This window comes from Capra hircus, chromosome 8, assembly GCF_001704415.2.
Source record: "Capra hircus breed San Clemente chromosome 8, ASM170441v1, whole genome shotgun sequence".
Lineage (NCBI taxonomy): Eukaryota > Metazoa > Chordata > Mammalia > Artiodactyla > Bovidae > Capra > Capra hircus.
The window spans coordinates 39,242,680-39,386,858 of NC_030815.1; the positions used below are offsets into that span (position 1 = coordinate 39,242,680).

General features: G+C 36.7%; 1 protein-coding gene across 1 annotated transcript; it reads right to left on the minus strand.

Moving 5' to 3' along the window:
• JAK2 (Janus kinase 2) lies at positions 2,508–117,732 on the minus strand. The gene is made up of 25 exons (XM_018052022.1): positions 117,615–117,732; positions 117,164–117,243; positions 87,741–87,991; positions 69,864–69,987; positions 58,564–58,681; positions 48,712–48,857; positions 40,001–40,322; positions 39,045–39,164; positions 37,041–37,198; positions 34,160–34,271; positions 32,180–32,366; positions 31,384–31,511; positions 28,419–28,553; positions 27,214–27,301; positions 26,142–26,269; positions 25,081–25,219; positions 23,299–23,450; positions 22,998–23,148; positions 22,164–22,300; positions 18,073–18,262; positions 17,343–17,467; positions 16,762–16,934; positions 5,642–5,759; positions 4,019–4,132; positions 2,508–3,769 (listed from the first exon to the last, which is right to left on the minus strand). The coding sequence occupies exons 3-25, from the start codon at positions 87,964–87,966 to the stop codon at positions 3,662–3,664; spliced, it is 3,399 nt and encodes a 1,132-aa protein (XP_017907511.1). The 5' UTR covers positions 87,967–87,991; positions 117,164–117,243; positions 117,615–117,732; the 3' UTR covers positions 2,508–3,661.

Sequence of the window (144,179 nt, forward strand, 5' to 3'; positions counted from 1 at the left end):
CATACCATCCCTCTGGGTCATCCCAGTGCACGAGCCCCAAGCATCCTGTATCCTGCATCGAACCTAGACTGTCCATCAGCAGATGAATGGATAAGCTGTGGTACATATACACAATGGAGTATTACTCAGATTGATTATATTTTATGCAGCCAAAGATGGAGAAACTCTATACAGTCAGCAAAAACAAGACCAGGAGCTGACTGTGGCTCAGATCATGAACTCCTTATTGACAAATTCAGACTTAATATGAAGAAAGTAGGGAAAACCACTAGACCATTCAGGTATTACCTAAATCAAATCCCTTATGATTATACAGTGGAAGTGAGAAACAGATTTAAGGGACTAGATCTGATAGAGTGCCTGATGAACTATGGAATGAGGTTAGTGACACTGTACAGGAGACAGGGATCAAGACCATCCCCAAGAAAAAGAAATGCAAAAAAGCAAAATGGCTGTCTGAAGAGGCCTTACAAATAGCTGTGAAAAGAAGAGAGAAAAACAAAGGAGAAAAGGAAAGATATAAGCATCTGAATGCAGAGTTCCAAAGAATAGCAAGGAGAGATAAGAAAGCCTTCCTCAATCCAAAGAAATAGAGAAAAACAATAGAATGGGAAAGACTAGAGATCTCTTCAAGAAAATAAGAGATAGCAAGGGAAATTTTCATGGAAAGATGGGCTCAATAAAGGACAGAAACGGTATGGACCTAATAGAAACAGACGATATTAAAAAGAGGTAGCAAGAATACACAGAAGAACTGTACCAAAAAGATCTTCATGACCCAGATAATCATGATGGTGTGATCACTTCTGAATTATTTAATTATTTATTACATCAGTATTTCAATTTTGTAGGAACATGCTAAAGGCACAACGATGAAAATAATACAGTCTCAATCTGACCACATCATGCCACCCCAAAATGAGTCCCCATGTATAAAACTGCAGTATCTTCTAATGTCCATAACAAAATTGTTTAAATAAAATTGAAATGTCAAGTTATGGTTGTGAGAAAAATTTCACTTGATTTTAAAGCAGAAGTCTTGGGTTGTAAGAAAGCACTCTTCCATAGCAAATTATAGTGCTACCGGAAGCATATATAAATAACATGAAAAAGTGACTGTTTCCCAAAGTAGGTAGCCATGGATATAGGGAATTATTTATATAAAGATTGTGTAACTAAAAATACTGGAATATTTATAGAATCACAGATTTTAAAGAAAATCTTTACCCTCATTTCTGAAGAATATTAATTTGAAGAAGCTGTCTGGCATTAACTCGTACAATACTTACTTACCTGTGTCTTATGCACAATCAACTGAACAGCGGCAAGTTTACTTTCCTTTTATGTAAGGTCTGAATCAAAATTTAAAACATCAGAAACACTCAATGAACAATAATTCTCTTGAAAACTTAGAATTTTACAATAAAGCAGTCATTCCATCTAAAAACTTTAGATATATGGAATTTTCTCCTAAAACTAAAAACTGAAGCATTAAAAGAAAAACTATTTTAAAAGAAATCTAGTTAACATCCTTATTTTTATAAACAAAATGTTATCGACCTTTAAGAATCTACTTCAGGTACCTAAGTTTTAGTACAATAATCTGAAATCAAACATATATGATATGCTATTTTTGACTTGAAAAGTAGCAGAACGGAAGATCTCTTAAGTGCATTAACATTACATATATAGATCCTGGAGGAGTCTTTTTACAAATTAAATAAAAATTATAGTCAATTTTCATCAAAATATTTACTAGAAATCTTTTAAAATCTAATATATTATCATTTTAGAAGATTTGTCTGTTTGGTAACAACATTTGGTAAAATGTTTTAAAGTAAGTGAAGGTCACTCAGTCATGTCTGACTCTTTGCAACCCAATGGACTAGACAGTCCATGGAATTCTCCAGGCCAGAATACTGAAGTGGGTAGCCCTTCCCTTCTCCAGGGGATCTTCCCAACCCAGGGATCGAACTGGTGTCTCCTGCATTGCAGGCAGATTCTTTACCAGCTTAGCCACAGGAAAGCCCCAAAATACTGGAGTGGGTAGCCTATCCTTTCTTCAGGGGATCTTCCCAACCCAGGAATTGAATCAGGGTCTCCTGCATTGCAGGCAGATTCTTTACCAACTGAGCTATGAAGGAAGCCCAAATACTTTAAAAATAACATAAAAAGCATTTTTTCCCTTTCCTTCCAACAAAAAACTCAAACTTTATGTGTGAGGCATTTTTTCCCCTTATATAATATGCATTTAAAAACCAGCTCCAAAAGTTAGAAAGATAATCTAAAGTCTTTAAGTTAAAAAAAAAAAAAAAGCAGCATATAGCATTGAAAATGAACTATTTTCTTTCTAACCAAAATTCCAAGTATTTTAAACTTTGTATAAATAACACACACACACAAAAACCCACCATATTTTAGGTATGATGTCTAAAATGGAGTAGCACTAAAATGACAATAATAATAAACAACCCTTTATACTTAATTGAAAACACTCATTTTTCTTCAAGATATACATTAATAATTTTCTACTGGCATTTTTGAATAAAATTAATAAGCATTTTAAAAAATCAATTTAATTTCTCCCTTGTATATAAGAATCTAACAACAACAAAAAAGATCTCTTTTATGACAACAATAGATTTCTGAAATCCCTAAAATATACATTCTTAAGAAAAAAATTCCTAACCCACTGTGCATCTTAGCAGGCTTTATATATGAAAAACAAAATCTATATTACAGCTTACACTTAAATTTAATGCATGACCATAGGTCCCAGGGATCTTCTTGGCAACCAACAGCTCAAGGGATGACAATATTCCTGGCATTTGTAATCTCAAAATTTTAAAAGAAAACTGTTCACGGTGGTCTTAGAAAAAATCTGGAGATAGTTCTATTTAAAAAACATAGGTGCCACAAACAGATACAAGGGAGACAAATAAGAAAATATATTGTGTTAATCTTTGTAAACTTGTTCCATTTCAAAATGTATTCTAGAGGGTCAGGAAAATTCCCTATACAAATAAAACTAAACATTTGTTCCCTTTGCTTTGAAAAATATTTACAGTACACAGAACAACAAGCTAAAGTATACACCTGCTTATATTGCTGGCCAGTGACATAGATGCGCAAGGACAAAAAGGTGCATATTCAATTATCTGAGTATCTTAATTTGTCTATAGAGTGAAGTTATCATAGATAAACTATGGAAAAATTATAAAACATTAGTTATGAATATCAGCCCTTGTGTAAAACATCACACAAGGTGCCAAGGTGTCATACATTCACTATGGTAAAAACTGTACATACATATTCTGTATATATTTAAAATTTACAATTTTTTAATCTCTCATAATTCTTAGTTGAAAAATGTCTAATTTTCTTTTTTGCCAAAGAAAAGTGATGTTAACTGACTGATCAGGTTCCCGAAATATTTTACAAAACTCTTTGCTAAGGACTTTTCATCAATGTGTTTGGCTGGTATCCTCATGAAGAAAAATTCACTAAACTTCGAAAGTTTTAAGCAGGTATTTCCACACTTTTGCTGGCTAGTATTGTGATATACATAATAATGATATACGTAACAATAGTCCACAGCAATGTGAAATACAAAACTTTGTTCTGTAAGTCTATTCTGGTCTCAGAGTGAAGTTCATTTCTTTCATCCAGTCATGTTGTCCCTTATTTGATCAACTCGAACTGCTAGGTCTCTGAAAGAGGGGCGCTGGTTTACATTATTGTTCCAGCATTCTGTCATAATCATGTAAATCTGTAAAAGGGAAAATAAACCAAAATTACAATGAACACAAAGCGCCATTTTTTAATTGGTGAAGCCAGGAATTCGGAACTCCCACTTAATTTTTTCATAGAGGCATATGGCATGGCTACACCTACATCCACAGTCATGTTTATGCTATGCATTTAAAAGTTCAGTGAACTGCCTAAACTGACCTGAAATCCTTGGGTAAAAAGAGAAAGAAAATGCATGATTACTGTGGATAAAAAAAATTTTTGTCACCTCATCTGGGCATCCATCTGGTCTCGGTAATCTTCCATTATTCTTCAGGAGTTCTATCAAATGAAACACGATCATCTGTCCTTGTTTGTCATTGCCAATCATACGCATAAATTCCTGAAACACAAACCCACTTTTCAATGACATATTTTTGGTACATTTAATTTGAAGCAGAATTCTCAATTTCTTCCAGTAAATGGGAAAAATCCCATGTATGTATGTTTCCTTACCTTGAAACTTTTAAAAACAAGACTATTTTAACTTTAAAAACTTCCTTTTCAGTCATACTTCATAAAAGATTGTTAAATGTGGAACCTCTATAATGCCATTTCTTAACTTTAACACCCTCAACTCAAATCCCCTGAGAAGAATTCAAAACCAGTGAACTAAAAACACACTTTGTTTTAACATATCATATCACATTTCAGTTGAAATAAAAAGTTGAATGTAGAAGAGGTCATTTAAAAAATGCAGAATGAGTATTAAAGCATAAATGCAATGGAGAGATGTTCATATGTTTAAATTTCATAAGATTAAAGTCTGAACCATAAGGTAGAGGAATATTTACAATGAACACATTTATTTAAATACAGAAGACTCTTGTATATTGGTAAGAAAAATTGCCAATATAAAAATGGGCAAAGTACACAAGGATACAATGCACACGTGCACATACCCCAAACGCCCAATAAATATGTACTCAATCACACTAAAGGCAGAAATGCAAATTAAAATCAAATCGGTACAACTTCTCTCCCATCAATTTGGCAAAACTGCGTGGAAATGTAACAGTCGACTCTGACAAATGATAAAATATATACCCCTATGCACAGCTACCTAGAGTCTAATTGAGATAGAGATTTCCTGGAGAGCATTTTGAAATTATCAAAATCTTTTATATATAAGAGCTCATAGTGTTTCACATATAATTACATTTTCACTCTAACATGACAACCAGAGATAAACAAATATTTATATATAAGGAGAGCCACTATGTTCAATGAATGTTATAAGGATGAAAAACGGAAAATGATTGTCCAGAAACTATGTCCTTATGTTTAAACACCACCAAGAAATTAGAAGTCATATTTGCAGTAAATATTTAACATAGGAAAATGTCCATGTTATAATCTGTAATGAAAAAGTAGGAAAGCAAACTGTACAGTATGACTTATTTTATAAATTTTTAAATAAAATTTAATTTTTACATATAAAATTAAAAGAATCCTGAAAGAAAACATATACAGTATTAAAGTGATTACCTCTGAGTAGCTGCATTAGAGATTACTTTCATTTTCTTTTATATACTGTCCTATATTAAAATTATACAATGAATAGAAAAAATATTACTTTAAAAGGTTTAACATTTGCAATAATTCCTGGGATGAATGAGTTTATTGGCTTTACTAAAAATAATATTAACAGAATATATTAAACAGTACTACAATCCCCACCTTTCAGAACCTCAAGTTAATTTAATGAGTTAGTTTGGGGGTTATTCTGTTGCTTTTTATGTTATAAATAACCAATAGGAACTCTAAAATAACCCTAAGTTTACTATTAGTCTTTGGAAAAGCTTTTCTCATGTTAAAAAAAAAACTGAAAGTAAACAAAAAGCATACTGACCGCTGGTGGGCTTTTACTCTTCTCAATATATGTGAAAAGTTCATAGAGAACCACTCCAAAGCTCCAAACATCTGAAGCCACAGAAAACTTGCTCTCTGTCAGTGATTCTGGTGCATACCTGTAATATATTTAAGAGTTACTTGATGTGCCAACTCTTGATTTTGCCTGCAAATCACTGGATTTAAAAACAAAACAAAAAAACAAGGTGTACAGAAAAGGGTTAACACATCAGGCCTGAGTTTGCAATCATCAAAAAGGTCTATGCGTTGAATGCTGACACTTGACTGGTACCTGGGATGTTAGATTCAGGAGGGTTTCCACAATTCCCTAAATGACAGAAGTGGCTTACTGCACCTAAACCATTTTGGTAGACAATATGAGTCTAGAGTTTTGGTATATGCCAGATAGAAATATCTACATGGGTCAGTTCCAATAAAAACTGTGGGCACTGAGTCTCTATTAAGCTTCCTTAATAGATGACATTTCACACATGTAGTCAGAATTTATTGCTGGGGGAATTAAGTGTGTCCCATTTGACTTTACTGGGAGAGGATACTTGAAAACATGTGCTTGGTTTCCTCCAGGCATCGCCACAGAGTTTTTCCCTTTTGCTGCTTTTCCTTTCCATCCTTCCTCTTTAAGAGTCATAGTCATGCTTATGACTGTATGCTGAGTCCTATGAGTCCTTCCAGTGAATGATCAAACCTGAGGGTGGTCTTGGGAACCACAACACACAAAGATAACTAAAAGATTAAAAAAAATTTTTTTTTGTCTCCTTAACACCAGGGTTAATTGCACGGTACTTTCAAAGAAATGGAGAAAAAAAAAAAAAAACTGATCTTTACAAGTTAAGCTTAAAATGAAAATGAATCCAGGTAAATATCCTAGGGAGGCGTCCCTGGTGGCTCAGATGGTAAAGGATCTGCCTGCAATGCAGGAAACTAGGGTCTGATCCTTGAGTTGGGAAGATTCCCTGGAGGAGGACATGGCAATCCACTCCAGTATTTTTGCTCGGAGAATCCCATGGACAGAGGAGCCTGGCAGGCTGCAGTCCATAAGGTCAAACAGAGTCAGACACAACTGAAGTCACTTGGCACGCATGCAAGTATCATAGAGAAAAAAGTGCCTTTTAAGCTGGAGAAGACTTGAAGCTATTAACATATAAAACAAATAACTGTTAATCTGAAAGGGGGTGATTAAAAGAGGGAATATAGAAAATAGAAAGTCACAGGGGAAGGTGCTGTCATCCTTTCCCTCAAGTATTAACACTACCCAAGGGAGAATTTTGGCCAATGGATTATGAACATCATGGTCTACAACGTTTATATTCTGTTTATATTCATTATAGAGAATAATCAAAGATCTGTTTTAAGCTGAGATTTAAAATATGAATTATATAAACTGAATCTCTCCTTCAAAATCTCCTTCTCTCCTTCAGTTTCCCCCAAGTTCCTCACTTCCAGAAATCCTTCTCTAACTACTTAAGATCTTAATGACCTCATGCTACTGAATTTCTATAGTACTTTGTCTATACTACACCATTAACCATGTAATGCTCTATTATTTTTATATTTATTTTAAAAATTTACGTATTTGGTTATGTTAGTTTATCCCACAAATGGAATATAACCTCCTTGAAGAGGAGTACTACTCCCTCAACCTTTGCAAAATATTCTCTTACTTTGGCTTTCATGAAAGCACTCTGTAATTTCTCCCTTCATTTTCACATTACATAGGTAAGGATAAATACAAAGGGAAAAAGAAGCCCACGTAGAAAAGGAGGGGAAAGACTCTCTCATTTACTCTAGAAAATCGAGAATTGTGAATTCTCTCTTTGAAATATATGTAAAAATCTTTTTAAAAGCTTTTGCTTAAAAGCCTCTTCCCAGGTTTACATATAGCAATGTCTTTCTCAAGAACCTGGAAACCACCTCTTCAGAATGCAGTTACCAAGAAAGATCATGCCCCTACATCCCAGTTTAAGTGGGAGGGCAGGAGCCTAACTTGGGCTGGTACCTCCTGCAAGTTTCAAAACTATCTCCTATCATAAAGATATGAGAAGTTTATTTTTCCTTTGGATAAAGCCAATTAGCTAACACAAATGGGCACTCCTATTACTAACTGAATTTAGGATGAACTTATGTGTGACAGATGATGCTGTAGAGTCCTCTCACTTGAGGACTAGTTACTGTTTATCCTGAGAACATATATGGAACAAGCTGAACTGGCTTGGCCATATCCAAGAGTGAGATTTCTTTCTGTTTTTTTGCAATCTCTTAGCAGAGTGCTTATGATGCACATTACTTTCTGGATTAATGTTTACTCAGTAATGGACTGTTTTCTTTCTGCTTTGGGGGAGAGGCTTTCTGGGTTGCGAGGTGATTCGTTTTTAATGGCATTTCCCCAGCACGCTCCCTCCTTTTCTCCATTCTCTAAAGTTGGGTTTCCCCCAAGTTCCATCATCAGAGCTTTTCCTCTCTTTCAAAAAATTTCCCTTAGATAGTATCATCCACTTACACACTAAGGTCTCCCAAATTTACAGCCACTTTATCTTTGACATTTCTCTTGTATTTCAGACTTATTGAAAATTTACACATAAAAGTTCCATAGGCAAAAATAAATCCAGCCCATCTGTTCAAGACTGTTTTGCTTTCTCTGTGCAATCAATGAATGGCATCAAATCTATCCAACTCCCTAAACTGAAAATCTTAAGAGTTATATTTGACTCATCTCTCACTCCAAAGTCGACCGAGTCACTAAGTTTCTTTAGTATGTCTTAGATATGTCTCCAATCAGCCTTCCAATCCAATACTGCCATTACAGTCTTCGGTTAGATCTTTATCTCATAACTAGCACAGAGATCTTCAAACCAGGTGAGGAGTAAGCAGAAAAACATACACAATTTTCCAAGGGGCTCTATAGCAAGAACAGTATAAGGATTTGCCATTAATTCAAAACCCTGCTTTAATAATTAAAAAAAAAACTCTCAAGGAGTTTTATAGTTTCTGGTCTTACGTTTAGATCTTTAATCCATTTTGAGTTTATTTTTGTGTATGGTGTTAGAAAGTGTTCTGTTGCTGCTAAGTCGCTGCAGTCGTGTCCGACTCTGTGCGACCCCATAGATGGCAGCCCACCAGGCTCCCCGGTCCCTGGGATTCTCCAGGCAAGAATACTGCAGTGGGTTGCCATTTCCTTCTCCAATGCATGAAAGTGAAAAGTGAAAGTGAAGTCGCTCAGTCGTGTCCGACTCTTTAACGACCCCATGGACTGCAGCCCACCAGGCTCCTCCATCCATGGGATTTTCCAGGCAAGAGTACTGAAGTGGGGTGCCATTGCCTTCTCCAAGAAAGTGTTCTAGTTTCATTCTTTTACAAGTGGTTTACCAGTTTTCCCAGCACCACTTGTTAAAGAGACTGTCTTTAATCCATTGTATATTCTTGCCTCCTTTGTCAAAGATAAGGTGTCCATAGGTGTGTGGATTTATCTCTGGGCTTTCTATTTTGTTCCATTGATCTATATACAAAACTCCTAGAGGAGAACATAGGCAAAACACTCTCCGACATAAATCACAGCAGGATCCTTTATGACCAATCTCCCAGAATACTGGAAATAAAAGCAAAAATAAACAAATGGGACCTAATTAAAATTAAAAGCTTCTGCACAACAAAGGAAACTCTAAGCAAGGTGAAAAGACAGCCTTCAGAATGGGAGAAAATAATAGCAAATGAAGCAACTGACATACAACTAATCTCAAAAATATACAAGCAACTCCTGCAGCTCAATTCCAGAAAAATAAACGACCCAATCAAAAAATGGGCCAAAGAACTAAACAGACATTTCTCCAAAGAAGACATACATATGACTAACAAACACATGAAAAGATGCTCAACATCACTCATTATCAGAGAAATGCAAATCAAAACCACAATGAGGTACCATTTCACGCCAGTCAGAATGGCTGCAATCCAAAAATCTACAAACAATAAATGCTGGAGAGGGTGTGGAGAAAAGGGAACCCTCTTACACTGTTGGTGGGAATGCAAACTAGTACAGCCACTATGGAGAACAATGTGGAGATTCCTTAAAAAACTGGAAATAGAACTGCCTTATGACCCAGCAATCCCACTGCTGGGCATACACACCGAGGAAACCAGAATTGAAAGAGACAAATGTACTCCAATGTTCATCGCAGCACTGTTTATGATAGCCAGGACATGGAAGCAACCTAGATGTCCATCAGCAGATGAATGGATAAGAAAGCTGTGGTACATATACACAATGAAGTATTACTCAGCCATTAAAAAGAATACACTTGAATCAGTTCTAATGAGGTGGATGAAACAAGCTGATTATACAGAGTGAAGTAAGCCAGAAAGAAAAACACCAATACGGTATACTAACACATATATATGGAATTTAGAAAGATGGTAACGATAACCCTGTATGCGAGACAGCAAAAGAGACACAGATGTATAGAACAGTCTTTTGGACTCTGTGGGATAGGGAGAGGGTGGGATGATTTGGGAGAATGGCACTGAAACATGTATAATATCATATAAGAAACGAATTGCCAGTCTAGGTTCAATGCAGGATACAGGATGCTTGGGGCTGGTGCACTGGGATGACCCAGAGGGATGGTACAGGGAGGGAGGAAGGCGGAGGGTTCAGGATTGGGAACACATGTACATCCGTGGCGGATTAATGTTGATGTATGGCAAAAGCAATACAATAATGTAAAGTAATTAGCCTCCAATTAAAATAAATAAATTTTTAAAAAATTTCAGCAGAAGCATTTTCCCATAGTTCTTCTTAATACAAACCTACAGGGCAAGCTGTAAGCTAAACAACACTTTTGAACAATAAAAGCAATATAGATGACAATGATTCTTTTAAATGAAATTACATACTTTTAAAAATATGGTGGCTAAATCCTATGGATAAAAATTATGATTTCTTTCAAACTTTAGATTTAGTGTTTACTTTTCAATAAGTTAGTTAAAATATATTCTATCAACTCCTTCTGAAATATTTATGTAAAAATTAGTTGACCTCATTTACTTATATAAAACACTTAGTATTTTTACTTGCTACTATGAAAATAAAACAATATGCTAACTATCTGATTAGTTTCTAGCAGTATATAGCTTTCTTTTTCATTAAATGCATAAAATCTTGATCATGATGACAATGATATGGTTTTTGATTTTTATACAAGCTTCTTATTAGTGAATCCCCAAAGTCAAACATCAGGCTTCCCAGGTGGCAATACTGGTAAAGAATTCACCTATCAATGCAGGAGATGCAAGAGACATGGGCTGGATCACTGGGTGGGGAAGTGCTGGAGAAGGAAATGGAAACTCACTCTAGTATTCTTGCCTGGAAAATCCCTGGTGAATTACAGTCTACAGGTTGCAAAGAGTTGACACGACTGAGCAGCACAAAGTCAAACATCAGAATTCAATTTCCCTAAAACATTTATTTGCTGAAGGAGTAATAGGCCTTTTACCATATGCCTTACCTCATAAAACATAATCTTAATGATATTTTATTATGTATTAGGAAATTAAGTAATGAGAAGTGGTTTATCTTAATTGTTTAATAATGAAATTAATTGTACTAAATATACATCATCTTAAGCTTATCCTGCCCTGGAGGAGGGCACAGGAACCCACTCCACTATCCTCACCTGGAGGATCCCACAGACGGAGGAGCCTGCACTCCTCCTCTGGAGAGGAAGGCTATAGTCCATGAGGTTGCAACGAGTCGGACACTACTGACGCAACTTAGCATGCACGCAAGCACATAAGCTTATCCTGACTTCCTTTGTGACTAATCCTTCCAGATATTCAGGAAGAAATACAGGGCCCAAAGCTTTAGGGGCTTTCTTTATGATAAGAATATAAAGTTAGGTATGAAAGTGAATATTTAAAATTAGAAAAGAAAGAATCTCAAAAGGAAGGAACTCTGATAGATATGCCTTGTTAGGTTTCATTGTAAACTTGTCTCTCTGCACATGTGTTCTATAGTTTACAATGATTTTTTTAAAAACAGTATTTCATAACATTAATTACTTGAACTGAAAAATGAACTAAAGTTTTTTCTGTCGAAAAATAAGTGTATTTGTTTATGAGGCCTGGTATTGCTAAGCAGATTGAATGAAGGACATTCTTCATTAAGTGACTCAATCTTTGAGATAGCGCAAGGGATTGCCATATTTAAATCATGTATTTAAAAATGATAAAATGTTATTTAAAATACTGTATCAAAATTAATATTCTGTTTTTTAACTTTTTATAAATGTATAAACAAGATGCCTCTACATGAGAGTAATACCATGATTTGAATTAATGTGAAAAATAATTTTTGGCATACTTCCCAGAAACTGAGAAAATTAAAGACCGTAATGACTGGGTAGTAAATCCACTTTTGAAAATCAAGTGGGTTTAATTCTTTGTTTTCTATGAAATTGAAAACAGAATGGATCTAATGAAATTGCCAGCTAACAAATTCTATTGGTAGATCACTGTATACTGTTTTGCTTATCACAAGTCACAAACGTGAATGACACTGTTGAAACAAAACTTCTTCCATTCCCATCTCATTTATACAAAAAAGTTTTCTCTGTGTTTACAAAAACAAAAATAAACTTGGAATTTATGTTGAATCTGGTCCCATTATACAAGTAAATAATATTTATCTAAGGCTGTATGGACTAGTTGGAGGGGGATTTTTAAAGAACTAGTCAAATTACTAATCCAAATTAATAATTCATTTATATTGCATTGGAAATTGCACCCTGACAGTAACTTCAATGATAGTTCAATCCAGAAGGAAAAAAAAAAAAAACATGAATAGTTTTGTGGTCACAGGAAATTTAAAATTAATTCAATTTATATATGTATTTTGGTTACAAAGGAGATTATCAAGATATATTCCAAGTGCAAAATAAAATACATTAAGCAGAATTCTGAGAAGGGTGGTGTAAACATAATTTTAAAGAGAAAAAGGAATAACAAAGTTTCTATCAAAAAGAAAGTCTCTTCCTATACCTTTTTAAGTGGTGACAATCTGTATCAAGTTGCTGTGGCATTTGGATTTCACTGTATACCTCTAAAGGATTGACACACCTTGCATTAATGTCATTATTTACAATACTTTACAAAATATTTACAGCCATATAAAATTTTAAAATGTTTCATGAAGAATATAGCTTTTGACGAGCTTTCCTGGTAGCTCAGATGGTAAAGCGTCTGCCTACAGTGTGGGAGACCCAGGTCTGATCCCTGGGTCGGGAAGATCCCCTGGAGAAGGAAATGGCAACCCGTGACAATCTGTATCAAGTTGCTGTGGCATTTGGATTTCACTGTATACCTCTAAAGGATTGACACACCTTGTATTAATGTCATTATTTATAATACTTTACAAAATATTTACAACCATATAAAATTTTTAAATGTTTCATAAAGAATATAGCTTTTGATGATTCTTTCAATGGGTATATATGCACAAAGGGTTTCAAAATCAATGACCTAGATACCTGAAAAAGTTGTCTAGTCCTCTCTGCTGTTAGCCTCTCCTTAATACAATGCATCCTCTGTACCTCCAGTTCTGGTGTGAAGTCCCCTATACACTAAAAAATTACTGATGTGCCCCCAAAGCTTTTATGTGGGTTGTATCTACTAATATTTACCATATTAGATTTCAAAACCAAGGAGACATAAAGGTATCATTAAAAATAACAATAAACCCAGTAATACTAGCATAAATATTTTTATAAAAAATAACTATTTTCCAAAACAACAAATATTGTATTTAGAGTATTATGTTTTACATTTTTGCAAGTTTCTTTAATGTTGGTTTAATACACCTTTTTTGCACCTGATTTTTTTAAATTTTTATATGATTTTTAAAGGTTTATACCATTTATAGTTAGTACAAAATATTAGCTATATTCTCCATGTTGAACAAATATATCCCTGTAACCTATCTTACATCCAACAGTTTGTACCTCCCATTTGACCACCCCCATAATGCCCTTCCCTACTTGTAACCACTAGTTTACTCTCTGTATCTGTGAGTCTGCTTCTTTTTTTGTTATATTCTCTAGTTTGTTGTATTTTTGATTCCAAATATAAATGATATCATACAGTATTTATCTTTCTGTCTGACCCTCTAAATTCATCCATGTTGTTGCAAATGACAAAATTTCATTATTTTTTAAGGCTAAGTAGTATTCCATTGTATGTGTATGTACATAAAATTGCATCATCTGTGTATATATCTACATATACATAAAAGATTCATTTCAGAAGTAAAGACACACACAGACTAGATGGAAGGAAAATATATTTATAAATACACATTTATACATACATAGGAGCACCAAAATATATAAAGTAAATATTATCAGACCTAAAGGGAGAAATTAAAAGCAATACAATAAGAACAGTAGGGGACTTTAACACTCTACTTACAGCAGTGGATAGATCATTCACAGAAAAATCAGTAAGGAAACAGCTGGCCTTAAATGACATATTAGGTGAGATGGAGTTCAAAGGTATGTACAGAATACTCATTCTTCTAAGATGCACATGGAATATTCCAAGATAGATCACATATTAAGCCACAAGTTGCCTCAATAATTCAAGAAGACTGAAATCATATCAACCATCTTTCCAACTATAATGGTATGAAATTAGAGATCACGATAAGAAAATTGGAAAACCACAAAAATATGAAGATTAAACAGCATGCTGGGGCTTCCCTGGTGGTGCAGTGGTTAAGAATCCACCTTGCAATACAGGTGACATTGGTTCAATTCCTCGTCTGGGAAGACTGCATATGCCACCAGACAACTAGGCGCATGTGCCACAACTACTGAGTCCACGCTCTACAGCCTACAAGCTGCAGCTACTGAGCCCCTGTACAACTACTGAAGCCTGCACACCCTAGAGCCCATGCTATCCAACAAGAGAAGCCACCACAACAGAAGCCAGGGCACTGCAATTAGAAAACAGCCCCTGCTAGCCACAGCTAGAGAAAGCTGGCGCACAGCAACAAAGATCCGGTGCAGCCCAAAAGAACAGACATGAAATTTTAAAAATAAACAACATGCTACTAAACAACTAATAGGTCAATGAAGCAATCAAAAGAGAAAAATAAAATCCAAAGACAAATGAAAACAGAAATAAAGCATACCAAAATCTACTGAATGCACCAGAAGTAGTTCTAGGAAGGAAGCTCATAACAATACAGGCCTAGCTCAAGAAACAAGAAAAATCTCACAAACAATCTGAATTTACATCTAAAGTAACTAGAAAAAGAAGATCAAAGTCCAAAGTTATTAGAAGGAAGGAAATAACAGAAATGAGGGCAGAAATAAAGACTGAAAATGGCAGAAAGTGAAGAGGAACTGAAGAGCCTCTTGATGAAGGTGAAAGAGGAGAGTAAAAAGCTGGCTTCAAACTCAACATTCAAAAAACTAAGATCATGGGATCTGGTTCCATCACTTCACGGCAAATAGACGGTGAAACAATGGAAACAGTGACAGATTTTATTTTCTTAGGCTCCAAAATCACTGGATGGTGACTGCCACCACGGTATTAAAAGATGCTTGCTCTTTGGAAGAAAAGCTATGACCAACCTAGGTAACTATTAAAGTTCTGCACTCAATATGTCAGCAACTTTGAAAAACTCAGCAGTGGCCACAGGACAGGAAAAAGTTGATCTTCATCCCAGTTCCCAAGAAGCAGAGTACTAAAGAATGCTCAAACTACCAGACGATTGCACTCATTTCCCATGCTGATAAGTTAGTGTTAGTGTTAGTCGCTCAGTCGTGCCCGAATCTTTGCGACCCCATGGAGGATGAGTTACAAGCTGTAATCAAGATTGCCGGGAGAAATATCAACAACTTCAGATATGCAGATGATACCACTTTAGTGGCAGAAAGCAAAGAGGAACTAAAGAACCTCTAAAGAGGAGAATGAAAAAGCTGGCTTAAAACTCAATATTACAAAACCAAGATCACAGCATCTGATCTCATTACTTCATGGCAAATAGAGAAGGGAAAAGGTGGAAGCAGTGACAGATTTCTTCTTCTTGGGCTCTAAAATCACTGTAGATGGTGACTGCAGCCATGAAATTAGAAGATGCTTGCTTCTTAGAAGAAAGCTATAACAAACCTAGACAGTATATTCAAAAGGAAGGACATCAGTTTGCTGACTAAGGTCCGTATAGTCAAGGCTATGGTCTTTCCAGTAGTCATGTATGGATGTGAGAACTGGACCATAAGGAAGGTAGAGCGCCAAAGAATTGATGCTTCCAAACTGTGGTGCTGGAGAAGACTCTTGAGAGTCTCATGGACAGCAAGGAGACCAAACCAGTCAATCTTAAAGCAAAGAGATCAAAATCAGTCAATCAGCTTTGAATACTCACTGGAAGGACTGAGGCTGAAGCTGAAGCTCTAGTGTTTTGGTCACCTGATGCGAACAGCTGACTCATTGGAAAAGTCCCTGAAGCTAGGAAAGATTGAGGGCAGAAGGAGAAGAGGGCATCAGAGGATGAGATAGCTTGATGGCATCACTGATACAATCGACATGAATTTGGGCAAACTCCGGGAGATGGTGAAGGACAGGGAAGCCTGGTATGCTACAGTCCACGGGGTCGCAAAGAGTCAGACACACGTGGCTACTGAACAACAACAACAGCACTCAAGGCAATCTACAGATCTAATGCAGTTCTTATCAAAATTTCACAGAACTAGGAAAAATTCTAAAATTTGTATGAAACTACAAAGATCCTTTGAGAAAGGGAAAAACCTTGATAAAGAAGAACAAAGCTGGAGGTAGCATGGAGAAAGGACAGTTCTCCAATAAATGGTGTTGAGAAAACTGCACAGATACATGCAAAAGAATGAAATTACACCATTATCTTATACCACATATAAAACTTAACATCAAAACAGATTAAAAACTTGAATGTTTGACCTAAAAACCATAAAATTCCCAGTGAAAAACACAGGGAATAACTTCATTGATTATTATTATAAATATATAAGTGACAAACTACTGTTTGAAGTTTGTGCTCTAAAACTTCATTTTATGGTACTAAAACATACTCACCAGAATATGGGACTTTCACCAGGCTCTTTCACTTTGTAGTACTCTTTGTCTTGTGGCAAGACTTTGGTTAATCCAAAATCTCCTATTTTAACTCTGTTTTCATTCTCCACTAATATATTCCTTGTCGCCAGATCCCTGTGGATATACCTTTTTGTACCAAGATATTCCATGCCCTATGGATAAAATAACATTTTTCTTTCAGCCAGCTTTATAAACGTAAACAATTTAGTCTTCTGCTTACCTGTTCCCTTAATTATCTAAGGAAAATTCTGGAGAAAATAGAAAAAAATATATTATTTCTTAATAATTACTTCAGCGTATGCTCTTTATTTGGGCTTCCCTGGTGGCTCAGATGGTAAAGAATTCACCTGTGATACAGGAGACCTAGGTTCAATCCTTGGGTCAGGAAGATCCTCTGGAGAAGGGAATGGCCACCCACTCCAATATTCTTGCCTAGAGAAACCCATGAACAAAGGAGTCTGGCGGGCTATAGTCCATGGGGTCGCAAAAGAGTCAGACATGACTGAGCAACTAAGCACAAACTCTCTTCATTTAGAACAAATAGCCAGGATATTAGGTACCTTGCATATCTGAGATGTGTACTGCAGAAGTTTTTTATGATCTATCCGTTCTTTATGTTTTTGGAGATAGTCTCGTAAACTTCCATATGGTAAATACTCCATAATTAATCTTAGATTATGCCGGCCTATTAACACACAAATGAGAACGTAATGTTTTATTCTGTCATGTTTTATTGATGAACTAATATAAGATAACTGTGTATGAATGACCTAAAGAGATATAAAATCTGAGCCTAAGATGACAAAATCTGATTATAAATTAAAGGTCATGTGGTAGTTAGGAACACTAACTTTCTGAATCAAAATGGTCTGAACAGAAAGTTTTAGAAATATTTATGTTTTAATCTCCTGTAACCATTTATGCAAATCAAAATAAGCTGATGAGAAAACTTACTTTCTCTTCATCTATACCGAATAAAAAGGATCTAATTAAAAAATAATATTTTCATAGAAAATATGAACAATTTCTTTAGAAATGATATTCCCTTGGTATGCTAAAGCAAAAATGGTAACCATCATCCTCAGTGAAAAGAATGATCAGCCAAGTAATCAAGGATTTCCTGCTGTTACAGCCCACCAACACCAAACACAATCTCCAGTCATACAGAATGTTTCCTTCTCTGGGCACTGGAATATTTTAAGTCCAGATCTTTAGACATCATATGTTTCTATTACCCACTATGCCAAAGACATATCCTAAATTCAAAAAAAGTATCAACGGGCAACATACCAGCACTGTAGCAGACTCCTTTGTACTTTACAATGTTGTCATGCTGCAAGGATTTAAGGATTTCAATTTCTCTTTCAAAGTCTCTGAGGTGCTCTTCAGTACTGTGCTGGAGCTTTTTCACAGCCACCACCTCCCCAGTATTGTCTTGTAGAGGGTCATACCGGCACATCTCCACACTCCCAAAATTACCCTTAAACAACATATTACATTAAGATGGAAATCTCAAGTTTTCTAGAAAAATTATTGATTCTGATTATACAGTCAATTTCAGCAGCTAGAATTAGAAGATGTATCTCTAAACTCACATTAAATAACTTTCAGAAAAAGGAGACAATATTTTAGTAGGTGTGTAGTAAGCCTAAATATTTAATTTCTCCAAAAGGAATTAGAGGCTCAAATATAAACAACTTCAAAAAGGCATTATTACAAATCATAAACATTATTTTTTAAGATAAGCCAAAGGACATGCCAGGGAATTTCTAAATTTCTGTCACTAACTTCCAGGAAGAACTTTTCTTTTTCACAATATAGACTTTGATATCACTGTCAGTGAGCTGTATGGAATAAGGGTCTGTTATGGACGGAGGAGCCTGGTGGGCTGCAGTCCATGGGGTCGCTAAGAGTCGGAGACGACTGAGCGACTTCACTTTCACTTTTCACTTTCATGCATTGGAGAAGGAAATGGCAACCCATTCCAGCATTCTTGCCTGGAGAATCCCAGGGACGGCGGAGCCTGGTGGGCTGCCATCTATGGGGTCACACAGAGTCAGACACGACTGAAGCAACTTAGTAGTAGTAGTAGTATGGACTGAATGTCCATGTCCCATCCCCTCAAATTTGTATGATAAAGCCCTAACCCCAACGTGGTGGAGACGGCCTCTGAAGAGGTAATAAAGGTTAAATAAGGTCACAAGAGTGAGGCCTTCATCCTGTAAGGCTAGTGCCATTACAAGAAAAAGAAGAGACACCAGTGCTGTCTGCCGCATGAGGACACAGTGAGAAAGTTGCCATGTGGCAAGCTAAGAAGAGAGCCTTCACCAGAAATTGAACCCTACTGGAACCTTGATCTTAAGACTTATCTCAAGAACTTTGAGGAAAAAAATGTCTGCTGCTTAAGCCAAGGTCATGCTGTGTCATTGGTAGCTTCTGTGATTATCTCCCAATATTCTCTACATTCTGATATTCAAGCTCTTTTAAAATCCCCTTCCTTTGAGTGTAGGCTATAAACTCATTTATAGTAAACACTGACTGAAAGTGAAAGAGAGTGAAAGACTGAAGGCAGGAGGAGAAGGGGACGACAGAGGATGAGATGGTTAAATGGCATCACCGAATTGATGGACATGAGTTTGAGCAAGCTCTGGGAGTTGGTGATGGACAGGGAAGCTTGGCGTGCTGCAGTCCATGGGGTCACATAGAGTTGGACACAACTAAGCAACTGAACTGAACTGACAGTGAACAGAATATGGCAAGAGTGAGAAGATGCCATGCCTGAGATAAGGATATAAAAAGACTATGGCTTTGATCTTGGGTGTTTGCTCTTAGCTCCCATGTTGTGAGGCAGCCTGTGGAGAGGCCCATATAAGTGAGCTAGGAAGCAGATATTCTGAGGCCTATCAATAGCCTCAGAATATCAATAGTAATATCAATATCAATAGTAAGTCTTTCCCTAGTTAAGCTTTCAAATGAAACTGCAAGACCTGGCTGACACCTTGGTTGCAGTCTTTTGAGAGACCCTGCACTAGAATCATCCAGCTAAGTTGCTCCCAGATTCCTGACTCACCTAATAAATGTTTTGTTTTGTTTTGTTTTCCCAGCTGTTAAGTTTTAGGGTAATTTGTTGCACAGCAATACATAATGAATATACCAAATACCTAGACTTATTTTTGTCATTGCTACACTCTGAAACATTTTCAAGAATACTTTACAAAGGATGACATCAAAGTATTAATAAAACTAAGCCAATGTATAATATAACCCCCGATGTTTAGCTCTGGCAAAACTGGATCAGAACATTTAGTTTAGATTCAATACCTAAGTGAGGCCTTCACATTGCATCCATGCCAAAAATCCAGTTCACAAGGTCACATGGTACAGAACCCTATACTACCAAGCTTAGAGGAAGAATGAGGGCTTACCACTATGATTGGACCTATTAAGAAGTAAGCCTTTTCTATCTTACTTAAAATATAGGTTGGTGCAAAAGTAATTGTGGTTTTGCACTGAACTCTGCTGTTTGATATTGGAATACATTCTTAAACAAATGTGATTATGTTATACATCATTTTAATGCACATTTCTTGCTTTATGGCATTTTGCTAGTGACTTATTACTTGCCGTTTATTTTATATTTATTTTAGACTAGGGAAATGATGTTAGACAAAAAACAAATTTGAGCAATTCAAAATAGGTCATAAAGCAGAGAAGACAATTCGCAACATCAACAATGCATTTGGCCCAGGAACTGCTAACAAATGTATAGTGCAGTGGTGGTTCAAGAAGTTTTGCAAAGGAGTTGAGAGTCTTGAAGATGAGGAGCACAGTGGCTGGCCATCGGAAGTTGACAACGACCAATTCAGAGGATCATTAAAGCTGATCCTCTTACAACTACACAAAAAGTTGCCAAAGAACATTCTATGGTCATTCAACATTTGAAGCAAACCAGAAAGGTGAAAAAGCTGGGTGCCTCATGAGCTAACCACAAATCAAAAAAAATCATCACTTTGATGTGTTGTCTTCTCTTATTCCATGCAACAATGAAATTGATCTGACTGTGACATGCAATGAGAAGTGTATTCTATACAACCAGTGACAACCAGCTCAGTGGCTGGACTGAGAAGAAGCTCCAAAGCACTTCCCAAAGCCAAACTTTGGGAGGTTTGGTAAAAGGTTTTGACAAAAAAGGTCATGATCACTGTTTGGTGATCTGCTGCCTGTCTGATCTACTATGGTTTTCTGAACCCTGGCAAAACCATTCCATCTGAGAAGTATGCCCAACAAATCGATGAGATGCACCTAAAACTGCAATGCTTGAAGCCAGCACTACTCAACAGAAAAAACCCCAATTCTTCTCCATGACAACACTCAACCACACATGACACAACGACCGCTTCAAAAGCTGAATGAATCGCCCTACAAAGTTCTGCCTCATTCTCCACATTCAGCTGACCTCTTGCCAACTGACTACCACTTCTTCAAGCATCTCAGGGATTTTTTCCAGGGAAAATGCATTCCAAAAGTCAGTCGAATCCTGAAACACAGATTTTTATGCTACAGGAATAAACAAACTTATTTCTCATTGGCAAAAATGTGCTGATTGTAATGGTTCCTATTTTGATTAATAAAGATGTGTTTGAGCCTAGTTACAATGGCTTAAAATTCACGGTCTGAAACTACAATAACTTTTTTACCATCCTAATATGTAGGCTATGCCTGACTGTGTGACCTTTCAGAAGAGAGAAACTGTCTGCTAGTAAACATGCCTTCTCCAGTCAACATCTGCACTCTGAATGAGCAAGCAGATTAATAATTTCTTCCTTAGGTGACTAAAAAAGGAGGCTGGTGGAAAGGCTTATTAATTGTTCTTCTCTCTATCTCATAACTAAAGTGCTCTCTACCAAGAAAGAATCTCATGGTCAAATTAATTGGGAAAAATATAGCTTAATTTATCCTCCTCTTGAAAAGGAGGATAGTACATGTTAAAGGTTCCAACAAAATTTTCAGTAAAGACAGCTATTTAACACAGCATTTCCCCAAAATCTGAAAACTAAACCTTTTTTCTACAAACACCTTTTTAAAAACTTTTTATTTTATACTGAAGCATAGTTGATTAATAATGCTGTGCTAGTTTTAGCTGTAGAGCAAAGTGATTGTTATATATATACACGTATTTGTTCTTTTTTCCAATTCTTTTCTCATTTAGGTTGTTATAAAATATTGAGCAGAGTTTCTTATGTTATATAGTAGGTACCTGCTGGTTATACAAACACTCCAAAACTCTGTGGAAAGTGAACTTTAGAGAAAAGTCTTTTCTCCCCTAAATAAAATGTTTTGTGATTACACTTCAATTATTTAAAAATCTTCTGACACCTTACCTTGCCAAGTTGCTGTAGAAATTTCAAGTGTCTTTCTTCAAATTGTGTAGGGTCTCGGTCTTCAAAAGCACCAGAAAATCCTAGGGCACCTATTCTCATATTTGGTAACATGTCATTTTCTGTTAATAGTTCATAATCTGGAGAAATAAATAACATTTCTACCATAATCTGGCAAATCCATTCTCTGGGTTAAAATTATTCTTATTCAGGCTGACCAAAATAATCATAATGAGTTAGAAACACTAAATACAAATTGATACAAGGCAACTCTAAACATTTAGATTGTTAATGGAAGCCTTGAATTATAACTCATAATTGGACAGGTTTTTGGTAAAGATTTTTGCAAAGGATAACGAATACTTTCCAAAATAGGCAGTTTTAGTATTTATAAAGTAAGTTTGTATGCCGATTTTTGTGGCAAGAAGAGCAAGTAGTATTGGAACAGAAAATATTTATGGGTCAGACACATGTATATTTAGCTAAGTTTTTTAAGGAGGAGAGGACAAACAAAAATCTACTTCATGTTTAGAAAATTAATCAGCCATATGTGAGAGCTAGTTTAAAAAACAAAGAATTGTTTACAAAAAATCAAATAAACTTCTCAGTGTAATATTCATTAACTAGCAAACTAAAGTGAGGTTATTAAAGGGTAAAAGCCTTTTATGAAAATACTTCACAATCAATGAGACTAGAATACGTATAAGGTAGAAAAAGTCATATGAATGTAAGAAATTAAGAGGGTCTAAAAGACATCAGGGAACTTCTCAGAGGGGCATTACAAAATTAGTAAGGATTTATTAAATACCTCATTAAGATTGCTCCAACAGTACATACCTGGAGTAAACAAACTATTAAGATCTCTTATAATGGCTCTGAAAGAAGGTCTAAAATCTGGTTCATAATCCATGCAATTATTAATAAGATTTGCTAATTCTGTCCACTTTGGTGCAGGAAGCTGGTGCCTATCTTCATAAAATTGTAGTTTCTATAATTAAAGAACCACATGTTGAGAATAAATTATAAATGCCATTATCAACCTTTTTTAACATAAAATGGGCTAAAGAATATCAAATAATGTGAAAGAAATATTAGGGATCACAAAGTAATTACAACTTCAGTGTTTATATAAACTTACTCTTTGAGAATCCAAAGCACTCAGCGGCTTATCTCCTCCACTACAGATTTCCCACAATGTGGTACCAAAACTCCATTTGTCTGTTGCCAGGTTTAGATTTTTAGGATTTTCAATGCATTCAGGTGGTACCCATGGTATTCTCTCCTGCAGGACTTTTAAATGATAGTAAAAAAAAAAATGCTTAAATAACTCCCTTAATAAAACAATTCTTATATATGTTAATAATTTCACACAAATTGGAATAATCAAATCATTTTAATTTGCTTGGGGCAGGGGGTATGTTCATGCATATACACATGCTTAAGGGCCAGAAGGGACCTTTGAGATCACCTAATTCAACATCTCAGCTTTAACAATGCCAACATTAAGACCCATAATGACTGAATAATTTGCCCAAAGTTATACAATTTGTTAATAGCACAGAATTAGTTACTGTACAATGAATCCTGGATCGACTAAATTTTTCATTAAACCATAGTGTTTCAACTACTGCCCCGTTCTCTCTACCCTTTCCTAATAGCTATGCATTCACAGTATTTTTTTCCCCATAAATTTTTTCCCAAATTGCTTCTTGATATATTTTTTACTTCTTTACAATGTATAAACAACAAAGGTAATGTTAACATCATTTCAATCTGTACTAATGACTCAATAGTAGTGACTATTCTAACCTGCAGATGAAAAACAAGGGCCAACAGGCAAATGAATGATTAAATTATACCAAGATATTCTTGGCACAATATTGATATACATAGGTTCTGCCCAGACCATGGAATCTTCCAAGTTAATTTTTTGATGTCTTTGATCCCATCAGAAAAATGGTATTTACAAAAGGAGGGAACACTTTAACTTTACCTTCTGGTATTCTGGCATAGACAGAATGATAGAAGATAGATATATATTAAGTAAACAGGTATGTAAATAAGTAAGTAAATAAATAAATAAGAATGATAAACTGTTGCATCTTTTGGTACATTGTGGTAAAGCAATGTGAATATTTCTAGTGCATAATTAAGAGATATAAGAGTACAGTCCTTTCTCCTTCATACGAATTTATATTCTCTTCACATTCCGCTCCAAACGGCAAAATCCCCAAGTATCAGATCTAAATTCCTAAAACATTTTCTGCCCTATAGTCCCTGTCCTCACTGTCATATAAAGGTACAGAGTTCAACTACTATTAGCTCAAAAAAGAAACCACGCATCAATGTACAAAAGTTGATAAATCTGGATTCTAAGTGTAGAGCATTCAATTAGAGAAATTAGCTAATTCAATGAAACACAATTACAACACTATTTGGACCAAAAAAACTCCTCTTTGACTGAAATTTTTAATTTTGTTAAGGATGTTACCAACACAAAAGAAAAGTAAAATAAGGCATAATTAGCTGAATAATGAAACAAAATAAATATTTCAAACTAGAAATATTTCTTCACAAATTTCTATTTAATGACTAAAGAGAAAAAAATTTAGAAAATTTACTTGTGATTCAAAGAATGATATTTAAAAATTCCACAATAAAATTGGATAAAACCTGACATTTCATACTTAATTAGGGATTAAAACTGCTTCAAAAAATCACTTTACAGTTCGGAAACATAAGGAGAAACAGACAAGAGTCTAAGATGTAACTATAATTTAGGTTGCTGAAAATGGTAACTAAATTTATTAAGCAAGAATATGTCAATAAAATAGTGTTTGAAAAAAATTAACAGCATGATTTTTATGCCTCTTTCCAAGCAAAGGTTAATGAAATTAAATTTGATTCCTGTAGAACTTACTGTCTTTTGGCAAAACTGTAATACTAATGCCAGGATCACTAAGTTTGATGAAAGGAGGATTTCCTGTCTTCCTGTCTTCTTCTCTGATAAGAAGAACATTTTTGGCGCACACATTCCCATGAATAAGGGTTTTTTCTTCCTATTAAAATTAATTGCATAAACATTCAAATATTAATCCACAAATTTTGAGCACTTGGTATGTCCAGGGCCTCCAAATGGATTTAAAAAGCAAAAATTAAGTAAACATTAATTTGGAGGTATACTTTGAGAAAATATAAGGAAATTTTATAGCAGCACTGTGCTTCCTATTTTACATTTTAAACAAAATAATAATCTATACCCATGATAAAACAAATACTTACTTTTATCATTTTTACAGGCTATTTTATTTAATTATTAATTTATTTTTTGTCACACTCAGCAGTATATGGGATCTTAGCACCCTGACCAGAGATTGGACCTGTACCCGCTGCTTGGAAGTCCTAAGTCTTAACCACTGGACTACCAGGGAAGTCTCTGAAAAATTAATATTTTTAAAACTACTTTATGCCAGTTCACTTTATGAATCTGAGATTTTAAACTGTATGTATTATAGATAGCAGCTGACACAAGAAATACTGTTTCTGTTCAGTAGGTGCACTCTGAAGAATCTGATTACTGGCTGACCCTCTAGTATTTTGCTTTTCTGACAATATCACTTTCTCAGTGGACATAATTTCCAATTACCTACAAATATTGTAACAAGGCACTTTCTACAGGATTTTTATGCTGCCCATAGCTTTTCTTTTTTTAATAATTTTTCATTCAATTCTTTAAAGTTAAGGTACACAAACTACAGATTACCCTTTAGCAGTTCTAAGAGACTGATGGAATGAAAATACTACTTATTTCAAAATTTATTTCATATAAATACACACCTAAAATAATCCCTTTCCCCAAGTGACACAGATTATTTTAAATAACTCAGCATCTATAGACTTATTTCTTGTTCCCAGGTCAAGATTCTTTCACACTGCTTCAAAATGTAAAACAGTAAGTTGACAAAAGAATGTACTACTTACTAGAAAATGCATGGCCCATGCCAACTGTTTAGCCACTTCAAGTTTCCATAATATATTTATAGAATTTTTATTCTTTTTCAGATATGTATCTAGTGATCCAAATTTTACAAATTCCTGAACCAGAATGTCTGCATTAAAATATAATAATAATAAGGCTAAAGTATAATACAATGAAAAATATATAATTTTAAACTTTTATAAATATATTTATAGTTATATGTGAGTATTATAGGTAAAGAAATTAAATTACATGAAATACAATAATTTAAAGAAAGCATAACAGGTATATACTACTCCATTTTGGGGTTTTAGTTTATTCACAACAGTAAGAGGTAGAAGTCTAAATAATTATATATAAACACAATATCATATATAGAATGAATCTCAAATCATGACTCTGCTTCAACTAATATTAAAATTAATTTTCATATGTATATAACAATTTTTGGTGACAAAAGTCACCTTTGGATCTTGCTGGGTAACTAAAACCAATGTTATGAAAGTTTTGCTGCCCATGGTTAATTTGGAGAATAATCCATACATCAATAATAAAGAATTTACTGGAGAAATTTACATTAGTATTAAAAAAAAAAATCTTGGAGTTTTAACGAGCAAGAGCTTAGTAAAACTTTATGTGGCACACAAAGACTTACATATATATTTCATAGATGCCACTGACTGTCCTATGTTCCATTATTATGGACTGCAAAATTTTTTAAATTGTTAATTATGAAATACCATCAATTATATCACATTCAGATACTTTTAATGTGAAAAAAATGCATCACAGAGTCAATGAAGTAAGTATAAAACCAAAAGAACTGGGATTATATGCTCTAAAACACTGTTTTCAAACTTTGTAGGAAGTATATTCTCCTTTTCCCCTAAATGAAAAAGTATCGGAAATATTAATAAATTTAAAAAATAGTGTTTTCTGTTTCAACAATATTTAATTTGTTATAGTTATACTGATATCCAACTATGATCCTAAAATTAAATTTTCTATATAAATAAAAATGGATGTTTTGAAAGACATAACATTAACAGAAAGGAAGCTGGTGGTTTTACTTACTCTCCTCTCCACAGACACATACTCCATAATTTAAAATCAGATGTTTGTGAGAAAGCTGGCTCATCATGCTTGCTGCTTCAAAGAAAGACTAACGAAAAGAAAAAAAAAAGTAAAAATTGCAAAAGAATTACCTTTCATGTCTATAAGCATTCACAGTTCAGAAAGATATTCTGCCATTAGAAAAATGCACTTCTATTCTCAGCAGGACTATATACAAGACTACAATGTGCTTTGGTCCCTTTAGATTTGCAACTTCCATCAACCTTGATGTTAAGAGTTCATTCCCAAGATACCGCCAATTTAAGCTTAGTTTAAGGAAACAGCAGTGAGAAAGAGCAATCGTGATACAGAGCAATGTGAATGATGCAAGATAAACAGTCTTAGACCCATAGCAGCCAGAGTGGAGAAGAGAGATACATACAGCTGCATACACCAGAGACAGTGATGTGGAACCACGGTAAACATGGATGGGAGCTTCAGTTAACACTTCCTAAAGAATTAAGAATGATGACTCAGCAGATAAAACAGTCTAACACCTATGTCAGGAGACTGGCAGATAATATCACTCTAACTCAACTAAACTTTGCCTAGAACTTCGGGGTATGGTTGTTGAAGATCACAATCACCAACACTGTGGAGTTCTGGATTATAACAACTCTTTGGCTTGTATGTTCCACATTATGTTCTACTGACTTCTTTTAAGACATTTTAAGTTCGTAAATGTGTGTTACATCACGTTAGGTGATATTTTACTATGCTAAAGACTGGCAACTGGCAGCAGGATTTCTGCTGGCTAGCATCTTCTGATGATGCCCAAAGGTATCCATCCACATTTCACCTACACAGTGTTCCTCAGTACACTGCCTTTCAAACTTTTTTAAAAAGTAGATTCAATTACAGAGGAAACCTGTGGAACCTAGGAAGCTCTGGGGAGCCAACTTTAAAACCAACTGCCTTAGTATTATATATGCAAAGATGTAATCAAACACATAACACCATGCTTAAAAATTAGTTTGGAAATTAGTTACAATGAAAAAATTCTGTTATTTTTTAGCCCCAACAGAATGTATCCTCAGAAAGGTCTTTGATATATATACTTTTAAAAACTGTAATTTGAAAAGCCACATGCATCAGTGTGTTTTGCGTGTATGAGAGCATATTTTAACTATCATAAACTACATAAATTATATAAAGAATATACAAACCTCTGAATAGTTTCTATGTGCTTTATCCAGAACTTTTAAAAGAACTTCTGTTTCATGCAGCTGACCATAGTCTCCTATTTCTCTTCTTATACCTTTAAAAATTTTTGTAAAAGTTCCTTGGCCAAGGCTTTCATTCTTTAACCAAAAAAAAAAAAAAAAAAAGGAAAGAATGAGTAAGGATGGAAGAAAATGTGGGAATCAGGAAATATGTCCAATGACAAGAGTTAAAAAAAAAATTCATGAGCAAATATTTCCTTTACAAACCAAATCTTGATTTGAGACTCCATATTGATTATATTCTGCTTTCTTCATAGTAATACAACACAGAAAACAAAGATTAAAGAACAAAGTGTAATTTGATTTCACCCTGTTCTTAAATGCCCTAAATTAGGTATAATTATCAACTTTAACACTTTTTATAATGTCACTGTTTACCTACATTTATTTGCATGTGAGTCTCTTTCCTTGCTTGCCTTTCCTGATAGTGCAGAATCTCTGACCTGTTTTTTATTACTACTTACTAGTTGTGTGACCTTCTATAGGCCATTTAATCTTTCTATACAGCAATTATCTTGGTATCTTCACCTGAAGAATGAGGATTATTTTTCCATAAAACTGTCATGAACAATAAATGAAAAAATACACAATAGCATTTAGTGCAGTCTACAACACAGTAAATGCTCAACTAAGTGTTAGCTATTACTACTATTACTAGTGCTTCTTATATACCCTTACAGAATAATTGAAAGCCTGCAATCTGAAGCAGGGCTGCCTGCACTCTATTATTATCAGTTTTGTGATGTTAGTCAGGTTACCAGGCAACTCCCTGCTTCTTGTTACTCACATAAGATTCATATCTTTCTAATTCTGAATAATTTTATCTATTGTCTCCTTAAGGAATTCAGATACCAGTTTGGTCTTTCTCATTCTACTTTCCATGTCCCTTAAGCTTCCTTTCATAATTTCCATTTCTTTCTCCCTATCTGCAGCATTTAAATGATTTTCAGATCTTCCAATTCAGTAGTTCTCTCTTCAACTATGAATAATCTGCCTTTATTTTGTCCATTTTTTAAATGTCAATGAGTATATTTGTCATTTTTATACTTTTTCCTCCAAATTTTTTTTGGCTATGTTGATACTATCTTGGGTTTTTCCCTTGTTTTCAACTCCTTTTTAATGTTTAAACATATAAATGTGTATTTTATAGCTTCTAACTGAAAAGTCTGTTATATGAAGCTCTTAGATATAATTTTGATGCTTGTTGGTCTGCTGATTCTTGCTTAATCCTGGATTACTTCTCCATATGTTTTTAAATTTTCAGCTTAAAGCTCATGTTTGGAGTCATTTTATCTGTGGGAATCTTAGGTGGCCTACATTAACAGGATATCCTTCCAGAAAGATTTTATATTTGCTTTTGATGACCACCACAAGGTGTTACTAAAGGAGTACCACCTATTATTTTAACTTAATTTACTGGGTTCAGTTCAGTTCAGTTCAGTCACTCAGTCCAACTCTTTGCAACTCCATGAACCGCAGCACGCCAGGCTTCCCTATCCATCACTAATTCCCGGAGTCCACCCAAACCCATGTCCATTGAGTCGGTGATGCCATCCAACCATCTCATCCTCTGTCGTCCCCTTCTCCTCCTGCCTTCAATCCTTCCCAGCATCAGGGTCTTTTCCAATGAGTCAGCTCTTCGCATCAGGTGGCCAAAGTACTGGAGTTTCAACTTCAACATCAGTCCTTCCAATGGACACCCAGGACTGATCTCCTTTAGGATGAACTAGTTGGATCTCCTTGCAGTCCAAGGAGCTCTCAAGAATCTTCTCCAACACCACAGTTCAATAGCATCAATTCTTTGGCGCTCAGTTTTCTTCACAGTCCAACTCTCACATCCATACATGACCACTGGAAAAACCATAGCCTTGACGAGATGGACCTTTGTTGGCAAAGTAATGTCTCTGCTTTTCAACATGCTATCTAGGTTGGTCATAACTTTCCTTCCAAGAAGTAAGCGTCTTTTAATTTCATGGCTGCAAACACCATCTGCAGTGATTTTGGAGCCCAGAAAAATAAAGTCAGCCACTGTTTCCACTCTTTCCCCATCTATTTCCCATGAAGTGATGGGACTGGATGCCATGATCTTCATTTTCTGAATGTTGAGCTTTAAGCCAACTTTTTCACTCTCCTCTTTCACTTTCATCCAGAGGCTCTTTAGTTCTTCTTCAATTTATTGGCTTAGGGTTTCTCAAACCATGCAGGTGGTATAAACTTTAATTCGAAAGTTTATAATTACAAATTCTGAAGATGAACTTTTTCCTAACTTATGAGCACAACTAAGACAACATTCTTTTTCTCTTTTTGCTAGTGGATAAATTTTTCATAATCCGTACACTGTTTCACTGAGGATGCATTTACTTAAGAATCCTGGCTTTATTCACAGATAGCCTTACTTTTAACTCCTTGTCTTGTATAGAACTCAAGACTTGGCCCTTTTTTGTACTGCTTTTAGCTCTTAGTTCTCTTGATTCATGAGAATAATCCTATTTCCCAAAACGTCCTGTGGCCAAACATCAGCTCTTATGTGTTACTACTGTTTTCAGTACCTTCTTTGAATTTCCCTTACTTTCTTGAGAACCTGAGAATTAAGATACTTTTTCAGAAGAATACTTTTAATTTTTAATATTTTTTAAATTTCTCAAAAGAGAATACAATTCCATTCTTAAAATAATTAACTCGTTTGGTATTACATTTTCCATAGGAAATGAAAGTATTTGAACTGCTATAAACTTTTTATAACATAGGTTACAATAAAGAGTCGGACACAACTGAGCGACTGAACTGAACTGAACTGAAATGTCATGTGAATGAATGTGGGGTAGAAAATGAAGAACAGTTGTTTAAAAAGACAAAAACAGTTGTTTTAAAAAGACAAAAAGACAATAATCAGCATCTATTGACTTACAAATACCAAATCTTCATTTCTAATTTTGTGGAACACCATTTGGTTCACATTATTATGCCTTTGTAAAGCTGGTGAGGTTGGTACATCAGAAACACCACTGGTTCTGAAGACTAGAAGGTTTGATTTGTCTGTTTAAAAAAAGGATAGAATGAATGAAAAAAATATACATAAAATCAAAACACACTGAGAATATAAATTGCTCCAAAGGAATAAAATAAAATGTGTCCTATAAAAAAGAAATGCTTAACAGCCTCTTATTGTTCCTTTTTATTTTCCCATGGAAAAGTATTTTAGGAGTTTTTTCATTGAAGTTTGATGTACTCTAACCAGTTATTATAATGTATGCAAAATTATAATCATTTTCTTAACAAATACAATTTTTCAGGAATTTTAATATGCCTGTTATCTCAAGAGATTTCTAATCTTACTATTTTCACTTTAAAAGATAATTTAAAAGAAATTAAGATTCTAAAAGGATCTGAAAGTATTTCTTCAGAATAACATGAGAATTTGGTTGTGAGGTCTTTCAGTTCAATAAATAAGTAGCTTATTGATACTATGAAATTATTTCTTAAAATAAATTTTCGAATTATACAACTTTAAGTTACTTATAGACAACCCAAACCAAACTGAACAATTCTATTAGAGGATGCTTGTACAACATATGAGGAAAAAATTCATTGTTTTTGGAGCTTTTTCTCTCCTGTTTCTTGTGAAATCAGTATACCGAAGATATCTCCCACCATATACAACACCCAAGACCAGTATTTTAAAAATAACTAGAAAACTATTTTACCTTTTGGCTTTGGGGGACAGCATTTAGTAAACTGGAAAATTATACTGTCCGAGCGAACAGTTTCCATCTGGTAGCAATTCAGAAGATCTTTAAGATTACTGAAGTTCTTCTTAGTACCACTGAGGTTGTATTCTCCATTCTCATTTTTTGTAATCAAACAGTGCTTATATTCAATAACATTCTCTCGCTATGTAAGTTTAATTACAAAGAAAGGGAAGGAAAAATCACAATGGACATCACAGTGATTACTGTGACAAAAAGGATACCACAGAAACAACCAACAGAACATTTAGATATTTGAACCATAAATCCTAGCCTATAAATGTGGCTTAAGAGTTACTTTATTGAAAGGCAAGGAAGAAAGCAATAATAATAAACAATAATAATACCATCCTTAAGAGCTTTCCATCATTTAAAAGACATAGTATAAAATGATTTTAGCATATAAGGCCTTCCATGAGTTGGCTTCTGCCTCCACCTCCAACCTTAACTCCTGCCACTCTCAACATATAATCCATGTTCTAGCTATATTGAGTGACTTAAAAAATTTAAAGCAAATGCCATGCCATTTCATGCCTTGAAAACTGTAAGTGCTATCTCTCCGTAGAATGTACATCCTTTCCTTTTGAGCAATGGACTTTTATTCAATTCTTAAAACTCAGTTTAATTTCACTTTTTCTGTGAGGTCCTCCCTAACAACATTTACTCCATTCCACAGGCAAAGGTGATGACCTGTTTCACTGTGCCACTACAGTATTTGTATAATTATCTCTAATGTGGCAATTCTGATAATATTCAGTTTTTCAATGTTTGTCTTATGTGCTGTACTTCTCATCCATCTATTTTTAAACATATTCAGTCTGCTATAAACATATTCAATCAACTTACAACCATTTTTTTATAAAATCAACTCATTATCTCTGGTCAGTCTCAAGTCCTTCGTACTCTAAAGGACCTATTTTAATCATTGTAAACCTTCTCTTATTGTCTTATTTGCTTACACTGGATAATGCTCAATTTAATATTTTTTGGTATACTTCATTTTTGTTTTACAAAAAGATAAATATCTTAAAGCAGGATTATACCGTATGCTCCCTAATATACAGCCCTCATATTATACTAGACTAATACAGTAAACATAAAAATATACTTATTTTGATTTGATAATTAAATATAATAGACTGTGAATTAGGATAGACTATCAGTATTTTACAATATTAAAGTCATGGAGCAACCGACTTTCTATATTTTCATGGACAATTAACCCACTTTACATATGTTAAATATGATTTTTTTTTATAAAAATTAAAATAACACAATTCTTATAGTCTCTACTTTTAAAAAGTACGATAAATTTTGGAAGCAACTATAAAGTTTCTCAAGATTTATACCATGAAATTGCTTTATAAATGATAGTATATTTTATATAATTTTGCACAATAAATAATTTTAGTTGAGATTCAAAATGGTCTGTATTAACAGTAAGATTTCATTACAGTATTACACTTAAAGTGTACATTGTTGATCATTATTCTTAATATTGGAAAAACCACCAGTTAAAAGTACAATGTCTTCTTCTTTGTCATTACCCTAATTCACTCTAATCCTATAACCATTACCAGTAAAATGAAAGTTTACTTCTGATTTGTTTTGTTCTAAATGTTTTGGTAAAGATTTCCATTTTTGTGACAAAAGAGACTTCAAAAGATGTGATGAAATCTGACATACTGGTAATACTCAAACAAAAAAATCCAGATAAAAAGATACTAAGATATTAGAAATAATTTTTAACATAAATCCTAGGAGTTATATTTTGTTTATGTATAAAGAATCCCTGAGGTAACATTAAGCTTACTTAATTGCTAGTTATCATATCCAGAACTATTATTTGGAGCATTAAAAAGGAAATACAGTAGATATTATCAAGGAGGAATTAGATGCACTAAGTAAACATATTACCATTAATTATGTCATACTAACCTCAACAGCAAAAGTCAGAAAATATTTATGAAAGTCCTTGGGACTGCATCGAAGTACATAGAGTCCAGTCTGATTACCTGTTTTCTTCAGTTTACTGATAGCAAAATCCATTCTAAAGGTAAAGAAATAATCTGAATGATAATGCAGTAAGAACCATGACATCACAACCAAAGTGTCATCTAACAGATTGGAAGTCAAACCTTAAACTCTAAGAATTTTTATAAGTCTCCTCCACTTCATATTTTTCCCAATAATCTTGCAAGGAAAAATACTGAAGTACCAAGCCATTCTGCAATAAGTTCACAATGATTCAAGGGGCAATTATATTGCTTTAAAAACATAAGGTATTGTAAGACATACAAAATCACAAAGAACACAATTCATTCCTTTGACTCTTCTGCCTTCCAATTTCAAATTTAGCATTTTAAAAACCATACTCAAAACTTCATTTAACTATACAATCAGTGTATCATAAAACACTTGTCTCTTCCATCACAGCCATTACTAATATAAAAATTTATGAGTATTTTTAATATTTAATATAATACCAAGGTCTAATAGAAGACCAATGGCAAGCAACAGACACTATTAACTTTTAAAAATTTGCTATATGTTTAACTGAAGCTGTATATATTGAAAGAAATGTAATCTACATGAAAGCAAGAATTATCTTGCTGTATTTCTCACATATAAACCAGCACCTGATACATATCAGGTACTTAGTAAATGTTCTACAAATAAATGAAAGAATGGATGGATGGATAATGAATGAATGAATGGCAGGAGTTTTTAAAATATTGAATATGTAAATTATAGAATGTTCAAATAATGCAACTTTGTCATAGCAACCATACTTCTTTTTTGGCTGCACTGAGTAGCATGTGGGATCTTAGTTCCCTGATCAAGGATCAAACTCATGACCCCTGCAGCAGAAGCACAGAGACAGAACCACTGGACCACCAGGGAATTCTCACAATCATACTTCTTAGACAATGGGTATAGGTCAAATCAGTCTTGAATTTCAGTCAGGACCTGATTCCTCAAATATTTAAAGACAGGTTAAGGTAAAAAAGCTTCTTCAGTGGCGCAGACTGTGAAGAATCTTCCTGCAATGCAGAAGACCCAGGTTTGATCCCTGGGTCAGGAAGATCTCCTGGAGAAGGGAATGGCAATCCCTCCAGGATTCTTGCTGGGAGAATCCCATGGACAGAGGAGCCTGGAGGGCTATAGCCCATGGGGTAGCAGAGTCAGACACAATTGAGCAACTAACACTTTCACTAAGGTAAAAAACATGCTCAAAACCCCAGATTGTTTCTTCTGCTCAAGTCCTTCAAACCTGCTGCTGCTGCTAAGTTGCGTCAGTCACGTCCGACTCTGTGCGACCCCATAGACGGCAGCCCACCAGGCTCCGCCGTCCCTGGGATTCTCCAGGCAAGAACACTGGAGTGGGTTGCCATTTCCTCCTCCAATGCATGAAAGTGAAAAGTGAAAGTGAAGTTGATCAGTCGTGTCCGACTCGTAGCGATCCCATGGACTACAGCCTACCAGGCTCCTCAGTCCATGGGATTTTCCAGGCAAGACTACTGGAATGGGGTGCCACTGCCTTTTCTGCCTTCAAACCTGGTGCCAATCATAAAACACATTCTGGTTGAGAGATAACTTCTACTTGGGGTGAACAAATATTCATGATAGCTGTTTTTATCTAGTGCTAAAGTAAGGTCTACAACTGTGTGGGTCAATATGTTGGCTAGTAGCCAGATGAAGCTCTTCACAGTTGACCCTTGAATAGTGTGGGTTTGAACTGCAAGGGTCCACATATATGCAGGTATTTTTCAGTAGTAAATACTATACTACTGCATGGTCTGTGGTTGTTTGAACTTAAGGATATCAAGGAACCACAGATATGGAGGACTGACTGTAAGTTACATGTGGATTAAGATCCTGTGTTGTTCAAGGATCAACTGTAAAGCTATTAAAATTAAATTAAAAATTCAGTTCCTTGGTTGTAGTAGAAGCATTTTAAATATTTAATAGCCACATGCGGCTAGTAGCCATTACTAAAGAGCACAGATTTAGAACATTTCATTTCCATCACATACTGCACAGCAATAGTCTAGAAAGATGGATATCAGATACAGTTTGTGTTCAAAGCTTTCAATAGAAGGTGTTGGATTATTCAAAAATTAAGGATGATTATCAAATTTTGCATTGTGGCTCCTCCACATTATTTCCAAATTAATGAAACATAAATTGGACGGTTTTAAAAAATTAATATCAAAGAATTAATTACACACAAGGAGATCCAACCAGTCCACTCTAAAGGAGATCAGTCCTGGGTGTTCTTTGGAAGGACTGATGCTAAAGCTGAAACTCCAATACTTTGGCCACCTCATGCAAAGAGTTGATTCATTGGAAAAGACTGTGATGCTGGGAGGGATTGGGGGCAGGAGGAGAAGGGGATGACAGAAGATGAGATGGCTGGATGGCATCACCGACTCGATGGACGTGAGTTTGAGTGAACTCCGGGAGTTCGTGATGGACAGAGAGGCCTGGCGTGCTGCAATTTATGGGGTCGCAAAGAGTCAGATACGACTGAGCAACTGAACTGAACTGAGAGTACTAAATATCTAACTTATACAACAAGTTAGTACTACAGACTGGAATATAGATGGTAGATTATAATCTAAATAATTCTAATTATTATGTAATCTGATTGGAAATAGACTTTTGTTAAAAGAAAAATAATTTCAGTCAGATCAAGAAAATATTTTTCTTCCTGAACTTCCGAAACCTAGGTATATCATTCTGTTGTGTAAAATATTCTTTATAAATATCTTGTTATTACTTTAAAAAATTTACTTTAAAAGTCAATATTACTCACGAAATTGGGCCATGACAGTTGCTTTGTATATTTTCAAGCACCATTGGAGGTGCTACTTCTTTACAAAGATAATGATGTGCATCTGCAGTTAATCTATAATATCCATCAATTAATGACACAAAAGACAAAGCTTCTCTTAATGACTTAAGTTCAATTTCCTAGGAGGAGAAAAGAAAAAGAAGAAATTTATTTTCACTGCATGTTATCAGGTAATTCTTCTAAATTACTTTTCTTTGCGATTGCTCAAATGTCTTTAATGGCTCCAAGTTATACACTCTGAATTACAAATTCTTGTGTCTGATATTTGAGACCCTTTCAAATATGGGTTTACCATGCTTTTTCAGTTACAGTCCACTCTATATCCATAATTATACTATATTTTCCAAAACACCCATTAGACAAATATTCCAGTCATTTCAATTAGAAACCTATCATATCTAGTCTGATACAAAAGTTGGTATGAATTAGAAATACTACAAGAAATTGAAGGAACGATCAACTTGCAGAAAAACAAAAAGTTGTACATATAAGAATGAAACTGTAATCATGGTATAATGCCTGGTTCAGCAAAGAACAACATTAGTCACAATGAGAATAGAGAATATGTACTTATATCAAAAATTATAAGGAGAGAACTATGTGAGGTATTTGAACTATAAAAAATATTTAGCTAACACAGGTTATAAAAATGATTCCTATAAAAGATACCATAAACAATGACATGAAGAATTGCAAACCTGTGCAACAAAGGATTAATACCTAAGAACAGGAAAGCATGCTGATCAAAGTGAATTACAAGTTTTATAATTTTGGTCATATAACCCTGAAATGGCCAGAGAGGTAAGACAGAGAGATATTTAAATTACAAAATAAATATGACATTTAAGCCAAAAGTATAAGAAATATCTGAGTTAAAAAGAGAACAGAGCCAGAAAAATAAAAGCAGTTTAAGAGGACAGTACAAAGGAATTCATTTCTTCCTTTCAATTAAAATAAGTAGGATGTCTGAAGCTGTTTTGTCTTATCATTATTATCAGCCCAGGCTGGGCAGCATGTGGGCTCTTAGTTCCCAGACCAGAGATCAAGCCCATGGCCCTGTAGTGGAAGCACACAGTCCAATCCATTGGACAACCAGGGAACTCCCTCTGAGGGTATTTTAAAACAGAGAAAAGGTTAATCTTTTATAATCAAACATGCCTCACAGTTCAGATAGGGATTACCTGGGATTGGTTCACAATTTGTTATATAAATAGGCAATATAATAGAATTATGCATACCTCTACTGGTAAAAAAGATTATACAGTTGTCCCTCCATTCCTCTATATCTGCATGGTATTGGCTCAAGCATCTGTCTCCCCTCCACAGACACCAAAATCCCTGAATCCACAAGTCCCTTATAAAAAATGATGCAGTATCTGTATATAAAGTATGTATATCCTCCCATATTCTTTAAATCATCTCTATAATACCTAATATAACGTAAATGAGATGTGAATGGTTATAAATACAATATAAATGCTATGCAAATAGTTGCCTGCACATGGTAAATTCAAGTTTGCTTTTTGGAACTTTCTGGAATTTTTTTCTCTGAATATTTTCAATCTACAGCTAGTTGAATCTGTGGATATGGAACTCACAGATATAGAGAGTAGACTGTATAGAGAGGAAAGAGCATTACAACAGGGAACGAGCAAAACTGGGGTCGGGGTGGGACAGGAGAGGGCAGGAAGTAACTGGTGCTTTGCTAATTATGAAAATGACTGAAAAATACATTAATGTGCAAGACATTCTTTGGGGAGATGGTGTTGGTAGTGATACAAAAAACTAGATGTAATCAAAAAGCTTACTAAAATGATGTTTACAGCTCTAAGTTGATGTTACCAGCTCTATTTAAAACTATAATCAAAATCCCTACAAGAGAACATCTTAGGTATTAAGATTCTGAAATACTTATTTCTGACAACCATAAAGCATAACCATTATATAATGATAAAGCAAACTTACTAGACTTTTACCATCTTGCTTATGAATAGTTACAATTCTGCTTTCATTTGCGCCTTCTTGATTTGCTTGTTTAATACTGATATCAATAATATCAGGAAAATCACAATACAACTGTAAATCCTGTAATTAAGAGCAGTTGATATTAAAAATAGGTTGAATTTAGGGAGCTATTTTAAAATAAGACTTATAAAGGAGAGAGATTTCATTCCAAATTCTTTTTAAAAGTATTGACAGCAATAGATAAGCATTAAATGAGATTCTCTCTCCCAATAATGTAACCCTGTATCTTGGTTTCCATTTAAAAATGAGAGGATTAAAGGGTGCCAGGAATCTAAAGTGTGCTATAGTACCCTTCAATCCAATCAACATTAATAGAAACCATTACCAGAAAATTCAGTTTACCAAATAATTAAAATAAAATAAAATCTGATAACATCCTAAGAACAATATAGACATGAACAAACTTAAAACTTGTAAACTTAAAGTATTTAACAAGTATGCAACATCATAAAATCAATAAAAACTAATCTTTTTCTAACTGAATTTCATAATTGTCCTTCCAGTTATCAGTAACAGTAAAAGAAAAAAAAGAAGCAAAACAACTTTAAAAATCACTTTTAGAATTTAAGCCTTTTTGAACCTATAAGAACACCATCTGTATTTTCCAAGTCTCCTGTAAATGTGTTATCATACTTTCAGAATTTTAAAAAACAAAAATTAAAAAAGAACACCATTACTAATTATTTTGTCATAGAAAACAAACAAAATGCCATTTAAGAACAACGAGAAAAGAACCATAGCTATGATCTTGCTGGTGTCACATTATTAAAAACTTCCACTTATATCAATGGAAGGAGAGTAGTGCAAGACCATGTTCCAAATGACTAAAAGTACTTTGCTTCTATTGCCATTCTACTTAAATTAACAAAGAACAAGAACATATCATTGAGGATTACCTGTTCTGTCAGTGTCTCACTTTCTTTATGTTTCCCTCTTGACCACTGAATTCCACCGTTTCCAGTTATTATAATGGTTGCAAAAATCTCCTCACCTGAAGGACCTCTTCCAGGTTCTTTTACTTCAAATTGCTCTGTGTAGAAGGCAGACTGAAGAGTTTCCAGATTTATAAGATACTTAAGTTTCAAGTTTCTGGCAGTGGCTTTGCAATGGCTGAATTGCTCAATAAATCTGCGAAATCTGTACCTTATTCTCTTCCTTGTCAAAATATGATACTCTTGGATCTTTGCTCGAACACATTTTGGCAAAAATGTCTTGTAGCTAGAGATAATAAAGAGTACACACAAGAGCAAAACAAGTTGGAACAAAATAAAATTAGAAGATAACCACTCTTCTCCATAATAAGTAAATAGCACAACAGTCAAGTGAAAAAGGTAACAAAGTCACCATCCATATAGTATAAAACCTTAACGTTTTATTTGATGATGTGAATGCCTTTACAAATTCTGAGTTGTCATAAAATTTTAGAGAAGGCGAAGTTAATTTTTTTCCCCTAAAGAAATGAAGACAGAGTCTAGTTAATATTGGAATCTCTAAAAATTTCTCTGCTATCTTATATACGTCATTTTGGCATATCTTTCCTATAATACTACACTCTAAAATTTATCTGAATTCTGGAAATTGTTATATTTTGTTAGATATTACTGATATTCACTAAGCAAACACACTTCTTTTGTGTTCATTATTCTCTCAGGTCAGCTTCAATAACTCCTATTAATCCCTTTGAAATAAAAACAGTTCTATTTGGAAATGTTCTGAATCTTTTGTACTTCCATCTCTATGTAAAATATCCTAAGGAAGGAAGATAATTTATTTCCCTTCTGCTCAAGTGTCTAAAAAAGGAAGACTATTTTATTTCTGAAGGTACAACTGGATCTCTATAACCATGTTAGATGCTATTCCCTTTGTCTGACAGCATTCTGTGCAACGCTCCATAATTAATCACTTATCACATTGTCCTACATGTACCTGAGTGCTGGAACTGCCTAATGCTGACAGATTATTATATTTTAATGATTATTTTGTACTGTTATAGAGCCATCATTAAAATTTTAATTAAATAAAATTGCAAATAAATTATATTTAAATATAGACAATAAATACTCAAAAGGCATCACTTCCTAATTATTTTACATTATTTATTTATTTATACATTTTTACTACTATATGTGCTTTTGAGGTTATATGTGAGTGATGGAAAGGGTTTGCTACTCATCTCTCTTCAACTCTGCATTGGGTGATCTCAGATTGCTACTTTGAAATTGGCCACAGATACATGGTATTTAAACCATGCATATCAGCAAAAGTTACAAACAAATCAGATATTTTTTTCTCTAAGAACTGTTGTTAAACATTTACCAGCACACCACTGCTTTCTTTCCTTCCCTGCTCTACCCTAATCCCCTTACAGAGCTATCAGTCTTGTGTTCAAGTAGCCAAAGCTGCTGGGAAAAGTCCTTTGACAAGGTAGATGGCTTGCATTATAAATTCATAATCACAAATTTCAAACAGGCTTTTGTCACTACTATCACTTTTATGACATTTCTCTGTTCACCTAATTTTCCCAAGTCCCACAACTATGTCAAATCTCCGATATTTTTAAAGTTCCTTCTCCTCTTCTGTCTTTCACCTCAGCTACACTTCTCTCTATTATCAAAAACGACTTCATGTTTTTCTTCGGGGAAAAAAAAAAGCTTCTCTAAGCAGAACTCCCCCAGTATCATGCTAGTAAACCTTATACATGCGCATTCATTCTTTCTTCCTTCCCACCTATTACAATGAATAAGGTATAAATCTATTGAAGTTATTTCTTTGATATGTACTTACCTCTACCCTCTGGGGAATTTTACCCTATTTATTACTTATCTTCTAACCACAAGTTTTAAAGTTCTTCCCATCTTAAATATAAAAATCTCCTTATCCCTCTTCTCTCTCCAGCCACAGCCTATCTGGCTTCTTTTTAAGAGTTCATATAGCCAATTTCATTTCCTCACCTTCCATTTACTCCTTAACTCACTCCAATCTGGCTTCTGTTCCATCATTCTCTAGAAACCACTCTTGCTAAGATCAAGGAATGTTGCTAAAACCAAATTCCTTGTTCATTTTACTTGCCATTTTTCAGAAGCATCCAACAGTGTTAATCACTCTCTCCTTGACACTTTCTTCCCTTAGTTTTCCTGATTTTCATCCCATTTCTTTGGCTACTTTGCCAGTCTTCTTTACAGGTTCAATCCCCTTTAGCTGGTGATAATTGTTAGAATTCTTCAAGACTTAACTATGGGCCCTCTTCTTTTCTTACCTATACTTTCTTTCAGTCTAGATACAAACGACTCTGATATCTCTAGCTCTAGCCCAGACTTCTAAGCTTCAGACATTATCCTCCATAGTCAAGTCAATTTACCCATATAATGTGGATGTCTCAAAAGCGCCTCAAACAACGTAGCAAACCAAATTCATGAGTCCCCATAACGTCCTCCCCTAAAAGATTCTCCTATCTGAGTACACTGCACTAAAGATCCCCTATTCCCACAAGCCCCAGAAACTCATGAATCATTCTTTACATAACCTCCCCACCAACCCCATTATTCAATCTGTCACCATCTTCCCTTGATTTTCCCTTCTAAATATTTCTCTAATTTGTCCATTTTTCTTATTATTAACCCATTCAACTGCAATTCCTAGAGGAACTACTGCAGTGATCTTACTCTCTAGGCGACCCACATTTCCATTTTCTCTTTCAGCCCTCAAATTAGTTTTCTACTCTGTTGTCATAGGAATCTTCTATGTATTAAACCCTTGCTTTAATACTCTTACATAGGGCTTCACTGGTGGCTCAGTGGTAAAGAATCCAGCTGCCAATGTAGGAGACACAGGTTTGATCCCTGGGTTGGCAAGATAACCTGGAAAAGGAAAGGGCAACCCACTCCAATACTCTTGCCTGGGAAATCCCATGGACAGAGGAGCCTGGCGGGCTGCAATCCACAAAGCTGCAAAGAGCTGGACACAACTGAGCAACTGAGCACACAGGCAATACTCTCACATAGTTTCCTAGTGCTCTTAACCTTATCAACATGCCTCTAGGTTCTCTATGGTCCAGCCCTTGCCTCATCACCTACTAACTCTTCGAGCTCGAACCATACTGACTCTCTTTATCCTCCCCATATTTCTTTCTGCTGCAAAGCCTCTTCCATGAGCCTCTACTCTCCATCAGTTACCTCTCTTCACCCAATAAATTCACTCATTTTTCAGATCTCAAAAGTCACATTCCTTTCCTTTTAAGGGCAATTATATATTTGTAAAAGACTCTTGATGAAGGTGAAAGAGGAGAGTAAAAAAGCTGGCTTAAAACTCAACATTCAAAAAACTAAGATCATGGCATCCAGTCCCATCACTTCATGGCAGACAGATGTGGAAACAATGGAAAACACTGATAGACTTTATTTTCTGGGGCTCCAAAATCACTGCAGATGGTGACTGCAGCCATGAAATTAAAAGATGTTTACTCCTTGAAAAACAACCTACGACAAACCTACACAGTGTGTTAAAAAGAAGAGACATTATTTTACTGACAAAGATCCATACAGTCAAAGCTATAGTTTTTCTAGTAGTCAAGTATGGATTGAGAGCTGGACCATAAACAAGGTTGAATGCTGAAGAACTGGTGCTTTTGAATTATGGTGTTGGAAAGGACTCTTGAGAGTCCCCTGGACTGCAAGGAGATCAAACCAATCAATCTTAAAGGAAATCAATCCTGAATATTCATTGGAGGGACTGACGCTGAGGCTGAAGCTCTAATACTTTGACCACCTGATGTGAAGAGCCGACTCACTGGAAAAGACCCTGATGCTAGGAAAGATTGAAGGCAGGAGGAGAAGGGGACAACAGAGGATGAGATGGTTGGATGGAATCACAGATTCAGTGAACATGAATTTGAGCAAGCTCTAGGAGATGGTGAAGGACAGGGAAGCCTGGCGTGTTACAGTCCATGGAGTTGCAAAGAGCTGGACACGACTGAGCAACTGAACAAAATATATAAAATTTAACAAAAGTCTGGATAGAATATAGGAGAGCCTCAGTAAGTTTAGAAAAAAACTGAAAGGTTTAAAAATACAATCAGAATACAAATACTTCCTACTTTACCTTCTTCTGTCAACAACTTTAGCTAAACCAAGAGCCCTACCCAATCTGGATTACAATTTATATAAACACCAGTGCTACTTGATTTGACAAGGCTTTGAAAGCTTGTCTGGAAACCAAAAGAGGAGTTTAAGATAACAAAATACAAAGTTTTTCCACTTTGATTCCTAGAATAAAGGACAGACATACATCCTTTGCTATACTATAAGAATGTATAGTTTCTTGAATATGATGAATCTGCTTTGGTATCATCTGTGATGGGAACTAGCTAGATTTTGTTAGAAACACTAAAAATTTTTCAAAAGTCACAAAGTTATTAATTCCTGAAGCATGGAAACATTATTCTTGATGCTTTTGTTATACTGAAACTTTAAGTGTTAGTCACTCAGTCACGTCCAGCTCTTTGCGACCCCATGGACTGTAGCCCACCAGGCTCCTCTGTTCATGGAATTCTCCAGGCAAGAATATTGGAGTGGGAAGCCATTCCCTTCTCCAGGGGATCTTTCTCATGATCTGGATTGAACCCAGGTCTCCTGCATTGCAGGCATATTCTTTGCCATCTGAGTCACCAGAGTAGCCCTGAACCTTTAAGGTAGCCTAAAATTCAGGCTCTAAAAGCTTCTGAAGTTAAGTCTTATCTTACATACCATTTTTGTACCATAACATGAAATCTGCATCTTATTATTACAATTGGAATAGACCACTGTGAACTCTAGTATCTGCTTAGCTGTGCAGGAGTCTAGTGATATGAGGTATATATCTCCATTGCTATGTTAAGTGGCCTTGGCCCTGGTCTAGTGTTTGCAAATTCAACAGGGTCTCCTTTACACACTTTTCATTCTCTACTCTCTTCCTTTTGCAGACCTAGGATTTCAAGGAGCAGATGAAGAATGAAACAGAAAAATCTCTCCATTTCCTTTACTTTCTGTATTCCAACACCAAAACCACAATGCGCAATCAGGATCTGGCACAGCGAAGGCTAAGTGTCTAACACACACACACGCACAAGGAGGTGCACGAGCACACAGACACAGGCACACACGTGGACATGAAGGCTCGTTCTCACAGACACAGATGCATCTGATACACAGGCACAGACACACAGAGACGTACCGTACAGGTATTTTTTTAAGTCTGGGAAAGATAGCACAGGTATTATTTTATGTATTATACTAGTCAGAGAAGCATACTCTACTGGATATTTCTAGGAACAAAGCAGCTTATTTCATTCGGGAAAGAACAAATTATTCACCGGTTCTTCCATCAATCCTGAAAACTTTAACAAAAAGTAGAGTTGCTTGATTATTTTTCAGAAATAAGCAATGAGAGAAAATTTGGAAAACATCAGGGAATTAAATTACATTAAGAAGGCAAGCTAATCAGGCATGATTTGCTTCAGTACAGTGATAAATTATTTATCTAATATTAAAAGGTCATAGTACCAAAGACAAACAAAAAAATAGATAAATTAGGTTACTTCAAAATTTAAATTCTTGTGCTGCAAATAATACTTTCAAGAAAGTGAAAAAAAATCCACAGAATAGGAAAAATATTTGCAAATCATATATATGAGAACCTACATCAGGAGACTTGTATTCATAATATATAAAGAACTCAAATATATTTATAACTCAATAATTAATACTGAATTATACAATTAAAACAAGTAAACTTTATGTTATATGAATTATATCTCAATAAAGCTGTTTTAAAATAGCATGGAATCTTATAATGAGTGTTTAGTATCTATACAGTTTTAAAAGTAAATGAAAAATGAAGCAGAATTTTGCAGATGCATTTATATTCTGGTAAAGATAATCAAAGAAATACAATTACTACACATTCACTGGTTTTAGGACACTAGATTAAATAGGCAGGAAAAAGAATAAATAGATGATGCAATTCCTGACCTCAAAGAAACCATAATCTATAATGTGCCAAGACTTTTACAATATCATGTCTCCATAATGTTCCACCATAGCTTAAGTCTAGAGTTGGCTTCATATTTAAAAATTCATTTTCAATGGCTCAAAGCTTCTCTGTTCTTCAACTATGTCCCTTTCAATTCCTTCAGTTTCTACTGACAACATCTAAGACACTCACTGTGTTCTACTATGGTCTTGCTACACCAGATATTCAACAAATAGTTGTTAAATGAATAAATGAATGAACAAAGGAATGAGTAAGTTATTATCCTAAGAGGTGTTTGTCTGGATTTTAATAAAGATCAAGGCCTTACTGGAAAACAGAAACATTTTTGTTTTTTCTTTATAGATGTTGGAATCTTTAAGACAACTTCAGTGAGTTCCTGAAATCATTCCCTATGGCCGGCCTATACCCTTAGATGTAGTAGACATTAAGGACTAATAGGACTAAGGACTAATAGACATTTGAAAACAAAACAAGAATACCTAAAATCAAAGAGGGAACCATAGAAACTGATAACCTGCAAACTGGGTATTTAACAGGAGGGCAGTCATAAAAAGAGGGACAAAAGCCAGTTACTGAGAGAAGGATTTCTAGGAATAAAGAGAATTTTAACCAGATTCATGACATATTCAAACTTATAATCAGGTAGGTATATATAATATGTAAAACAAATGTTTAGTCTTCAAACTTCAAAAAAAAAAATTAAAGCATCCTTACAGTAGTCATATATAGCTTCAAAAGGAGTAGAAGTCTTATAGCCATTAAAGCTGGGCAATAGGAGTAGCATTTCAAAAAATCATATTAGACATGACTGTCAGAATTCAAGATGAGGAAGAATAATTCTGAGTCTGTGGATCACATGTCTAAGAATCTGCTGGATGTGTTATAACATGAATAAGGCCTAAGGAGCTAATGTAAAACCTGACAATAACTGATAACACTGTATTATATAACAGAAACTTGCTAAAGGAGTAGAATGTAAGTTCTCACAATAAATGAATAAAGAAATATTTATGTGAGGTGATAGATACATTAATAAAGAGGGAACAGTTTTACAATATATAGGTAGATATACACTTTAAATACCTTATAATGTTATATGTCAAGCGTAGAAAAATAAACTCAAAATGGATTTTGAATTAAAAGTCTAAATGAATTAAAAGTCTAAATGTAAGACTGCATACTATAAAATTCCTCAAGGAAAACACAGGCAAAAAATACCCTGACATAAACCATAACAGTATATATTTTTTGGTATTCATCTCTTAAAGCAAAGAAAACAAAAGAAAAAATAAATAAATGGGACCTAATTAAACTTAAAAGTTTTTGCATAGCAAAGGAAACCATCAACAAGATGAAAAGACAACCTACTGAATGGGATAAAATATTTGCAAATGAAATGAATGATAAAGGATTCAGTTCAGTTCACTCAGTCATGTCCGACTCTTTGCAACCCCATGGACTGCAGCGCGCAAAGCTTCCCTGTCCATCACCAACTCTTGGAGCTTGCTCAAACTCACGTCCATCGAGTTGGTGATGCCATCCAACCATTTCATCCTCTGTTGTCCCATTCTCCTCTTGCCTTCAATCTTTCCCAGCATCATGGTCTTTTCCAATGAGTCAGTTCTCAACTCATATATACTCAACATCAGAAAACCTAACAACCCAATTAAGAAATGGGCATAAGAACTGAATAGACATTTTCCCAGAGAAAAAATGCAGATGGCCATCAGGCACATGAAAAGATGCTCAATATTGCTAATCATCAGGGAAATGCAAATTAAAACTACAAAGACATGTCACTTTGCACCCACCAGAATGGCTATTAGTAAAAAAAAAATCATATAAATATCAAATGTTTGTGAGAGAGGAATGTAGACTGGTACAACATCGTGAAAAATAGTATGGAGGCTTCTCAAAAAATCAAAATTAAAATTAATATATGACACAGCAATTCTACTCTTGGGTATAAATGCAAAAGAAACAAAAATACTAATTTGAAAAGATACTTGCACCCAATGTTCAAGCAGCAGTGTTTACAATTGCCAAGGTATAGAAGCAACCCTGTGTCCATTAACAAATGAATGGATTAACAAGATGTGGTATATACACACATACACACACAATGGAATACAACTCAGCCATAAAAAAGAAGGAAAATTTGCATTTGCAGCAAAATGGATGGACTGGCAGTGAATTATGTTAAATGAAGTATGCCAGACAGAGAAAGACAAATAGTGTACAGTATCACTTATACATAGAATCTAAAAAATACAACAAACTAGTAAACATAACAAAAAAGTAGACTCACAAATATAGAAAATGAACTAGTGGTTTCTGGTGGGGTGAGGGAAAGGAGGAGGAATTCTATAGAGGTAGAAGGGAAAAAGGATTGTTATGATAACATACAAAATCATTTGTTTGAAACTTCTGAAATCCTAAAGCACCTATGGAATTGAAATTTTTTTTCATTTAATTTTTAAAAAACACCAAAAAATAAATACAGGCAAACTGGAAAAAAGCAAGTAAGTTATACAAAAACTATAACTAGTCATACCCATATGGATTTGCATAAGAAAATTACCTGATAGAGCTATAGATGTCCAGTGGCGTTTGATTCTTTTCTTTGGCTATTCTCATCATATCTAACACTGCCATCCCAAGACATTCTTCCTGTGTTTCATGAGTCACGGGCACTTTTATCCATCCATGTAAAAAATCATGCCGCCACTAAAGTAAAAACAAAATATAGAAGAAAATACTTCTTAAGTTTCACTATCACATTTTAATCTATTATTGTATTTTAATCTATAGCATAACTTTTAGAACATATACATTTAACAAGGTCAACTCCTCCCTTGATTTTGAAACACTGCCATAAAGTTTTAGTCTAAGTTCTTTTGCAAAGATTTAAATTAGGTTCCCAATTATCAGCCTATTTCACTGATTCTACCTTCAAATTGTATCTTCAACATCAAAATTACCTAAATTAGAATAGGTATTAATCAATTAAATATGCACTGAGTTCCAAATTTTCTCAAAGTATTGTACTAAGGACTGTTTTGGCTACAAAGAAATATAAGATGTAGCCACAGCCTCCAAGGAGACTAAAATGTAGCCAGGAAGTGAAACAAGTGGAAAAAAAAAAAAATTACAATGCCAGACACTGTAGAGTGAGTACCACACAACAGATGATTTAGGAACTTAAAAGAAGTTGAGATTATATCTAGCAGCAGTAACTAGGAAAAGTTTCGCAAAAAACATGAAAATTTAATGTATTCTTTGAATATGAAGAAATTTGTAAAATATAATTATTCATTTATTTATTTGGCTGCACTGGGTCTCTGTTGTGTCACACAGGATCTGCGGCTCAGCTGCTGAAGGGCATGAGGGATCTTAGTTTCCTGACCAGGGACTGAACCCATGACTCCTGCACCACACAAGGTGGACTCTTAACCACTGGATCACTAGAGAAGTCCCGGAAGAAATTTTCGATTAACACAAAACAGGATGCAGAAATAAAAGAAATGACACAAAAAGCAAGCACAAGGCATGTTCAGAGATGCAAAGTAGTTTGGTTGGAGCAGATAATTCATGTAAAGTGAACGAGTGAATTAGGCTTGGAAAAGCAAGTTGGGGTCAAACTACAGGTACTCTTCAACAACTGGATTCCAGAAGCAATAGAGAACCATTTTCTTAAATGTATCCATTTCATAAAGTATCTTTTCTTAAAGCATCATTCCTGTTTCACTGGTAGAAGCAGCAATAATACAAGGACTTTAAGAAAATAGTGTATTCAAGGAGACTCTTGAAGAGGCTGCAGTAATGGTTCAAATATGAGAGTAAGGCTTTGCTGTATAGAAGAAAAACACTAAAAGAGTCTGAAAAACCCATTAACTTTATAATTATATGTAAAAGAATTAAGAAAATGGAAAAACAGAAATTCTAAGATTTTGATCTAGACAATTTAGGGACACAGATAAAATTAGACTAAATATGCAATGGGAGCAAGGTTAAAAGTGCCAGTATTCTAAAAATAACAATTTTCTTTATAAGAGAGGTAAAAGCCATAATAATGGCTGAAATACCAACCAAGGCTTAAACTAAGAGAAAAGATCATCCGTATTTTATACACATATCTCCCTTCTTCCATATGATAACGTCTCATGAAATTAAGTTTTACGTGAATTTAAAAAATAATTTTATTTTTAAAAATTAATATGCACTTAAAAGTAGGAGAAAGTAGGGAAAACCGCTAGACCATTCAGGTATGACCTAAATCAAATCCCTTATGATTATGCAGTGGAAGTGAGAAATAGATTTAAGGGCCTAGATCTGATAGAGAGTGCCTGATGAACTATGGACGGAGATTCGTCCCACTGTACAGGAGACAGGGATCAAGACCATGCCCATGGAAAGAAATGCAAAAAAGCAAAATGGCTGTCTGAGGAGGCCTTACAGATAGCTGTGAAAAGAAGAGAAGCGAAGAGCAAAGGAGAAAAGGAAAGATATAGGCATCTGAATGCAGAGTTCCAAAGAACAGCAAGGAGAGATAAGAAAGCCTTCCTCAGTGATGAATGCAAAGAAATAGAGGAAAACAACAGAATGGGAAAGACTAGAGAGCTCTTCAAGGAAATTAGAGATACCAAGGGAACATTTCATGCAAAGATAGGCTCGATAAAGGAGAGAAATGGTATGGACCTAACAGAAGCAGAAGATATTAAGAAGAGGTGGCAGGAATACACAGAAGAACTGTACAAAAAAGATCTTCATGACCCGGATAACCACGATGGTGTGATCACTCACCTAGAGCCAGACATCCTGGAATATGAAGTCAAGTGGGCCTTAGAAAGCATCACTACAAACAAAGCTAGTGGAGGTGATGGAATTCCAGTTGAGCTGCTTCAAATCCTGGAAGATGATGCTGTGAAAGTGCTGCACTCAATATGCCAGCAAATTTGGAAAACTCAGTGGTGGCCACAGGACTGGAAAGTCCATTTTCATTCCAATCCCAAAGAAAGGCAATGCCAAAGAATGCTCAAACTACGACACAGTTGCACTCATCTCACATGCTAGTAAAGTAATGCTCAAAATTCTCCAAGCCAGCCTTCAGCAATACATGAACTGTGAACTTCCTGATGTCCAAGCTGGATTTAGAAAAGTCAGAGGAACTAGAGATCAAATTGCCAACATCTGCTGGATCATGGAAAAAGCAAGAGAGTTCCAGAAAAACATCTATTTCTACTTTATTGACTATGCCAAAGCCTTTGACTGTGTGGATCACAATAAACTGTGGAAAATTCTAAAAGAGATGGGAATACCAGACCACCTGACCTGCCTCTTGAGAAATCTGTCTGCAGGTCAGGAAGCAACAGTTAGAACTGGACATGGAACAACAGACTAGTTCCAAATAGGAAAAGCAGTACGTCAAGGCTGTATATTGTCACCTTATTTAACTTATATGCAGAGTACATCATGAGAAACTCTGGGCTGGAAGAAGCACAAGCTGGAATCAAGATTTCCAGGAGAAATATCAATAACTTCAGATAATGCAGATGACACCACCCTTATGGCAGAAAGTGAAGAGGAACTAAAAAGCCTCTTGATGAAAGTGAAAGAGGAGAGTGAAAAAGTTGGTTTAAAGCTCAACATTCAGAAAATGAAGATCATGGCATCTGGTCCCATCACTTAATGGGAAATAGATGGGGAAACAGTGGAAACAGTGTCAGACTTTATTTTGGGGGGCTCCAAAATCACTGCAGATGGTGACTGCAGCCATGAAATTAAAGACACTTACTCCTTGGAAGGAAAGTTATGATCAACCTAGATAGCATATTGAAAAGCAGAGACATTACTTTGCCAACAAAGGTCCGTCTAGTCAAGGCTATGGTTTTTCCAGTGGTCATGTATGGATGCAAGAGTTGGACTGTAAAGCAAGCTGAGCGCCGAAGAATTGATGCTTTTGAACTGCGGTGTTGGAGAAGACTCTTGAGAGTCCCTTGGACTGCAAGGACATCCAACCAGTCCACCCTAAAGGAGATCAGTCCTGGGTGTTCTTTGGAAGGAGTGATGCCAAAGCTGAAACTCTAGTACTTTGGCCACCTCATGCGAAAAGTTGACTCATTAGAAAAGACTCTGATGCTGGGAGGGATTGGTGGCAGGAGGAAAAGGGGATAACAGAGGATGAGATGGCTGGATGGCACCACCGACTCTATGGACGTGAGTTTGAGTGAACTCCGGGAGTTGGTTATGGACAGGGAGGCCTGGCGTGCTGCAATCATGGGACCATAAAGAGTCGGACACGAGTGAGCGACTGACCTGAACTGAAAAGTACATCTGGTAGCTAACTTTCAAATTAGAAAATATTTTTGTATAAGAAAAGAAATATACTACCTAAAAGGCACAAACCATGAAATAACCGGTAAGTACACACATACACACACCCACCCAAAACAAAGGCCTCAATATTGATAAGGCAAAACGGACTCACAGAAGGATATTTCTTTTTGCTCAATTTCAAATACTAATTTCGTCCCACTTCTGCAAATAGGCAAGTAAATCATTCTTGATTTTAAAAAGCCACAGATAACCAAAGGCTAGGTAGATTATTTTTAATAGTTTGCTTCCGTTTCATATATTATATGGGACCAGAGTGTAATAAATTCTGTTTATGAGATTATCCTGTGGAACTCATGCCCAAAAGGCAATAAACATATGAAAAAATTAGTGCAGTGCTAACAACAGTGCTAACAACAGAATCAGCCAAATAACCATTAGAAAAAAGTACAAATGAAAGAGTCCCAAATGCCAAAGCATATAATGCCAAAATTTTAAACTAGCCTTCTTAACCATCAATAAAACTGATTCACTTAATTGACTCATTTAATTAAAACTGTAGAAAAGTAGTTTCTCATGTAGGCAGCTGACATTTGAACCAAGAAATTTTATCTACATTCAGCCAGGAAAAAAGAAAGAAAGAAAACAGTTATAGTAAAAAAATTAGCTATATTTAGTCTAAAACATGCATAAAGTCTAATCTGATATCAATACAGTCCAAGAATAAGTAACTATTACCTTATTTATTTTCTGGGCATGGATTTAGAGAAGTAGAGATACCAAGTAACAGAAAATTGCATGTGGTAGTGTCCAGACAAAATAGGACTCTATTATGAAATTATTTTGCCATCCTAGATAAGAAAAATCCCTTCTAGAAAGATAAAATTGGAAATCACCTATCCTTTTTCTAGATCAAAAGTATGAGATGTCATAATACTAATATTACGGTAATGTAGCTCAATGAATAGTTTAGGAAAACCTGGCCTATCAATGGGACTTAACTAGCATGCCACCAAATAAACCATATATGCATAACAGATGAAATAATACAATCATAAAAGCAGCAGAAAGTCATAATTTCATAGTACCCTATTCTCAGAAGCTTGTTTCTCTTTCTTTAATGACTACTGAAACAAAGGGAGCTATGTAAAAGTTGGTTACCAGTCAAATGGTTTTGACAAGAGTGCCAAGACCATTCAACAGAAAAAGAATAGTCTTTTTAACAATTAGTGCTGAAAAAACTGGATATCCACATGCAAAACAATAAAGATGGACCCTTACATTACAGCATATAATAATTACCTCAAAATATAAGACTGTCCTTACATGCAGGTGACATGACACTACATATAGAAAACTCTGAAGACTCCATACAAAAACTACTAGAACTGATAAAAGAATTCAGCAAGGTAGTAGGATATAAGATTAACATACAGAATTTGGTTGCATTTTTACACTAACAGTGATATATCAAAGAGCATGTTAAAACAAACATGCTTTTAAACAAAATTTTATTTTATTCAAAAAAATAAAATACTTAGGAATAAATCTGATCAAGGAGGTAAAAGCATTATATGCTGAAAACTATAAAACGTTAATAAAGAAAATTAAAGATTATTCAAAGACACAGAAAGATATCCTATGTACTTAGAATGGAAGAATAAATGTTGTTAAAATGGTCATACTACCCAAAGAAATCTACAGATTTATTTAGCACAATCCCTTCAAATTACCCATGACATTTTTCACAAACTAAAAGGAATCATCCTAATTCTTCTGGCCATGCCATGCAACTTTCAGGATCTTAGTTTCCCAATTGGGGATTAATCCCAGGACCTGGCAGTGAAAGCACCAAGTTCTAACCACTGGACTGCCAAGGAATTCCCAGATAATATTCAAATTTATATGAAACCATAAAAGACCCAGAATTACCAAAATAATCCTAAGGAAAAATAACAAAGCAAGTGATCCTAAGGAAAAAGAACAAAGCAAGAGTCAAGCCTTCCCAGACTTCAGACATTACTACAAAGCTACACTAATAAAAATGGCATGGGACTGGTGCAAAAACAGACATACGAATCAACAGAACAGAATGGAGAGCCCAAAAATAAGCCTACACACCTATGGGCAACTGATCTTCAACAAAGGAGACAAGAATAATTGGGAAAAAGTCTCCTCAGCCAAGTAGTATTGGGAGAGTTAACAGCCACATATAAATCAATATTAGAACACATGCTCATACCATACACAAATATAAACTCAAAATGGTTTAAAAACTTCAATGTAAGACATGACACCATAAAACTCCCAGAAGAAAACATAAGCAAAACATTCTGACATAAATCCTACCTATGGTCAGTCTGTCAAGGCAATAGAAGTAAAAAAGTAAAAATAAATAAATGGGACCTAATCAAACTTACAAGCTTTTACATAGTAAAGCAAAATGTAAACAAAACAAAAAGACAACCTATATAATGGGAGAAAATACCTGCAAATGATGTAACTAACAGGCTTAATTTCCAAAATATACACATAGCTCGTACAATTCAATAACAAAACAACAAATAAACCAATTGAAAAATGAGCAGAAGAGCTAAACATTTCCCAAAGAAGACATACAGATGGGCAACAGGCACACGAACAGACACTCCACATCACTCATTGTTGGGCTTCCCTAGTGGCTCAGATGCTAAAGAATCCACCTGCAATGCAGGAGACTCAGGTTTGATCCCTTGGTCGGGAAGACTTCCTGGAGAAGGGAATGGCTACCCACTCCAGTATTCTCGCCTGGAAAACTCCATGGACAAAGGAACAATGCAAAACAAAAATACACTGAGATCTCACTTCACATTGGTGAGAATGGCTATCATTAAAACGTAATAACAAATAACAAATGCTAGAGAGTATGGAGAAAAGGGGACCCTCCTACACTGTTGAAGGGAATGTAAGTTGGTACTGCTACTATGGAAAACAGTATGGAGGTTCCTCAAAAAGAAACTAAAAACAGAGTTACTATATGATTCAGCAATCTCACCCCTGGGCATATATCTGAAAAAAACTGTAATTCAGAAAGATAAAGGTACCCCAATGTTCACAGCAACCTATTTACAAGAGACAACCTAAATCTCCCCTGACAGATGAATGGATAAAGAAGGTATGGTACGTATATACAATGGAATACTACTCAGCCATAAAAAGGAATGAAACAACGCCATTTGCAGCAACATGGATAGATCTAGAGATTATCACAGAAGTGAAGTAAGTCAGAAAGAGAAAGACAAATACCATGTGATATCCCTTATAAGTGGAATCTAAAATATGAACTTATCTATGGAACAGAAACAGACTTGGGCATGTAGAACAGACATGTGATTGCCACGGGGTGGGGGAACGGACTGGGAATTTCAGGTTAGCAGATGTAAACTAGAGAATGGATAAATAACAAGGTTCTACTGTATAGCACAGGGAACTATATTCAATATCCTATGATAATCTATAATTGAAAAGAATATGAAAAGTGTGCATGTGTGCATGCTAGGTCTTTTCAGTTGTGTCTGACGCTTTATGACCCTATGGAGTAGCTCACCAGGTTCCCCCATCCATGGGATTCTCCAGGCAAGAATACTGGAGTGGGTTGCTGTGCCCTTCTCCAGGGGATCTTCGCAACCCAGGAGTTAAACCTGCATCTCTTGTGTCTCCTACATGGTAAAGCAGGTGGGTTCTTTACCACTAGTACCATCTGGGGAGCTATGAAAGAGTGTATATATGGATATATGAATCACTTTGCTGTACAGCAGAAATTAGCACACTGTAAATTAACTACAATTAAAAAAAAAAAAAAAACCTGAAAATAGATCAAAGATTTAAATATAAGAGCTAAAACCATAAAATATTTATAAAAAATAAAGAGGGAAAGCTTCATAATGATAGATTTGGCAATGATTTCTTGCATTTGACACTAAAAGTATAGATAACAGAAGGAAAAAATAGATAAATTGCACTACATCAAAATTTAAAATGTTCGTGCATCACAGGACATAGTCAATAGTGAAAAGGCACTTCACAGAATGGGAGAAAATCACTGCAAATCATATATCTAATAAGGGGTTAGTAGCCAGAACCAGACAACAACAACAACAAAAAACCCTAAATAACCTGATTAAAGAAATGGGCAAAGGACTTGAACAGAAATTCCCCCAAAGAAAATATACAAGAGGCCAATAAGCTTACAAAAACGCTCTACATAATTAATCATTAAAGAAATGCAAATCAAAATCACAACATGATATCACTTTTCACCTATCAGAATGGCCATTATCAAAAAGTGTTGGTGAGGAACACTTGTGTGCCACTGGCAGTAAGGTAAAAATGGTGCAGCCGCTATGGAAAACAGTATAGTAGTTCCTAAAAACATTAAAAATAGAATTACCATATGATCTAGTAGTCTCACTTCTGGATATATATCCAAAAGAATTAAAAGTAAGGTCTCAGAGATATCTGTACATTCATGTTCATTACAGTATTGCTCATAAGTACCAAAAAGTAGAAGCAAAGCAACTCTCCAAGCAGAGACATGAGCAAACAAAACGTGGTATATACAACAGAATATTACTCAGCCTCAAAAGGAAGGAAAGCCTGACACATTCCAAACACAGATGAGTCTTGAAGACATTATGATAAGAGAAATGAGCCTGTCACAAAAAAGCAAATGCTGTATAGTTCCACTTAACTGAGCTCACGTGGAATAAACAAATGAATAAAGACAGAGTAGAAAGGTGGCTGCCAGAGGTCAGGAGAAGGAAACAAAGAGGTACTTTTTAATGGGTAAAAAGTTTCCATTTGGGAAGATGAAAAATGTTCTGGAGATGGATGGAGGCAAAGGCTGCACAATATGAATTCCCTGAATTAAAGCACTGCTTTGATCACTAAAAAATGGCTAAAACAATAAACTTTATTAAGTATATTATATCCCTTCACACAAAAAAATGTCAGTTGCTCTATATAGCAAAAAAGAAATATTCTTTAATCTGTTGCTCATAAACAACTATATCTACTACACATCTTAGAAATGTGAGCTATGAGGATCTGTGAGATTACTTCCCATGATATTAGCAAATCTGATTTAGAACTTGACTGGATACCTTGGGAATATCAAGAGCATATCTTTACATAAAAGCACTAATTTCTTTCTTTACTAACTACTCCTCATTCTTGCAGCACATAGACTCAAAAGTAATTTAATGACAAAACATTTCAATTACTGTTTAAATCAAGGTTATAAATAAGAAAGCATTTTAAAATGTTCCAAAATACCACAAAAATCATACAGTATTAATAAACAAGTAACTGGAATACAGTTTTTAGGCTAAGTATCAACAACTAGCTCCCCTCCTGTGAGGGGCTACACATACTACTGTATATTGATAATTCACTTTTTATGCAGTTACTGACTTTCTTCACATTTCGCTACCCACTAATAAAAGTCTGAAACTGTTTAGGAATTTCTTTAAAATCCCCCTAGAGAAATTTCACTGTCCTATATTACGGCCACTTAGGTCTACATGAATCTTGCTGTAAAACTCAGTCTAAACTTTGTGAATTCTTAAAATCATTTAAAGCACTAAAATAAAAAAGAAAATTCAAAGGGCCAATTCTAGGAATCTTTATAAATTAGCGTCTATTATCCATAAGCCATGGGCTTCCCAGGTGGCATCAGTGGTAAAGAATCTGCTTGCCAATGCAGGAGACACAAGAGACGCCAGTTTGATCCCTGGGTCAGGAAGATCCCCTGGAGTAGGAAATGGCAGCCCCCTCCAGTATTCTTGCCTAGAAAACCCCATTGACAGAGGAGCCTGGCAGGCTACAGTCCACTGAGTCACAGCAAAGAGTCGGATACGACTTGGCACACATGCACGTACATCCGAAAGCTAAGGGATTAAACATTAGTGATAAAAGACTCAATTCTGTTACCTCTCTGCACCTGCTATGCATACAAAGCATCAATTTTCCCATATGCAAATAATTTCCAGATTAAGAAATATACTATACAGCAAGATATTTATAATTTAACACATGTACAATGAAGATAATATAATCATACCTGAGCAAAAAGGTAAGACATGACAAAGTCATCAAGAAGAGGAGCTTCAGCACCTCGAGCTATTCCATGTCGATAGGTTCTGTTGCTGCCATTACAATACCAGTAAGGAAAGTAAAATCTACGAGACAGTTAAAATACTCAGTCAGCCTCCAAACAGTTCTAAAACAGATATACTGTGTATATATAACCAGTTCCAGTCTACCAAAAGGTATTATCCCATAATCAGAAAACACAACTAAGAGTGTTAAATATAAAAATGAGGATAAAAGAAAATACGGATAAAACCACAGTAATAATATAGGCAGAAAATATAAGAAACATAAGTTTAAAATTCATAATCTGCCTTCTTCAATGCACAGAACATAGAAGCAATAACAGAAAATAGAGAAATGTAGAAATAAAACATTAACAAAAAAATTTTAATGTAATTCTAGCAATATCAATGGAAGAACGTGAAAATGTTAAATTTGGTGTGAAAACAATTGTGTCTTCTTTTTAAAAATGGAGATTACATTAAAAAGAATGAAATAATAACACTGGAAACAATTGCTTCTTCTTTTAAGAAATGGCAATTACATTAAAAAGAATGAAATAATACCACTGGCAGCTACATGGATGTACCCAGAGATTATCTTATTAAGCAAAGTCATAAAGAAAGAGAAAGACAAATACCATATGATGTCACTTATATGTGGACTCTAAAATATGACACAAATGAACTTATCTATGAAATAGAAACAGACTCACAGACATAGATAACAGACTTGTGGTTGCCAAAGGGGTAGGGAGTGGGGGAAGGTTGGCTCGAGAGTTTGCAGTTAGCAGGTACAAACTATTACATATAGAATGGATAAACAAGGTCCTACTGTATAGCACAGGGATATTCAATATCCTGTTATAAGCCATAATGGAAAAGAATATGAAAAACAATATACATAAATATGTATAACTTGAATCACTTTGCTGAACACCAAAACTAGCACAACATTGTAAATCAACTACACTTCAATTTTTTTAAAAAATGGATGTGACAAACTTGTCCTTCAAAGAAACAAAAAAACTTCTATACTGCTTTCACAGCTCTATTGAGACATACTTCATTAAAAGTTAAATGTTTTTAGTATATTCAAAGCATTGTACAAACATCACTAAAACCTAACTTTAGAACATATTTATCTTCCATAAAAGAAATTCCATTCTCACTGGCAGTCACACCCAAGCCACCCATATCTACTCCCCTAAGTTACTATTACTCTGTCTCTATAAATTTATCTATTCCAGACATTTCATATAAATGGAATCATATAATGTGGATTTTTCTACCTTCTCTCACTTAGCATAATGTTTTCAAGGATCACCCATATTTATAGCATATGTCAGTACTTCATTTCTTTTTATTGCCCAGTTAGATTTTCATTGTATGGATGTATCACATTTCGATTAACCATTCATCACTTTAAGGACATTTGGTTTGTTTCCACCTTTTTGCTGTTGTGAATAATGTTGCTATTAATAATCATATACAAGTTTTTTTTTTTTTCCTGAGGATGTATATTTTCATTTCTCTTGCATATATACCTGGGTAGCACTGCTGAATCATATGAAATTTTATGTTTATCTTTTTAAGGAGGAGCCAAACTCTCTTTCAAAGCATTTGGATTATTTTATACTTCTAACAAAAATGTATGAGTGCCCCAATAGGTCACATCTTTGCCAACACTTGGGTGGAAGAATTTAAGCTGAATTTTTCTATGGTACTGCCGACTCAGCATTCATTTTGTTTGCTCAAGAGATCCCATACGGACCTTAAACTGACATTAATCCCCACACAAATGCATGCTCCAGACAGAAATCTGCAGAGTCACAAGCAATTACAAGTTCCTGATACGACTTCCCCAACAGCCTTTGTGATCCACAGTCATCCCTGCCTCTCCATGCCCATCCCTATGCGCCCCTTCAGTGGATGCCCATATGGCTTACCAAAATCCAGCTCTTTTGAAATGAATCTAGCCTTAGTCCAGGAACCCCAAAGCACTCACCCACAAACCCTAATAAAGGCATGTACTCCAGGGCTGACTCTATCTGCAGTGTGCCTTAACTTTTCCATGTGACACCTTAAGGCATGCTGGTATGTCCTCAAGGACCAGTGAGGAATAAACTTTTCTGCTTCAGTTCCTTTTGCAGTTTATTGTTGAAATGTGGCTCATCATCTGGTACCCTGTGTCCCACTTAATAAGAGTTAATTTGAAAAATTGATAATCTTTTAATTGTCCATCTTTTTAATGCTTGCCATTCTAGTGGGTAAATGATTTCCCATTGTGGTTCTGATTTACATTTCTCTAATGAATAATGATGCTGAGTATCTTTTCACATGCTTATTGATCCTTTGAATGTTTTCTTTGGAGAAAAGGCTATTCAAAACTTTGCCCATTTATTTTAACTGGGTTATTTGTCACTATATTGAGCTGTTAGAGTTCTTTATATATTATAGATATAAGGTATCTGTCAGATACATGATTTATAAACATTTTCTTCCATTCTGTGGCTTGTCTTTTCACATTCCTGTCAGTATCCTTTGATGAACAAACATACTTTGATGAATCCCAACTAACCTATTTTGTTGTTGTTGTTGTTACTTAAGCTTTTGGTGCCATATTGAAATACTGCCTACTTTAAGTACACAAAGATACAGTCCTATGTTTTCTCCTAAGGATTTTATAGTTTTAGCCACTAAATTAAGGTCTGTGATCCATTTTAAGTTACTTTTTGGTCAATGGTGTGAGTTGGTGGTCTAAGTTTATTACTCTAAATGTGGATATTTAGTTGTCAAAGCATCATTTGTTGAAGACTATTCTTTCCCCATGAATTGTCACGGCACCCTTGCCTAAAGTCTATAGTCTAAAGTCTATAGTCTATTGCCTAAAGTCTATATGAGAGATTATTTTTGGACTTTCAATTTATTCCATTAATGTATATATCTAACCTAAAGTCAGTACCACAGTCTTAATAACTATCATTGTGGACTAAGTTTTGAAATAAGAAATGTGAATCTTCCTACTTTGCTCTTTCTCAAGACTCTGATTTTTCACAAATTTATGATTATCTGTCAATTTCTAGAATAAAGACAGAATTTCAGTGGCGATCACACTGAAAATAAAGCTTAATGATGGGAATATTGCCATATGAAATCTTCCTATACACAAACATGAGACAGTTTTCCATTTATTTAGGTGTTTCTCGAATTTCTTTCAATGATGTTTTATATTTCTCAGTATACAAATTCTGCAATTCTTTTGTTAGGTTTAAATCAAAGTATTCTTTTATGCTATTGTAAATGGAATTTTATTAATTTCACATTTGTACTATAATTCCTAGCATGCTGCTGCTAAGTTGCTTCAGTCGTGTCTGACACTGTGCGACCCCATAGACGGCAGCCCACCAGGATCCCCCGTCCCTGGGATTCTCCAGGCAAGAACACTGGAGTGGGTTGCCATTTCCTTCTCCAATGCATGAAAGTGAAAGTGAAGATGCTCAGTCGTGCCCGACTCTTAGTGACCCCATGGACTGCAGCCTACCAGGCTCCTCCGTCCATGGGATTTTCCAGGCAAGAGTACTGGAGTGGGTTGCCATTGCCTTCTCTAATTCCTAGCATACAGAAATACAACACTTTGAATTTCTATCTTACAACTAGGCTGAGCTCATGTATTAGTTCTAATAGTTGATTAATTTCTTGGGATTTCGCATATACTAGATCCTAATATCTGGGAATAGAGAGTTTTATCTCTTCTTTTCCAATATAGATGCCCTGTATTTCTTTCCCTTGACATATTTCCCTGTCTAGAATCTATTCTACAGTGTTCAACAGAAGTGCTGAGAGAAGATATTCTTGTCTTGTTTTTGATCTTCGGAAGAAAGCATTAAGCTTTTCACTATCAAGTATTAGTTTAGCTCTGGAGTTTTTCACAGATCCTTTATCATACTGAGGAAGTTCCAGTCCATTCCTGTTGTGTTTAATATTTTGATTAAAATAGAATATTGGATTCTGTCAAAAGTTTTCTTCTATGTTTATTAAGATGATCATATGCTTTGGCTCTTTATTCTAATATGGTACATTATACTGATTTCGAGATGTTACAGGAATATCCTAGGATAATCTCTACCTGGTCAATATTTAATCCTTTTTATATACAGGTGGATTTGGTTTGCTAGTATTTTCTTGATGATTTTTACACGTATGTTTATAAAGGACATTGGTCTGTGGCTTTCTTATTTTTTGGACTTCTTTGCCTGGATTTGGTATCAGGGTAATGGTGAACTTACGGAATGAGTTGGGAAGTATTTCCTCCTTTTCACTTTTTGGGAATAACTAATAGGGGTTTCCCTGGTGGCTCAGATGGTAAAGAATGTGACTGCAATGCAGGAGACCTGGGTTTGATCCCTGGGTCAGGAAAGATCCCCCGGAGAAGGAAATGGCAACCCACTCCAGTATTCCTACCTGGGGAACCCCATGGACAGAGGAGCCTGGCAGGCTACAATCCATGGGGGGCAAAGAGTTGGACATGACTGAACGACTAACACTTTCACTTCTTTCAGTATCAACATTCCCTTCATGGATCACAGTCTTGTCACAGGGAGGGGACTTGCATAACTCAATGAAGCTGTGAGCCATGGCATGCATGGCAACCCGAGAAGGAGGGGTCAGAGTGGAGAGTTCTGACAAATCATGGTCCACTGGAAGAGGTAATGGCAACCTACTCAAGTATTCTTGCCTGGAAAGCCCCATGGACAGTATGAGAAAGCAAAAACATATACCAACGGAATATGAGCCAACCCCTACCCAGGTCAGGAGATGCCCAGTATATTACTTGGAAAGAGTAGAGGGCAATTACTATTAGCTCCAGTAAGAATGAAGTAGCTGGGCCATACAGGAAATGGCACACAGCTGTGGATGTGTCTCGTGGTGAAAGTAAGGTCTGATGCTGTAAAGAACAACACTGCATATGAATCTGGAATGTTAGGTTCATGAATCAAAGTGAATTAGACATAATAAAAGAGGAGATGGCGAGACTGAACAAGTACATCTTAGGAGTCAAAATCAGTGAATTAAAACGGACCGTCATGGGTGAATTTAACTCAGATGACCATTTTATCTATTGTGGGAAAAAATTCCTTAGAAGAAATGAAGTAGTGCTCATAATCAACAACAGTCCAAAATGCAGTACCTGGGTGCAATCTTCAAAGCAACAGCATGATCTTTGTTTCCAAAGCAACCCATTCAACATCACTATAATCCAAGTGTATGTCCTAACCACTGATGTGGAAACTGATCATTTCTTTGAAGACCTACAACACCTTCTAGAACTAACACACAAAAAAGATGTCCTTTTCATCACAGGAGATTGGAATGCAAAAGTAGGAAGTCAAGAGATACCTGAAATAACAGGCAAGTTTGGCCTTATAGTACAAAATGAAGCAGGGCAAAGGCTACCATAGTTTTGTCAAGAGAACACAGTGATCAATAGCAAACACCCTCTTTCAACAACCCAAGTGATGACTCTACACATGGACATCACCAGAGTGTCACTATCGAAACTGGAGTGATTATGTTCTTCACCATTAAAGATGGAGAAGCTCTATACAGTCAGTTAAAAAAAAAAAAAAGACCTGGCACTGACTGTGGATCAGATCATGAACTTCTTACTGTAAAACTTAGGCTTAAATTTAAAAAGTAGGGGAAATTACTAGGCCATTCACGTATGACCTAAATCACATCTGTTATGATTATACAGTGGAGGAGACGAACAGATTCAAGGGAGCACATCTGGTAGAGTATGTGAAGAACTACAGGCGGAGGTTCCTGACACTGTATAGGAGCCAGTGACCAAAACCATAAAGGGAACATTTCATGTGCGAATGGGCACAATATACAACAGAAACAATAAGGACCTAACAGAAGCAGCAGAGATTAAGAAGAAATGGCAAGAATACACAGAAGAACTATACAACAAAGGTCTTAATGAGCCAGAAAACCATGATGGTGTGGTCACTCACCTAGAGCTAGACATCCTGGAGAGGGAAGTCAAGTGGGCTTTAGGAAGCATTACTACAAACAAAGCTAGTGGAGGTGACAAAATTCCAGCTAAGCTATTTAAAATCCTAAAAGATGATGCTATTCAAATGCTATACTAAACATGGCAACAAATTTGGAAAACTTGGCTCTGTCCACAGGACAGGAAAAGTTCAGTTTTCATTCTAATGACAAAGAAGGGCAATGCCAAAGAAAGTTCCAACTATCATACAATTCCATTCATTTCACATGCTAGCAACATTATGCTCAAAATCCTTCAACCCAGGCTTTAGGAGTACGTGAGCCGAGAGTTTCCAGCTGTACAAGTTGGGTTTAGAAAAGGCAGAGGAACCAGAGATCAAACTGCCAACATTCGCTGGACTATCAAGAAAGCAAGGGAGTTTCAGCAAAGCATCTACTTCTGCTGCACTAACTATGCTAAAGCCTTTGACTGTGTGGATCACAACTGTGGAAAGTGCTTAAACAGAAAGGATTAGCAGACCATCTTATCTGGCTCCTGAGAATTCTGTCTGTGGGTCAAGAAGCAACAGTCAGATCTGGATATGGTTCAAAACCAGAAAAGGAGTATGACAAGGCTGTATATTGTCACCCTGCTTTTTAAACTTCTGTGCAGAGTACATTATGTGAAATGCTGGGCTGGCTGAATCACAGCTGGAATCAAGATTGCTGGGAGAAATATCAACAATCTCAGATATGCAGATAATACCACTCTAATGGCAGAAAGTGAAGAGGAAGTAAAGAGCCTCTTGATGAAGGTGAAAGAAGAGAGTGAAAAACCTGACTTGAAACTCAACATTCAAAATACTAAGGTCATGGCACTCGGTCCCATCACTTCATGGCAAATACAAGAAGAAAAAGTATAAACAGTAATAAATTTTATTTTCTTGGGCTCCAAAATCACTGCAAACGATGACTGCTGCCATGAAATTAAAAGACGCTTGCTCCTTGAAATGAAAGCTATGGCAAACCTAGAGAGCATATTAAAAAGCAAAGACATCACTTTGCCAACAAAGGTCTGCATGTCAAAGCTATGGTTTTTCCAGTAGTCATGTAAGGATACAAGAGGCAGACCATAAAGAAGGCTGGGTACAGAAGAACTGATGCTTTTGAATTGTGGTGCTGGAGAAGACTCTTGAGAGTCCCCTGGACTGCAAGGAGATCAAACCAGTAAATCCTAAAGGAAATCAACCCCAGATACTCACTGGAAGGAATGCTGCTGAAGCAGAAGCTTAATACTTTGGCCATGCGATGTGAAAAGCCGACTCACTGGAAAAGACCCTGATTTGGGGAAAGATTGAAGGCAAAAGGAGAAATGGACAGCAGAGGATAAGATGGTTAGATAGCATCACTGACTCAATGGACATGAACCTGAGCCATCTCTGGGAAATAGAGGAGGGCAGAGGAGCCTGGCAAGCTACAGTCCATGAGGTCACAAAGTTGGACAAGATTTACCAACTGAACAACAACAAAGTATCAACATATCCTTAAAAGTTTAATAGAATTCACCAGTAAAGCCACTTGGATCTAGGCTCTCCTTGAGCAAAGTTTTTTGTTTTTTTGTCTTTTAATTACTAATTGAATTCTATTTCTTTACTTGTTAAGGTCAATTTACATATCCTATTTCTTTGTCAGTTCTATAGTTTGTGTCTTTCTAAGCATTTCTCTATTTCATCTTGGTTATGTAGTTTGTTGGCATACAGCTGTTTCTTATAATCCTTTTTATTTTTGTAAAGTCACAGTAATGTTACCTCTCTTATTCCTGATTTAAGTTTCTCTCTTTATCTAGTTAAAGCTTTACTGATACTGTTGATCTTTCCAAGGAACCAACCAACTTTTGGTTTCCTCATTTTCTCTTGTTTTTCTATCCTCTATTTCATTGATCTCTACTCTGATCTTTATTTCCTTCCTTTAACTTGCTTTCAGTTTAATTTACTCTTCTTTTTCTACTTTGTTAAAATGGAATGTTATTGATTTGAGAACTTTTTTTATATAGTTTCAATAACTATGAATTTACTTTAAAGCATGGTTTTTAGCTGCATACCCTAAGGCTCAGACAGTAAAGCATCTGCCTACAATGTGGGAGACCCAGGTTCAATCCCTGGGTCGGGAAGATCATCTGGAGAAGGAAATGGCAACCCACTCCTGGAAAATTCCATGGATGGAGGAGCATGGTAGGCTACAGTGCATGGGGTCGCAAAGAGTTGGACACGACTGAGCGACTTCACTCACTCACCCTGTTTTCATATGATCCATTTTCATTTCCAGTTTATATAAAAATATTTTCTATTTTCCTTTGTGATTTCTTCTTTGACCCATTATTTATTTAGAATAGTGCTGTCAATTACCACATATTTGTGAACTGTACAATTTTCCTTCTGTTAATGATTTCTAATTTACTTCCACAGTGGTCAGAGAAGATACTTTGTATGATTTCAATATTAGCAAATTTACTGAGGTTCATTTGATGGACTAACATATGATCTAACCTGAAGAATATTCCCTATGCACTTGAAAAGAATATGTATTGTCCTGTCATTAGGTACAGTGTTCTATGTTTGTATGTCTAGCTAGTTTACAGTGTTATTCAAGTCTTCTATTTCCGCGCTGATCTTCACTCTGGTTGTTCTGTCCATTACTGAAAGCGAGGCATTGAAGGCTCCAACTATTATTGTTGAACTGTTCAGTTTTCCTTTTAATTTTTTCATTGCTGCTTAATTTATTTTGGAGCTCTGTAGTTGGATCCGACTTATAGTAATTACAAGCAAATATTATGCTTCCTAATGGATAAACTCGTTGATCATTATAAAATGTCCCTCCCTGACCTCTACCAACAACGTATATCTTATAATCAACTTTGCTTGATAATATAGCTTCTCAACTCTCTTTTGGTTACTCAATGCCTGGTATATCTTCTTCAGTCCTTTACTTTCAAGTTATTTGTGTTTTTGAGTGCAAAGTGTTCCTCTTATAGACAGGATGTAATCTATATATTTTTTAAAAATTTAGTTCTTCAGTTTCTGCTTTTTGAGAGTTTAATTAATTTACACTTAAGGCTATTACTATTAATAAAGTATTATGTCTGTCATCTTGCTTCTACTACGATTTTTGGATTTTTTTGTCTTTTTGTTCACTTGTTTCATTATTGCTGTAGATATTTTCTAGTATATTATTAATATATTAATTTTCTAGGGTATTATTAATACATTAAGTCTCTTATTTTATCTTTTACTATATATTTTTGAGTTTTGGCATATGAGTCTCTCGGAGAATTACAAAAGACACTGTAACTTAATCTAGTTCTTACTAATATCAACTTAATTTTAATATAATACAAAAACTCTCCTTCATTCCCTTTGTTCTATATTTGTCATATAAATCACATCTTTATACATTATAAGTTTCTCCAACACAGTTTTATAATTGTTGCTCTTTTATGTTGATTCTGAAATAACCCATAAATATGTAATAAAGGAAATGAAGAAGAGCCTCTAAACCACAGACAGGCACAATTTTTAGAAATTATATAAAATCTCTTTGGGGCAGTTTCTGGTTACATTATCCTTAGTACTTGTGATTATAGGTAGCAGTGCATATGTGCCCCCTTAGTTTAAAAGTAGGAGGAAGTCATGAATTTGATAAGGGAAACATTTTTTAATTCTTTAGGAGACATCAGCAAACTACTCCTCACAATGCCTAAAATATTTACTATCTGACTTCTTATAGAAAAAGACTGCAGATTACTGCTCTACAGACATTTTAAAATAAAAAGATACACTACTTGCTGATTACAGAAAAAAATTATAGAAATTGATAAAGAAAATATTCTTAATAAGATACTACTGATATTCTGTGAAACATATGTTGCATATTACTCTGCTTCTTTAAATAACACAAATTTGAAAAGTCTTAAAACCTGCGTGAAAGATGAATAGGTTTAATTCTAAGTACCTTATGTTTTTTGCTTTTATTAGTCTTTATTTTAAGTGACCTCTTTTCTATTTGTTTATGGTGTATGGAAATGGCTACCTTAACATACTGATCCAATAAATATGGCCTTCTGCTGAATGGTTATTACTGATGCCTGTAGATTTGCTCATAGTTTTTTTGTTAATAATCACATGATTTCCAAATAATGACTTTTTCCTTCTTGTTCTCAATTATGAAATATTGTTCCTGTTTTACTGTATTGGTTAGGAACTCCACCAAAAACCTATGTAGAAGTAGATAACTGTATACATGTTATCCTTGCTTTTTATCTTATTCCTGACTTTAGAAGAGAATGATGCTAATATTTTATCATTTAAGAATATTATCTGCCACATGTTTTTGCAGATATCCTTTAATCATAGTATGAATGGCTCCCCTGACTTTTAGTTTACTAAGGTTTTCTCTCCTTTTTATAATCATGAATGAGTCCACGGTCATGTTCTACTATGCAACACTGACTCTATGGAACTGATCTGTTTCAGAAGGAAGAACAGACTGGACTTCTTTCTTTTCATCCTTTTAAATCATAAAATACCTCTGGATTTCTGCAACTTGGTATTACATATTACCAGAAATTATTAAACAATTTGTAATTTGAGGTTGTAAATAATCACTGGCAAAATCTTATCCTTCCTTCACTTCAGCTGAAAAAGGTTTTTAGAAAGAATGGATGTGAGATCACAGATTATTATATAAAACATCAAGTTTTCTGAGAAATTATCAGTATTCCAAACATTTAGGATTTTTCAAGTAAAGGTCATTCTTATCCTTTCAAATTTTAATTATAATCTTAACTGGAAAAGTAGCATCCTACCAAAAACAGCTTTATTCTCAGAGCATCCTAGTAAAAGAGCATGTATGAACACTTTATCTAGTGGGGAAAGAGAATCTTAAAAGAAGAAGTGTGTGTGTGCATACTAAGTCACTTTAGTAGTGTCAGACTCTACCACCCTATGGACTGCAGCAATACTGGAGTGGGTTGCCACACCCTCCTCCAGGAGATTTTCCCAACCAAGGGATCAAACCCATGTCTCTTATATCTCCTGCATTGGCAGGTGGTTCTTTTCCACTAGCACCACCTGGGAAGCCCAAATGAAGATTAGATGCTAACTGGTTCTGGTCTTCGACACTAAAGACCTTGCAATTAAAAAGTTATGGTTGATAATTTCTCCCACTTTGCCTTTTACCATTAAGTTAAAAGTGACTACTTTACTGGAGAAAGTACCTGATTCTGTAGAGTACGTTTTGCCTGGTTGATTCATCTATATGGAAGACATGGTTGGGTGGATACCAGATCCTTTCTGTTTCACTCATTAAAGCAAACATACTATGATATACAGGTGTGATTCCTAAGAAAGAAACAGAAACAAATTATTACAGACATTAAAGTACATTTACAATAACATCTATAATCTGCAGTGGGGCTGAAGTAATAACTCTTAAGATCTGTGCAAAATGTAGCAGCAGTCAAAATCTTCTGCTTCAACACCACTTACAAGTAAGTTCTTAATTAAATATATTTTCCCCCGTATTGTAACATTTGACTGCTAGGATTCTTTCAAATACATTATAAAAAACAGTTTATCTACTTTTGTTAGTTATTTTGTACAGTAAAGTTGACCCAATAATACTGGATTAACCCAACAATATTGTTTTAAATAATAATGAGGATACCAAATAACTAAAATACTTGAGTCACCAGGTGCTTTTAAAAAGAACAATGAAACAGTTTTATTTTTAAATATCAAGTTTTACACAATATACTTGTTATTATATTCTCTGAACTATTTAAACTTACAATGAAAACTTTTAAACATCAACTTAAAATGCAAAGATATGTGATTTTTTTTTCAAAAATATTTTAGAAGGTACATTAACAAAAGACTAAAGGCCAGTGAACTTAAAAAATCATATAGAACACTTAAACCACAAAATTAAATAATGTGTATTATTTCCAAACACAGAGAGAATCCACACAAGTACATACCAATCATGTGGAGGCTAAAAACAAGTCTCCAAAAATGCTAGAGACTGGTCATACATACCATGTTTTCTATTCACATTTCAATTAAATCAGAAACAAATACTAAGAAAAAAGAGAACAGGAAAACTGACACATTTTTAAATTCAATTTGACCATGATATCAAAACCAAAGACATTATAAAATGATAAATCTCACTTACCAAAATAAATTCAAAAATCCTAAATTAAACATTTGCAAACAAAATCAAGCAATGTTTCTTTAAAAATATATGACAAAGTTCATTTATTTGAAGATTGGAGAGATGGCTAAATTAAGAAAATCTATTAACATAACTCATCAGGATGGTGGCTCAGAGAGTAAAGAATCTGCCTGCAATGCAGGAGACCCAAGTTTGATCTCTGGGTCAGGAAGACCCCCTAGAAAAGGAAACAGCAACCCACTCCAGTATTCTAGCCTGGAGAATTTCATGGACAGAGGAGCCTGGTAGGTTACAGTTTATGGGGTCACAAACAGTCAAACACAACTAAGCGACACTTTAAACATCATGATAACATATTAGAAAAAAGTCGGTAGTTAAATGACAAAATGATAAATTTGACAAGTAGTAAGCACACTGATATGTATTTTATCTTTCTACACAAAGAATTACTTGAAATGTTATAATAAAAATCAAGATTCAAAAGGCAAAACAAAAATATTAAAAGTGAAAATGGAAAACAAATGGAAATAAGTTATTCACAGTGGAGCAAATCCACAAGACTAAAAAGCAGAAGAAAGAATGGAAATATTAGTGTTGAAGAAAATGTAAATTTAAATTAAGTACTATCCCTTTATCCCCACACCTAAGAGGGATAGCATCTAGTGCCAATTGAACTGTAGTGAAAAGGGAGCTACACTACATAATTGCTAGAAACGTAAACTAGCACAACTTCTGAGAAAGTAGTACCTACACAGTTATGAGAAATCAATGTCAATAAAAATTTAAAATGTGTTTTTAAGCCAGCAATCTCTCCTGGGTACTCCTAAAAATGTAGTATAGTAGTAAGAAATTAAAAAGAAATAAAATGTAAATTCAAGAGTAGAAAATATGAAAAAACTGAGGTGGTATAATCCATTCCATGGACCTTTATGAAATTTAATAAAAAGAATGAGTTAGTACAAAGGCAACTGGTTTGAACAGATTTTTCACAATGTATGTTTTCATGAAAAAAGCAAGAAGCACATAAGAGTGTATAATATGATTCCATGCTATAAAATAATGATCTCAAAATCCTAATGACTCTGTATGACACGGAGGGGGGTTGTGCATCCCTGTATGATTATATGGGAGCTTCCCTGGTGGCTCAGACTGTAAAGAATCTGCAATGCAGGAGACCCAGATTCAATCCCTGGGTCAGGAAGATCCTCTGGAGAGGAGAATAGCTACCCACTCCAGTCTTCTTGCTGGAGAATGTAATGGTCAGAGGAGCCTGGTGGGCTATACTTCATGGGGTAGCGAAGAGTCAGACATGAATGAGCAACTAAGCACACAGGGTTACACGACTATGGGGAAAATCTGGAGGGCTCACCAAAGATTATGGTCTTCGTTACCAGGATGAGACTAAAGTAAAAGGAAGATAACAGTACAATGGAGAATAAACTTCTTCTTTTTTAAAGAATTCATTAAATAAAAACAGCAAGCCTCATGTTAAAAAGAAAGGGAAAGGGGACAATAGATCAAAGCCACTAATGAATACAAAGTAAGAGTCCACCACGTATGCCACTTTGAAACGAGAGAATAATGGTTTGTTCGTCTCTAAACTTTAAAATAATCATAAGATGATAGGAAAGAATACTACTCAAATAATTTGAGATGTAATCATTTCATCTGAGTACTATTTGGATCTAGTCTAATTCTGCACTGAAAAAATGCTTTAAACTCGACATTTCTTCTATCTAAAAGGTACAAGACACTACCTTACCTCTCTCCACAAAATAAGTCACATTGCCAGTGTTTCAGGTACATATATGAGACACAGTGGAAGTGTATATATCTCAGTCCTACACAGCTGATTCACTTTGTTGTATAGCAGAAACTAATACAACACTGTAAAGCAATTATAATCCAATTACAAAAAAAAAAGAAACACAGTAGGAGATGAAATTACCCAGGAAGGGAACGTAAAAGACCTGATTTGAGATTACCTTGGAAAAAAAGAATACTAGGAAAAAACTTTAGCAAAAAAGTGTCATTTAGTTTAAATGTAATCATGCAAATAAAACTGCATATGGAACCAATATTCTTAGCATATGATGATAGGGATATTTATCTGAACAAGATAATGTAATGATTTTCAAACAACAGTGTGATTAAAAAAGTGAACTCATACTGATGAAACATCAGGATGTTTTAAAATGTTGAATAATGATTTCTTAATAGAAGTAAGACTCCAAACCTCAATTATATGTATCAAAATAGGAAAACAAATGTGTCCATATAAATTGGCACAAAAGGGTCAGAACAAGGGGATACACCCCTAAAGGAAAATGGTCAGGTCACACGGCAAACAAAAGCAAAAGACAGTGCTTACGTCATGTTTAGTCACACCATCTTATTCCAAAATGGCAATTATATATTAATACTTAATTCACATTTTTTCTAACTAGTTCATGTTAATGGCACTATTCTAGGAAGAAAGAACAGAGAAGGCGATGGCACCCCACTCCAGTTCTCTTGCCTGGAAAATCCCATGGACGGAGGACCCTGGTAGGCTGCAGTCCATGGGGTCGCTAGGAGTCGGACATCACTGAGCGACTTCACTTTCACTTTTCACTTTCATGCGTTGGAGAAGGAAATGGGAACCCACTCCAGTGTTCTTGCCTGGAGAATCCCAGGGATGCGGGAGCCTGGTGGGCTGCCGTCTATGGGGTTGCACAGAGTCAGACACGACTGAAGCGATTTAGCAGCAGCAGGAAGAAAGAAAAGGCAGTGACACTGTGTCTGAGATATACATTACACTGAGTAGATTCAAAGAAACCTCAAAGTCACTTCTAACTCCTTTTCTTTCCCTACACACTAAGTCCAAATTATTCTTATTTTTATTTAATAAAAAAATTAAATTCAAAATGTTTCTTCTTTTCTAAGCCACTACCAAAACTGTGATTCAATTCCATATCATTTTACACCAAGAACAGTCATTCCACTAATATTAACAGTCTCTATTCTATAATATGCACAAGATGGGTATGGAAAATACAAAAATGAAAACATTGCCTAACTTTAAGGATCGCATCATAGATGACCCAGAGAAGCCATGAGAGAATTACAAAACAAGAAATTAAACGCATGATAGTAAAGACCACAAAAAAACACAAAAGTGTAGTGCTGACAAAGATTCTTTCCTAGACCAACTTTTAGTCAGGCTTCTCTGAACCCTCCCCTAAGTAACCCTAAAAGTTTATTTCCTTCAAGAATCCAGGAATCCTGCTTAAATCCATTTAGCAAGATTTTGCCACCTTTGACATATCTGATCAAATTCTGCACTCCTTTAATCCCCCAGCTGATGTCTGAATCACCATGGTCTGCTCAGCAAGAATCCCCCCCAGACCTGATGTCTCCTCCAGTAATTTGTGATTCCGCAGTGTCCCCATCCTACTTGTTCCTTGGCTATAAATTTCCACTTTTTCAGACTGTATTCAGAATTAAGCCCACTTCTACACTGGAGTAGCTTTCCATACTATTGCTTTAAAAAGTACATCTTTATCACATTAACTTTTGTCTGGCTCTGATTTTCTTGAGCAAAGGTAAAAAATGTATCAAGAGGTTCAGTGAAGTAAAGATAAACAACAGTTGAAGGAATCTGTCACCAACAGATCTGCAGTACAAGAAATACTAAAAGGAGTTCTTTATGGTGAAGGCAAATGATGACAGATGAAAGCATGGAAATGTGTGACAAATGAACAGGAAAGAGTAAAACAACAATAACCATTTAAATTAACAATAATTTGTATACCTGTGTGTTTGTGATGTGTACAAAAGCAAAACATATCAGTAACACCAAATGTGAAAAGAAGTAAACACAGTTAAATTGTCATAAAATTCTCGAATTGTTTGAAAAATAACATGCTAACTTAAGACTGTAATAAGCCAAAAAATGTACACTATAATATCTAGGGTAGCTGCCAATAGAAAAATACAAAAACTAGTTCAAAAAAAAAAAAAAAATCCAACAGAAGAGATGAAGTAAAAAAAAGAAAGAAAGAAAGAAAAATACTTGATCAACCTAAAAAAGGCAGAAAAGAAGGAAACCTAAAGATACATAAAATACAAAACAAGGTTATAAACACAAACACATCAGTAATTCTATTATACATAAATGTAAATAAGCCAATAAAATACATATTATATTAGTCTGGATTATTAAAAAGAAAACTGTGTTATTTACAAGGGACCTACTTTAACAACCCAGGTTCGATCCCTGGGTTGGGATGATCCCCTGGAGGAGGAAATGGTAACCCACTCCAGAATTCTTGCCCAGAGAATCCCATGGACAGAGGAGTCTGGCGTGCTATAGTCTATAGGGTTGCAAAGAGTCGAGCATGATTGAGTGACTAACACTAATTTAAACAAAAGGATATAGATAGGTTGATGCTAAAAAGTAGGAAAATTATACACCATGAAAACATATGGCAAAAAAAAAAAAAACCCTGGTGAGTCAACATTAGCATTAAACTAAGTAAACTTTTTTAAAAAAAGAAAGATTAGTTGAGATAAAAAGGAATACTTCACAGTAATAAGAGGGCCATCTCAACAGGAAGACATAATAATATTAAATGTGTGTTTCACTAATAAAGTGAAAGTGACAGTCACAAAGTCTTGTCTGACTCTTTGAGACCCATGGACTGTATCCTACAAGGCTCCTTGGTCTAAGGAATTGTCCATGCGAGAATGTTGGAGTGGGTAGCCATTCTCCAGGGCATCTTCCCAACTCAGGGATCAAACCCTGGTCTCCTGCATTGCAGAACAAAGGCTTTACTGTCTGAGCCACCAGGGAAGCCCCACTAATTTCAAGGCTCAATAGAATACATGAAGCAACAAAACACAGAACCAGAAGGAGAAACATACATTCAAAATTTCTCAGAAATTGCGAGAAGACAAAATAAATAAACAAAGGATATAAAATTTAAAATTAACCAAATTTAGTTTACCTTTAGAGAACACTACACCTAGCTAGTCAGACTATACACTATTTTCAAATGCATGTGAAACATTAAACAAGAGAGTAGATAACCTAAATAACAATGAAAGTCTCAAAAAGTTTCAGAGGATTGAAATTATATAGAGTATGCACTATGAACATAGAAAAATAATTTTTTAAAAATCAGTAACAGAAAGATAATTTTAAAATCCCCCAAGGGAATCAGAATCTGGATGTGCTATATTACCTAAAATGTCCAGTTTTTAACAAAAGGATTATGAGATATGCAAAGAAACAGGAAAGTGTAATCCTTGGGCAAGAAAACAGGAAGCTAACAGACAATGCCTATAAGAAGACCCAGATGTAAGATTTAACAAAAATTTCAAAGCAGTCATTATAAATACGTTTGAAGAACTAGAATAAACCATGATTACAGAAGTAAAGGCAGAGTGACATCAGTGAAAATGGTGTATTCCTATACAAAATCGACAACAGAAAACAGTAAAAACTGTCGAAAGCAACTTCATGAGAACTCTGGAAAACAGTCAAAGATATGCAACAACCAAGCATTCCTGAGTCAGGAAAAAGACAACTTTTAAAATGGTGGGAAAAATTGGCAGCACTTCCACTCTGCTCTCTGCTCAGGAAGGGCTTAGAGATGGCAGCTGGTATTCCCAATGTGAAACTCTGGTCCATGGCTCTAGAGTTAATAGTCAATCTTAATGATTGATTAAGTCATAAAGTGATTTAATCAATCAAAACTATTAAACAATTTTAATTTGCTGCCTTCAATGTGCTCAAAGAGCTAAAGGAAGCCATGGACAAAAAACTAAAGGAACCAGGAGAAAGATGTGTAAACAAAGTGGAACAGTATAAAAAGCGAAAATCTGGAACAAAGAAGTACAACACCTGAAACGAAAAATCCACTAGACTGTTTCAAAAACAGGCTTAGGTAAAATAATCAGCTAACTTAAAGATAAGTCAATTAGATTATCTAGTCTGAAGAGCAGGGGAAGAAAAGAAAAAAGATGGACAAAACTAATACACCTGTGGGATACATTCAAGCCTGCCAACATTACATTATGACAGTTGCAGAGATCTGAAGAGAGAGTGGAGAAAAGGAAAGAATATTTGAAAAATAATGGCCCCAAACTCCCCAAATTTGATGAAAACCATGAACCACACAAATCCAAGAAGCTGAATGAATTGCACGATGATAAATGCAAATTGATGCACACCAAGACACATTAAAAATTAAACCACCAAAAGACGAATATAAAGAGAACATCAAAAACAGCAAGAGAAAAATGACTCATTACATACAACGAATCCTCAACTAGGCATTCTCAGTAAGACTCATAGCAATTTCTCATCAGAAACCAATATGGTCATGAAGAAATTGGATGATATAATTAAAGAGCTCAAAGAGAAAAAAGTCAAATGAGAATTTTATATCTGACAAAATAGTTCTTTAAAGATGAAGTAGAAATTAAGACATTCTAAGATAAACAAAAGCTTAGAACTGAAGTGATACATCATGAATGAACCTTATAAACATTACATGAGCTTAAGAAGTCAGTAACAAAAGACCAAATATTGTATGATTCAAATTTACTGAGAAAAAAAGGTAAATTTACTAAGACAGAAACTAGACTGGTGGTTGTCTAAGAAACTGGGTTAGAATAGAGAGTTAGGAAGTGATATCTAATAAGCACAGGGGCTCTTGAGGGTAGTGATGGCTGGACACCTCTGTGAGGATAATACAAAATACTGAACTGTACATTTTTAAGGGTGAAACATATGACTTCAAATGCATGGAATTGGATTATATATCAATAAAGTATTTACGAAAAACAAACATGAGACATTACTTCATACCCACTGGGTATGATTTACTATTAGATGGCACCAAGGGTATTGCCTTGGCTGAATAAATGTCTGAACTATCTCTGGATTGGCCAGAATTGTCAGTATTAAACAGTAGGACCCTGACAACTCTACCTCAAAAACTCCAAAAGGAATTGTCAGATCAAGTCAAAGAAAAAGAGTCATTTGGTTAATTTCCTCACTTTAAAAGAGAGATAAACATACTAACTTGTGTGTCAGTTTCAGCTTATCAATAATGTTGCTACGAACCAGAAGTACCTAAAGACCCACCCAGGACTGAGGTGAGCCTCCACAGACATTTCCCCTTCTAGAGTTAATGCTGTGACAGGACCAGCTCTTGTTGCTCTTATTATGATTACAAGGTGCATTTCAGCAAAAATCATCAGGGACTTCTCAAAGTAGAAAAGAAAGGCCAAAACTAGCAACAAAATTACAAATGGAAAAGCTCACTGGTAAAGGCAAATATACAGTAAAGGCAGGAAATCATCCACACAGAAATATAATATCAAAACCAGAAATTGTGAGGAGAGCACAAATACAGAATATTAGAAATGCATTTGATATTAAAAGATCAGCAACCTAAAACAATCTTGTTTATATACAGACTGCCATTACAAAACCTCATGATAAGCACAAACCAAAAATCTACAATAAATACATACACATAAAAGAAAAAAGAATCCAAACAAAACACTAAAGTTAGCCATCAAATCTCAAGAGAACAAAAGAAGGGGGGAAGAAAAAACACCTACAAAGAAAAATCCAAAACAATTAATGAAATGGCAATAAGAAACACATATTGATAATTACCTTTAACATTAACAGATTAAATCCTCCGAACAAAAGACACAGACTGGCTGAATGGACACAAAAAATAGGCTCATACATATGCTGTCTACAAGAGACGCACTTCAGATCTAGAAACAATACAGACTTAAAGTGAGGGGATGAAAAAAGGTATTCATGCAAATGGAAATCAAAAGAAAACTGGAGTAGCAATACTCATATCAGATAAAACAGATTTTAAAACAAAGACTGTCATGGGAGACAAAGAAGAACACTACATGACAATTAAGGGATAAATCCAAAAAGAAGACAAAACAATTGTCAATAAATATGTACCCAACACAGGAGCACCTCAATAAATAAGACAAATACAGCCATACAAGGAGAAATCAACAATAACAAAAGATAAAAAGGGAGAAGTTTAACACTTCACTTTCATCAATGGACAGACCACCCAGACAGAAAATCAATATGGAAACACATGTCTTAACACCTTAAAGCACATGGACTTAACTGATATTTATAGTATTCCACCCCAAAGCAACAGAATACATATTCTTCTCAAGTGCACCTGGAACATTCTCCAGGACTGACCACACACTGGCCCACACAGAGAGCCTCAGTAAACTTAAGAACATTAAAACCATATCAAGCATCTTTTCCAACCACAACATTATCAATTTACAAATCAACTATAAGAAAAACTGTTAAAAAAAAAACCAACAAAAATACAAAAAACATGCAAACATGTGGAGGCTAAACAATATGCTACTAAGCAGCCAATGAATCACTGAATAAATCAAAAAGGAAATTTTTAAATGCCTAAAGACAAATGAAAAGAAAAAAAGCATGATAATTCAAAACCCTGGGGATGCAGCAAAGGAGTTCTAAGATGGAAGTTTACAGCAATATAACCTCACCTCAAGAAACAAGAAAAAATTCAAATAAATGAGCTAATCTTACACTGAAAGCAACTAAAGAACAAAATCCAAAGTTATTAGAAGAAAAGACATCATAAAGATCAGAGAAATAAATGAAATAGAAATGAAAAACAGAAAAGATTAATGTAACTAAAAGTAGGCTACTTGAAAAGATAAACAAAACTGATACACCTCTAGCTAATTCATCAAGAAAAAGGAGAGGGCTCAACTCAATAAAATTGCAAATGAAAAAGAAGTTACTACACATATCACAGAAGTACAAAGAATCATAAGAGACTGCTACAAGCAACTATCTGTCAATAAAATGGATTATTTGGAAGAAATGGACTAATTCTTAGAAAAATACAACTCCTGAAACTGAGGTAGGAAAAAATAGAAAATACGAATAGACTAATCACAAGCAATGAAATTGAAACAGTGATTTAAAAACATCCAACTAACAAATGTCCAGGACCAGATGGCTTCACAAGTGTATTCTATCAAACACCTAGAAAAGAGTTAACACTTTTACTTCTGAAACTATTTCAAAAACTGCAGAGTAAAACACTCCCACACTCATTCTATGAGGCCACCATCATCCCAATACCAACAAAAAACAAATATCACTAGAAAATTACTGGCTAATATCACTGATGTACATAGATGCAAAAATCCTCAACAAAATAGTAGCAGTTCAAATCTAACAATACGTTAAAAGGATCATACACCATGATCAAGTGGGATTTATCCCAGGGATGCAAGGATTTTTCAATATCCACAGATCAATCAGTGTGAATCATCACATCAACAAACTGAATAATAAAAACCATATGATCATCTCAATAAATGCAGAAAAATCTTTTGACAAAATTCAACATGCATTCATAACAAAAACTCTCCCAGAAGTGGGACAGAGGGAACATACAACATAATAAAGGCCACATATGACAAACCTATAGCTAACATCATACTGAACAGTGAAAAGCTGAAAGCATTTCCTCTAAGATCAGGAACAAGACAAGGATGTCCACTGTCACTACTTTTATTCAACACAGTCTTATAAGTTCTCGGCACAGCAATTAGAGAAGAAAAAGAAATAAAGGGAATCCAAACTGGAAAAGGAAAAGCAAGACTTCACTATTTGCAGATGCCATGATACTATACATAGAAAGCCCCTAAGACACTACTACAAAATTACTAGAGCTTATTAAAGAATTAGGTAAAGTTGCAGGATATAAAATTAATACACAGAAATCTATTTCGTTTGTATACACTAGAAATGAAAGATCAGAAAGAGAAATTCAAGAAACAATCATCACATCAAAAAGAATATATACCTAAGAATAAACCTATCTAAAGAGACAAAGACCTATATGCCAAAAACTATTAAGAAGCTGATGAAAACAACTGAAAATGACACAACTGGAAAGATATACCATGTTCTTGGATTGCAACAATTAATAATGTCAAAATGACTATACTACCCAAGGCAAAACACAGACTCAATGCAATTCCCTATCAAATTACCAATGGCATTCTTTTAGAACTAGAATAAAAAATCTTAAAATCTGTATGGAGACACTGAAGACTCCGAAGAGTCAAAGCAACCTGTGAAAGAAAAATAGAGTTGAAGGAATCAGACTCCCTGACCTCAGATTACTGAATAAAGCTACAATCATCAAAACAGTATGGCACTGGCACAAAAACAGAAAGATAAATCAATGGAACAGAATAGAAAGCCCAGAAATAAACCGATGCATCTATAATCAATTAATCTATGACAAAGGAGGCAAGATTATACAATGAAGAAAAGACAGTTTCTTTAATACATAGTGCTGGGAAAACTGGACAGCTGTATATAAAAAATGAAATAGAACATTCCTTAACACCATACACAAAAATAAAATGAACTAAAGACCTAAATGCAACACCAGATATTAAAAACTCTAAGAGAAAAACATAGGCAAAACACTCTCTGACGTGAAACACAGCAATAGCCTTTTTAACACAGCTCCTAAGCTTATAAAAATGAAAATAAGCAAATGGGACCTAATTAAACTCAAAAGCTTTTGCACAGCAAAGGAAACCATAAACAAAATGAAAAGACAACCCATAGAATGGAAGAAAATATTTACAAACTATCTGAAGGACAGGGATTGGTCTCCAAAAATCTACAAATACCTCATGCATAACAACAGCGACAAAAAAGATACAATAAAAAAATGGGCAGAAACCTACATAGACATTTCTCCAAAGCAGGCACATGAAAAAATACTCAACATCACTAATTTATTCAGTTCAGTTCAGTCGCTCAGTCGTGTCCTACTCTGCGATCCCATGAACCGCAGCACTCCAGGCCTCCCTGTCCATCACCGACTCCCGGAGTACACCCAAATTTATGTCCATTGAGTCGGTGATGCCATCCAACCATCCCATCCTCTGTCGTCCCCTTCTCCTCCTGCCCTCAATCTTTCCCAGTTACTAGAGAAATACGAATCAAAAATATGAGCGAGAGATCCCCTCACACCAGTCAGAATGGCCATCATCAAAAAATCTACACGCAATAAATGATGAAAAGAGCGTGGAGAAAAGAGAACCCTCTTACACTGTTGATGGGACTGTAAATTGGTACAGCCATTATGGAGAACCATATGGAGGGTCCTTGAAAAATTAAAGTAGGGCTACCATGTAATCCAGCAATACCATTCCTGAGCATACAGCTATCCAGAGAAAAAGTGGATAGTTTCAAAGGATACATGCACTTCAATGTTCACTGCAGCACTGTTTACAATAGCCAAGACACGGAAGCAATCTAAAGGGCCATCAACACAGGAATGGATAAAAAAGATGCTGTACATATATACACCAGAATATTACTCAGCCATTAAAAAGAATGAAACAATGCCATTTGCAACAATATGGATAGAACCAGAAATTACCATACTAAGTAAGTCACAGAAGGACAATTATCATATATTGTTTATATGTGAAATTTAAAGAAATAATGCAAATGAACTTATTTCTAAAACAGAAAGAGACTCAGACTCAGAGAACTTAGCGTTACCAAGGGAAAGGGTTGGGGAGAGGGATAGAATCGGAGTTTGGGATTTACATGTACATAGATAACCAACAAGGACCTACTGTATACTGCAGGAAACTCTGCTTAAGACTCAGACTCAAGACTCTGCTTAATAACCTAAATGGAAAAATAATTTGAAAAAGAATAGATACATATAAATGTCAAACTGAATCACTCTGCTATACACCTGACACTAACACAACATTGTTAATCACCTATATTCCAATATAAAATTTAAAAAAATTTAAAGCTATCAGATGCTTATCAATACACACATACACCCTAGTGCTATTGCACGAACTGAGTAACACATACAAGACAATTATGTGTTTTATGTAAACAATGAGAATAAATTTCAGCCAGCTGTAAGAGGTGAATGGGATACCACTGTAACATTAACTTCATATTCTCATTTCAACTGAGAAAAGAATAAAAGTCACTTTAAAAAGAATACTGGAGTGGGTTACCATTTCCTTCTCCAGGGGACTTCCTGACCCAGGGATCAAACCCGGGTCTCCCGAATTGGAGGCAGGCACTTTAACCTCTGAGCCACCAGGGAAGCCCCACTTTAAAAAATACATTTCCTTTAAGCATTTTTTTTTTACAATTAGAAGTTATAACAGATCAAGATTCTTCATTAAATACAAATATCTCAATATTAAAACTTATTTATAACAATATAAATTATTTTATCATCAAAGCTACACCTAACAAAAGGTCATTCAATAAAGGGCATTTGGGGATGGGAACGGAAAGTAATTTGAAGATAATAGATATGTGAGTAGGTAGTCAAGAAAGTCTAACTGATAAAGGGCTCAGAGAGGTGAGAGGATTCCAAAAGATAACTCTATGGCCTCTTTTGTCTAAACCTTGCTGTTTCTACACTAGAGCTAATTATCTCATATCTTTAACATAAAACTTGTCAAGGCTGTAGATATGATATCAGAATAACTGTCTTCTCATTTCACAGATTTCTGAATCAAGAAGACCATCTAGACATAATTGAGAGAATATAGGAAGAACCTGGATTTTAAACCTGATTCAATGACAGCTTTGGCTACCCTCACTGAGGAAGGAAAAATTTATTTTAAATACTGAAAAAAGAAAATTATCTGTGGCCAAGAGGGAGAAGTGTAGCAGACTACATTATTGCTCATGAATACTCCATCTTTTCCTCCCACTCCCTGAGAGGACCACCTCATCTGAGCCAACACTGGCTTGGCCATATGACTCAGTCTGGCCAATGGAATCTGAGCAGGAGTGATAGTGTGTTAGTTCCAAAAAGAGGCAGCAGCGGGTATTTCATTTCCAGCAGCCCTCATGGTTTTTTTTGCCTTTTACCAGGAGAACACCATGTCTCATTTAGGGGTTATTCCTTCAGCCTGGAATCCACACTGAGGCCACACATGGAACAAACACCTACCAGGTATTTCAGTTTACCATATGTGTTATAAATCACACCCATCAACATGTGGTGTTACAACTTCTCATGTCATTTCAGATAACCTTCCTTCTATAACTTCACACTAACACACAGGATGCAACCTTTTCAACATCCACTTCCACATGCAAGCTTCATGACTTTTTTAAGGTAAAGTGCCAAATATATTGCACTATTTATATATATTTTTTTACCACTTAGCATGTGCTGTTTTTACTAAGTTTTTTTTTTTTAATATCACCAAGTTTAGACTGTCATACCCCTAACTTTATCTTTCCTATAAGCCCTGTGGTTTTTACTGCACAATTCTGCAGAACACAGTGTCTTTTAGGAACACATATTTCACACCATAAAATAACTTGACTACATCCTGAAAAAACAGACACAAATATCCATAATTCTAAGAGACCCAGATAACTTAGTTATCTATTAACTAAGCCACATAAGGGTAGAAAAGCAACTGGGGTAAGGTGATATTTAACCTTATGACCTGGTAACACCGGCAGATACAATCACATTGGGAGAATACGTTTCAACATATGAATTTGAATGTTTGTGTCTTTCTCCCTCAACCTATAGCATTCTATTCCTGGCCCTCCAAAAATAATATCCTTTCACATTCAAAATACATTCATTCCATCACAATAGCCCCAGGAGTCTTAACTCATTCCAACATCAATTCAAAGTCTGAGTTCAAAGTCTCATTTAAATATCATCTAAATCAGATGTGGAGAAGGCAATGGCAACCCACTCCAGTATTCTTGCCTGGAAAATCCCATGGACAGAGGAGCCTGGTAGGCTGCAGTCCATGGGGTCGCTAAGAGTCGGACACGACTGAGCGACTTCACTTTGACTTTTCACTTTCATGCATTGGAGAAGGAAATGGCAACCCACTCCAGTGTTCTTGCCTGGAAAATCCCAGGGACAGGGGAGCCTGGTAGGCTGCTGTCTATGGGGTCGCACAGAGTTGGACACAACTGAAGCAACTTAGCAGCAGCAGCAGCAGCAGCAAATCAGATGTGGATGAGACTAAAGCAAGGCTTCATCCAGATGCACAAGCTGGGTTTAGAAAAGGCAGAAGAGCCAGAGATCAAATTGCCAGTATATGTTGGATCATGGAAAAAGAAAGGAAATTCCAGAAAAATATCTACTTCTGCTTCACTGACTATGCTAACACCTTTGATTGTGGATCACAACAAACTGTGGACAATTCTTAAAGAGATGGGCATACCAGACCACCTTACTTGCCTCCCAAGAAATCTGTATGCAGGTCAAGAAGCAACAGTAATAACGAGACATGGAACAACAGACTGCTTCAAAATCCGAAAAGGAGTACAACAGGGCTGTATACTGTTACCCTGCTTCTTTACCTTTTATGCTGAATACATCATGTGATATGCCAGACTGGATGAATCACAAGCTGGAATCAAGACTGCCAGGAAGTAATATTAACAACCTCAGTATGCAGATAACACTTCTCTAATGGCAGAGTGAGGAGGAGCTGAACAGCCTCTTGATGAGAGTGAAAGAGGAAGAGTGAAAAAAAGCGGTCTTAGAACTCAACATTCAAAAAACGAAGATCATGGCACCCAGTTCCATAGCCTCATGGCAAATAGAAGGGAAAAAGTGAAAGCAGTGATAGATTTTATTTTCTTGGGCTCCAAAATCACTGCAAAGCCATGAAATTAAAAGATGCTTGCTCTTTAGAAAAAAGAGACACAAACTCTGGTGGAATAAGAATCTCCACCAAGGCATCTCAAGCTATAACAAACCTAGACATCATATTAAAAAGCAGAGATGTCCCTTTGCCAACAAAGCTCTGTATAGTAAAAGCTATGGTTCTTCCAGCAGTTGTGTACAGATGTGAGAGTTGGACTATAAAGAAGGCTGAGTGCCAAAGAACTGATGTTTTCAAATTGTGGTTCTGGAGAAGACTCGTGAGTGTCCCTCAGACAGCAAAGAGATCAAAGCAGTCAATCCCAAAGGAAATCAATCCTGAATATTCACTGGAAGCACTGATGCTGAAGCTCCAATACTTTGGCCATCTGATGAGAAGAGCCAACTCATTAGAAAAGACCCTGATGCTGGGAAAGATTGAAGGCAGAAGGAGAAGGGAACAACAGAGGTTGGATGGCATCTCAGACTCAAAGGACATGAGTTTGAGCATGCTCCAGAAGATGATGAAGAATAGGGAAGCCTGACGTGCTGCAGTCCATGGGGTCGCAAAGAGTCAGACATACTTAGCAACTGAACAACAAGGTACAATTCATCCAGAGGTTCTCCAGCTGTAAACTTATGAAATCAAACAAATTATGTGTTTCTAAAACATAATGGTGGAAAAGACATAGGGTAGATGTTCCCATTCCAACAGGCATAGGACAAATATTTCCATTCCAAAAGAAAAGAAGAAATGAGTGACAAGTCTCAAATAAATCTAAAACCTAGTAAGGCAAATTCCATTAGATCTTAAGGCTGATGAATAACCCTCTAACTTGATACTCTGCCTTCCAGACCCACTGAAGCAGAGATCCCACCTTCAGGGTACACCAGGGCAACATTCCTGCCCCTCCAGCTTTGCTGGGCACCAAAGACTCCTGGCAGCCCTGCCCCATGCTTCCCTTTTTTGAAATATAGGTGGAGTCAGACATGCCTCCAAGGCCTTTGCATTCTCCACTAGTAGAGATACTTATTCCACCAAAGTTTGCTGCCTGCACCCCGCTGAGGGATAACTGCCACACTAGGGGCTGCCAGAACCATATCCAGGGCAGCCAAGGAGCTCAGCAACAGCATTAATTTTTCACAACTATAAGCAGTCATGAGGACTCAAGCCACACCTTCAACCCTTCGCTTAGAAATGACTTGAAGTAAATACCCAATTTTATTGCTCGTAAGTTCCACATTCTACAAAGCACTGAAACATGAACATAACTCCGGCAAGTTCTTTGACACTTTATAACAAGGATCACTTTTCTTTCAGTTTCCAATAACATAGTCCTTATTTCCATCTGAGATCTTATCAGAATGGTCTTTATGGAACACAATTCTACCAATATTCTGCACAGGACTGCACAAGTGTCCTCTAAGAAAATTGTTTTCTTACAACTCTGCTTCTTTCTTTCCAAGTCTTCACCAGAATCTCCTTTAAAAATTTGTTCCCAACAACATAGACTTTTTTTAGCATGCACCTCAAAACTCTTCCATTACCCAGTCCCAAAGCCACTTTTACATTTTTAGAAATTTGTTACAGACCTTCCACTTCTCAGTACCAACTGCTGTTTTAGCTCATTCAGGATGCTATAAGAAAATTACCATATATGAAGTGGCTTATAAAAAACAGAAACATATTTCTCACATTTCTGGAGGTTGGGAAGTACAAAATCAAGGTGCTAGCAGATGTGGTGTCTAATGAGGACCCTATTCCTGGTTCATAGATGATTCATTTTCTTATTTATCTTCTCGCTATGTCCACAAATGGCAGGAGGGGCAAAGGAACTCTCAGAAATCTCTTTAATAAAGGTACTAGTCCCACTAATGAGGGGTCCACTCTCATGACTGATTCATCTCTGGAAAACCCCACTTCCAAAGTCATCACACTGGAGGAGTAGGTCACAACACAAATTTGGGGGGAACACATTCATTCTATACCAGTAGCTCAACATGGAATTTACCTTATATTCTACTTTAGTAATTTTCTCATTTTATATACATATAAAAACACTTGTCAGTCATGGAAGCATAAAAAATATATCAAGCAGGTACATTGTGTTAGAGTATAATAAACCAAGCATATATTAATAAGAAGAAAAACACTGTTTTTTAATACTTACCACAAGCTTTAGAAGCAGCAATACAAATCTCTTCAGCAACATACTCTCCAGTTGGAAACTTCAGATAATCCTCCTCAGCTTTCCCAAGGGAATGATAAAGATAGACCTGTAGGACTGGATCTATTTGCTTCACAGAGTTAGCATTTCCAGAAATATCACCATTCTGATGCACAGGGGATGTGGATGTTCCTTCCATTTCTGTCATTGTAAGGCAAGCCATTCCCATGCAGAGTCGTTTTCAGAACATTTGCCTGTAAGAGAAACCAAAGTTACAAATCAAAGTGACACTGATAAGTTATCCTTCATATATAAAGCAGTCCTCACTGATAGCATCGACTCTATCAAATCCACTAATTGAATAAGTACCATGCACAAGCATTTCTCAGAGATACTGAAGGTTTTGTTCCAGATCAGTGCAATAAAATAAGTCACACCAATTTTTTAGTTTCCCAGTACATATAAAAGTTACATTTACACTATACTGTACTCTATCAGGTGTACAATAGCATTATATCTTTTAAAAAATCCACTGTACATACCTTAACTGAAAATGCATTATTACTGTTAACCATCACATGAAACTTCAGCAATTTGTAATCTTTCCACAATAGTAACTCTCATAAGGATATAAGATACATACTGAAGGAAAAAAAAACAAAACTGGCAAACTGAATCCAGTAATTTTTAAAAGAATAATAAATCCTGACTGAGTTTGGGAATTCCCTGGTGGTCCAGTGGTTAGGACTTGGCATTTGCTGTCAGTGCTGCGGTCCAGGTTTGATTCCTGGTCAGGGAACTAAGATCACAACCCATGTGGTTCAGCCAAAAAAAAATCTTGACTGAGTTACTTATACCAGAAATACAAGGTTAACTGAATAATCAAAATTCAATCAATAAAATTTACTAATTATTAGAATGAGAAAAGTAATATATGATCATTTCACTAAATGCCAAAACTGAATTAAACTTCTATAATAGTTCGTGATAAAAACTCAGCAAACTAGGTTTAAGAGCAAACGTGTGTAATTAAGAGTAATTACAAAAGACCTAAAATTAATAACTTAATGGCAAAATATCAAACTTGTTTTCCCTGAATTCAAAAACTTAATATGCATGTCTAAAATCATGTCTTCTAATCAATATTGTAGTGGAGTCCTGAACAGTGCAATGTGGCAAAAAAAAAAGAAATAAAAGGTATAATGGAAAAGGTAAAACTATCATTATTCACACATGATATGACTGTGTACACAGAAAACTTAAAAGAATCTAAAACTTACTAAAGTGAGCTTATAAGATCACAAGATACAAAGCCAATATATAAAAGTCTATTGCAATTCCCATATGCCAGAACCAATTTAAAAAATGAACATTTTAAACTGATAGTGAAGTCGCGCAGTCATGTCCGACTCTTTGCAACCCCGTGGACTGTAGCCCACCAGGTTCCTCCATCCATGGGATTCTCCAGCCAAGAATACTGGACTGGGTTGCCATTTCCTTCTCCAGGGGATCTTCCCGACCCAGAAATCGAACCCAGGCCTCCTGCATTGCAGGCAGACGGTTTAACCTCTGAGCCACCAGGGAAGCCCTGATATAATTTATAACAGGAATCAAAAAGTCAAATGTAAGGACAAATTTATTGAAATATCTGTAGGAACTCTGAAATGAAAACATTGCTAGAAGAAAAAAACAAAAGGCCAGAAAATTTGAATAGATATTTTTCTAAAGAAGACATACAGATTGCTAACAGAAACATGAAAAGATACTCAAAATCACTAATTATAAGAGAAATAAATATCAAAACAATGAAGCATCACCTCACACCTTTCAGAATCGCCATCATCAAGAAGTCTACTAATAATACATGCTGGAGAAGATGGAGGAAAAAAGAACTCTACTACAATAGTGGTGGGCATATACACTGGTGCAGTCTCTATGGAAAAAAGTGTGGAGTTTCCTTAAAAAACTAAAAATAGAATAACCATATGATCCAGCAGTTCCACTCCTGGGTACATATTCAGAAAAACCAACAACACTAATTTGAAAAGCTACAAGCACCCCTACATTTATAGCAGCACTGTTTCTAGTTTTTCTTCTTCTATTTGCCATGAAGTGATGGGACTAGATGCCATGACCTTAATTTTTTGAATGCTGAGTTTTAAGCCAGCTTTTTCACTCTCCTCTTTCATCCTCATCAAGAGGCTCTTTAGTTCCTAAGACATACACACTACCCTGTATAAAATAACATGGATATACTGTATAGCACAGGGAATTATAACCATTATCTTGCAACAACCTTCCATGGAGTACAATCTGTAAAAGTACTGACTCACTATGCTGTATACCTGGAACTAATATTGTTAATCAATTATATTTTATGACAAATACAAAAAATAAAAGCCAAGAACAGAACATGGTGATAGACGATGATAGGAAAGTCAATGTTGTCCAGATATTGATTCTTCTCCAAATTGATCTATAGATCCAACACAATCCCAATTAAAATTTTAGCAGCTTACTCTATGGAAATTTACAAGCTAAAATCCATATGAAAAACAAAAAGGACTTACAATAGCCAAGATCATCTTGAAGAGCAAAATGGAGAATTTATACTACCAGACACCAAGATTTATTATAAAGGCAGAGTAATTAAGTCAGGTTGGTATTGGAATAACTACAAATAAATAGGCATATGAAACAGAATACCAAAAAAAAAAAAAACCTCACATATGGTCACCTAATCAGAAAAAATGCCTCACTACATTTCAGTGGAGAAGAAATGATTATTTTTTCAAAAAATGTTTCTCAGTCAATTGGTTATTCATATGGGAGGTGAAAAAAAAAGAAAAGAACTTTGACCTCAAGTTTATACCATACATAACTACTAATTTGAGATGGATAATTGACCAATATGCATAAGGAATAAACTTTTATGGAACAAACATTTCAGAGAAATGGAGACCATCTTCATGACAATAGAAACATCTTTCAATAATAAAATAAGAGGGGAACAACATTTAAACACACTTAAAAAAAATCACTGCAGACAGTGACTGCAGTCATGAAATTAAAAGACACTTGCTCCTTGGAAGAAAAGCTATGACAAACCTAGACAGTGTATTAAAAAGCAGAAACATCACTTTGCCCACAAAGGTCTGTCATGTCAAAGCTACGGTTTTTCCAGTCATCATGTATGCATGGGAGAGTTGGACTATAAAGAAGGCTGACTGTCGAAGAATTGATGTTATCAAACTGTGTTGCTGGAGAAGATTCTTGAGCGTCCCTTGGACTGCAAGGAGATCAAACCAGTCAATCCTAAAGGAAATTAACCCTGAATATGCTTTGGAAGAACTGATGCTGAAGCCCCAGTACTTTGGCCATGTGATGTGAAGAGTCAAATCATTGGAAAAGACCCTGATGCCGGGAATGTCTAAGGGCAGGAGAAAAAGGGTATGACAGAGAATGAGATGGTTGGATGGCATCACCAACTCAATGGACATGAGTCTGAGCAAACTCCAGGAGATAGTGAAGGACAGGGAAGCCTGGCATGCTGCAGTGAATGGGGTCTCAAGGAGTCGGACATGACTTAGCGACTGAACAACAACAAAAGGAGATACAAAATTGTCCAAAAGCACTTATGAATAACTACTGAATATCACCAATAATTAGGGAAATACAAATTAAAACCATAAGATATGCTCACACACCCATTAAAAAGGAAAATTTAATACCAAATGTTTAAAAAGTTGTAGAGAAATTAGAACTCTCATTGCTGGTGGGAATGTTAAATTGAACAAACACTTTGCAAAAATGTTCAGCTCTTCCTTACAAAGTTATACATATATTCATACCATGATCCAACAAGTACACTCCTTGGTAATTTAGCTATAAAGTGCACCCTTTTTTCCTTGCTACTTCCTCCTTCAGGCTACCCGGAATGAAGACACAGTAGCTGAAGCTATACAATGACTCTCTTGCAACCACGAGGTAACCATGAGGATGGAAATCAATGCAAAGGTTGGAAGAACAGAAAGTTAGCAGGTAACTAGTTTCTTGACAACCAGGGAGTCACTAAGTCCAACAGGGAGAAACAATAAATCCAGTATTATTTGCAAGGCTTCCCTGGTGGTTCAGTGGTAAAGAATCCTCCTGCCAAAGCAGGAAATGCAGGTTCAATCCCTGTGTCAGGAAGATCCCCTGGAGTAGGAAATGGCAACCCACTCTAGTATTATTGCCTGGGGAATTCCATGGACAGAGAAGCCTGGCAGGCTATAGTCCATGGGATCACAAAGGAGATTATTTGTATATTCCAGTTATCTGAAGCCAAGTCAAATCGAAACTGATGTCCTTCTCCAGATTTCAACTCTTGTACAACCTAAAACATTTTAGTAAATAAGTTAATCTTTTCTTTGAATTTCTGCCCTTCCAGGGCTCTCCTATCTTGCATTTACGATAAATGCTATTTGCATTCAAACCAAGTCAAGAAGATATGTTATCTTCAAGACTGTAAAGGATTAAGTCAAAAGGATTTCACAAAAAAAGTATGCTTATTTTTTAAAAGAAATATGTTCAAAAAGGCATTCTCTCACCAGCTTCAAATCTGAGGTCTGATTTTAGCAGTTTCAAAAGAAGCAAAAGAATTTCTTTTTCTTTAACAGAAGCAAAAGCAATTGCTTAGGCAAAGCATAGAAAGCCAGTTGGATCTCATGTAGTTTCTTAGCTCAAAATCACAGAAACTCGTAAGCAAAAAGTTATGATCAGAAAATCTGTAACACAGAAAATCCTTTCCTTCTGTTCCCTTGTGTACTTTGTCCATAACACCATTCTAGAAGACAAACAGTTATTTTCTCCATAATCCCTCACCCTCAACTACTAAACCTAAAAAGTTCATTGAGAATAGTTTGAGAAAAGTACAAAAATTATTATTAAAGGTGCTGGGAATAATATCTAAATACAACTTCTCACTATTCATGCTCATACAGATTGTCATTTTGCCTTTTTGATTTAAAATGAAACTGTATGGCTAGGAGTGAATCATATGGTATTTGAATTATGCACCAATAAAACATTTTTTAAATATATGTATTTTTAGGAAAAATAGAAATGTTAAAACAATTACCCCAGATACCTGTGTAGCATCAAAACAAGTAAACTTCTGTTGTCTTTATCTCTTCATATTTCTACTAGTTTGTCCATTTCTACCATATATTTGACTATCCAAACATACTTTTCACTTCACATTTGATCAATTATGTCTAATCCAACTGTGGGGACAGCCAAGACAATTACATAACATAAACTGCACAAGAGCAGAGACAGTGCAGCCTGAACTTGTCAGGAATGTCAGAAATGGTAATAGGAACATCATGTTTTCAACAGAAATGATCAGTGAATAAGAATTTGGATTTAATTCTCAGTAATTATTGTTCTAAAAAGTTCTAAGATATGAAACAATACATATACTGTTTCAAAACATTTAACAGATTATATACAGTGAAACAACTGGTCTATGCATAAACCTAGCTCAATCACCAAACGTACATAAGTGAAAGGAAGGAATCCATCCTCAATCTGAGCTGATTGAGTGACTAGGTATATACAAAGTGCCAAAATAGATAAAAAGAGTAAGAAAGAAGAAATGAATTTTAGATATTTACAGTCAGAAGCACCTATAAGGCAATTAAAAGGAATATTTGTAGTAACTGGCTTGATATATGAGTAGTTAAGAATGATTTCTTAATTTGGGGTTTGAGAGACTGGGTATCCAGTATTATAATTCACAGAATAGAATATATGGAACACAAGGATAGTTTGGGAGGAATGATTAATTCAATTTAGCATAAAATGAACTGAGTTACCTATGATACATACAGACTGAGATATCCCAAAGGCAGCTAGATTTATGCAGGCTAAGGAAAACATAGCGTGCTTTTGTGACAGATTTCACAGTCAGTACACATAAAGGTAGCTATAGCCATAGATGCATATGACGTCCAGATATAAGGTATGAGGTAGGAAGAGAAGATGATAGATCAAATCCTTGAGGTCACAACATTTAACATTATCCAGAAAAGTCACAGATGGAGGGCATAAAGAAGAATGTAGCAAAGATCTTGAAAATAAATGGCCAGAAATAGAAGAAAACTAGAATTAACTGTATAAAAATTGATTAGTGCATTTTTCTATGTGTATATTTTAATAAAAATATGGTTCCCTTTAGAAAAAAAAAAACAGAAGAGAAGAATTATCTATGAGAAGAATTATCAAACATCATGAAGAAGTTAAATAAGAAACAGAAGGGAAAAAAATCAGCTGAATTTAGTAATTAAGAAGTAAAGACCACCTACAGGGAAAGAATCTGAAGGGTTAAGGATGGCTTTTTCTTTTCATTTGGTTTCATTATTTTGAGTTCTCTAATCTCAAGCATGGTTTTCAATTTAGGACTATTACCCAGAAAAATACAGGCGTTCCCAAACATTCAAAAACTCAAAGTTTACCTCAAAAGCAGCATTGAAGAAGTTATTTTCTTAAGATGTAATAAACCACACAAAGAGTAAATCCAAAAAGAGGATGATATCAGGTCCAGAAAATAGATCTAATCCTGGAAAGTAATAAAGTTATGATGAAAGTTGAACAGCAGGCCTGAGGCACACTCAGAGCAGATAGGAACAGAGGAGCTCTAGAAGGAAGATTTCAGAAAAAAGTGTTAGACTGCTTGCTATGATTAGTTCAAAACAAAACAAAACACCCAGAGTGGACATGATAAAGGAAAACAGTGAAAAGAAAAAAAGGTGATTCTAGTGGGAGAAAACGTTATAAGAAAGGAGATGAAATTATAGCATACTTCTAGGCTCCATAATAAACAATCCTCAGTATAATATAAATATTGTTGTGTTAACTATGGTTACTGAACAGAACATAAATGGCTGAGAGGTGAAACCATGGAGGGAAGCTAAACTAAAGCTTGGGAAAGAAGCACTAACCTTAGAAATTGAGAAATCAATTAATAATGCCAATGGTTGCTGAACAAGAAATAAAGTCACAATATTACTGTAGGTTACAATGATAGCCAATATAAGAAATAAAATAGTGAAACCTGTAATCTGAAGAAAAGAGGAGGAACATGGTGGTACAGGTAAAACAGAGACTGAACTACCAGAAGTTAACAGAGTTAAAACCGTCTCCCTCTGGAGAAAATGATTAAAGTTGGAAGCACAGAGTTTTTCATTGTAACTGGATTGTTATTAACGCTTCTGTGTGATCTGACTTTTTAAACCAATATAAATGAAACATCTATGGGAAAAAAAATTATGAGACTAATTGGGAAATAAGAAAACCACAGTGACACGGCTATTCTTAAAGGTGAAAAGCAAAAAAGAAAAAGGTTAGCTGCTGGGCTTCCCTGGTGGTACAGGGGTTAAGAATCCACCTGGGAATGCAGTTTGATCCCTGACCTGGAAAAATGCCACAGGGCAACCAAGCATCACAAATACCAAGCCCCTGCTCAAGAGCCCACAGGCTACAACTACTGAGCTAGAGGGCTTCAAGTACTGAAGCCCATGTGCCTAGAGCCTCTGCTCCACAGTGAGAAGCCCACATCTGCAACTAGAGAGCAGCCCCCACTCTCCATAGAGAAAGCCCACAGGCAGCAATGAAGACCTAACAAAACCCCAAACAAATAAATTATAAAAATCCCAAATAGGATATTTTTAAGGTATTCAGTACTACCACCATTGTAGATCTAAAATATCTGATCAACCTTAATTATACAAACCCAGTTTGAATTAATCTGCAAAAAAAAAAAAACCTTATAAGAACTTATGAAACATACCTTCATAAACTTTTCATTGAATATAGATGCTTAAATATTTAATTTATAATCTACTGTAAGAATTACTAGTCCCAATTCCTCTCCCTTATCTGGTCTTATCACATTGTTCACCTTGATTTCTTCTTTGACTCCCTTCATCTTTAAAATAATGATACAATCACTGTACATCATCTTGAAATAATTTAAAACAATGGTTCTCACCCTGGCTGCAAGTTACAGTAACAGGGAATTCTATAAATACCAGTGCCTGAGACCAAAGAAAGGAATGATATGGTCTGATAGAAACTTTACAGTAATTATTAGTCATGATCAAAGAAACAAAGGCAAGATTAACAGTCATGAAAAGAACAAACAGCTATAAAAGAAAATAATTTCAGTAGAACATGTCAGACAACGATTACTCAGAAACCGATGAAGAGTAGTAAACTGGAAGCTAATACTAAGACATTCAACCAGAAAGCAGCATGATAAAGACAAAAAAACTGAAAAGACAGTTAAGAGGCCTGGAAAACAATCAAGAAAACTATTTTTCAAGAGTGAAAAAAGGTATTCACAGACATTTCAAAGCTATATGAAGATAAACTACATACATATTCTGACAAAAGGACTATTAAAAGATACATTTTAATGAGAAGAGAATTCTGACAGGAAGTACTTAAATACAGCAGTAAGCACCAAAATTGACAAATTATTGGTAAATGGTAATAGATACTGACAGGTGTTTTTAAGCGAGAAAAAAAAAAAAAACTCTCAAGAAATATGTGACTCTGGGAGGCTAGAAGGAATCCTTATCGCCAGAAACAGGGAATTCAAGGTTGAGAAAGCTGTGTAAACTTAGTTACTTCATTAATTTGCTACGCCCTTTGTTGTATCAAAACTTCACAAACGTTTCTTTGTTTAAAAGGGTGTATCAACAGCCTGATTTGGTCACGTCTTAGGTCTTATATCTATGGGACTTCCATATGTATGAAATAAAATTTGTTTTTCTTCTGTTAATCTGTCTTGAGTCAATCTGATTATTAGGCCAGCCAAAAGAACCAAGTGACAAAGAGGGGAAATTTACCTTCCTCAACAGTTTTGGTATAATCAGCAGGATCTTCCTTTGCTGGAAAACTGCCTGTTCCAGGACTGCTGCTGCTGAGAAATCCTAGAACCTCTGACAAGAGCTGGCAGCAGAGAAGGATTCTTACTGTCAGTCTTCTGGATCTTTGTCTATAGGGGTCCAGTGAAAGCAAAAGTGATGACAGACCTTTTTCTCTTTCTAAATTTACACTAACAGAAGAAACTATTTGTGTAACAAGTTTCTTTGGCATAGCAACTATTGTAAATTTAATTTGAGCATTCCTGGTTTTTATTGTTCCTTTTCCTCCCAGAGATGGGCACCATTTTTTTTTTTTTTTTTTTTTTTTTTTGGCTCTGTTGTATCATTTGTACTAAGGGGGAAAATCTACAGGGTAGAACACAGGCATAAGCCCTATAAGCATGCTGTTTGAACCAGCTTTCACAGACTAGTGAGTTCAGCTCTCATCAGATGAGTATGAGGATTTTCATTTCACCTTGTTCTACATCCTGAGAGCTTGGCTTTGTGCCCAGTGAAACTATTCTCTCTGATCACTACCATCTAAAAAGTATACTTGTCAGGGTATACTCAGTGACCAGTCAAATAGACTGGGGTGCTGAGACATGAAGTCACAAGCAGCAATCTGTCCAGCAGTGTAAGCCCTTAGGGTAACTGGTCACAAGGGGTCCCAGTCCATAGGGGACTCTGTCATCTCAACCTTTGCTGTTTTATCAGTGCTGGGAAAGCCCCATTCCAGTAACACCTGCCCACTGTCACAGATTAGCAGATCTGTAATCAGAGGTGTCTTATATTCTTGGGAAAATCAGAAACACAGTTTTCAGCATACAATTCTTACCACCTATGCAACAAAAGACTTTCCTTTCTTAGACTATCTTTGTGATATCTTTTTGGATACTGTGAGAGCTGATTCTTTGTACTCTCTTTGAGAACACCGCTTGCATCCACAGTTAAGTCATAAAAATGCTTATTTATGGTTTAAGTCACTATTAAGAAGATCCTACTCCTCAATGCTCAGTGGATCCTTCAAAGTGGAAAACCTTCTAATTTTCTCATCTTAAACAACTGTATTATTGGTACGTATGGGAAGACCAAAGTTAAAAGTGGATATGAAGAAATATAATGATTAGCCTTAGGTATTCCTTTAACAAGACAAAAGAACAGAAATTAAACTCAGAACAAAATTAAAAATCAAATCTGACATAAATCCCCTTTCTCCTCCCTCTTACACACCTCTTGCCCCCATCTCTCTATCCCCGACCTACCAGAAGATCATCTGGATGTAGGGGCCCTGCACTAAACACTACCCCTCATAGAGATGGCCAGAACCTGTCCTAGGACCTTCTGCAAATAATCAGGTAATGACTCAGATACAGGCCAATATTCAAGGCATGACAGGAATGAAATTAGAGGCTTTCTCCCCTACAGTGAATTGGACTGAGGTCATATCATGCCCTATAAATAGTAATTGCCCTAAAGTTCTGGTAATAGGCAAATGTACTCCAAAACTGCCAAGAGAAAACCTGCATTCTTTCTCTGTCCCTTAAAGATGTAAACTTTACCGTATCTTTGAATGTAAACACCCCAGAAGGTGTATTAAAAAAATGCCCAGGCTCACCTGAGACTAAAGACAGAAAGAGGTTTTTTTAAAAATATAAACTGCTAAAAGCGTTCTCGTGCCCAAACTGTAGAACACAGCCTTCTTAAGCTTACCTGTCAAAGACAAACACAAATCTTTAAAGTATTCTTCATAAACATTAACAGAAAGCTTTACAGGTATGTATCTTTAACTTGTTCCACAAAAGACACAATTATGTAGAAATTAGTGAGTTTTGTATTGTACTTGATTCATGGCCAAAGTTCTGGAATAGAGCTCCAAGATCTCTTGTCTGTCTGCATATTTTATCTATGTATGTACATTATAGATTTATTTTTCCACCTCCAGACAGTATTGCTAAAAATAATTGGTAAAGAGCTCTATGCAGTTGACTTAAGAGAAAAGTAAGCATTTATGTAAACCAAGCATATGCGTGCATCTAAGTCACTTCGGTCATGTCCGACTCTGTGCAACTCCATGGACAGCAGTCTCAGGCTCCTCTGACAGGCAAGAATACTAGAGTGAGCTGCTGTGTCCTCCTTCAAGGGATCTTCCCAACCCAGGGATCAAACCCGTGTCTGTTACGTCTAACCTGCACTGGAAGGCGGGTTCTTTACCACTATTTGTCACCTGGGAAGCCTCAAACCAAGTTTAGTCTCATACACATAGAAGATAATCCAAATGTTTTTCATGTTTATATCATCTGGGATGATCTGTGATAATAAAAGCTTGCTTAAGTTTATTGCTTTAATAAAAACAACCATGTCTTCAAAACTCAAGAAAAATACCTTAAGTTGATCATTTATTATTTCATGTCTAATACAAGCATAATTATTACAAACAAATGTTTTAAATAAATTTAAATAATAGTTTATACCAAGGTAAACTAAATAATGGATATATATTGAAAATCTAAATCATTTCTAAACAGGATGGTATACTGAGATACTGATTGCTAAAAATAGTCTGTTTAGTTTTGACTTTGTAATTTTTTCAGAGGCAAAGGATACTTGGGCCTATTAATAAATATGTTTTAGGCCACAATGAAAAAAAATTATTATAAGAAAGAATATACTTCTAAAATTTTTGAAATTTATAACTTTGCTAAACTACTACAGAATGTAATATCATATATTAAATTAACACAATATTTGTTAATATATGATAGTTCACAATTGCCAGCTTCCTAGTTTTCACTGGAAAGTAAAGATCACAAACAGTTTAAAAGGCTGGAAGAAGAGCTAAGACAAGAATGAACCAAAGAGAAAATGTCAGAACACAGAGTAATAAGTATAAACTAACTCTACACAAATATGTACATTGGAGCTGCTGAAAGAATGTAGGCGCCCTCTCTGAAAAGTGAGAAGCAGTGAAGCACCCATGAGCACCATCTCCTAACTGTGGAAGGATTTGCCGTAACTTCTATAATTTTAATGTATCTTTTTCAAACTGTAGTCATGGAATATTGGTGAGTTATGACTAACATTTATTTGAAAAGTACACAGGTTATCTATAGTTTACATAGATAAATGGATAATATAAATCTACAGCTTTATACTTTGTAAATAGGTAAATAAACATTTATTATCTATATATAAATAGAAAAAACTAGTTTCACAAACTATAAAATAGAGTACATGCAAGATTTCTACTTAAAATAGGAAATGTGTTTCAGTTTATTAAATTTTTACTACAGTTACTTACATAGTTTTGTATGTGTAGCTGTGTTGGGCCATAACATACAGTGTCTTACTGTGGAATGACCCAATGTGTCTGAAAAGCCACTGCTGTTATATCACGGTAAACTGAACAACAAAAGGTGTATGCAGCCAGGTAAAAAAAAGAGTTGAATAAAAACACTGAAATTCTTTTAGCCAAAAAAGACATTTGTTGTTGCTAAGTCACATCCGACTCTTTGCAACCTCATGAACTAAAGCACGCCAGGCCCCAGAGTTTGCTTAGATTCTGTACAGAGTCTGTGATGCTATCTAACCATCTCACCCTCTGCCATCCCCTTCTTCAACTGCCTTCAATCTTTCCTAGCATCAGGGTCTTTTCAATAAATCCTCTTTATGCATTAGGTGGCCAAAGTATTGGAGCTTCAGCATGAGTCATTCCAATGATTAATCACGGTTGTTTTCCCTTATGATTGACTGATTTCCTTGTTGTCCAAGGGACTCTCAAGAGCTCTTCTCCAGCAATTTGAAAGCATCAATTCTTTGGCGCTCAGCCTTCTTTATGGTCCAACTCTCACATCCATACATGACTACTAGAAAAACCATAGCTTCCACTATACAAGCCTTTGTCAGAAAAATAATGTCTCTGCTTTTTAATAAGTTTGTCATAGCTTCCCTTCCAAAGAGTGACTTTTAATTTCATGGCTGCAGTCACCATCTGCAGTGATTCTGGAATCTAAGAAAATAAAATCTGTCACTTTTTGCCCTTCTATTTGCTGTGAAGTTATGGGACTGGATGCCATGATCTTAGTTTTTTGAATGTTGAGTTTTAAGCCAGCTTTTTCACTCTGCTCTTTCACCCCCATGAAGAGGCTCTTTAGTTCCTCTTCACTTTCTGCCATTAAAGTGGAATTATCTACATATCTGGGATTGTTGATGTTTCTCCTAGCAATACTGATTCCAGCTTGTGACACATCCAGCCTGACATTTCACATAACGTACTCTGCATAGAAGCATAAGCAAAGTGACAATATACAGCCTTATCATACTCCTTTTCCAATTTTGAACCTATCAGTTGTTCCATGTCCAGTTCTAAATGTTGCTTTTGACCCACAGACAGATTTCTCAGGAGACAGATACAGGGGTCTTGTATTTCCATCTCTTTAAGAATTTTTCAGAGTTTGTTGTGATCCACAGTAAAAGGCTTAAGTACAGTCAATGGAGCAAAAGTAGTTATTTTTCTGGATTTCCCTGGCTTTCTCCATGATCCAACAAATGCTGGCATTTGAGCATTTGTTTGTCTGTCTTTTCTAAACCCAGCTTGTACATCTGGGAGTTCTCAGTTCACATACTGCTGAAGCCTAGCTTGAAGGATTTTGAGCATAGCCTTACTAGCACGTAAAATGAGCACAACTGTACAGTAGTGTGAGCATTCTTTGGCATTGCCTTTCACTGGGACTGGAAGGAAACTGACCTTTTCCAGTCCTGTGGCCACTGCTGAGTTTTCCAAATCTGCTGACACTTTAACAGCACCATCTTTTAGGATTTTAAATAGCTCAGCTGGAATTCCGTCATCTCCACTAGCTTTGTTTGCAGTAATGTTACCTAAGGCCCACTTGACCTCACACTCCAGGATGTCTGGCTCTAGGTGAGTGGCCACACCATCGTGGTTATCCAGGCCATAATGATCTTTTTGTACAGCTGTTCTATGTATTCTTGCCATGTCTTCTTAATCTCTTCTGCTTCATTAGGTCCTTACCGTTTCTGTCCTTTATCGTGACCAACCTTGCATGAAATAGTCCTATGATAGCTCCAGTTTTCTTGAAGAGATCTCTAGTCTGTCCCATTCTATTGTTATCCTCTACTTTTTTGCACTGTTCACTTAAGAAGGCTTTCTTATCTCTCCTTGCTGTTCTCTGGAACTCTTCATTCAGTTGGGTGTATCTTTCCCTTTCACCCGTGCCTTTCATTTCTCTTCCTTCCTCAGGTTATCTGTAAGGCCTCCTCAGACAACCACTTTGCCTTCTTGCATTTCCTTTCCTTTGGGATGGTTTTGGTCACTGCCTCCTGCACAATGTTATGAACCTTGTCTATAAGGTACTCTGCCTACCAGGTCTAATCCCTTGAATCTGTTCATCACCTCTACTGTATAATTGTAAGGGATTTGACTTGGGTCATACCTGAATGGCCTAGTGGTTTTCCCTACTTTCTTCAATTTAAGCCTGAATTTTACAGTAAGGAACTCATGATCTGAGCCATAGTCAGCTCCAGGTCTTGTTTTTGCTGAATGTGTAGTGGTTCTTCATCTTTAGTTAGAAAGAATATAATCAACTGGATTTCAGTACTGACCATTTGGTAAAGCCCATGTGTAGTCTTCTCTTGTGTTGTTGGAGGAGGGCATTTGCTGTGACCAGTGCATTCTCCTGGCAAAACTCTGTTAGCCTTTGCCCTGCTTCACTGTGTACTCCTAGGCCAAACTTGCCTGTTACTCCAGGTATTTCTTGACTTTTGCATTCAAGTCCCCTATGATGAAAAGGGCATCTTTTTTTACGTTAGTTCTAGAAGGTGTTGTAGGTCTTCACAGAACTGTTCAACTTCAGCTTTTTTGGCACTGATGCTTAGAACACAGACTAGGATTACTGTAATGTTGAATGGTTTGCCTTGAAAATGAACCAAGATCATTCTGTCATTTTTAAGACTGCATCCGAATACTGCATTTCGGACTCCTTTGTTCACTATGAGGGATACTCCATTTCTTCTACGGAATTCTGGCCCACAGTAGTAGATATAATGGCTAGCTGAATTAAATTCGCCCATTCCCGTCCATTTTAGTTCACTGATTCCTAAGAGGGTAATGTTCACTCTTGCCATCTCCTGCTTGATCACGTCTAATTTACCTTGATTCATGGACCTAAGTTTCCAGGTCCTATGTAATACTGTTCTTTATAGCACTGCACTTTACTCTCACCACCAGACACATCCACAACTGACTGTCATTTCTGCTTTGGCCCAGTCACTTCATTTTTTTTGTCAGTTCAGTTCAGTCGCTCAGTCGTGTCCAACTCTCTGCGACCCCATGAATCGCAGCACACCAGGCCTCCCTGTCCATCACCAACTCCCGGAGTTCACCCAAACTCACATCCATCGAGTTGGTGATGCCATCTAGCCATCTCATCCTCTGTTGTCCCCTTTTCCTCCTGTTCCCAATCCCTCCCAGCATCAGAGTCTTTTCCAATGAGTCAACTCTTCGCATGAGGTGGCCAAAGTATTAGAGTTTCAGCTTCAACATCAGTCCTTCCAATGAACACCCAGGACGGATCTCCTTTACAGTGGACTGGTTGGATCTCCTTGCAGTCCAAGGGACTCTCAAGAGTCTTCTCCAACACCACAGTTCAAAAGCATCAATTCTTCAGTGCTCAGCTTTCTTCACAGTCCAACTCTCACATCCATACATGACCAGTGGAAAAACCATAGCCTTGACTAGATGGACCTTTGTTGGCAAAGTAATGTCTCTGCCTTTTAATATGTTATCTAGGTTGATCATAACTTTTCTTCCAAGCAGTAAGCGTCTTTTAATTTCATGGCTACAATCACCATCTGCAGTGATTTTGGAGCCCCCAAAAATAAAGTCTGACACTGTTTCCACTGTTTCCCCATCTATCTGCCATGAAGTGATGGGACTGGATGCCATGATCTTAGGTTTCTGAATGTTGAACTTTAAGGCAACCTTTTCACTCTCCTCTTTCACTTTTTTTTCTTTTGTAGCTATCAGTAATTGCCCTCCACTCTTCTCCAGTAGCATACTGGACACCATCCAACCTGGGAGGCTCATCTTCCCGTGTTGTGTCTTCTTTTGCCTTTTCACACTGTTCACAAGGTTCTCACAGCAAGAATACTGGAGTGGTTTGCTGTTCCCTCCTCCAGTGGGAGGAGGGACATGTTTTGTCAGAACTCTTCACTGTGACCTGCCCACCTTGGGCGGCTCTGCGTGGCATGGCTCATAGCTTCACTGAGGTAAGCAAACCCCTTTGCCAGGACAAGGCTGTGATCCATGAAAGGGCAAAGACTACATTAAGTGTATAATTAACTAAAGAAATCTCAGCTAAATCTGGAGCAGGGACAGACTGTAGAGGGAGCTCTCAGGCGCTACCATGCGTCATCCATTGCTCCAAGCAGGAAAAGGCATACCTACATTTCTAACAGGAAGGTGCCTCTACTTTACTAACCAGCGGGCAGAAGAAAACTTCTCTCTGCTCCATGACAGCTCAGCGAATCACACTACAGATGCCCACCAATGACAATGTGCCATACTCTGAATTCCCAGCTCCTGCCAATAGATTCTTTGGTTAACAGAGTCCCTCCAAAAAGTTCCCCTTTTTCCTTATAAAAGCAAGCTCCCCTCTTTGTTATCTAAATTTGCCCATGGTTCACCATAGCTTACATTTCAAAAACTGCAATTCCTTTGGCTCTTTCCAAATAAACCAACTTTGCTAGTAAAATAAATGGCAATTGTATAATTAAAGCTGACGTTTTTGGTGTCAGAAGTGGGACCCAAAGCAGGTGAACCCTGAGACAATGAATCCTGGAATCAAGCAAGGTACCAACACCAAGCCCCTTGTGCTCATCACTTCCATGAGCTACTGCCGGTTTTTGTTTTTTTTTTTTTTTTTAATTGGAGGCTAACTACTTTACAATACTGCGGTGGTTTTTGTCATACATTGACATGAATCAGCCACTGGTGTACATGTGTCCCCCTGTCCCAAACCCCCCATTCCACCTCCTTCCCCATCCAATCCCTCTGGGTTGTCCCAGTGCATCGGCTTTGAGAGCCCTGTTTCACGCATTGAAGTTTGGTAAGTAAGTGTCCTCTCAGGTTCCAAGCTCTGCTCTTTTTCCATTTTGAGCTTTCTGACTTAACTCAGTATCTGGAAAGGCTTGGTCCTTTCAGGTTTGAGGCTCTGACTTTGGAGAGTACTCAGTTGCTTTCTACAGTGTGTAGTAGTGAGAGGTTTTGAAGGGGGACAGCTTCTGGTCGTCTAAATGTTCTAAGCAGAGCCCACCTTTCAGGACTCTGGACAGTTTCATGTTTAAAAACTATGGACCCCAGCATGTGCACTTTTAACTAAATGACCTGAACAAACTACAAGTAATCAGAATTATAATGGGCTCTATGGGGAATTTTCAATCTCCCCAAACTTGTTTTGTTTAAGATTAAAGTGGAGGACTACAGTTCTATAATTAAACAAAACAAATTCAAATGTACACAAAACTCTAAAATTTCCACTTTGTAAGATAACATTTCTAAATTGGATGAAACAACAACAACAAAAAAAACTAGAAAAGAACAAAATGGCTTCTGAAGCTTCCTGCGCCTCACCCTCCCCCAACTTCTGTGTCTCAGGAGCCATCGTGTGTCTTCCCTGATCACCCATTTGTCTCAGACTACATCCCAGCAGCCATTCTGTGCTCAGGCCCCACCTCCATGCCTCTTTCTTCCTCTGCAAAAACCTACCCCTTTAAAATTGGACCCTCTGAAGATTCAAATGCTATAATCCTAATTACTGTTTCAAAGTTAACTTGAGCAGATAAATATTTAGAAGAAAAGTGTTAAATAACAACTGCCCTAGATTTCTGGTAACAGACATACACTCTAAACCTAGGAGAAAACTTGCTTTCTGTTTCCTTTTGTTAGGTAAGTGACCCTTCCCGTTCAAAGGGGAAACATTTGTTTTAAATAAGTCCGCCTAAAGAGAGGATTCCAAACCTCTTGTGAGACAATAAAAAACATTTTTTGATTGGCATGCAGAAGCTTCTAAAAAATAAACTGACTCCAAAAACAGCTCTAAAAAGACCCTTACAGGACACAAATACATTTCGAATCTATTATTCTTCTGGGTTTGTATCAGCATATGGCTAAAATTTTAAATCAAACAGTTCCTGTTTGCATCTGAGTGTTCATGTGTATATATAGGTGTTGTAGACAGGTGAGTTTTGTTCTTTTCTACCTTCAGATGGTATTGTTAAAATTTGTTTGCAAAAGAGTTCTATTTAATTTGCTTAAAAACAAATAACCACTTACATTAATTAAAGAAATATCATAGAACATAACCCAAAATGCTTCTGAAGTTCACATGATCTATTCAACAGGATTAAATTTTGGTAAATGAAAGCTAGCTTAAGGTCATTGGTTACATTAAAATAGGTTACGTCTTTGGAGTTATAATGGTATAAGTAATAGCATGTGTGCGTGCTTAGTCATGTCCAGCTCTTTGTGACCTCACGGGCTACAGCTTGCCAAGCTTCTCTGTCCGTGGAATTTTCCAGGCAAGAATACTGGAGTGAGTTGTCATTTCCTTCTCCAGAGGATCTTCCCAACCCAGGAGTCGAGCCCGTGTCTCTTGCATCTCCTTCACTTAGAAGGTGGATTCTTTACCAACTGCACCACCTGGGAAACTCCCTTTGTGTCAATAACGGAAGCATACAATTTTCAGTTTACCGGGGTATATGCATGAGTTTCCCACACAGCCCTGTCCCAATTTTAGCTGAAGTTTTTTTATTTCACATTTTCCCCTTTTAATCAAAATTTTCCCTTAAAAGCATCACTGATCAAGAGTAAGGATCTCCACATGTAGTGGCACATTTAGTCTAAAGCCTCAGGCTAAATTTTGTAAACAGAAGGGGTTTTAATGCTTTAAAACCAAAGTAATTTGGTTGAGGGAGGGGAACTGCTCTGTTATTTACATTATCCAAAACTTGCAAGTGTTTGCTAGAGAAAAAGATCCTCTGTGAAACTGATGCTGTCATTCAGTCTCTAAGTAATGCCTGATTCTTTTGGGAACTCATTGATGGTAGCCTGCCAGGCTTCTCTGTCCATGGGATTTCCCAGGCAAGAAAACTCAAGTGGATTGCCATTCTCTTCTCCAGGAGAGCTTCCAGGACCAGGGATCAAACCCATGTCTCCTGCATTGGCAGGTGGGTTCTCTACCACTGAGTCACCAGGGAAGCCTGTGAAGTTGATACATGAAACCAAGATGGTACACAAAAAGTCACTGGCTATTTACTGATATTTCTCTACTTGTGCATTTATAGACTCTTTATTTGAAATACACTTATAAATGCAGTAATAGTATAAAATAACCCTTTCTCTGGATTAATGAAGAGGAACAGTATCTTAACAGTAATAGCATCTTAACAGTAACAAGAATCCCATCATATAAAGATGTGTATGTCCCATAGATGGCCAGCAGACACACGAAAAGATGCTCAACATCACTAATTATTACAGAAATGCAAATCAAAACTACAATGGGGTACCACCTCACACCAGTCAGAATGGCCATCATTAAAAAGTCTACAAATAACAAATGCTGGAGAGGAGCTGGAGAAAAGGGAATCCTCCTACACTGTTGGTGGGAAAGTAAGCTGGCACAGCCACGATGAAAACCAGTATGAGAGTTCCTCAGAAAACTAAAAACAGTATGATCATATAACCCAGCAATTCCACTCCTGGCATTATACTCGGACAAAACTACAATTCAAAAAAATAAATGCAGAGGCCTCTGTGGTGGTCCAGTGGTCACAAGTCTGCCTAGCAAAGCAGGGGACCTTGCTTCAATTTCTAGTCCAGGAGGATCCCAAATGCTATGGAGCAACTAAGCCTATGCGCCACAATTACCAAGCCCTCTCTCTAGGGCCCACAAGCCACAACTCCTGAAGCTTGAGCACTTCATAGTCCATGTTCCACAACGAGAGAAGCCACTGCAACAAGAAGCTTGTGCACCACAACTAGAGAGTAGCCACTGCTTGCTGCAACTAGAGAAAGCCTGCACACCGCAACAAAGACCCTGAACAGTCAAAAATAACTAAATAATTAAAAAATGATTAAATGTTCCATATTTATTTTTTAAAAGTACATGCACCCGTATATTCACAGCAGCACTGTTCACAACAGCCAAAACATGGAAACAACCTAAATGTCCACCAAAAGATGAATGGATAAAGAAATTCTTTATCCATAGTACGTATATTCAATGGAATACTACTCAGCCATAAAAAAGAACTAAATAATGCCATTTGCACTAACACGGATAAAACTAGTGATTATCGTGCTAAGTGAAGTAAGCCAGAAAGAGAAAGACAAATATCAATAGCGTATGGTATCATATGCTGAATCTAAAATACGGCTCAAGTGAACCAACTACCAAACAGACTAACAGATATAGAGAACAGATATGTGGTTGCCAAGAGGGAGGAGTGAAGAGAGAGTGATGGACTAAGAGTTTGGGGATGGTAGATGTAAAATATTACATTTAGAATGGATAAAAAACAAGGTCCTAATGTATAGCACAGGGAATTATACTGAATACAGTGTGATACACCATAATGGAAAAGAATATATAAAATAACTCTAGCCAAAATAGTACTGGTATATGCTAGACAGATCAGTGAACCAAAAGAGCATCCAGAAATAAATCCAAGTATATAGTGTAATCTGATGACATTGCTATGCAATAGAAAAGGATATTTAGTTTTTATAAAAAGCACTGGCATAACTGACAGTACAACTGGAGAAAATATGCTACAAATATATTACTGTCTAGTCACTAAGTTGTGTCCAACTCTTTGTGACCCTGTGACAATAACCTGCCAGGCTTCTCTGTCCATGGGATTTCCCTGTTCACCGGAACTAGAGAAAGTCCACGCATAGCAATGGAAATCCAGTGCAACCAAAAATAAATAATAAATTATATATGAATTTAATTTTCAATGTAAAAAACAAAACAATAAAAATACTGGAAGAATCTTTGAGAGAACTTTTACCTGAAATGGAAAAACTTTCTTACACAAAATGGAAAACTCAAAATCCATTTAACAAAAGTCATACAAATTGAGTGTCTGAGTCCCTATTTTCCTTGACTAATAAAGTAGTTTTCTTATTCTCACTTCAATTTCAATGCCTTAGGCAGGACAGGGAGTTCCCCATAATCTCCACTTCTCCCTACTATATTCCATAACAAGCCCCTTTATATTCATTAATGACACTTTAGTCATTTAAGTTTTCTACCTCCACAATAAAGAAAAAGATTCATTATATTAAATTCTCAATTTCTCTAGAGAAAGGGGACCATAAACAAAATCAAAAGACAAACAGACTGAGGGAATCATTTGCAATTTATTTATCAAAGAATATCTCTAATACACAAAGAGCTCCATAAACTGATAAAAGAAAAACAATCTACTAGAAAATGACAAATATATTACAACTTTCCACTTAAAATATATTTTTTGAGCACGTATGGAACATTTATAAAAACTGACCACAATGAAGCATGCTTGAAAAAAAATTTTTTTTAAAGGAAACTCTTAAAAGGCATAACAAAATCTAAAAATTACTTCAAAGTTATTATAACTGTTCCTAAGAAACAGTCTCTGCAATGAGCATATGCCTTTATTTCACTGCCACGTTATACTTGTCTTTACATCTGGATCCTTAGTATACTTAGTCAAGAGAATACCATGATATTAAAGACGATGTCCACTGACTTATCCTTAATAACATACGCAGTGGTTTAGTCGCTCAGTCGTGTCCAACTCTTTGTGACCCCAGGGACTGTAGCCTGCCAGGCCCCTCTGTCCAGGGGATTTTCCAGGCAAGAATGCTGGAGTGGGTTGCCATTTCCTTCTCCAGGAATATATGCAGTGCACAACATAAAATGGACACTGACAAAATATCTACCAGGTGACACACACTTACTGTCACCTAATCTATGACAAAGGAGGCAAGAATACACAATGGAGAAAAGACAGTTTCTTCAATAAGTGGTCTGGGAAAACTGGACAGCTACATGTAAAATGATGAAATTAGAACACATCATAATACCATACACAAAAATAAACTCAAGGACTTCCCTGGTGGTCCAGTGGTTAAGAATCCACCTTTCTGTGTAAGGGACACTGGTTCGATCCCTCGTTCAAGAAAATTCCACATGCGGTGGGGCAGCTAAGCCTGTGCATCACAGCTACTGAGCGCATGCTCCAGAGCCCATAAGCCACAACTACTGAGCCCACATTCCACAGTTACGGAACCCTATGTGCAGTAGAGCCCATGCTCTGCAACAAAAGAAGCCACTGCAATGAGAAGTCCATACACTGCAACTGGAGAGTAGCCCACTCAGTGAAACTAGAGAAAGCCTGCATAAAGCAACAAAGACCCAGCACAGTCAAAAATAACAAAGTAAAATTTTTTAAGGCTCCATATAGCTAACAGTCACTAGCCAAGCAATATATCTAAACTCCCAATAGCTTTCTCAGAAATAACACCTTTGATATATTAATCACTATAATAATTTGGTTGCTTAAGTTGTTTTTCAGGAACTCAGAGCTAGATCTTGACCAGCTCAAACCAGCTGAGACTACCAATCTTATTCAACTAGGCCTACCTGAGTATCCAATGGATCACCTTTTTATGTCAGAAGGCCAAAAACTCGACCCTCAGATCAGGCTAATGCCACCAATTTCTGAACATGCACCCCATGAAGAAGCATGTAGTTCAGATCCTTGGAGAACTTCAATCACTATACCTTTTTCCTGCATCCAATCACCCTTCCCCAAGCCTCAAACCACCCTGCTCCTTTATCCCTTAAATATCTCAAAATCTTCACCTTTGGTTTTCTCTCTTAGCTGTGCCCTGTGAGTAAACATTTTCTCTGCTGCAAACTTACCATCTCAGCATGTGTCTTGCTGCACATCAGGCAAATGAACCTAGTTCAGTAACATGACTAACAGAATCTATTCTTCACCCTACCTTTGCCATGTTCACTGAAATACTCATTCTTAAACCCTGACTCATCATGTAAGAGAGCCAAGTATCCTGAGTCCCTGATGTTTTAAGGAAGTCCAAGCCACATGTATTGATACGTGCTCCAGTGCAGAGTCTGAGGTGAGATCTCAAGTCAAACAGCCAGTATCAACCTGCAGTCATGTGAGTGAAGATACCTCCAGATGATTCTAGTCCTCTGCCTTCACATTACCCCCGCCAGCAGCTCTTCCCAACTGATGTCCTAGACACTGAAGGGTAGAAACAAGCCATCCCTGACGTGCCTGATCCTTTCACTAAGTTTTCAGATGGGTTTGTCATAGCAATAGCAACAAAAATACATACTAATGGAAATGATCCAGTAGATGAAAAAATGGAGAATGCAAGAAAAAGAGAAAGAAACACAATGGTAAAGTCCTTGAAGGTAAAAGGGGATGGGTTCTTCTACCCAAATAGATGAAGAAGCCTTACATGGGACACTGAACAGCACCTACATTGTAAAGGGGGGGAAAGGGCAGAGTATAGACACAGATGCAGAATTGGAGGAGGGTCTACTGACGGCAGATTGTGTTATTTAGAAAATAGAGGTAAGTACCAGAAGACACTCTCGTAAGATTTGTAAGTGGTTTCCTGACAAACATGAATGAGAGATGGGGAGAGAAGTGGGTAGAGGCAAAGGGCTGCTGTTTTCCTGTTACAAACATTTAAGCCATTTATCTCTTAAACTTAAATTTTTTAAAAACTCCCTCATTTTCTAAGTGAGGAAAAAACAAGACTCACTGATTATGTGATTTGCTCAGTCACACACCATATTAACAGCACTCAGTCTTTGATCTCGATTTCAAAACAGTATATTTTCTCACATTATACTACCTTTTATATTATAAAAATATTACCTAGTGGAATTATATTTCATAATCAGAATTTATTAAACTAAAATAATTTAGTAATCAATAATGAATGCCCTATTCTCGAGGACTGATATCAACAAAGAAGGCAGAAGAATGTTCTTGGGAAGATAAAAATATGCATTCAAGCAAAACAAATAGCCCACGGACTATCTCTACCTCAGTCACCTCCAGAGTAGCTACATCATACAGGTTTCAAAAACAAATAACACTTCCTTTTACCCTTTCCAATTCTCTTAATCTGAGTACTCCTAAAATTAGCTACCTTCAGTATTCTAAGTTATCTATAAGAATTTCTCTTTCCTTTTAGCAATTAATACCCTTATCATTTTTTCAGATCTTACCAATACAACTGCATCAACAGTCATTTGTCTACCCTGACAGACCACTAATTCTCTTAATGCTAACCACTTCATGTCCACTCATTCAAATAATACAAATGCAGGGCTAATGCCCATAATATGGGCGCCTATGTAGCACAATATGAGAGGACACAGATAAATGTCAAACACTCTTTCAAAAAATACCTTCTGGTCTTTATTATGTCTAAAATTCTCATCATTAGTCCCAGGGATGGAAAGCTTTGAAAAAAAAGTCTCCGTCAATCAACCAAAATCAAACTCAAAGGTTGTTATACTAAATAATAGCAGTCGTTAATTATGCATGGGAAAACCATAAGCAATTTTCTTCTTTCTTCTGTTTTTCTAGGTTTTATATTAGGAAAAACACCAGTAAACATTTATAACACCTTTTTCAATTCTGATTCTTCTCACTTTTTGGCAGTGATCAGCCATGATCACCTTGATAGCCACTCCCACCTTCTTAGCCTTCCCCCTCACTTGTCTCTCATATTAACTGCTGTCCTTGTTGCCTTCGCCAATTCCTCTTCTTTCACTCACTCTCCAATTATGTGCAGTTCCCAAGGCTCAACCTCAGATCCCCTGCCTTTCTCTCTAAGCACAATTTCAGCCTTAAATTTCATTGCTAAGTTCTATTCACATTGTCCCACAGTCTGGTGATATGTTGTGCGTGTGTTAGTCGCTCAGTCATGTCCAACTCTTTGTGACCCCGTGGACCATAGTCCACCAGACTCTTCCATCCATGGAATTCTCCAGGCAAGAATACTGGAGTGGGTTGCCACTTCCTTCTCCAGGGGATCTTCCCAACCCAGGGATCAAACGCGGGTCTCCTGCACTGCAGGCAAATTCTTTACCGACTGAGCTACAAGGGAACTTGCTTATCTCACTGTCACCTCAAATTCAACAAATCCAAACTACAAGCCCAGATGTCTGTACCCCTTCAACTAGCTAATATTTCATACCTATTTCTGTCAGTAGAGTCATTAATTAAACCCTTGTTCTTTTTTTTTGTCACCAACTAAATGAGCAACTTTTGCCATATTTTTAAACCTCTCCAGGTTTCCTAATGCACATGTTCTCATATATCTTCAGAGTTTCAACACTCTAATTTCTTGTCACTGTGGATCAAAACTTCAGTCATCTCTGATTACTCCTCTCCTTCCCCCCACTACATCTTCCTTTCTTATCCAGTCCAGAACGAAGTCTTGCGTGACATCTCTCCAGTCTTATTTTTACTAAATTCAAATCCTCATTACCTCAGGCCTAGGTGATTTTCCTAGGTCTATGACTTCTCTTTCCAACTCATCATACTCTACCCAGCTCTGGTGCCACTGCGATTTTCTTAAAACACTTTTTTTAAGCAAGTTCTTTCTCACTATGAAACCTTTAAAGCTTGCCTATTACCTATGAATCGAAGAACATTATTCTAACCCTGCACTTAAAGACATCCATCCATCTAATCCCAAACATTTTCACCTGGTTTCTTAGTACTCTCCCACAGAAACCTTCATTTCAGTCAACTTATTATGTACTGTTCTCTTATCCTGTCCTGCTTACTTTGCCTTTACTTCCTATACAAGTTCCTTCCTCTTCTGTAAAATCAAATTCCGCCCAGTTTTGATTCTACCTCTTTTCTGGATCTTTGTCTGCTCACTTCAACTTTATATGGTATCAGAGATTTATAACTTTTATTATTTGCCTATCTCCCCTATTACATTACAAGTCCTCAAGGAAAAGAACCTGCTTTACATTTTTCTGCATCTCTTTTGGATATATAGCAAAGTACCTTTACATTGTAGATATGAATAAATATTTGTCTGGTAATGGCCTAAAATTCCTTTTTAATACATAGCATTTCTTGAATGTTCCCCATGTACTCAGCATTGTGGGTTTGTATGTGTGTGGGTTTAATCTAAACTCTGTTTCTCAATGCATACACAATCAACTTGAAAAGATGTGGCTAACAGAGAAATAATTATCAAACAACCAAAATATGATATATAATTAAACTATGTGATGATATGTTAAGACTAAAAGAACTATAGAACTGTAAGAGAGGAAAAAAACAATAGTGAGAAACAGTTTCATGAATGAAGTGGAACTTTTAACTTAGTAGTAGTGGTAACAAACTGTTGTAATAATAATAGCTTATTATATTCAGAGCATTATATAATTATGACAATAGTTTACTGTTAAAGGAGTTTACTTTATGTCTGGGAGTCCTTAATGTGCCAGGCCCTATTCCTGAGGGCTTTTCATGTATCAACTCTCTTAATTCTCACTACAAGCTTACAGAAAAAGTATAATTCTCAGTTTTCAGATAAGGAGACTGAGGCTCTGCTCAGTTATTCCACACCTAGTGACTCGTGCAGTAGGGTGTAAAACTGGACTTAATGGAAGAAGGACGGAAAACGTGTGAAAGTTAAAAAACAGAATAAGCTTAGCTGTTATTAGGAAGTATGAGACACAGCTTGCAATACTAGAACAGAGGATGCTTGCCGAAGGTCCTTAGACAAAACTGAATAAACAGGGCAGAGACTGATGACAGAATATTTTGAAAGCCAGGAAAAAGAAGTTCAGCTTAACAGGTGGAATGTAGGAGGCCACTGAGGATTTGGGAGCAAGAGAGTGCCACAAAAAGGAGCATCAGAGTGGTATTTATAGAAGGAAGAGATGCTGGATTCAAAGGGGTTGATATGACTTCCAATATTCTAGGCTGACGATGAGTCCTGGGATTTAGGTAGTAAAAGTGGGAGAAGCAAAGGTATGGATGACAAAAGAAATATGAATAGGACATGGTGAATGGATTAGTATGTAAGATAAATGAAAGAGGCAGTTTAAAGGTTATGTCTAATTTAGAGCCTGTATGGCCAACAGAGAGAAGGAAATTACAAAGGGGTATAAAAAGATGACTTTCATTTGGGGCAAAGTTAAGTTTAAGGAGATGGTCAAAAATACTAATAGAAAACCAGTACTGGAAAAGCCAGAAAGTAATCATAATGACAAGCAATAGGATCAGTGTAAAACAAAGGAACTAGATAGTAGCTATGAAGATATTAAATAAGAGAGTAAACATAGGAAGCCGTGATCAGCTGGTACTAACTTTGTATCAATAATTGTACCAATAACTTTGGTGGGGAAGGGAATCAATTAGTGACCAACATTTAAAAATGCAGTTTTTCCATTAAATTTTTTTTTATCAGAAAGCCAACCAAAAACTAAGGCAAAGGCTTCCAAACTTTCTCCATATAGGGAATCCTTAGACTTAGTAATTTTTTCATAGCACCCCCAGACCAAAAGAAATACTTAAGTGGGGGTGGTTTCAAACCACGTAAGTATTAATGTCCTTATAATTTAGTGTTTGTTGGGCACTGTACAAATTCTCAAACTTGGAATCAAATTTGACAACATCACATTCCAGTATTCTGTTTCATACAGTAGTTGCTTATCAGCGCAACCTTTAAAAATACAGCTTTGCGAAAACATGACATTGTAGAAAGGAATGTGTCAGTCTAATGTTGAAACTGTGAACTACCTCAAATTATCAGTTAAAGCCTGAGTTCAATGGCACCCGGGGGCACCCCAGCACACAGTTTGAGTAACTGGGAGCAAAGGGAAGGGGCCTAAAAAGAAAAGGAAAAAAAAAAAAAATGGGAGCGAGCAAAAGAAAATGCTTATTAGCGTGGTTAACCACAAGAGGGCAGCACAACAGTAGGGAGAGGCAGCACAAATGCAGAGGGGCAGAGGGGGTGAGGAGAGATGATACAGGTCAAACCTTCCCATAGAAAGGCTCTAAGGCCCCTTAACCAGTTCAAGATATAAAATTCCTTTTTCTCCTTAGACTAAAAAGGAAAAAACACTGGTGACTGGCAGATCACCTTATGCAGTCATCCTGCCCTTCGCTAACATCCTTTCTTTGCCTACCCAGTCAAGAGAATAGCCATGACTTTCACAGTAGCCAAGCAATGTACTACTTTGCATGCATAATTTTATTCAATCTCCACAACAATCTTATAAGAAAGTGAGGCTCAAAGAGATTTTAAATAACACTATTAAAAAGCAGGAACATCAGAATTCAAACCCAATCTGACCGCAAAGTCAAGGTCCTTCCCTATTTGGTCTAAAAAGCATCTCATCTTTCAGCAACAGCCAGTTGAAGTAGAGAAGAAAACCATGTTCCCTTCCTATACCTGAGACACCTGTCTCAAATCACTAGGAAAAACCAGCAAATGAAGCAAACTCTTCTTTAATGGGTTCCTAAAACATGCTAAATACTCCAAACGTAGGACACTCAGAGAAAGAAACAAGCACTGTATGCTTATCTAGTCAGCAAGTACTGTAGTTTTCCTGTACAGGTAAATACATGTTAAGGCAAATGCTGGACACATCCAGTTTGCAGATATGTTACATATTAAAAGATATGCGCACACAGGAGCAAGGGATTCTCATACCCAAAGTGGTAAAGGGGGGAGGGAAAGGGAGGAAAAAGGTTGATTATTCATCTTAATATCTGTTGGGTGTTATAGTAGAATACCTGCAGTAGCCCAACAAACCTATTATGAAACCAAAACCAATCGTCATCACTTATTCCTACTTGCAGTTTCCTCCTCCACATTTCTCCTCCCCCTATGACATACTCAGCTGCCCCTATCCTTTCATTCAGAGAAAAAGGAGTTCCTCCGGACAGATTAATAACCACCGGAAAGCAAAATGGGTAAATTCAACCGACAAAGTAAACTTAAGCAGATAAAACTGTCCAGGAAGCATTCTATGCGGTAGCAGAAACCCCAGCAAGAGCAGCTAACGTGTCCTCTCAATAAGTATCTCTTATTACTTGAAAATGTTCTTGCCTCAAAGATTAAGAATCTTTGGTTGCTTTAGGAGAAAGGGTATTGGATGACGTTTTTCTCTGCAAAAAAAACAATGTACAATCAGCAGAGAAACAAATGAAGACTGTTTCTTAAAGAACAACAATAAAGCCCAAAATTACCCTCCCAGGGCAACATTCAAAGTTCAGCACTGCCATTTTCAAAGAAGTAAGCAACAATGAGCCCTGCCTGTCGACACACGCTTCCAACCTTCCTACGCACGGACTCACACCTCAAGACACCCTCGTCTTCACTGCAGAGAAAAAGGACTGCAGTCAGGATCGCTCACCCACCTTCGGGGAAAGGGGCTGGAAGGGCCTCTTCTGCAGAAGAGAAACAGATCACATCTTGTTGCCTTGCCTGCTTCCGAAACCTACAAGGAAAAAAAAAAAAAAAAAGCGGCAGTTACTACCGCAGAAATCCAGGGGAAATAGATGCTCTTTTCTAGGCTGTTCAGATGTCTAGAAAATTTTAAATAGAGATAAGTAAAGGGGAGGAGGAGTATCAGGCACATAAGGATGCAAATATCAACAGCAAGACACTCCGTCCGAGGTTTCCTTCTAAAAGGGAGGATTTTCTTGCCGAGTTTACTGACACTAGCAGGGGGGAAGGGGAGATCGGGGTGGAGAGGAGGAGAGAGAGAACTGCTGCCCTCCACCTGGAGCCCAGGCAGCAATAACACTCACCCGCCGCACGGATGTGGCGACGAGGACGCGCCCCCAAGCCCGAGGGGACTGCTCTTACCCTGTGCCTCCGGCTGGCCACACTGTACGAAGCCCCTGGAACAGGCAAAGGTCCGAGTGTCCGCCAGGCTGAGACCTCGCGGGCCCTCCCGTGCGGGTTCGGCTCTCACTCACATCCCTCGGCGGCGAAGATCTGGCCTCTCCCTGCGCTGCAATAGGAGCCCTCCGCCCCGACGCTCTGCCACCAAGTCCGGACCCAGGGGCCGAGGGCCCGAGGCGGCGGCGCGCACTGTGGAGCGAGCAGGACGCGGGCCCAGCCTGTCAGCGCTCAGGAAGGCCGTTAGCGTCGGCCGCTGCGGCCCGCTCCTGCTCCTCTTCCTCTCTCCTTCCTGCAACCCACACCACTCCCACTTTGGGCAACCGGGAAGCCCGTCACAGTCGTCGTCTCCACCCTCTCCGCAGTCACACCGTCTTCTCAGCGCCGCAGGCGACACTGGCTGGGACGTCCTATTTACGTCCGACTCAGCCTCCCAGTTGGCCTCTGGTCTGGCGTCTTGCTCACTGCAGAGACCGCCTCGGTGCGGGGCCGGCGCCTGGCGCGCACCCCCGGACTGCGCGTGCGCCGCTCCACCCAGGCTGCGTTTTCACCGACGCGCGCCGGGGGCGGCCGACGACTGGCTACACAGAACCTGGGCTTCTCAGGAAACAAACCGGCGTGCGCGGAGATTCCCGCGGTGGCCCCTGGGCGTGAGCGGGCGGGGAACTTGAGCTGGGCCGGGCCCTCCGCAGATGGGCGTGTGCGTGGCCGCCGCCCGCCGTGGAGGCGGCTGGGAGTGAGTCAGCCTGGCCGTGTAGGGGCTCCCCTGCGCACAACCTGGCACCGCAGAAGAGACTTACCCTGGTCGCGAGGCCGAGGGAAGTCGCGCCGAGGGTTTGGTGCAACGCGTTCCTAACTCACCGTTTCGCGCCAGCGCAGTTCTGGGAGTCTGATTCCAATCAGTCACTTCTGCTGGAAAGAAATGAGGGTGGGATGAGGTGCCCAGATGCCTGCGGACTGGCGGCAGTGCCAGGCAAACGAGAAACAATTTCCACCATCCCGAAGAGCCTCATTCATTGGGTCAACAAATATTTACTGAGCACCTACTGTTTGCCATTCTTGGTAGGACCCCAAAGATGCTATGTGAACACAACCCACATACCCCTTGCCCTACTGGAGCTTGTATTCTGATAAAGCGACAAAAATAAATAAAAAGCCTTAAATTTATAACGTGCCAGAGTATAATTGCCACTAAGAAAAGTAAAGGAGCAGGAAGTGGGGAGGCAGTGTGCTATTTTAGTTAGAATGGCCAGGAAAGACCTCCCAGAGTAACATTTGAGTGGAGATCTGAAGGAGAATGAGCCAGTCCTGCGGCTATCTCTGAAGACAGTTTCATGCAGAAACACTAGCAAAGGCAAAGACCCTAAGAAGGGAATGTGCTTGGCAAGTTCAAGGACCAGGAAGGAGGTCAGTGTGGCTGAAGAACAGTAAAGGAAGGGACAACGGTAAGAGGTGAGGCCAAAGAAGGAGCCTGTAATCCAGCTATGTCGGGCCTTCTGTCAGTCTGAAAGGCATATGTCGTTAGCCTTCTGTCAATCTGAAAAAACAGATACATTTATAGCCCCTGTTTCACCATACAGATGATGCTGCAATTCAGGTCTAGCTTGTACTTAATTGTCCCTTTAAATCTCACCAAAGCAACTCCTGCATTTCTTCTTACATAAGACCCATTGCAAAAGGTCTTTGAGCAAATGATAGCAGGCTAGGAAATGACTTGAATCCACACTGACTTCTTTAAATAATGAACTGGAGCCCTGTTTTCGCCTAAAAGGGATATACTGGGAAACTGCATTCCTATGGCTCCTGTCTTACAAGCAAAATATGCCAGAGAGTGCTTTGTTGTTGCTGTTGTTTAGTTTCTAAAAAGAAATTGGAAATAGGAGTTGTGACACAATAGCAAATCTAAAATCTGCTTAGAATATTAAGGCTGAAATTACAAGCAGGAACCATCATGAGAGTTCCCCCAGCAAACAAAACTGTTAACTAGATTAGAAACCAGAACACAGAACCACACAAAGAACATAAAGTGCTGAAGGTGACCTTAACATTAGAGTTAAAATGAAAAGTATCTGAACTCTGGAAGTGGAAGCATTCTCTTTAAGGAGGGGGGGGGGGAACCTGTTTAAGAACTCCAAACAGTACAGATACAGTCATTGTAGTAAATAATATTTCTGGATTTTGCAATGATATGTTTATTCAACCAGGCATGGTATCTGTTACTGTCCACTGCCTTTTTGCAGGGAAAAGCCATTTAGAACTAGTGGATGTTGAGGGTGTCTTTTGGAGGAAAGCATTCTTTTTTATATTAGTGATTTGGAGAGGGAAGAGAGGGTTGCCAAGGGAACTATATTAGTCATAGGCTTATAAACTTGAGAAATCTACCCACACAGAGAGATAAAGTGACTTACTTACTGTCATTCTGATAGTGAAAGCCTCTCTCCTCACCAAGATACTATGATTTTAAGCCAATATTACCCTGGAATGTTTAGCTCTTTTCACTCTGTAGCAACTTTTTAATGCTTTTATGTGATCTCTGATAGTGACATAGCTGGAAATTTGCTCCCAGGGCAAATATTTCAGAAAGTTTCCTCTATTCTTTGATATGATAAAAGAAAATTCCAAGACATCTAAGTCTTTCAATACATTCTTTCACACAATATGGAAAAACAAAAATTGTGAATTTGGTTAGATGGTAATACATTTAGATTCAAAACTGATTGTAGGTCATAGCTAGAAGTAAAAATTAGCAGTCAATTGTCAAGTATGGGGTGTTGTGCCACAAGTTCTGTTATCCCATTGTAATAGAATATGGTGGCACTGGTTCTTGATTGTCACTCCTCAACCTAAACCTGCAACGAGACTGACAGTACATGTGAGATGGAGCTTTGGCATTTACTTCTTTTATACTGTAACGAAGGCTGAGCGCCAAAGAATTGATGCTTTCCAACTGCAGTGCTAGAGAAGACTCTTGAGAGTCCCTTGGACAGCACGGAGATCAAACCAGTCGATCCGAAAGGAAATCAGCCCTGAATATTCATTGAAAGGACTGGTACTGAAGCTGAAGCTCCAATACTTTGGCCATCTGATGCAAAGAGCTAACTCATTGGAAAAGACTCTGATGCTGGGAAAGATTGAGGGCAGGAGGAGAAGGGGACGACAGAGGATGAAATGGTTGGATGGCATCACCGACTAAACGGACATTAAGTTTGAGCCAACTCTGGGAGATGGCGAAGGACAGGAAGCCTGGCGTGCTGCAGTTCAAGGGATTGCAAGGAGTCAGCCACAACTGAGAAACTGAACAACAAAGTCCTTAAGTGGTTTTGATGCAAAGGTTAGAAATCCATGGTTCAGGGAATCTGGCTGACCCAGGTTTGAACTACTCTTTTCACCAAGAAGTCATTTAAATTTTCTAAGCTTCCATTTCCTCACCAGTATAATGAGGATAAGAATATCTTCCTTGAAGTGTTGTTTTGAAGATTGGATGAAAAAATATTTTAAACCCTTAGCACAGTTATTAAATGCCTATTATGGTTTTGATAGGGACAGCTTATATATATTGCCAAAATGTTGGATTTTCTCAGTAATCCTGAAGCATTTGTCACAGTTTATTGCATGACATGGAACTCTGTGGGCAAGAATGATAAGGGCTGAGTTGTAATAGAGATAAACGCAAAGATCTGCATTTGTATAAAAATAAATTATGCGATTAGCTGATGAAATAATGAAAACACTCTTAAGAGCAGAAAAAGATACAGGAAAGTTATTCCCCTTGGAACAGGAAACAGGCCCAAGCAAAAGACTGGGGATAAATCCACAAATTAGTTTGTTTCCTTCCAGGATAGAGATTTACTCTTCTAAAGGCATCAAGAAAACAGCTATGGAGAGAGGCTGATTTACTCCAGGTCTAGTAATATATGCCAAAAGACAAAGTCAGGAGTGTGAATCAGGTAGACAGACAAGCAAGCAATGTTGTTTTACTTTGAATTATTCACATATTTTAGGACAATTCATTTCAAAGTCTGGCTGGATATGGCAATTTTTTTTTTAATTTCCTCTGCATTTAATTATATCTCTATCTCTAAATCAGTCCTTTCATCCTTCAATATAGTCTCAAAGAAAAAGATGTTCCTGGCAAGCAGGTCCCTCTTTCCCTTGAGATAATTGGATAAGTTTAATATTGGTGGATAAAAACTAATTTCCCCATCTGTAAGCCAGGAATAAATAACCTCCTTCACGTAAAGATGATTATTTGGCAAAATATGCAAAACATCTATTATATAATTCTGCTGCTGCTGCTAAGTCACTTCAGTCGTGTCCAACTCTGTGCAACCCCATAGACGGCAGCCCACCAAGCTCCTCTGTCCACAGGACTCTCTAGACAAGAATACTGGAGTAGGTTGCCATTTCCTTCTCTGAATTATGCTCTACTTAACAATAAAATTTTAACTTAAAACATTTGTAGTACCAATTTACTAAAAATATGTTTCTATATAAAAAGATTCATACCAACATTCACTCTTAAGAATAGAAATCCCCGGCATAATTATTAATCGTTGTTTAGTCGCTAAATTGTGTCTGCCTCTATTGCAACCCCATGGACTGTAGCCTGCAAGGCTCTCCTGTCCATGTAATTCCCCAAGCAAGAATACCTGGATTGCCATTTCCTTCTCCAGGAGATCTTTGTCATCCAGAGACTAAACCCACATCTCCTGCTTAGCAGGTGGATTTTTTACCACTGAGCCACCTGGGAAGCAATTATTAGTTTCAGTTTAGTTCAGTCACTCAGTCGTGTCCAACTCTTTGCGACCCCATGAATCGCAGCACGCCAGCCCTCCCTGTCCATCACTATCTCCCAGAGTTCACTCAAACTCACATCCATCGAGTAGTTTATAGAGTGTTAATTCCTGAGTCCTTATTTAGATTAAAGATTTTGCCCTCTTTCATTGAGAAATAACCTCTACACCCAGAGTAGTCAGCCTCTAGCCCCTGTGTTCGGAGAAGGCAATGGCACCCCACTCCAGTACTCTTGCCTGGAAAATCCCATGGACAAAGGAGCCTAGTAGGCTGCAGTCCATGGGTCGCTACTAGTCGGACACGACTGAGAAACTTCACTTTCACTTTTCACTTTCATGCATTGGAGAAGGAAATGGCAACCCACCCGAGTGTTCTTGCCTGGAGAATCCCAGGGACGGGGGAGCCTGGTGGGCTGCCATCTATGGGGTAGCGCGGAGTCGGACACGACTGAAGCGACTTAGCAGTAGCAGCAGCCCCTGTGTTATGGTTTGTGATCCTGTCCCCCATAACTTGATTATACTATAAGTCAAACTGAATCATTCATGGTCTCCCCATGAGGAATTTGGAACTGGGATTCAAAGACAGTTGCTCAGACTTTTTTGTTATTTTAGAGTAAGTTACCCATGCTCTAAAGTTGTAAGATTTCTATCTGTATTCATGTACGTGGAGTTGCACAGAAAGCTGACTTGCTTTGGGAGAAAAAAAGACAGTGTACCAAGAATGAATTCTCTTAGGTTTTTGGCTTCCTCTTCCTTACACGGCCCAAAGAAACTTCCTGTATTTGGTATCTTGAAACTTCCTTATGACAAATTTCTCTTTTTAACTTTTACCAGATCTGGTAGAGTCAGAGTATTCACAATGAAATAACCTGGATTATAGTAGACTGATAAGAATAAAATATTTTTAAAAAAAACCACTCTCAAATTACAACCGGGAAAATGTATGTCTTTTTTTTTTTTTTTTTTTGGTCATATGATACCTTTCATTTATTTCTTTGTGATTCAAAATTTTTATAGATAATACTCCATTTATAGTTATTATAAAGCATTGGCTATATTCCCTGTGCTGAACTGCATGTCATTTAAAAATCAGATTTACCCAGCAATTTTGGAATTCTATCTTCAATCATAAAGTCAAGCATAACTATATAAGTATTAGTCACAGTCTAAGACATTACACAGAATCCATGGGTTAGCAGAAAATAAAGATACCTCCCCCTACAAAACATCACTGCTATCACTACTGTTTAGTTTCCTTTCCTCAATCACTTCACTCTACTTCCTCTGTAACGTAATAACTTTGTGAGTTTTCTGGGCCACAGCCACAGTAATGTTGTGGTTACTCCATTCTACCTACACTACTGACCAAAGGAAAATTTGATTTGATATTAAAGCATCTTAATAATGTGGTTAAATACTCTGAATTTCAGTTTTACCTATGAAATATATAAATGAACCAGAAAATGACAAGTGACATAGTTCTCAATTTTAACTTTCACTCCTAACTGGTTACATACCTCCAACATCTATATCTTTAACTACATCTTTTTTTCCTCTTTTTCTTTCCTTCGATGCCTTCTCTTCCTAAGGTTTTGAGCCTGTGCTCCTTTATCTCTACATCATGAGAATTAACCAAAGGGAAAACCAGTGTTTCCCTCCTCACAGGGGCAACTGGTGCTAAGAGAGCACCTTCTTTCAGGTAGTCTTGCTTTATCGATGTTTCTGTCCTCTCAGTTCCCTTTGAGACCTAAGATCTATCACAGTGACCTATGTCTAAAATTTTTTACCTGAAAAAAAATGCTCTTAAATCATCTATGTCTTTTTTGACTATTGTTGAGATTATTCGAATTGAATGACTATGAGTTCCTTTAAAGTCTGCTGAATCAATCTTATCAGACTTAGGCAAATGCCATATATTTTAAATGACTTATTAATAATTGATCACACTTGACTCCATTGTTACAGGTTGAATTCTGTTCCCCCAAAAGTTATGTTTAAGTCCTAATCTCCTGTCCCTGTGACATATGGAAATAGGGTCTTTGTTTGTAATTAGGTTAAGATGAGGTCATCAGGGTGGACCCTAATCCAACAGACCAGAGTCCTTAAGAGTATAGAAGACAGAGACAACACAGAAAAACAACCCTGTGAAAGGGAGGCAGAGACTGGAGGGATACATTTACAGCCAAGGAACACTTGGGGCTACCAGAAACTAAAAGAGGCAAGGAAGAAACCTTCCCTAGAGGCTTTGGAGAGAGGATGGCACTCCCAATACCTTGATCTTGGGCTGCTAGCCTCCAAAACTGTGAAATAATAAATTTCTGTTTGTTTTAAGCCTCCAGCTAATGACATTTTGTTTCAGCAGTCAAAGAAACTAATATACCATGCTACTTTCTTCTTTCATCCACACCTGATACTGTCTCCCACTGAACACTGATATAACCATTCATTTGGAGAAAAAAACAAATGCTATTTCTTTGGTTTCTCTTTTTGTATAATGGTGTTTTTGTTTGTTGGAGTTTTGTTTGGTTTCATTTGGGTTTTTTCCCACTGTCACCTTAATCTGCTATAAATCAAGCATGAAATGATGTAATAGTCCTCAGGCAAACTCTCTTGGCTAGGTACTCTAAGGCTATAAGAATTTTAGTACTGTGTGCTTTCCATTCAGATGCCAATTCAGCTCTTCTCACAGGAAATGTTCTGGGAATCAACAGCCGTACAAGTGATCAAGTTTTTAGTTGGAATGATAATTTTGGAAAATTTTAAAAATAACTGCTAATTATTGGAATAGACATGTTTTAAAGCTTGTGAAAGCCTTATCTTGTGCATCTGTTGCCCTCATTTTAGTGCTTATGTTTCTTGAGCAAGCTACTTTTTTCTTTTTTGATCACAAAGTAAACATTAATACATACTACTTGTGGTAAATCCAACTAATGTGGATCATCATATCAAGCATATGATATGGAAGTTCTTCTTGATCCTCTGTTTCTAGTCCTTTTCACTTCTCAGAGGTAAACACTGATAACTATTTGTGATATAACTTACTAAATAATTCTCCCATTTTGATTTGTAATTTTCACAATTAAAAACAGTGCTAAATTTAAGAATCATTGTACATATTCCATGGGCACAAAAGTATTCCTGAGGATAGATGATTAGACTCTCTGGGTCAAAGGAAATACATATTTAAAATTTGGTGGCTATTGCCAAATTGACTTCAAAAACCTCATAGTAGTATATCAATGCCCTTTTCTCTATAATCTCACCTACTCTGGATATTATGAATCTTTAATTTTAGGTCATTTTAATAGATCATTCATTCCAATAGATCAACAAATCTTTTAAGTTTAATTAGGTTCCACCTGTTCTTTGTTGTTTTTATTTCCATTACTCTAGGAGGTGGATCATGGAGGATCTTGCTGTGATTTATGTCATAGACTGGTCTATCTTTGTGTCAGGAAGCATTTAACAGGAGGCTTCCTGTGTGCTGTCTTGGATCTGTCAGGAATCCTCTGTTCCTTATTAATTCCTGAATATTCAGGAATTAAGAGGAGAGGCAAGCCTCTCCCGGGGCTGAGGGATCCAAGCATTTCCTTCGTTAGTTTTTCAATATGGTGATAAGTACCCTCTTCCTTCTTGTGAACCATAAGGTAAAAGTGATTGTTTACAACTCTGTCTCTCTTTAATATGGATCACCTATGTTTTGTAAGTCTGGAATTTTAATCTTTATCTTCGCTGAGAATAACTACAGTATATATGCCCATACCATGTTGATTGAAACACCTTTGCTCCATCAGAGCTTGGGTCCCTGTGTCTTTCTTTCTCTCTCTCTCTATCTCTCTATTTCTGGCTGATTTCCTGGAACTCGAAAGCCAGCTGTGTAACCCAGGAAATATTAGCCTCTCTCCTTCTTTCACTTTCTCATCGTTGACTCTGGACCACCAGGTTCCAGTCCATTAAAGGACCTCAACAGCTGTGTTTTCCTCTAAGAGTTTTATAATTTCTCATTTTTCATTTAGGTCTTTAATTCATTTTGAGTTTATCTTTGTGTATGGTGTTAGGAAGTGTTCTAATTTCATTCTTTTACACATAGCTGTCCAATTTTCCCAGCACCACTTATTGAAGAGACTATCTTTTCCCCATTGTATATTCTTGCTTTCTTTATCAAAGATAAGTTGCCCATAGATGTGTGGGTTTATCTCTGGGCTTTCTACCTTGTTCCATTGTTCTATATTTCTGTTTTTGTACCAGTACCATACTGTCTTGATGACTGAAGCTTTGTAGTATAGTCTGAAGTCAGGAAGGTTGATTTCTCCAGCTCCATTCTTCTTTCTCAAGGTTGGTTTGGCTATTCAGGGTCTTTTGTGTTTTCATATGAATTATGAATTTTTTGTTCTAGTTTTCCACCAACCATCCTGATCAAGCAAGTATTGGGTTGGCCAAAAAGTTCATTCCCATTTTCCCATATGATGTTATAGGAAAATCTGAATGAACTTTTTGGCCAACCCAATAATTTTTCAATTACATTCAGATGTACTTTTGAAATTAACTTCCTTGTATCATCCTTCTTATGGGAAAAAATGATTCCTTTGGGAAAACACTGGTGAAATAACAAAGCCCAGAGATTTTACCAGCTGGGGGTTCTTTATTTAACCTTTCTCAATTTCTGTTTCCTAGTCTCCTCAATAAGAATAACAGGGGTGCCTACCTTTTAAAAGAATTAGCTTTAGGTTTGAATGAGATAACATAGTGTTGGTCACTTAGTCATGTCTGATTTTTTGTGACCCCATGGACTATTGCTCACCAGGCACCTCTGTCCATGGAATTCTCCAGGCAAGAATACTGGAGAAGGTTGCCATTCCCTTCTCCAGGGTATCTTCCCTACCCAGGAATTGAACCCAGGTCTCCTGCAGTGCAGATTCTTTACCACCTGAGCCACCAGGGAAGCCCATGAAGTAAAATAGAGAAGACAATAGATTCCTGATGGTAATAAGTAATGTCAGAGTGTGTATAACACACCAGTCATTCCTCAAAAGCTTTATACAGAGTAAATCATTTGAGCCTCATGACAACTACAGATGGCTACTTCTGTTATCTTCATTTCAAAAGAAAGAAATTGAGACACAAGAGACTAACTTTTCCAGGGTCTTCCAGAAATTCTGCAGAGGCAGGACCAAATCTCAGAGAACCTGGCTTCAGAGCTTCATACCAACCCCACTTTTCTGTCTCCTGTATATGTAATCAAGCAAAAAATAACATTTCCTTTATTCTTTGTGCATTATACCAGGGTCTATCAGACACATATCCCTACCTACTGGATGTTAAATATGCTGACAGAAGATGACTCACAAATTCTTAAGCTTTGTATTACCATATAAGGAAATCATCTAATGTTATTTATATACAGTGTATAACAAAGGCTTCTTACCCAGGGATAAATTATTATTTGCTGGAACAGCTGCCAGATACTCCTATATTGTAAAGTAGTAGTTCTCAAAATGTGATACTTGGACCAGCAGTAACAGTACTAACTGGGAATTTGTTAGAAATGTAAATTCTTGAGCCCCAATGCAGACCTCATGTCTCAAACTCTGGAGGTGAGTCACTTGTGTTCTAAACAAGAATTCCATGATTCTGAGGCACACTAAAGTTTAAGAACCACTATTATATGTGTTCAGGTTTTTGAGCATAAGCCACCACATTCTCCTTGCTTAGCCCTACAATAAACTTTTCTCCACTCAACAAAACAAAACACCAAATAAACCACAATTGCATAGAATCCAAGTAGTGGGTTAAGCGAGAAATAAAAAAGCAAGCCAGAGAGCTTAGGCTGACAATAATAACAAACAAGTCATGCACAGAAGGTGGGAAAGACAAAAGATGTGTGAGGCCCAGGTACAGTACCTGACTTGAGGGATGAATAAAAAGAAGAAATCTTTATTTCAAGTTTATGTAGTATGTGGAAGGAAATAAGAGATAGATGGCAAAGAGAATGTCAAACATTTTGCTTTATGTTATATATTGGTTACAATTTCATCCCCTTTTAAAAAAAACTCATATTTTCTCTCTAATTATCTTGGTTATCGACTTGCATTTGTTTGGATACAGTTACTTTATAATGCCTAGGCTATATAGGAACCCCTAGTTTTATTAAGATTACATTGTTATAATGCAATGAATTTAAATTGAATAGCATTAGGTATACAACAGAAATCAAATTCTAAAATCAGAAAGGGTTGATGCTGAAGAACCTTACCATACTCACCATAAAGATCACTGATGAGATATAATAATCAAGTATAGATACCATATTCTACAAAGGTTGCAAAAAAAGACAATGCAGTCCAAGCAATGTATCTATTCTTTGGCTGATAGGGTAGGTGTAGGAAGAATCAATGAAATAAGCATTCAAAGTCACCCCTGCAGACAATAAAGGCAGGAAACAAATCTGTTTCTTCCACATATCCAGTATCAATCAAAGTTTGATATGAAATAGGTGCTAAATAAATACTGTTATACAATTGGTTAATGAAAAAGAACAAAAGGTAAAAAATGAGGGTTCTCTATTAATAATACGCTAGGCTATCAGGAAAAAAGTTACCACTTCAACTACCTGGGTAGAGTTCTGGATATGGAATTAATTCCTTCACCTTAAGGGAAGAAAATGAGGTACAGAAGTGTAGCCTGGAGAAAATGACTGAGTATCAGTAGATGAGATGAGTGATAACTGAGTTAAGCATAGGATGGTGATGTTCAAGATTGCCTTCCAGCCCAGACATCCAGCACCTGTGCCACAGTCAGGAAGAGAATGGAGAGAGAGAATTTAATCAAGAACATGCAAATAAAATACTGATATATCCAGGGCCTCTGTAAGAAACTGACAGCTCAAGATAGAGCTTTTTGTGGCTCAGTTATAGAGCCCAACCATGGAGGTATTCCACTGGAAGACTTTGGTCTGAAGTTGTAGAAGTCAGAGTTGCTGCTTCAGGAAGTCAAAATGGATCATTACAGGAGCTATAACAGTAATTGCAGCTGCAGCCAGGAATCAGGGCAGCGACTTTTCCTAGACCCCTTCCCCACCTTCCTATATCCACGTATCATGCTCCATATCATATGCTTCAGATGAGATGTAATTGAAATCCCAATGTATCCCAGCCTCCAGCACTCCCTACATCAATACCCTGATTTGGTTTTCTCCATGACACTCACTGGGCTTCCCTGGTGGCTCAGTGGTAAAGAATCAGCCTACAATGCAGGAGTCATGAAGATGCAGATTGAATCCCTGGCTTGCAAAGATCCCTGGAGGAGGGGATGGCAGCCCACTCCAGTATTCTTGTCTGGAGAATCCCATGAATAGAGGAGCCTGGCAGGCTACAGTGGACTTAGCATGCATGCATACAAGACACTCATTACCATTTCACATATATTTCATTTATTTGTGTGTTTGTCTTCCCTAAGTTATAAAGTGAGTTCTTTGTCCGTTTTATTCATACTGTATGCCTAGCACCTTGGACAGTGCATGATAAATGGTATGTGCCAATAAATATCTGTTCAGTGAATGAATTCTTCATGATTTTTGTTCTACATTCTATTAGGGAAGACTTCTTTCTATTTTGCACACAATAAGTGAAACTCAGCAAAATTAACTGGTCCAAAGTAACATAACTGCTAAGTATTAAAGCTGCTATTTGAAGTTAGCTCTGTCTCTACACAAAGATGTTCTCTCAAAGATGTCATTTGAGCTTTACAAATGGGTAGTATTAACTGGAATGACTTTAATAACTTATGTCTTTTAAAATTTTGCATTATGTTCTGTAGCTACAATCTATATTCTTAGTCTGACAATAAGAGAGTCAATATTCTTCATACATTCTGCTATAGTTTCTTTATCTCTCAGTTCATCCTTTATTAGTTTCTTCTAGAAGGGCTCAGGAGAACTAGTCTCTAATTAGAGCATGTTCAAAATGTTTTCTTTTTATTTCCTATCCACTTAAATTTTTTTGATATGTTAAGCATGGGAAGCTTATTAGGTATCCAAGAGGAAAAATCAGATAAGCAGTTGTGTTAAAGTAGAAGAGAGAAAGATGGAAAGTGCTGGAAGGGGAAGTAAGGCAAAGAGAATAATTGTTTAATTAATTGAACAATTGTGAGAAATAACAGTGTGTATGTAATCCAATGGAATGGTCCAGATGAAAGGTAGCAATTTATGTTGAAGGAAGGAAAAGGGGAATTGCTAGAGCAATGTTCTTGAATAGGAAAAGAAGACAGAATCTAGATCATAAATGAAAAGTATGGCCTTACATGAGAGCACAGAGCATTCATCCAGGATGTATAAGTGTAGGTCTTATGAGAAGTAGGTGCCAGGATAAAATTAGATGTGCCAGAGGCTTACCAGGAGAAAATCTGTGAAGGGTTAAGACAAAAGAGATCAGGAGTAGCTACAAAGTGCCTTCAGACCATTATGCAAGCCTGAGACTTGGGGGAAAAACAGAAGAAGTAAAAGAGGATTGGGTAATTCCTCAAAGGCTTAAACACGAAGTTATCATACTGCTAAGTCACTTCAGTCATGTCTGACTCCGTGCGACCCCATAGACGGCAGCCCACCAGGCTCCTCCGTCCCTGGGATTCTCCAGGCAAGAACACTGGAGTGGGTTGCCATTTCCTTCTCCAATGCATGAAAGTGAAAAGTGAAAGTGAAGTTGCTCAGTCGTGTCTGACGATTAGCAACTCATGGACTGCAGCCTACCAGGCTCCTTTGTCCATGGGATTTTCCAGGCAAGAGTACCTATGGACCAACAACTCTACTCCTAGGTATAAACACCAGAGAAATGAAGACAAATATCCTTTCAAAAACTTGTACAGAATGGTCACAGAAATACTATTAATAATTGACAAAAAGTTGAAACAACCTGAATCTCTATTAGCTAATGAATAAATAAAATGTAGTGATTAAATAAAATGTGGTGTGCCCAGACAATGAAATATTTTCAGCAATAAAAAAGGAAGTACTGATATATGCTACAATATAGATGAGCCTTGAAAACATGCTAAGTCAGGCACAAATGACCACAAAGTATATGACTCCTCTTACATGAATTATCCAGAAGAGCCAAATCTATAAAGACAAGAAATCAATTAATGGTTATCAAAGGCTTGGGAGATTTGGAGAGTGACAGCTAAAGGGTATGGGTTTCTTTAGGGAGCAATGAAAATGTGCTAACATTGATTGAAGTGATGGTTGTATAACTGTGAATATAATGAAAAGGAATGAATTATACACTGTAAATAGGTGAAGTGTATGGTATGTGAAGTATATCTCCATTAATATTTTTTAAATGAGAAAGAAAAACAGAAGATTAGGTAGGAAGACTCAAAACTGCAGTACCACTCAGAAAGTCTTAACTGGTTCAATAGGGAGTCTTCAAGCAGGGCTGCCTATTACAGGAACTGCACGTGGAGGAAAAATGACCCATTTCTGGTACTCACACCATACTCAGTCACTGGCTGGGGGAAGCCCAAGGGGCAATGGGGAGGGCCCTCAGTGTAAACTGCAGTGAAACTAAAGTAAATCAACCAGAGGCCATAAGCCAACTACATACCTCCCAGGAGATTCCCTTCAGTAAAGCACCTCCAAACAGTAAAAGAAAGCAAGTTATATGGCGACAACCCTGACAGATGAGTGTTCTGTTCATGAACTGATTCTTTTTGTGTGTGTGTGTGTGTATAGGCTGCAAGATCATCATCAACCGACAGTGAATTTGGGTGGGAGGGGGAAAAGACTTTGAGGTTTGAAGATAACAGAGAAGGCACGAAGAAGTCACCTAGAATAACAGAAGGTGAAAAGACCAAGGAGATGTAGTTTGATAACCAGGCAGTGAAAAAGCCCACTAGACATCAAGAGTTTGAAATTGGGCTCTGCAGCACAGTTGTGGGTTTTTTCCCACCCACATTCAGCTACACGAGACAAAGCTCAGAATAAGAGAAAGCTTAATTAAAGCAATGTTGGAGTTTTCCTGGATGAGTAAGAGGAAGTGAAAAAGAGACAAGGGAGTTGAGGGTGTATGCAAATCACTGATTATAACAGTTGATCATGGAATTTTAATTCAGTAAGCAAGAGAGTGAAGATATGAGGTAGGTGCGGACAACAGAAAAAAAAATTAATGGTTTGTCCAATAAGGGACTGTTTGAAGGATGCTTGGAGTTAGGGTACTTGAGAGAGTGACCTAGAAATAGAGGAGGTGGAACTATCGAAGGTAGCAGAGTTGTAGAGAAGCTTCTGCTGTCAGCTTGCCAGCTTCATTTGTATTATAGTCATCCCTCAGTAACCAAGGATGACTGGTTCCAGGACACCCCTAGGATACCAAAATCTGTGGATGCTCAAGTCTCTTATATAAAATGGCACAGTATTTGGATATAACCTATGCACATCTCCCCACCTACTTTAAGTCACCAGCGTTTCTTATAATACTTAACACCATCTAAAGCCTGGCAAGATGCAGTTCATGGGGTCACAAAGAGTCAGACACAACTTTGTGACTGAACAACAACAAAAAGTTTAAATGTAAATACTATGTAAATAGTTGCCTGCATATGACAAATTCAAATTTTGCTTCTTGGAACTTTCTGCAATTTTTTTTCTAATCTTATTAATCTGAGTTTGGTTGAATCCATGGATTCAGAACCAAAGGATATGGAGGGACAACTGTACTCCAAACAGGTTTTGCCTATTAAATCAAGGTGGCCCTCATGCTTTGGAGAACTATCTTCTGCTGACTTAGTCCGAGTTTGGAAGCCACAAGGATTCTTCTCTCACACAGTCCCTCCTCATATTCTGTGCTTCACGATTAGAGGAATACCTCTGAAATATTGAGGGTTTGGTTCTGGACCACGGCAATTAAGCAAGTCACATGAATTTTTTGACGTCCCCACACATATAAAAGTTATGCTTAAACTATACGGTAGTCTACTAAGTGCAATAGCATTATGTCTAAAAAAGTATACATATGTTAATTTAAAAATACGTTATTGGGACTTCCTGGTGGTCCAGTGGCTAAGACTCTGTATTCCCAATGCAGGGAACAAGGGTTTAATCCCTCGTCAGGGAACGAGATCACACATGCCACAACTAAGAGTTCACATGCTGCAACTGAAGATCCTTCACGCCACAGTGAAGATCAAAGATCCCATGTGCTGCAGCTAAGACCCAGTGCAGCCAAATAAATTAATATTAAAAATACTTTATTACTTTAAAAATGCTAAGCATCATCTTAACCTTCAGCAAGTCATAATATTTTTGCTAGTTGAGGGTCTTGCCTTGATGTTGATGGCTGCTGACTGATCAGGGTGATGGTTGCTGAAGGTTGGCATGGCTATTTCAATTTATTAACACAGGCAATAATGAAGCTTGTCACATTAATTGACTCTTCATTTCACAGATGACTTCTCTGTAGCCTGCAATGATGTTTGATAGCATTTTACCCACTTCTTTCAAAATTGGAGTTGACCCTCGCAAATCCTGCTGCTGCTTTATCAACAAAGTTTATAGAGTATTGTAAATCCTTTGCTGTCATTTCAACAATCTCCATAGCATCTTCGCCAGGAGTAGCTTCCATCTCAAGAAACCACTTTTCTTGCTCACCCATAAGAAACCATCCCTCATCCATAAAATAGTTTTCGTGAGATTGCAGTAGTTCAGTCACATCCTCAGGCTCCACTTCTGATTCTAGTTCCCTGGCTTCTTCCACAACATCTGCAGTTCCTTCCTCCACTGAAGCCTTGAAACCTTCCAAATCATCCATGAGGGTTGGAATCACTTCTTCCAAACTCCTATTAATGTTGATATTTTGATCTCTTCCCATAAAACTTGAATGTTCTTAATGACATTTAGAATGGTCAGTTCCTAGAAGGTGTTCAAGTGACTTGGCACAGATCCATCAAGGAGAAGCTATAGCCTTAAAAAATGTATTTCTTAAATAATATGGCTTGAGGTCAAAATGACTCTTTGATCCATGGGTTTCAGAATTCATGCTGTGATAACAGGCATGAAAACAACATTAAATTCACTGCACATCAGAGCTCCTGGTGTGACCAGCAGTAATATTTTGAAAGGAATCTTTTTTTTTTTCCTGAGCAGTAGGTCTCCACAGAGGACTTAAAGTATTCAGTAACCCGTGTTGTGAACAGATGTGCTGTCATTTAGACTGTAGTTCCGTTTATACAGCACAGATTAGATTTAGTGTAGTGGTTATGGGTCCTAGGATTTCTGAAATGACCACTGGCTCCAAACTAAAGTCACAGTTACATTAATCCCTAAAAAGAGAATCAGCCTGTCCTAAGCTTTGAAGCAGGCATTGACTACTCCTCTCTAGTGATGAAAATCCTAGATGCCATCTTCTTCTAATGTAAGGCTGTTTCATCTACATTGAAAATGTGTTGTTTAGTGTAGTCAACTTCATCTTAGCTAGATTTGGATAATTTGCTGCAGCTACATCAACACTTGCTACCTCACCTTGCACTTTAGCACAACTTCTTTTTTCTGAATTTCTGCATATGTTTCAATTTGATAATAAAAATTAAATAAAATATAAAATTTTGTGTATATAAATAAATATTTAACATAAATAAATACATAATAATAATAAACTTTACCAAAAAAATCTTCATGACCCAGATAACCACGATGGTGTGATCACTCACCTAGAGCCAGACATCCTGGAATGCAAAGTCAAGTGGGCATTAGGAGGCATCACTACAAACAAAGCTAGTGGAGGTGTTGGAATTCCAGTTGAGTTATTTCAAATCCTAAAAGATGATGCTGTGAAAGTGCTTCACTCAATATGCCAGCAAATTTGGAAAACTCAGCAATGGCCACAGGACTGGAAAAGGTCAGTGCTCATTTCAATCCCAAAGAAAGGCAGGGCCAAAGAATGTTCAAACTACTGCACAATGGCACTCATCTCACAAACCAGCAAAGTAATGCTCAAAATTCTCCAATCTAGTCTTCAATAGAAGACTAGATTATGTGAACTGTGAACTTACAGATGTTCAAGCTGGATTTAGAAAAGGCAGAGGAACCAGAGATCAAATTGCCAACATCCATTGGATCATACAAAAAGGAAGAGAGTTCCAGAAAAACATCTACTTCTGCTTTATTGAGTATGCCAAAGCCTTTGACTGTGTGGATCACAGCTAACCATGGAAAATTCTTCAAGAAATGGGAATACCATACCACCTTACCTGCCTCCTGAGAAATCTGTATGCAGGTCAAGAAGCAACAGTTAGAACTGGACATGGAACAACAGATTGGTTCCAAATTGGGAAAGGAGTACGTCAAGGCTGTATATTGTCACCCTGCTTATTTAACTTATATGCAGAGTACATAATGTGAAATGCCAGGCCGGATGAAACAGAAGCTGGAATCAAGGTTGCCGGGAGAAATATCAATAACCTCAGATGTGCAGAAAGCGAAAAGAACTAAGGAGTCTGTTGATGAAAGTGAAAGAGGAGAGTAAAAAAGTTGGCTTAAAACTCAACATTCAAGAAACTAAGATCATGGCATCCGGTCCCATCACTTCATGGCAAATAGATGGAGAAACAATGGAAATAGTGACAGACACTATTTTCTTGGGCTCCAATATCACTGCAGATAGTGGCTGCAGCCATGAAATTAAGACGCTTGCTCCTTGGAAGAAAAGCTATGACCAACCTAGACAGCATATTAAAAAGCAGAGACATTATTTTGTCGACAAAGGTCTGTCTAGTCAAAGTTTTTCCAGTAGTCATGTACGGATGTGAGATTTGAACCATAAAAAAGCTGATTGCCAAAGAATTGATGCTTTTGAACTGTGGTGTTGGAGAAGACTCTTGAGAGTCCCTTGGACTGCAGGGAGAGCACACCAGTCAATCCTAAAGGAAATCAATCCTTAACATTCATTGGGAGGACTGATGTTAAAGCTGAAACTTCAATACTTTAACCACCTGATACAAAGAACTGACTCATTGGAAAAGACCCTGATGCTGGGAAAGATTGAAGGCAGGAGGAGAAGGGGATGACAGAGGATAAAATGGTTGGATGGTATCACCAACTCGATGGACATGAGTTTGAACAAGCTCTGGGAATTGGTGATGGATAGGGAAGCCTGGTGTGCTGCAGTCTATGGGGTTGCAAAGAGTCAGACACGACTGAGTGACTGAACTGAACTGAATAAAAATTATCTCCTCTGTTAATTTTGAACAGATCTTTCCACTGGTATTTCCACTTCCTAGAATTATGTCTGATTCATAAAAAGTCAACAATGAAAGTTTTTTTTCAAATAAATAATGAATAACTAAATTACTCCAGTGACTACAAGGTATTACATAAACAAAGATTTCAAATGTATGCTCAACTTAAATCTAACTGATTTCCTCAGAATAGATTTCTTGTATTCTCTGTACATTGAATCAGAGGATTTCAGTCCATGCTTAGAGGGATCAGATGCTGTATGGAAATGGTTCAGGGTGTCCAGAAACATCTGCATAACTTCCCATCAAATACAAAAAATTTTAAATCATAGTAAAGTTTGTACAGTTATTATGTCTGCTTTACACAATGGGTTTTGCAGACACATTTTTAAGGAATTCTGCCACTGCTCTAGTATTGTAAACCATCCAGTGCTTGAATCTTTTTTAAAACCTATCTGACAAGTGGTTCTATCTGAAACAGTTCAACATTATCTAGGACAACTATTTTGCCCTAATTGTTTAATTAAGTTTCCCAAATTAACTATCGTATTCTACCAGAATTTAAGTACAGGCTAATTAATTATAATTAACTATCTTAAAGTATGGGCCTGTATATGAAAATCTATATTGTGTCTTTTTATTTTCTCAATTGAAGATTCATCCAGATGACAATACAATGGCAACACTCATTGCTACTCAAAGTGTGGTCCACTTAACCAGTAACATTGGTATCATCTGGGATCTTGTTGGGAATGCAGAATCTCAGTACTACCTCTGCTGATTCAGATTATGCATTTTAACAAGCCTCAGGATAATCATATGAACATACATGTTTGAGAAGCAGTGATATAATTAACTCAGAGCAAAGAGCATATCTGTATTAGGCATGAACTAGTTTACATAGAGAAGAGAATGTTTTTAAAAGGTTCCCAAACTTGGTCACATATTAATCATCTGGGTAGCTAAAAAAAAAAATACTGATGCATGGATCTTACTCTCACATATTCTGACTTAATTTGTTCAGGGTGAAGCCTGGGTATCTGAATGTTTTTAAATTCTCCTGGTGACTCTAATGTGCAGGTGAGTTTGAAAATCATTTCTTTAGGTTAAATGTTTCTAATTTGTGGTTACATGTGACAGTCCCTTCAGGAGTTTTGAAAAAATACCAGTGCTGGGAACCATATCCCCAGGAGCTCTGATTCAGTTTGCCTTGGCAGAATCCCTGGCATTGGTGTTTTTGAAAGTTTCCCAGTTGGTTCCAATGGACAGCTAGAGTTGAGACACAACTCTACATGTTCCTGATAAATCCATTCTCAAGTTAAAGTGAAATTCATAGTATTGGACTAGAGTTGATAAAGTGCCCTCATCATCTCTTGCCCCATAAGATATAGGAATCCAGCAGGCATAAAAAAACACTCATGAATACTCATACTTAATTTCTGGGAACTTGTATAGCCAGCAATACCCCTAGATATCTCTGCTCTATTGGAGATCTACAGCTATGAAGTGAAGCCCCGTGCATTTAGCAGCCTTCAAAAGGCTTGAACATTCAAACAAGAAGGCACAGTTTTTGTAAAGACAGCCACTCAACTTGGAAAGTCTTCTCTATAACCTACTAGAACAAAGCCCTTTAGCCATTTCCTTCACCATTCAGCACCATGCCTTCCTTGGCACAAGAATCCCCAGCACTCCTGCCTTTGGAGGTCCAGGTCTACAAGGTAAAAATTAAGAGTACTTGGAAGAGGAAACACAACATAACTAAAAACAGCAAAAAAGAAGCTTAACCTTCCATAGAATCATTGACCAAATTTGAAAACAGAGCAAAAGCATTCTCACCTCCACATATTATCCAAACATGGGTGATGAATTGTACTACATAGAACTGCAAAGTATTGATGCCAATACCAGAAAATGAACACTGCTTTAAAGATATGACTCAATATTGAAATAAAAGGCATTCAAATTGAAAAGGAAGAAGTAAAACTATCACTATTTGTAAAAAGCATGATTTTATATAGATAGAACCATAAAGATTCCTCCAAAAATCTGTTAGAAATTAATAAATGCATATAATTAAGTCAAAAGGTACAAAATCAACATGCAAAAATCTGTGGCTATCCCATTAACAATGAGATAACTGAAAGAGAAATTAGAAAAATAATCCCACTGACAATTGCAACAAAAAGACTGCAATACCTAGAAACACATTTAACCAAGGAGGTAGTTCAGTTCACTTCAATTCAGTCACTCAGTCGTGTCTGACTCTTTGCGACCCCATGAATTGCAGCACGCCAGGCCTCCCTGTCCATCACCAACTCCCGGAGTTCACTCAGACTCATGTCCATCGAGTCGGTGATGCCATCCAGCCATCTCATCCTCTGTCATTCCCTTCTCCTCCTGCCCCAATCCTTCCAAGCATCAGAGTCTTTTCCAATGAGTCAACTCTTCACATGAGGTGGCCAAAGTACTGGAGTTTCAGCTTTAGCATCATTCCTTCCAAAGAACACCCAGGGCTGTTCTCCTTCAGAATGGACTGGTTGGATCTCCTTGCAGTCCAAGGGACTCTCAAGAGTCTTCTCCAACACCACAGTTCAAAAGCATCAATTCTTTGGCACTCAGCTTTCTTCACAGAAAGCTGTGAAGAGACTCACATCCATACATGACTACTGGAAAAACCATAGCCTTGACTAGAAGGACCTTTGTTGGCAAAGTAATGTGTCTGCTTTTGAATATGCTATCTAGGTTGGCCATAACTTTCCTTCCAAGGAGTAAGCGTCTTTTAATTTCATGGCTGCAATCACCATCTGCAGTGATTGGAGGTAAATACCTGTATATTGAAAATGATAAGGTACTGTTGAAAGAAGCTGAAAAAGACACAAATAAATGGAAAGATATTCTGCACTCATGGATTAGAAGAATTAACATTGCTAAAATGTCTATATTACTATTACCTAAAGTAATCTACAGACTTGATGCAATCTCTATCAAAATTCCAAGAACATTTTTAACAGAAATAGAACAAAAAAAAAACTAAAGTTTATATGGAATCACAAAAGATCCTGAATAGCTAAAGCAATCCTGAGAAAAAGAAACAAAACTGGACGTGTCACATTTCCTGAATCCAACTATATTACAAAGCTATAGCAATCAAAACAACATGGTATTGGCAGAAAAACAGATCAACAAAACAGAATTGAGACCCCTAACATGAACCCACACATATATGAACAGTTAATTTACAACAAAAGAGCAAAGAAAATACAATGGAGAAAGGACAGTCTCTTCAGTAAATAGTGTCAAGAAATGTGATAGCCACATGCAAAGGGAAAGAGGGAGGGAGGGAGAAAGAGAGAGACAGAAAGAAACTAGATGACTATCTACTGGGTATTTATTCAAAGAATACAAAAATACTAACTTGAAAAGATTTTCCTATATGTTCATCACAATATTATTTACAGTAGCCAAGGTATAGAAACAATTTAAGTTCCTATCATTGAATGAATGGATAAATAAGATATCATTTACATATACAATGGAACACTACTCATCCATAAAAAGGGTAAATTCTTGCCATCAGCAGCAACATGGATAGACCTTGAGGGTATTATGCTAAGATGAAACAAGTCAGATAAACAAGTAAGATAAATATCATACAATTTCACTCATATGTGGAATATAAAAACAAGCAAACAATATATTAAGTAACCAAACGAAACAGAAATAAACACACAGATACAGAGCACAGAAGGGAAAGAGCAGTGGAGGTGATAGATTGAAACAGGCAAAGGGGACTAACTGTATGATAATGAATAGAAACTAACTTTTTGGTGGTTAGCATGCCGTAGTGTATATAGAAGTAGAATATAATGTACACATGAAACATATGTTATACCTTAGTAAAAAATGACTCTTCAAAAAAACAGTTATAATTCACTTCTGAAGAACTCTGTAACCTAGTCAAAAACTTACAACAACCAGGAGGAAACATAGTGAAATGTAGTGAAATGTAGGAAATGTAGTGAAAAAAGAAACTGCTGGAGATTTCCTTGGTTTTCCAGTGGTTAAGAACCTGCTGTGCAATGCAGAGGAAATGGGTTCAATCCCTGGTCAGGGAACTAAGATCCCACATGCCCTGGAGTACCTAAGTCTGCACACTGCAACTTCCTAAGCCCAGGTGCCACAACTATAGTGTCCATGTGCCAAAACTAAGATCCAACATGGCCACATAAATAAATAAATAAATTTTTAAAATAAAGAAAAAATGAAAGAAGCTGCTGCTTTTTCTAGGAGAGTGTTGCAGTGTTGTAAATTTCCCATTAACCATCCATATGCCCCAGATTAACAAGATAAATGATTGAGGATAAATAGGAAACTGAGAGAGCCTGCCTTGGAAGAGGTCAAACAGAAGATAGCAGGAGTGAACATCAACATTTTAGGAATCAGTGAACTAAAATGGACTGGAATGGGTGAACTTAACTCAGGTGACCATTATATCTACTACTGTGGGCAAAAATACCTTAGAAGAAATGGAGTAGCCCACATAGCTTCCCCATCTATTTGCAATGAAGAGATGGGACCAGATGTCATGATCTTAGTTTTCTGAATGTTGAGTTTTAAACCAATTTTTTCACTCTCCTCTTTCACTTTCATCAAGAGGCTTTTTAGTTCCTCTTTGCTTTCTGCCATAAGGGTGGTGTCATCTGCATATCTGAGGTTATTGATATTTCTCCCAGCAATCTTGATTCCAGCTTGTGTTTCATCCAGCCTGGCATTTCACATGATGTACTCTGCATATAAGTTAAATAAGCAGGATGACAATATACAGCCTTGACGTATCCTCCTTTTCCAATTTGGAACCAGTCTGTTATTCCATGTACATTTCTAACTGTTGCTTCCTGACCTGCATACAGATTTCTTAGAAGGCAGGTAAGATGGGCTGTTATTCCCAACCCTTGAAGAATTTTCCACAGTTTGTTGTGATCCACACAGTCAAAGGCACTGGCATACTCAATAAAGCAGAAATAGATATTTTTCTGGAACTCTCTTGCTTGTTTGATGATCCAGTGGATGTCGGCAATTCGATCTCTGGTTCCTCTGCCTTTTCTAAATCCAGCTTGAAAATCTAGAAGTTCATGGTTCACATACTATTGAAGACTAGACTGGAGAATTTTGAGCATTACTTTGCTGGTTTGTGAGATGAGTGCAATTATGCAGTAGTTTGAATATTCTTTGGCCCTGCCTTTCTTTGCGATTGAAATGAACACTGACCTTTTCCAGTCCTATGGCCACTGCTGAGTTTTCCAAATTTGTTGCCATATTGAGTGCAACACTTTAACAGCATCATCTTTTAGGATTTGAAACAGCTCAACTGGAATTCTAACACCTCCACTAGCTTTGTTTGTAGTGATGCTTCCTAAGGCCCACTTGACTTTGCATTCCAGGATGTCTGGCTCTAGGTGAGTGATAACCATCATGGTTATCTGGGTCATGAAGATCTTTTTTGTATAGTTCTTCTGTGTATTCTTGCCACTGTTTCTTAATATCTTCTGCTTCTGTTAGGTCTATACCATTTCTATCCTTTCTTGTGCCCATCTTTGCATGAAATGTACCCTTGGTATCTCTAATTTTCTTGAAGAGAGCTCTAATCTTTCCTGTTCTATTACTTTCCTCTATCACTGAGGAAGGCTTTCTTGTCTCTCCTTGCTATTCATGGAACTCTGCATTCAGATGGGTATATCTTTCCTTTTCTCCTTTGCCTTTCACTTTTCTTCTTTTCTCAGCTATTTGCAAGACCTCTTCAGACAACCATTTTGCCTTTTTGCATTTCTTTTTCTTGGGGATGGTCTTCATCACTGCCTGCTATACAATGTCACAAACCTCTGTCCATAGTTCTTCAGGCACTCTATCAGATCTAATCCATTGAGTCTATTTGTCACTTCTACTGTATAATCATAAGGGATTTGATTTAGTTCATACCTGAATGGTCTAGTGGTTTTCCCTTTCTTTGATTTAAGTCTGAATTTGGCAAAAAGGAGTTCATGATCTGAGCCACAGTCAGCTCCTGGTCTTGTTTTTGTTGACTGTATAGAGCTTCTCCATCTTTGGCTGCAAAGAATATAATCAATCTGATTTCGGTGTTGACCATCTGGTGATGTCCATGTGTAGTCTTTTCCTGTGTTGTTGGAAGAGGGTGTTTGCTAGGACCAGTGCAATTTCTTGGCAAAACTCTATTAGTCTTTGCCCCGCTTCATTCCACATTCCAAGGCCAAATTTGCCTGTTACTCCAGGTGTTTCTTGACTTCCTACTTTTGCATTCCAGTCCCCTATAACAAAAAGGATCTCTTTTTTGTGTGTTAGTTCTAGAAGGTCTTGTAGGTCTTCATAGAACCATCCAACTTCAGCTTCTCACCATTATTGGTCAGGGCGTAGTCTTGGATGACTGTAATATTGAATGGTTTGCCTTGGAAAAGAACAGAGATCATTTTGTCATTTTTGAAACTGCATCTGAGTACTGCATTTTGAATTCTTTTGTTGACCATGATGGTTACTCCATTTCTTCTGAGGGATTCCTGCCCGCAGTAGTAAATATGATGGTCATCTGAGTTAAATTCACCCATTCCAGTCCATTTTAGTTCGCTGATTCCTAGAATGTTGACATTCACCCTTGCCATCTCTTGTTTGACCACTTCCAATTTGCCTTGATTCATGGACCTGACATTCCAGGTTCCTATGCAATACTGCTCTTTACAGCATCGGATCTTGCTGCTATCATCAGTCACATCCACAACTGGGTATTGTTTTTGCTTTGGCTCCATCCCTTCATTCTTTCTGGTGCTTAGTGTGCCTGCTCGCAGCCGCCTGCGCTTAGTGTGCCAGGCTGCCACGGCACAGGAACGACCAAGAGGAGCTACTCCACTTCAGGTCAGGGGCAGTGACCCTGAGGAGCCACCCAGAGCCCGAGGCCAGGGCCGGCGGCTGGGAGGAGCAACCCGAGGAGTGGTGGCTGCACAGGCACAGGAGGGCCTAGAGGAGCTATCCCACGTTGAAGGTCAGGAACAGTGGCGGTAAGGAGATACCCCTCGTCCAAGGTAAGGAGCAGCTGCTGTGCTTTGCTGGAGCAGCCGTGAAGAGATACCCCACGCCCAAGGTAAGAGAAACCCAAGTAAGATGGTAGGTGTTGCAAGAGGGCATCAGAGGGCAGACACACTGGAACCATACTCACAGAAAACTAGTCAATCTAATCACACTAGGACCACAGCCTGTCTAACTCAATGAAACCAAGCCATGCCTGCAGGGCAACCCAAGACGGGCGGGTCATGGTGGAGAGGTCTGACAGAATGTGGTCCACTGGAGAAGGGAATGGCAAGCCACTTCAGTATTCTTGCCTTGAGAACCCCATGAACAGTATGAACAGTATAATACCGAAATCAGATTGTTTATATTCTTTACAGCCAAAGATGGAGAAGCTCTATACAGTCAGCAAAAACAAGACCTGTATCTGACTGTGGCTCAGATC

Coding starts and splice junctions, on each gene's coding strand:
- JAK2 (XM_018052022.1), bottom strand. CDS start 87,966: ATGGGAATGGCTTGCCTTACAATGACAGAAATGGAAGGAACATCCACA. Junction 69,988..87,740: donor TGCTGCTTCTAAAGCTTGTG/GTAAGTATTAAA, acceptor TTTCTTTCTTAG/GAATCACACCTGTATATCAT. Junction 22,301..22,997: donor TAATAGTTTGTTTACTCCAG/GTATGTACTGTT, acceptor TTATTTCTCCAG/ATTATGAACTATTAACAGAA.